This window comes from Anomaloglossus baeobatrachus, chromosome 2, assembly GCF_048569485.1.
Source record: "Anomaloglossus baeobatrachus isolate aAnoBae1 chromosome 2, aAnoBae1.hap1, whole genome shotgun sequence".
NCBI classification, from domain to species: Eukaryota; Metazoa; Chordata; class Amphibia; order Anura; family Aromobatidae; genus Anomaloglossus; species Anomaloglossus baeobatrachus.
Genome location: NC_134354.1, coordinates 226,342,361 through 226,486,539, shown reverse-complemented (window position 1 = coordinate 226,486,539; position 144,179 = coordinate 226,342,361). Strand labels below are relative to the sequence as shown.

At 46.6% G+C, this 144,179-nt stretch overlaps 1 protein-coding gene across 1 annotated transcript; it reads left to right on the top strand.

Moving 5' to 3' along the window:
- The first annotated feature begins 29,303 nt into the window (after positions 1-29,303).
- Positions 29,304-118,982, top strand: ETNK2 (ethanolamine kinase 2). The gene is made up of 8 exons (XM_075335641.1): positions 29,304-29,569; positions 83,856-84,115; positions 96,758-96,889; positions 100,546-100,688; positions 100,767-100,850; positions 103,371-103,531; positions 107,238-107,311; positions 110,882-118,982. Exons 1-8 carry the CDS (start codon positions 29,426-29,428, stop codon positions 110,952-110,954), a joined length of 1,071 nt encoding a protein of 356 aa, XP_075191756.1. The 5' UTR covers positions 29,304-29,425; the 3' UTR covers positions 110,955-118,982.
- The last annotated feature ends 25,197 nt before the right edge of the window (positions 118,983-144,179 follow it).

Genomic DNA, 144,179 nt, shown 5'->3' with positions numbered 1-144,179 from the left:
GTCTGTCTCTTTGACCGTCTGTCTCTGTCTGTCTCTCTGTCTGTCTCTGTCTCTTTCCTTGTCTGCCTGTCTCTCTCTGTCTAGCTGTCTCTTTCTGTCTCTCTCTATCCGTCTCCCCACTGACATCATATTACCTCAAGCATAAGCTTCTTATACTAACACTTTCCTTTGTTTCTATAGCAACCAATCACAGCTCATATTAATAAACAGTAGTTCCAGGCTCCATTCACTTTAATGGAGGCATGTTTTTTGGAGAGTAACTGTAAAGCGCGCGGTTAAATTTTCCTGTGAAAACATAGCCTACGACGTACCCTGGGTCACATGAGACGTCTGTGCAAAATTTCATGATTGTAAATGCAACGATGCGGATTCCTGTAGCGGACATACATACATACATACACACAGACACACACACACACACAGACACACACACACACACAGACACACACACAGACACACACACACACACACACACACATACACTCAGCTTTATATATTAGATTGTCTTATACTTTTGTTTGTGTGTGCTGTGTGACAGAGTTTTGGTTTCCCCTGTCTGTCTAATTTTATGGGTTACTCCTGTCTCAGACTCCCTTGGGAGAGGGGGAAGGGGTATCAGATCAAGGCTGCTCAGGAGCAGGGGCAGGAAGGAGACTCAGGCATCCTCACCTTTAGGGATATCCCTGAGACTAGGGACAGCTACGACCCCCTATCCTGAGGGTCAGCTAATGAGCCCCAGTTTCCTAATATCCATATAGTCTTCATGACAGGCGCAAGTTAGTCTTAGCACATATGTCTCGGAGGGGAGTGGGTAAGGGAATGAATGGGGAAGGATGTATAATACATTTTATAGAAAGCAACCAAAACATAATTGTTCATTTAATCCCTTTGGGGCAACCATCTTAAGACAAATATCCGCTTGGTTTCTTGCTGCAAAGAGATATTTATCAAAATTACCCCCGTTTTCATAGGTTTTATCAGTTCCATTTTACCATAAAAGAAATCTCATAATATTCATGTATCACTGCATTAACATGAAAACCAAAACAATTCCCCTGATGAAATCAAAGGAAAAATGTGACAAGCTTTCATATATATATATATTTTTTATTTTATTTAACATTAACTGTTACAACAAACCAAGTAGGGTGCTTCTAATTGTAGAAAATTAGGTAGCTGGAGTTATAAAAAATACATTGCACTGTCCCTTCAAACCATGTCTTAAGTGATACGCTTTAATACATAATTTTCACGATTAATAATTGTAAATACTGTACTTATATTGAATAATTGCTCCCTATATTAAAAATTGACAGAAATTTATTTCATTTTTAATATATACTAGCTGTAGTACCCATGCCCGGTATTGTAACTGTCTATCTGTCTGTCTCCCAGTCTCCGTCTGTCTGTGTTTGTCTGTCTGTGTCTGTCCGTCTGTCTGTCTTTGTCCGTCTGTCTGTTTGTCTCTGTCTGTCTGTTTCTGTCTGTCTTTGTCCGTCTGTCTGTCTGTCTCTGTCTCTCTGTTTCTGTCTGTCTCTGTGTGTCTGTGTCTCTGTCTCTTTCTATCTGTGTGTCTGTCTGTCTGTTTTTCTCTCTGTCTGTCCCTTTCCCTGTCTGTCTCTGTCTGTGTGTCTGTCTCTTACCATGTGTGTCTCTCTCTATCCATGTCTGTCTGTCTGTGTCTATCTCTCCGTCTGTCTCTGTATCAGTCTCTCTGTCTGTCTCTCTCTCTCTGTGTCTGTCTCTCTTTCTATCTCTGTGCCTGTCTGTCTCTCTCCATCTCTCAGTCTGTCTGTCTCTCTCTATCTCTGTGTCTGTCTCTATCCCCGTCTGTCTCTTTCCCCATCTGTCTCTTTCCCCGTCTGTCTCTTTCCTCGTCTGTCTCGGTCCCTGTCTGTCTCGTTTTCCTTCTGTCTCTTTCCCCGTCTGTCTCTTTCCCAGTCTGTCTTTTTCCCCATCTGTCTCTGTCTCTTTGCTTGTCTCTTTCCCTGTTTCTTTCCTTGTCTTTCTCTTTCCCTATCTTTTTCCTTGTCTCTGTCTCTTTCCCTGTTTTTGTCTCTTTCCCGATCTCATTCTCTGTCTCTGTCTCTTTCCCTGTCTGTCTCTTTCCCCATCTGTCTTTTTCCCGTCTGTCTCTGTCTCTTTTGCTGTCTCTTTCCCTGTCTCTTTCCTTGCCTGTCTCTTTCCCTGTCTTTTTCCTTGTCTCTGTCTCTTTCCCTGTTTTTGTCTCTCTCCCTGTCTCTTTCCTTGTCTCTTTCATTGTCTCTGTCTCTTTCCCTTTCTGTCTCTACCTGTCTCTCTGTTTGTCTATTTTCATGTCTGCCTGTCTCTTTCCCTGTCTGTCTGTGTCTGTCTGTCTGTGTTCTGTCAGGGTCACAAAGAACTCGTCTACTGTCTGAAAGGACTGAGAATTGGTCATAAAAGGGAAGGCCAAGGACTGGGGATCTCCTTGCAGGAGAGAGACAACAATCCCCACCGGCTGTTCATCCCTCCCAGACGAGCAAAAACAGAAGTTCCAGGCGGCACACAATCCTTCAAGGTGCACGTGTCCAAGGAAGGCATCCACAGTATAATTAATATAAAGGACCGGCACTCCAAATCTTCTGAAATATTTTTGTAGTTTATTCCATCATATCATACAGGCGTAAATTACGTGTTTCGGCTAATATGAGCCTTTTTCACAGACGAGCAAGGGAGAAGCTTGAAATACAGTTTGTAAGCTTCCTTGAAAACCACACATTTATTCCTCCCCATAAAAAACCTGTCCGGGAGGGCTATCTTTGGTTCTGGTTCAGTCTGGCTGTGAACTGAGACCAGCAGACCCACAATCTGCTGCAGCTGCTGAACAAACTATGACTGCAATTCTGTCAGTTCCAGAGACAAACTCTGCATTTGTTGTGCAAGAGCCACTACTGGGTTCATATTGAAATCCTGAACATTTTTTGCATCTGGCCATAATGTCGCGATATGACTGCAGATTTCTTGCCTGGTCATGGGAGGACTCCCGACACAGCACTGCCGTTGCAACTCAGGATAGTCCAGATGGTGGATAAGCAGCAAAATGAAGTACGAAAGAAATTCAAGCTGCCCTGTAGGCTCCGGGTGCATTAGTCTTAGCGCAAACTATTGATTGACATTTGAATTAAATGAAACGCCATGGCAGGAAACCCAGGATGACCCCACTGCGGATACAAAGGCATAAAAAGCTAGACAGCAGTTTGTCAAAATGTACATAAGCCGCATTCCACTCCATCTTGTGGAGAGATGAGACCAAGATAGAGCTTTAAGGTAAATTACATCATATAAAAGTTTACTAAAAATGGAATGAGGTCTACCAAGAAAAGAACACAGTACCTACAGTCAAATATGGTGAAGGTTCAAGGTTGTTTTGGGGTGAATTTGCTGCTTCTGGCACTGGGTGCCTTGGCATTTCAAGTTAGGGTCCCAGTATACAAGAGATCACCTTGTTGTTGGAACTTGGCTCACATGGATTGGCAAATACATAAGCTACAGTAAGTATCTCTTTTCCAAATATTCCTACAGCAGTAATGTTATATTCTTTAATTGTGTGCTACATTTGGTTACAATGTAGTGCCCAGTGTCAGAAAGCTAAGTTTGCGCCCTAGGCCCATTTTTGGGGTTTTGCGTGAAACTATGTCCAATTTGTATTTTTTTTTGTGCTGTTAAAATACACACAAAGGAAAAAAATGTATATAACAAAACACGTGTAATTGCAATAATTTTCTAGGACAAATACTTTTTTTCTGAAACAATTTCAAGGGTGCCAATATTTTCAGCCATGACTGTTCACCGTTCTCTGCACTTTGCTGCTGTTGTTTCAGGGAGTTCCAGCCCTTCAGCTTATGGGTTTCCTTTTTGGTAAATACCAAATGTGTGCCTGCTGTAAATTGTTTTCCTTTTTTTTTTTTTTCTTCATCCCAGAACCTATTCCTTTCACTTTATCTCAATATTTTTAGTTTTCTGACTCTACAGTCCCTGACAGAAGTCCTGTCGCTTATGCATGTTATGTAAATAAAAGCTTATAACCTAACTTTAAATTCATCCTTTGGTTTTTATAAATTACTCTTTTGAAAGCTGAAACCCTCCCAAATTTGGTTTAGGTTATGAAAATATGACCTTTCTGTGTTCATTAAATGATCAATATTTCAGCTTTGCTTCAACTTTATTTTCATAACCTAAACCAAATTTGGGAGGGTTTCAGCTTTCAAAAGAGTAATTTATTAAACCAATGGATGAATTTAAAGTCAGGTTATTATTATTATTATTTAGTATTATAGCGCCATCAATTCCATGGCACTTTACATGTGAAATATATAAGCTTTTATTTACATAACATGGATAAGCGACAGAACTTCTGTCAGGGACTGTAGGTTGTTGTATCATCCTATGCACCTTTCTTTCCCCTTGTAGGCAATGTATGGCGACCTTCCCTCTGGTCCTTCAGGAAGTACGAAAAACCCCTCGACAGCCTGTTAGGGAGTCAGGTTCAAAGTATTGTTTTTGGTTTTGGGGCTAGGGTCACAAGTCTGTAATGGGGCAAGTTGAGTGCGGGCACATCTTCTCCATATAGAATGTCTTTCTCCATTTTACTTTACCCATGTGCGAGTGTGTGCATGTTCATAAGGCCAGGGTCACACATTTAGTATTTGATCAATATTTGTAAGCCAAAATCAGAATTGGAACAATCAGAGAAAAAGTATAAGGCTAAGTTCACACACTGCATCTTTTGCTGCGTTTTTGGTGTGTTTTTGAGGTCACAAAGATGCACCAAAATGCATGCATTTCCTTCTCCCTGCAAAGTCTATGAAATTTCAATTTTGCTGTCCACACTGTGCATCTTTTGTTGACTGCATCTTGGCTGTGTTTTTGAAGATGCACCCAAGATGTAGCATGTCAATTCTTTTTGCGTTTTTCCAGCGTTTTTGAGCCATTCTAGTCAATGGATTTGACATAAAAAACACATTGGGCCAAACGCGGTAAAAACACGTCAAAAACACATTGCGGTTTTTTTTTTTGTTTTTGCCGCATGCGTTTTTGGTGTGTTTTTCGGGACAAAAATGCATCTTTGTGGTAAAAAAAAAAGATGCCACGTGTGAACATACCCTAATAGAACCACGTCAGCACTTCTGCTTTTTTTACCTACTCCTGGTTTTGACTTACAAATATTGATGGAAACCACTGAATGTGTGAATGTGGCCTAAAACATACACTGATGAGCAAAAGGGTAACACTGTTTGTTTTGAACTTTTTACTTTCAGGCTTCATATCTGACTATTCCCTATAGCTTTGAGCATGAGACTATCTCAATTTTATAGACAATCTACTTGGCTATCTCATACATAAAATTGACTGGCAGCTATTTAGCATATGATTAGTTATGCAGATTCTTGTCATGTCACTGCATTGTTACTGTTTTGCTCCTGGTGGTGGAAAAATCTGTTTCTTCCTTTATACTACAAATTACAACCTGTTCTCACATTCCCTAATAGCTTGGTGTGATATGGTTGATTCCCAAGCAATATGTTACTGGATTGAATTGAGGAGAAGCCATGAAGAAGATTTCCCAAGAAAAGAGAAACAGCATCATCCAGCTCATAAATAGCGATCTTTCGACCAAGAAAATTGCCTACCTTAATCATGTGAGTGCCATGTCAGTTGGAAGAATACGAAATGAAGTCCATCTATTCATTTAAAAGGCAAGAGGTGGATGTCCAGGCAAAATATCGGAGTCCACAAGTCAGATCATGACAAGGTCTATGAGTTCTGGTGCAACAAATATGGCAGAGGAAGTGGTTCATATACTTTGTAATAGTGAGATCACAGACTTCCATGCAAGCAGCATATGACGCACGTTACACGAGTCTGGCATGGTAGCAGAAAAAAAGGTGAAGAAGCCTCAACTTCAATATCCTCATGAAAAGAGTCAGCTTGAGTTTTCAGAAAAGTGGACAGTAGAAGATTGAAAACGGGTGATTTGGAGAGATGAGACAAAAGTCAATACATTAGGCTCTGATGGGTGTAAATGGGTCTGGAAGAAAAAAGGGAAAATGGGGCTAACGGATCGAGAAATTGAAGGAACTGTTTAGTTTCGTTGAGGAAGCCTGATGATATGGGGTTGTTTCACAGCCAAAGGTATTGGATACTTGACCAGGAACAATGGTGGTCTTAATGCTTAGCTATATGTGAGTATCCTACAAGATGAGTTACTTCATACACTCGAGGACTATTGGTATGAAAAGGAAGACATAGTGTTTCAGCAGGACAATGACCCAATGCATACGTCGAGATTAGCGAAGAAATTGTTCAATGACAATGATGCAGAGGTGCTGCATTGTCCCCCATAGTCCCCAGACCTCAATCAAACCAAACACTTGTTCATAGACATGAAGATAAAGCTGGATACATACCCAAGTAAGCCTGTGACGCCCTGGCAAAACCAGGTAGTCACAAATAGGTCCCCGCATTACACCGTTCCCTCACTAGGAAACATACAGCCAACCAGAAACCCTAGTCACCCCCCCTTAGGGAAAGATAGACACACCAGTGGGCATGACCAGGTGGTTGGGACATGCCCACCCAGGGGTCCAGACAGCCTGCGGCGGGAAAACAGCAGAAGGTGTTTAGAGTTCAGTTTGGAGAGGAGTGTGGGCTGGAGCTAAGTGTAGCTCCAGCAGTAAAGTTCGAGTTGAACGGTACCAGCGTAGGAGCCCTAGTGCCACTGGCTAGGAGGCAGACAGTGGTCTCCGTCAGCAGGAGACGGGAAGACGGCTTGGCAGAACCGAGGTGGACCGGGACAGGGTTGTAGCCCGCCGGCACTGACACGAGGGAACCGACCCGGAAACCGTAGCACAAAGGGGGGTACTTGGACCCTGAAGCCAGGACCGGAACCAAGCAGAACTGGTTAATTAACCGATTGAGGCCAGGACTAGAGGTCCTGTCCCATCCAAAGTCCCTCATAGAAGACAACAGCCCACCAATAGGGATAAGAGGTCACTGCCAGGGCCCATAGATCCCACGGGCCAGCATCTGCGGGCACGGCTCCTTAGGCCACATCCAGCCGGGAGCGGACTCCTGAGTTTCATACTAGGAAAGTCCACCTTACCACCAGCTGGGTGGGGGACCCGATCGAAATCAGCCGTGGCACAGGCCACCATCACCTTGGTTTACCAGAGACTTGTGTGGTTTATTAACAGTGAGTACACCAACACTCTCTGCGGTCGCTATCCCCTGCACCGAGTCACCGGGTCCCGGGGCTACCATCCCTGCCCACGGAGGGGTTAACAACTTGCTGCACAACATTTCTCCCGGGTGCCCCATAGCAGCAGTGGTGGTGTCCCACCTCACCACACACCGTGGTTGGCGTCACAAACTTACTACGGCCTAGCCCGTATATCTACGGCCCCCCATTTATTCGGCGTGTCCACGAGACCCCCGGGTCTGGAGACCTTCGAGCCACCACCCCTGAAGGCCCGGATCCGAGCAGCGCCGGCTGCCTGCCCGGGGGCAGCTACCATCCCTGCCCACGGAGGGGTTAACAACTTGCTGCACAACATCTCTCCCGGGTGCCCCATAACAGTAGTGGTGGTGTCCCACCTCACCACACACCGTGGTTGGCGTCACAAACTTACTACGGCCTAGCCCGTATATCTACGGCCCCCCATTTATTCGGTGTGTCCGCGAGACCCCCGGGTCTGGAGACCCTCGAGCCACCACCCCTGAAGGCCCGGATCCGAGCAGCGCCGGCTGCCTGCACGGGGGCAGCACAAGTCGACCAGTATGCACCAACATTGGTAACTTGTAGAAGAGACCAGGGATCAGATTTCAGTCGCAACCTGACCCACCCTATTCCATCAGCATATAGAACCATATTAACCATATTCATCACTTGCCCAATCTCCCAAAGACATAGTCCCAAACAGTCTAATCACCAGTCCTAAATTGCCTCTCCAGGTGTTCACTCATGTAATCAGCAACTCAAAACAGTAGATCCCTCGCTGGGGCCTGGCTCTGACAGTCTCTCCTCCAGAATACAGCACAGACACTGTATGTTCCATGTAAGTTCCGCCCTTCCCATCTATAAGAAGAAGGGAGAAAAACTGATTATTGCCTCAGCAAAGCCATCCTCTGCACTCACTGCTCCGGAGTTACAGCAGTAAGCCCCACCCACCGGCACCGTGAGTGCTGCAAAAATACAAGAAACCTCTGAGGAGATTGTATCCCTCCCTCCTGCATGTCATCGATCTATAGTCGGCACTAACAGGAGGGGAGGCTCCAGAGGACACAATGCGACCTGAAGTGAGTACTGGAGCTCCCTGAATGATGTCTCTAGCCTCACTACCCTCTTCTATCCTCCTATTTGCCCCTCACAGATGAACTCTTTTAACCCCTCCCCAGTCCTCTCTTCTCTCCTTTACCTATCCTCCTATTTGACACTCACAGATGCACTCTCTTGCCCCCTCCCCTCTTCTCTCCTTCACCTATCCTCCTATTTGCTCCTCACAGATGCACTCTTTTGCCCCCTCCCCACTCCCCTCTTCTCTCCTTCACCTATCCTCCTATTTTCCCCTCACAGATGCACTCTCTTGCCCCCTCCCCTCTTCTCTCCTTCACTTATCCTCCTATTTGCCCCTCACAGATGTACTCTCTTGCCCCCTTCCCAGTACCCTCTTTTCTCCTTCACCTATCCTCCTATTTGCCCCTCACAGATGCACTCTCTTGCCCCCTCCCCCACTCCCCTATTCTCTCCTTCACCTATCCTCCTATTTGCCCCTCACAGATTCACTCTCTTTACCCCTTCCCAGTCCCCTCTTCTCTGCTTCACCTATCCTGCTATTTGCCCCTCACAGCTGCTCTCTCCTGCTCCCCTTCCCCCAATCACCTCTTCTCTTCTCCACCTATCCTCGTATTTGCCCCTCACAAATGCACTCTCTTGCCCCCTCCACCACTACCCTCTTCTATCCTCCTATTTGCCCCCTCACAGCTGCACTCTCCTGCCCTCTCCCCACTGCCCTGTAGCTGATGATGCCCCATTGATGTCCTATGATGGTGGACGGCTCTCCTCATCTTCATGGTTTGCTGTCAGACGTTCAATCTTCTTATTTCTTTGTATATACAGTGTGTTTAAAAATGCTCACATATACAGTATATAACATAAATATATAACAAATATAGTGTGAATGTCTGCATTTGTGTGAAGAAATGACTGTGTTCATACGACATTTTAGTGATAAAATTCAGACATTAAAAAGCATAAATAACACTAAAAGCACCAGAAAAACCCACTTAAAAATGGCAAAACTCGTGCACCATTAAAAAAAACCCTACCATTTTATATGCAAAATTAATAAATCTTGTTATTTTTAGCACAAATACGTACAGAAAAAAAGGTGACTGGGGCCATATACAAGGACAGGAACATAAACAAGGATGGGGACAAAGATACAAGCATGGGATGGGAAAGCTGGATGCTGAAGGAATATGGCTCTTTCCCTTGGGACCCAGCTTCTGCATGCTTTGCTATACATTTGTCCCTGAACCCCACTTTCCCATGCTCTACTAAACATCTTTCCCTCAACACAAAGCTTTCCCATGTTCTATAACACATCTTTCCCTCAGCATGCAGCTTTCCCATGCTCTGCTATACATCTTTCCTTCAGTACCCAGCTTTCCCATGCTCTGATATCAAGGACAAGCTGGGTGCTGAGGTAAAGATGTAAAGCAGAGCATCAGTAAGCTGGATCCTGAGGTAAAGATGCAAAGCAGAACATCGGAAAGCTGGGTGCTGAGGGAAAGATGTATAGCAGAACATGGGAAAGCTGGGTGCTGGTGCTGAAGGAAAGAGGGATATCAGAGCATGGGGAAACTGGGTGCTGAGGTAAATATGTATAGAAGACCATGGGAGGGCAGGGTGCTGAGGGAAAGATCCAAGTGTCAGCATAATTATGCTGTACTACAAACTGGGAGGAGGTGAGAGGACACGGGGGTAGGGGGGAGCAGGTCCAAATTTTACACCTGGGCCCATTGAACTCTAGATACGCCACTGGCGACAGTGAATTAATTCCTGAAGTGATTTTATACAGAAACACAAGGGCAATATTATGTACAGTCCCTGACAAACGTTCTGTCGCTTATCCATGTTATGTAAATAAAACCTTATAACCTGACTTTAAATTCATCCATTGATTTCATAAATTACTCTTTTGAAAGCTTAAACCCTCCCAAATTTGGTTTAGGTTATGAAAATAAAGTTGCTGCAAAGCTGAAATATTGATCATTTAATGAACACAGAAAGGTCAGATTTTGGCAAGACAAAAGTTTTGTCGCCTTGCCATATAATGCACCCAATCCTAGTTTACATCCTCACCTGTGCTCACTACATGATCGATTAATTAGTGAGTGTGTGTATAAAAAGAAACCCAGCACCCCAGACCTTCAGTTGAACTGCAACTTGATCTTTGACAACATGCCAAAAATCCACCCTGCGACTAAAGCCTTGATTATCAAGAGGCTGAAGACCAGATCCACTGCAGAGGTGGCAGGCACCTTGAATGTGTCTCAGCGTCAAGTACAAAGAATTAAAAAAAAAATTGAAAAGACTGGATATGTTTTTGACAAGCCCAGGTCCGGCAGACTCCGCAAGACAACTGCTCAGGAGGAACGTTTGTTGGTTAGAAAATCCAAAGACAGCCCCTCTTCCACTGCAGCAGAGCTCCAAAAGGCCTGGTCACCTCAAATCCCTGTGTCAACTAGAACAGTTTGTAGGATTCTGTCTCAAAATGGCCTCCATGGTCGAATCAGTGCCCAGAAGCCAGCACTAAACAAAAAGGCAATTAAAAAAACGTGTGGCATTTGCCAAGTCCCACAGCCTGCTAAACAGATGGACGCTGGAAAAGTGGCAGAAGGTGGATTTCTCTGATGACTCTTCAGTTGAATTACACCACAGTCGCAACAAATACTGCAGGACACCTACTGGAGCCCATATGGATCCCGAAAACAGTTAAGTTTGGTGGTGGAAAGATCATGGTCTGGGGTTACATTCAGTATGGGGGTGTGCGAAGCATTTGCAAGGTGGAAGGCAATATCAATAGCCTAAAATATCAAGAAGTATTAGCTACCTCTTACATTCCCAATCATAAAAGGGGTCAAATTCAGCAGCAGGATGGTGCTCCATCTCATACATCCATCTCTACAACAAAGTTCCTCCTGGCAAAGAAGATCAATGTGCTCAAGGACTGGCCAGCCCAGTCACCAGACATGAACATCATTGAGCATGTTTGGGGTAGGATGAAATAGGAAGCTTGGAAGACAAAACCATGATCTGGGAGGCATGTAAGACTGCATTCTTTGCTATCCCTGATGACTTCATCAATAAATTGCATCAATGATTGTTGAACCGCATGGATGCAGTCCTTCAAGCTCGTGGAAGTCACACAAAATATTAGATATGGCTCTAATAGCACCACAACTTCATTCACCAATGTTATGCAACATATCTTTGTATTAGAAGTTAATTATTTGTTTGAATTGCACATTACTTTCTGTTGGTGACAAAACTTTTGTCTTGCCAAAATCTGACCTTTCTGTGTTCATTAAATGATCAATATTTCAGCTTTGCAACAACTTTATTTTCATAACCTAAACCAAATTTGGGAGGGTTTCAGCTTTTAAAAGAGTAATTTATAAAACCAATGGATGAATTTAAAGTCAGGTTCTAAGCTTTTATTTACATAACATGGATAAGCGACATAACTTCTGTCAGGGACTGTATGCTATGGCGGTTACATTATTGTACCATTATGCAATTAGATTGTAGCGGTCTGATCAAGATAGTTTAGCAATCATGATAAGATGGAATAATTCATTTACAGTATGGTGGTATTATCCAGTCACAGTATGGTTGTATTATCCAGGCACAGTATGGTGGTATTAGTCAGTAACAGTATAGGGGTGTTATCAAGTCATAATATTGAAGTTTTACAGTGAAGGAAATAATTATTTGATCCCTTGCTGATTTTGTAAGTTTCCCCACTGACAAAGACATGAACAGTCTGTAATTTTAAGGGTAGGTTAATTTTAACAGTGAGAGAATATCCAAAATAAAATCCAGAAAATCACATTTTATAAATTATATACATTTATTTGCATTTTGTAGAGAGAAATAAGTATTTGATCCCTCTGGCAAACAATAATGGTGGCAAAATCCTTGTTGGCAAGCAGTGCAGTCAGATGTTTTTTTGAGAAAGAGACAACTGTTAGTCTATTACAGTATAAAAGTATTATCCAATCATAGTATTGTAGTATTTAATTATAGTAAAGGGGTGTTATCCAGTCATAGTATTGTAGCATTATTTAGCTATAGTATGGTGTTATTATACAGTCACAGTATGGTGGTATTAGTCAGTTACAGTATAGGGCTGTTATCCAGTCACAGTATGGTGGTTTTAGTCCATTACAGTATAGATGTATTACCCAATCATAGTATTGTAGTGTTATATAGTTACACTAAAGGGATGTTATCCAGTCATAGTATGACGATATTATTTAGTCACGATATAGGAGTTTTATCCTAAAACCGGTCAAATTCGTCAGCGAAGGGAACCTCCTGGGTTTCCCAGCAGTCAAGACCCGATAGAAGGCAACAGCTCACACCGTGAAGGGAAATACAGTCACCGCCAAGGCTACAGTTCCCAGGGCCAGAGCCTGCGGGCAAAAGGGGCTCCCTCAGCATCCATCTAAGTTGGGGAGCGGGTTACCGGTGGGAAGCCATCAGTACCAAGAACATACTAAAGGTGCAAGGAAAGACAGTTACCGCCAACCTACCGGGAGAGCAGAAACCACCGCAGCCGTCAGTGGGACCCGTCCATCCAGCCGTGTGTTTTACCAAGGACTTTGCATTCATCATTGGCTGAGTGAGTACCACTGTGCCGTGCGGCACCGCGCTGCCCCCCGCGATTCTGCACCTCACCAGGTCCTGTAACCCACCTGCCACACATTCCTCCCTCAACGGGCCCCGGGACAACTAACCCCCTACCCACAGAGGGGAAAACAACAACTGCTCTGCTCCCTGTCATCGCTCCCGGGATCCCCGTCCAGAGCAGCGGTGGTGTCACAACCTCACCACAACCGTGGGTTGCGTCACGGACAATAAATCCCCAAAACCATTCCCCTTTTCACTCACGGGCGAGGAGCGCCGCTCGAGTCCCCGGATCCGGCCCACCGCTCGAGCCACCAAGCAGCAAGCAGCAACAGCAGCAGTGCCGGACCCGAGCGTGGTGAGCGCAGCGTCCTCCTCCCCGCCCGTGACATTTGCCCGGCTGCCTCTTTGCCCGGCTACCTCTTTGCACGGCTGCCTCCTTTTAGGGCTGTCTCTTTCCCATCTGTCTCTTTGCCCGGTCTGTCTCTTTGCCTGGTCTATCTCTTTCCCCGTCTGTCTCTTTCCCCGTCTGTCTCTTTCCCCGCCTGCCTCTTTCCCCGCCTGCCTCTTTCCCCGTCTGTCTCTTTGCCCGTCTGTCTTTTTGCCCGTCTGTCTCTTTGCCCGTCTGTCTCTTTGCCCGTCTGTCTCTTTCCCGGTCTGTCTCTTTCCAGGTCTGTCTCTTTGCCTGGCTGTCTCTTTGCCCGGCTGTCTCTTTGTCCGGCTGTCTCTTTGTCCGGCTGTCTCTTTGCCCGGTTGTCTCTTTGCCCGGTCTGTCTCTTTGCCCGGTCTGTCTCTTTCCAGGTCTGTCTCTTTGGGCATTTGTCTCTTTGCCCGGCTGTCTCTTTGCCCGGTCTGTCTCTTTACCCAGTCTGTCTCTCTGCCAGTCTGTCTCTTTCCAAGGCTGTCTCTTTCCAGGGCTGTTTCTTTACCCGGCTGTCTCTTTGCCCGTCTGTCTGTCTGTGTCTCTGTCTCTCTGTCTCTCTTTATCCGTTTCACCACTGACATCTTTTTACCTCACACATAAGCTTGTTATACTAACAGTTTATTTTGTTCCTATAGCAACCACTGACAGTTGCTATTTATAGCCTGCAGCTCCCAGGTCCATTCAGTTTAATGGCTGCAGGATTTTTGTAGAGTAACTGGAAAGCACGGGCTTAAATTTTCCCGCCCAAACATAGCCTATGACGTTCCCTGAGTCACATGGGGCGTCTGTGCAAAATTTCATGATTGTAAATGCGACGGTGCAAATTCCTTTAGCGGACATACATACATACTCACATACATACATACATACATACTGTACATACATACACTGAGCTTTATATATTAGATGGAGGGATGATCACTATAGTACCCCATGTGTCTGGACTAGTCAGGTCGTCACAGGGTACTGCACGCTCTTTAACTCCCAGTGCAGGACTCAACCCATCTTGGTTCTCAACTTGGAGCACTACCTCCACATGCATCTAAAAATCCTAATCACACCTCACACCACACCCTGTCAGGCACACCAGTGGGCTGCTGTGCTGGAATAGGGCCGCCCATCTAGGGGTCAGGCAGGTAGGCGGGAGGTGACAAGTCAGAACAGTGATAGCCCTCGAGCAGTGAGGAGCTCAGGGAAGCTGGGAGTTAGAGCTCCCAGGGAAGAAGCAGATTAGGTCAAAGACAGTGGTCTGGACCCGGAGGAGTCGGAGATCCAGTTGCGGGATATTGGGACTGGGTGCCTGGCTAGTCGAGGAGGACGGTCGGCAGCTGCAGTCCAAAAGCCGGTCTGGGGCCAAAAGTGTGACGCCCTGGCCTATCAGGTCACCACACCCACCAGATACACCCACCAGACACATCATTGGGGGGCCTGAAGGGAATAGGGCCACCCACTTGGGAGGTTGGTAGGGGAAAGTGAAAAGGTGAAAGAGAACTGAAAAAGGAGTGGAAGGAGTAGGAGGTTGAGTGGTGACTCTCAAAGGGAGAGGTCACCGTGTTGGAGCAGGGCTCCTTGAGCACTAGGTGGCAGACGTTGGTCTGGGCCTGGTAGGAGCTGGAACCCTGGTCGCAGGGGATCGTGTCAAGGGGCACGGATTGCTGAGGAGGGCAGCCAGCGGCCTTGAGCCATCTCCGGGCAGGGGCCAGGGCACGACGGACCCTAGACCGGGAAGTAGCTTCAAGCGTCCTGGTAATTTACCTGACGGGGGTGAAGTCTTCAAGATTCATCCCTCACCCGCTCCAAAATCGGGGGTACTAGCGCACTGATGGGATAGGACTTTCCCTACAAAACACAGTCCACCAAATCCCAAGCGTAAACCCTGAAAGCAAGCTCACTCCGTTAGCCATATGGGTGAGCGGGACCCGACTAGTTCCACACTATAGGGTCCAAACAGTGAACAAGGTGCCACGGAAAAGGCCACAGGCTAACAAGCAACACCAAGGGCACGGATCCAAGCGTGCTCCCTCCTTGCTGCAGCGGTGCTCAGAATTCTGGTTTACAAGCTGTCGGTGTCAGTATTCTTGGACTGAGCGAGTACGCAGAAACCCTTCCTTTTCCCAACGGCACCCCACTCCTGCACCACCAACACCGGGCCCCGGGGCACAAACCCCCTACCCACGGAGGGCTTAAACACCTTGCTGCCGTACCATCGCCACCGGGCTCCCCCTTTCCCCAACAGCAGCGGTGGTATCCCACCTTATCATGCACCGTGGGTGGCGTCACGAACTTCTAACTCCCCTGTACATACTCCCCTTTTCAAACTCGAGTGTCCACACGAACCCCCCGAGTCTGGAGACCCCTGGAGCCAACGCTGTTCCGGATCCGAGCAGCTCGGCCGCTGGCACGGTGACGGTACAAAAGCACGTCAGGGTACTGGACCCTAGGTTGAGGAGAGGCTTCAAGCAACCCGGCAACTAACCTGTGGAGGACAGGGCCTTTATGGACTGTTCCCATGAAGCTCAGAGATCGGGACCACTAGCGCAACGGGGCGGATAGGACTTTCCAAAGAAAGCAGCCTACTGAAATCCCAAGCGTAAGCTCCTCTACTACCCATAGTAGGGAGCGGGTCCCGGACAGCTTCAAGCTCACGGGCCACTTGGACACTTCTAAAATTCTGTGCACGGAGACAGGCACCAGACCATCAGGCAGTGCTGCAGGGGACGGAACCCAGACGAGCTCCCCCAAGAGGGCAGCGGCACCCAGAGACTTGGTTTACCACGTTGTCAGTGTCTGCTTTCCTTCTGAGTGAGTACCTGATTAACCCCTGCTACCAGCGAGTCTGCGCTTCCCCTGCAATCCATCCCACCATCCAGGGTCCCAGTGCCTTTCCCTACCCGTGGAGGGTAACATCATCTGGCTGCCCCACTCCATCACCCCGGGTACTCCCAATGGCAGCGGCGGTACTTTCTATTACCGCACACCACGGGTGTCGTCACGAACTACCTAACTCCTCTGTAAATAACCCCCCATCACGTTTCGGAGTGACCCCGAGCCCCCAGGTCCGGTGACCCTAGGGCCACGGAGTAGCGACACCCGGATCCAAGCGGTTCGACCGCTGCTGGGGCGGTACACGTCCGAGACACAGTCCCCCTCCTATGACCTAGCTATATAATACCTATAGTGATTATCCCCTCAGGGCAGTATGGTGATCATCCCATCATAGGCATTATATAGCTAGGTCATAGGAGGGGACTGTGCAGATGTAGCGCCCAATGGGGCAGGTGTTTTAACCTACTCATTGCCAGGCCGGGGGTGCAGATCCTCTGTGTCGTCATGGGGTGGCCTGGCTCGGTTCCAGTGGACCAAGGCATACAGAAAGGAGGGTTGGAGGGTGGTAGGGAGGCAGGATCGAGGATGGGGGTGGTAGTTACGGTTAGGAAAGTCTATTAGATGATCGTGACACCACCTGTGGTACGTGACCAGAAATGGGGGCTGCCACAACAGGGTCTCCCACCGAGGTAGATGTTGGGTGCAGCCGGGATGATGTTGCTCCCCACAGAAGGAGCGGGATTACCCTGGGGAGGATGACGGGGGTGGTGGAAGTCCCTGCTGGAGCCGCGGCGCTGGCGCTTGTAAAGGAGAGGCAGAGACAGGGGCTGCGGTTCCAGGTCTTTTAATCAGAAGTTGTTCAGACACTGGCCCAGAGTACCGATCTCTGCCACGATCCCGGATAGTCGGCGGTCACTACCAGTGCCCGTGAAAGTCTTTTAGTGAAGTGTCCCTCGGTTGGTATCCGGAATCGGGACCGAGCCTCCTGTTCCAAGCCACGGGTCCACGAAGAGAGAGAAACACTAACTGCAGTTGTCAGTGCTAGATGTTATCCCAAGCTGTGCCCAGGAAGGTTCTGCTGTAAGGCTATGTGCCCACGGGAGCTTGTTTCTGCGGATTTTGTCGCGAAAAAAATGCGGATTTTTCTGGATTTTCCAGATAAATCCGCAGGTTTTAGCATGTACAGTCACTCCCCATGTTATCTTATGGGACATGGGGAGTGCTGTGTCCACGCTGCGGAAAGTGCGGCTGCCGGACATGCTGCGGATGTAGGCATCCGCATGTATAATTGCATGTCAATTATTCATGCGGAATTACCTGCGGATGTCCCGGCCCTCCGCTATGGAGATAAGAGGTCGGGACGTACGCAGGTAAGCCGCATGAATGTCCGCATGTTTCCCGCAGCTATTCCGCTGTAATCTAGCAGCTAAAAATAACTGCGGACGCCGTCGGGCAGCTGCGGGAAACATGCGCTCGTACCTGCAGATACATCCGCAGGTACGAGCGCCCGTGGGCACATAGCCTAAGTGTGATGGTTGTGACTCGCCCACCCCAGGGCTATGGGACACCCGGTGCCGGGCCGGACTAGTCCGGTGGTAGTCAGTGGTGGCTGGGCCCGGCTCCGTGGCCCTGGTGGGTGTCAGTAGAATATGTGGCTTGATGAATAAAGTTTGTGTTCGTGACGCCACCTGTGGTCTGCGGCTATTAAGCCGCCGCTGCTGTGTGAGGCCTCCAGGGTGATGATATAGCAGCAATGGTGGTACTGCTCCCCACAGGTGGAGCGGAGCCCCGGGGACACTGTTAGTGCTCGTGAAAGTCTATGGTGTTGTGTGGCTAACACGGTGCAGGGCCGACAGGCAATGAAAGAACCAGGCACAAACAACAGTCTCTTTACCTTTTCCTCTTTTACTTTGGGAACAGTCCAGTCCTGGGAGACCGTTACAGGTGGTGATGGGGATCCGGTCAGCCTGGAAGTACTTGGGGTGATCTTTCTGGCCAGCTGAGTATGAGGCCTACTCCTGTGCTTTTCTTTGTTATGATAGGACCCTGCTTCTCTGAATCCAGCAATGGCCCTCTTTGCTGCTGGGACCGATGGTACGTCCCTTTCCCTCTGTAGCAGGCTGCGCAGGCCCTCTCTGGTGCTTCTCTGCTGGAGTCCACATCGGGCCCTGATGCTGCAGCTGTACCTTCGGGATGTTTATGGGCCAGGTGCTTGCAGCTCTCCTGCCCTTCGGATTCGGCTACCAGGGAGTATTTTAAGCCCTGGTGGCCACAGACTCCGATGTCCGAGTCTCTTCGCTGCCTCTCTGCTACTCCTGCTTCCCTGGGCCAAGCTACTCTAGCTCTAGGCCCCAGATCCACAGGACAGCACACTCTGCGTCTGCTCACTATCACTTCTCTCTACAGACTGTCTGCTACTTCCTCCCTCAGGTCAGATTTAAGGAATGCTCCCTGGAATTCCAGGTTCAGAGCTCCCCCTGCTGGCCGGAGGGAGAACTGCGTGGGATGTTAAACTTGCTGGCCAATGGACCTCCCCATTACCTCCAGGCTCAGCATTAACCCTTTGGAAGGGCAATGCTGTTGTGGCGACCAGGTCCTGGGGTGCCACACTCCCCCTTAGTTAAATTCAGTACTCCCGGACTGTAGAAAACAAAACAAGACATACATGTTACAACCTTAAACAACTATAAGAGTCCAGTGTGGCTCCCTGCCGGGTGTCCATTACACTGCTCCATGGGGGACCCGCCACGATAAAACCCCCAACGTAGGCTCTGGGCGTGCGTCAGAGCATTGATGACCCCACTCTATGCACGCCGGACGGGTTTTTCTTCAGGGGTGCTGAGCACACTGGTGCTAACTATGTACAGCTAGGTGTTGGCCACCCATAGTCCAGTGGCCCAATTGTCTATTTTCTCAATCAAAAAAGAAAAACATTTTGTACACAACATTACAGACATTTCACATAACTATTTACATTCTAATAAGTACTCTTTCTTTTTACTCTCTATACCTTGGAGGGGGCTGTCCCCGAGTGCTGCGTTGAGACCTGCGTAGCTCTGGTGTTTGTCCCTGACTACTTGGTGTGTCTTCTACCTCAGCACTACAGGTAGGCCTAACCCTGATAGGTAAGCGTGATGATTGCCTATGTGGTCTAAGAGTCGCCAAGGGTATGACAGGTTCACCACTGACAGGGGGTTGATTCTCCTGTTCCACTGCTGGCGTGTCATCTCGTGTTGGAGCGGACGGTTCTTTAGGTGGATCTGGAACCTCTTCTGTTTCTGGCTCGACCAACTGCGGGAACGTCAACACTGGTACCACTATGGCATTGTTTATTCGGGTCCAAGTTTTGGGGAATTTTCCAAGGATTGTTTGGATCATCTCTTCCTCTTTTTCTGGACTTTGGGGACATTCTTGTACTTCTTCTACTTCTTTTTGGATTCTGCACCGTTCGGGGCATGCTTTCAGGCGGTCTCGAGAAACTGCTTGATAGGTCTTGCCTTCATCTTTGCTTATGAGGCATACCTTACTATTGTCAAAGTTGGAGGGGATAATGGTGTAGGGTTCATTCTCCCACTGATCATCTAATTTATGCGCCCTCCGCTTTTTCTTGAGGACCTGTTCTCCAGGTGCTAAGGGAGTTGCTGGAGCTGTTTGATTGTAATGCTGCTCTTGTCTCGTTCTTGCTTGAGACAGGCTCCTTTCTACGCATTCCTGGACCTTGCGGTACTGCTGTTGTCGCTCTGTATCTCAATCTTCTATCTCCTGAACCGCTTCAGGTGACACAGTCCCCATCTCAAAGTCTACAGGTAACTTGCCAGGTCTTGCTCGCATCAGGTAAGCAGGGCTGCAGTTGGTCGAATTTACCGGGATATGGTTGTACAGGTCTACCAGATCTGGTAACTTCTCTGGCCATTGGTTTCTTTCTTCCAGAGGTAGAGTCTTGAGCATATCAATAACCACATGGTTCATCTTCTTGCACAATCCATTGGTTTGGGGGTGGTACGGTGTGGTTCTGATTTTCTTACAACCGTACATGTTACAGAACTCTTGGAACACTTCTGCCTCGAATGCAGGACCTTGATCAGTCAGTACCCTTTCAGGGTAACCGTGAGGTCGACAAAAGTATGCCTGAAATGCTCTAGCTGCTGTTCTGGCTGTCTGGTCCTTCACGGGCACTACTACCAGGAAACGAGAGTAATGGTCCACAATGGTGAGGGCGTACACATAGCCTGACCGGCTTGGTGTTAACTTCACGTGGTCCAGGGCCACCAACTCCAGGGGCTGCTTCGTGACAATTGGCTGTAGGGGAGACCTCTGGCTGGCATCATCTTTCCGCCTCAGGTTACACGGACCACAGTCTCGGCACCACTTCTCGACTGTCTTTCTCATGTGCACCCAGTAGAACCGATCACGGAGTAGGGTCTCCAACTTCTTCCACCCGAAGTGTCCTGCATTACCATGATAAGCTGCTAGGACCATTGGAGCATCCCTCTGTGGGACCACTATCTGCCAGACGAGTTCATTCGTTCGCCAGTTGACATATCTCTTGCAGAGCTTGCCTTGGTATGTGAACAGTCGTCCCCTCTCCTTCCACAGCTGCTGGGCTTCTTCTGGAGCATCTGGGCCAAGATGGGTCTCAGCTTGTGCTAGCTTTTCTTTGACCAATCGCACGGCCGGGTCACCGTTCTGTGTCTCTTCCCAATTATGGTGGAGTAATAGGTTGACCGAGACCTCGTGCTGGCTCGAGCGCTTCACTCCTACAGCATGCTCACACTGGGAAACACCTTGGTGATGGAAAGCCGGTAACTCTATCTCTTCGAGTTCATCCAGGTCTTCTCCAGACTCGGGTAAGTGAGGCATTCTGGACAGCGCATCAGCATTGTTATTCTTCTTGCCAGCCCGGTACTTGATGGTAAAGTCAAAGTTAGACAGCCGGGCCATCCATCGCTGTTCCAACGCACCTAACTTGGCTGTTGCCAGATGTGTCAACGGATTGTTGTCCGTGAAGATGGTGAACTTGGCCGATGCCAGATAGTGCTTGAAGCGTTCAGTCACTGCCCAAACAATAGTGAGGAACTCCAGCTTGAAGGAACTGTAGTTTTCTGGATTCCTTTCTGTGGGCCGAAGCTTCCTACTGGCGTAAGCGATCACCCTCTCTCTGCCTCCCTGCACCTGGGACAGAACTGCTCCTAGTCCCACGTTGCTGGCGTCTGTATACAGTACAAACGTCTGGCTGTAGTCAGGTTAGGCCAGAATTTCTTCTCCCGTGAGAGCCCCTTTCAGCCGGACAAAGGATGTTTCTATTTGGCTGCTCCATTCAAATGGAGGGCTCTGCTTCTTAGCCTGCTTTGGCTGGCCCACCAGGAGATCTTGAAGGGGCGCTGCTATCTTTGTGAAACCATCAATGAACCTTCGGTAGTAGCCCACCAGCCCAAGGAACTGCCGCACCTCCTTTACCGTGGTGGGTCTTGGCCAGTCCTTGATTACGGTGACTTTCTCCGGATCAGGTGCCACACCTTCTGCGCTGACCACATGACCCAGGTACTGTACCTTTGGCTTCAAGAGGTGACATTTGGACGGCTTTATCTTCAGGCCATATTTCGACAAGGACTCAAACACTTCTGCTAAGTGCCTCAGGTTGTCTTCATAAGTCTTGGAGTAGACTATGACGTCATCCAGGTACAACAGCACGGTTTCAAAGTTGTGGTGGCCCAAGCAGCACTCCATCAACCTTTGGAATGTCCCTGGGGCGTTGCAGAGCCCGAATGGCATACAGTTGAACTCGCAGAGGCCCATTGGTGTCGTGAATGCAGTCTTCTCCTTGTCCGCCTCTGCCACGGGAACCTGCCAATACCCACTGGTGAGATCCAAGGTGGAGAAATAGTTAGCTGACTTTAAGGCTGTTAGTGACTCCTCTATTCTGGGTAGTGGATAAGCATCTTTATGTGTAATGCGGTTAATTTGCCTGTAATCTACGCACATTCTCATTGTACCATCTTTTTTCTTTACGAGCACTAGTGGAGCTGCCCAGGGGCTACAACTATCTCTCATAACCCCAGTCTCCTTCATTTCCCGTAACATCTCTTTGGCACGCTGATACTGTGCGGGGGGTACAGGGTGGTATCTCTCTTTAATGGGATGATGATCACCCGTGGGGATTTGATGTTTAACCCCTTTCACCTGCCCAAAATCTAGGGGGTGTTTGCTGAAGACCCGCTCGTACTCCTGTACCACCCGGTAAACCCCATGCTTTTGGTGTGAGGGGGTGGAGTCGGTGCCCACATGTAATTTTTGGCACCAGTCTTCCAGCTGCCCCTTGGAGCCATTGTCTTCCGCCTGGTCGGACGGGATCAAGGGTTCCACTGCTTTGATGGTATTGTTGCTGACAGTGTACAGTTTTGCTACAGTGGCGTACCGGGGCAATTTGGCTTCCTCCTCCCCACAATTCAGGACACGGACGGGCACTCTCCCCTTGCGAACGTCTGCTACCCCTCTGGCTATCAGGACTCCAGGCCTACTGTCTGAATACACCGGTTCTACCAAGGCATGGTAATCCTGACCCTTGAGGCCTATTGCTGCCCGACACCATATCAACATTTCACTTCTTGGGGGTATTGCAATGGGGAGGGGGTCACTTACCCTCACACTGCCAATTTCTCCTCCGGCCAGCTCTACCTGCTGCCTCCTCATCAGGGCTCTGATCTCCCTCTGTAGGACACGCTGCTGCCCGGAGCTGGCAGTTTCAGACGCCTGTTGCAACAAAATTATCACTTCGGCAATACAATTTTCTATCACATTTGTACCAATGGTTAGCAGTGGGTCAGATTCTTTGCGATCAATATCTACAATTATCATCCCCTGACATGGCAATTCTACCCGCCCCACTTTAATGGTTACTTCTTTATACCCAATTTGAGGTAAGGGCTGACCATTACTGGCCACAATTGTTAAATCATCATCTGGGCCATGGTCAATGTCTGAATCAGCCCAATATCTTTTGTACAGTTTATAAGGGATGGTTGTTACCTGGGACCCCGTATCCAGGAGGGCATTCAAAGGGATCCCATCCAGCACAATAGGAAGGACCGGTCGTCCTCCCACATACTTGCTGCGGCTGGGGGTTGAGCCGGGCTTCCTTACACCTGGGGGTTGGCTCCTGGCCCCAGGCTCGGCCCATTTAAAGGACAGTGTCGTGCAATGTGGCCCGCCTGGCTGCAGCGGCGGCAGATCGGTTGTCCCGTTGAATCATACCGGTCTGTATCTTTTCCTCGGGTCGGCGGAATCCTCCTCTGTCGCATCCATGGGACGTCATCTGGGCTGGAGGCCAACTCGATTCTTGCAGGCGATGGGGTCACTTGTAGAGACTGCACGGTCTTGGCAAGGGCAGCTACAGTCTTGGTCAGCTCCTGGACCTGCTGTCTGAGCTCTGCAGTGGGGTCCTTATCCAGGGACTGCGCCTCAGCCCCTGCAGCGGCTCGTGTTGCAGGCACCACCCCGGGGTACGTGATAGCAAGAGGCCGGAGGGGTACTGGGTCATTCGGTCTAGATTCTCTCAGTACCCGGATGGCCTGGTCCTTAAACTTTGCAAAGTCCAAAGCAGGGTTCTGCAGGACCATGATACGCAGCTGGGTCCTGTGGGCATCTGACAGGAGCCCCTCTATGAACTGCTCAGTTAGGAGTTTGTCTTCTTCACGTACACTCTCTGGGTCCACCTGTTTAACTGCTTTCAGGGCCTCCTGAAAGTTTAAGGCATAGTCCCTTATGCTGTCTGTGGCCCGTTGTTTGCACCCGAAGAATCTCATTTTTATTTCTGCTGCGGTGCGGGTGTCAAAAGTACTCTTTAGCTTGGCCAGTATCTGGGTTGCTGTCCCTTTATCTGTATCAGGCCAGGACTTCACTTCACGCTGGGCCGCGCCGGCTAGCTGCCCCATTAATATGCCCACCTTCTGGCTCTCAGTCAGCGGATACACCCGGAACAAGCTGTGCAGACTTTCTCTGAAGTCGCTCAAGGTATGGGACTCCCCGGAGTACTGCGGCAGCCATTCCGCTCCCGGGATGTACGGCATTGTGATCGGCATTACCGGCGCTACAGCGGGGGCTGGGGCGACTGGGATTGCTTCGGCTGGTGCCGCGGCGTCTCGGGCTATGGCAGCCACCTGCCCTTCCTCCGAGTCGGACATCTTCTTCCCCCTTAGTGAACCTTACCAGGCTTCGTTCACTTTTCAAATTCCCTTCTGGGTCGCGCGGGGTTAACAGCGCTCTGCTCTGATGGCGCGCTCCCTTCGCGCTCTTTGTCAGGCACGCTCCCCTTCTTCCTGCGCTCGGCGAGGCTAATGGCGGCGGCAGTTTGCAAACAGTAACACAGTCTTTTAAGCACAGTTTCTGCAGACGCACAGTACCCGGTGGGACCGGGCATGAAATCCTGTTCGTGACGCCAAAGTTGACTCGCCCACCCCAGGGCTATGGGACACCCGGTGCCGGGCCGGACTAGTCCGGTGGTAGTCAGTGGTGGCTGGGCCCGGCTCCGTGGCCCTGGTGGGTGTCAGTAGAATATGTGGCTTGATGAATAAAGTTTGTGTTCGTGACGCCACCTGTGGTCTGCGGCTATTAAGCCGCCGCTGCTGTGTGAGGCCTCCAGGGTGATGATATAGCAGCAATGGTGGTACTGCTCCCCACAGGTGGAGCGGAGCCCCGGGGACACTGTTAGTGCTCGTGAAAGTCTATGGTGTTGTGTGGCTAACACGGTACAGGGCCGACAGGCAATGAAAGAACCAGGCACAAACAACAGTCTCTTTACCTTTTCCTCTTTTACTTTGGGAACAGTCCAGTCCTGGGAGACCATTACAGGTGGTGATGGGGATCCGGTCGGCGTGGAAGTACTTGGGGTGATCTTTCTGGCCAGCTGAGTATGAGGCCTACTCCTGTGCTTTTCTTTGTTATGATAGGACCCTGCTTCTCTGAATCCAGCAATGGCCCTCTTTGCTGCTCGGACCGATGGTACGTCCCTTTCCCTCTGTAGCAGGCTGCGCAGGGCCTCTCTGGTGCATCTCTGCTGGAGTCCACACCGGGCCCTGATGCTGCAGCTGTACCTTCGGGATGTTTATGGGTCAGGTGCTTGCAGCTCTCCTGCCCTTCGGATTCGGCTACCAGGGAGTATTTTAAGCCCTGGTGGCCACAGACTCCGATGTCCGAGTCTCTTCGCTGCCTCTCTGCTACTCCTGCTTCCCTGGGCCAAGCTAGTCTAGCTCTAGGCCCCAGATCCACAGGACAGCACACTCTGCGTCTGCTCACTATCACTTCTCTCTACAGACTGTCTGCTACTTCCTCCCTCAGGTCAGACTTAAGGAATGCTCCCTGGAATTCCAGGTTCAGAGCTCCCCCTGCTGGCCGGAGGGAGAACTGCGTGGGATGTTAAACTTGCTGGCCAATGGACCTCCCCATTACCTCCAGGCTCAGCATTAACCCTTTGGAAGGGCAATGCTGTTGTGGCGACCAGGTCCTGGGGCGCCACAGTTGCACCTACTTCTACCCCATGTGGTGCCCGCCCCCAGTGGTTGTCCTCCTAGCGACAGGAAAGTCCCATGGTTCGTGATGGCTAACTATCCTGTCTGCCCTAGTCCAACCCCCTGTGAGTAAGCACCTTATTGTTGTAGATGTGTGTTTTGTGAAGACACCGGCAGGTTAATCCCCACCTGACCCGGGATAGAGATTACCCCTGAAAAGTGGTGAAATACCCTGTGGCGCCTGAAGCCCAGGGGCGCCACAAAGACACATGGGCAGTACAGTGATCATCCCCTCATAGGTATTATATAGCTAGGTCACAGGAGCGGACTGTGCAGACACATAGGGTACTATAGTGATCATCCCCTCATAGCCTCATGTGTCTGCACAGTCCCCTCCTATGACCTAGCTATATAATGCCTGTGAGGGGATGATCACTATAGTACCCTATGTGTCTGCACAGTCCCCTCCTATGACCTAGCTATATAATGCCTATGTGGGGATGATCACTATAGTACCCTATGTGTCTGCACAGTCCCCTCCTATGACCTAGCTATATAATGCCTATGTGGGGATGATCACTATAGTACCCTATGTGTCTGCACAGTCCTCTCCTGTGACCTAGCTATATAATGCCTGTCATGGGATGGTCACTATAGTACCCTATGTTTCTGCACAGCCCCCTCCTGTGACCTAGCTATATAATGCCTATGTGGGGATGATCACTATAGTACCTCATGTGTCTGCACAGCCCCCTCCTGTGACCAGCTATATAATACCTATGAGAGAATAATCACTATAGTACCTCATGTGTCTGCACAGCTCCCTCCTGTGACCAGCTATATAATGGCTATGAGAGGATAATCACTATAGTACCCTATGTGTCTGCACAGTCCCCTCCTATAACCTAGCTATATAATACCTATCAGGGAATGATCACTATAGTACCCTATGTTTCTGCACAGTCCCCTCCTGTGACCTAGCTGTACAATGCCTGTCATGGGATGATCACTATAGTACCCCATGTGTCTGCACAGTCCCCTCCTATGGCCTAGCTATATAATGCCTATGAGGGGATGATCACTATAGTACCCTATGTGTCTGCACAGTCCTCTCCTGTGACCTAGCTATATAATGCCTGTCATGGGATGATCACTATAGTGCCCTATGTGTCTGCACAGTCCCTCCTGTGACCCAGCTATATAATGCCTATGTGGGGATGATCACTATAGTACCTCATGTGTCTGCACAGTCCCCTCCTGTGACCCAGCTATATAATGCCTATGTGGGGATGATCAATATAGTACCTCATGTGTCTGCACAGTCCCTCATGTGACCTAGCTATATAATGCCTATGAGGGGATGATCACTATAGTACCTCATGTGTCTGCACAGTCCCCTCCTGTGACCAGCTATATAATGCCTATGAGGGGATGATCACTATAGTACCTCATGTGTCTGCACAGTCCCCTCCTGTGACCAGCTATATAATGCCTATGTGGGGATGATCACTATAGTACCTCATGTGTCTGCACAGTCCGCTCCTGTGACCTAGCTATATAATGCCTATGTGGGGATGATCACTATAGTACCTCATGTGTCTGCACAGCCCCCTCCTGTGACCTATTGATATAATGCCTATGTGGGGATGATCACTATAGTACCTCATGTGTCTGCACAGTCCCCTCCTGTGACCTATTGATATAATGCCTATGTGGGGATGATCACTATAGTACCTCATGTGTCTGCACAGTCCCCTCCTGTGACCTATTGATATAATGCCTATGTGGGGATGATCACTATAGTACCTCATGTGTCTGCACAGTCCCCTCCTGTGACCAGCTATATAATGTCTATGTAGGGGATGATCACTATAGTACCTCATGTGTCTGCACAGTCCCCTCCTGTGACCTAGCTATATAATACCTATGAGGGGATGATCACTATAGTACCTCATGTGTCTGCACAGTCCCCTCCTGTGACCTAGCTATATAATGCCTATGAGGGGATGATCACTATAGTACCTCATGTGTCTGCACAGTCCCCTCCTGTGACCTAGCTATATAATGCCTATGAGGGGATGATCACTATAGTACCTCATGTGTCTGCACAGTCCCCTCCTGTGACCTAGCTATATAATGCCTATGAGGGGATGATCACTATAGTACCTCATGTGTCTGCACAGTCCGCTCCTGTGACCTAGCTATATAATGCCTATGTGGGGATGATCACTATAGTACCTCATGTGTCTGCACAGCCCCCTCCTGTGACCTATTGATATAATGCCTATGTGGGGATGATCACTATAGTACCTCATGTGTCTGCACAGTCCCCTCCTGTGACCTATTGATATAATGCCTATGTGGGGATGATCACTATAGTACCTCATGTGTCTGCACAGTCCCCTCCTGTGACCTATTGATATAATGCCTATGTGGGGATGATCACTATAGTACCCTATGTGTCTGCACAGTCCGCTCCTGTGACCAGCTATATAATGTCTATGTGGGGGATGATCACTATAGTACCTCATGTGTCTGCACAGTCCCCTCCTGTGACCTAGCTATATAATGCCTATGTGGGGATGATCACTATAGTACCTCATGTGTCTGCACAGTCCCCTCCTGTGACCAGCTATATAATGCCTATGTGGGGATGATCACTATAGTACCTCATGTGTCTGCACAGTCCGATCCTGTGACCTAGCTATATAATGCCTATGTGGGGATGATCACTATAGTACCTCATGTGTCTGCACAGCCCCCTCCTGTGACCTATTGATATAATGCCTATGTGGGGATGATCACTATAGTACCTCATGTGTCTGCACAGTCCCCTCCTGTGACCTATTGATATAATGCCTATGTGGGGATGATCACTATAGTACCTCATGTGTCTGCACAGTCCCCTCCTGTGACCTATTGATATAATGCCTATGTGGGGATGATCACTATAGTACCTCATGTGTCTGCACAGTCCCCTCCTGTGACCAGCTATATAATGTCTATGTAGGGGATGATCACTATAGTACCTCATGTGTCTGCACAGTCCCCTCCTGTGACCTAGCTATATAATACCTATGAGGGGATGATCACTATAGTACCTCATGTGTCTGCACAGTCCCCTCCTGTGACCTAGCTATATAATGCCTATGAGGGGATGATCACTATAGTACCTCATGTGTCTGCACAGTCCCCTCCTGTGACCTAGCTATATAATGCCTATGAGGGGATGATCACTATAGTACCTCATGTGTCTGCACAGTCCCCTCCTGTGACCTAGCTATATAATGCCTATGAGGGGATGATCACTATAGTACCTCATGTGTCTGCACAGTCCCCTCCTGTGACCTAGCTATATAATGCCTATGAGGGGATGATCACTATAGTACCTCATGTGTCTGCACAGTCCCCTCCTGTGACCAGCTATATAATGCCTATGAGGGGATGATCACTATAGTACCTCATGTGTCTGCACAGTCCCCTCCTGTGACCTATTGATATAATGCCCATGAGGTCTGCTGTGAGTGACATCTCGGTCCTGCACCTTGCGGTCAGCGCACTGTCCTGCACATAGCAGCCAGCAGGGGGAGCCCCGTGCTATCTGGTTCCTACGCTCTTCTCACTGCTCTCCTCCCTCACAGGGAAGGGTGACACTGGGTGGCAAGTGCCGGCCCACTCCCCCCTCCAGTGGGTATTTCCCACCTGAGGAGGGGGCCCAGGTCTCAGAGCGAGCAGGGGATGGGTGAGCAGCAGTGTCACAGTGACAGCTCCACAGTGCGCGCTCTCAGCATTGCTGTGGATGAACAGAACGTCATTCCTGGCGCCCTGAGTCTAATCCGGGAGCTGAGACCTGACTGGGAGCTCCAACATGTGCAGACTAAGGTAATCGATGCCCGCGGGCCTATCATGTGCTGTATCAGTGCCAGGACTACTACTCCCAGCCGGCCTACTGCCTGCTCTGTGCTCCTGTACACGGCTGGCGCTGCCGCAGTGTGATAACAGTGAGCTGTCAGCGGTGTCACTTCCAGCATGGCCCCTCTCCCTCCCATGTGCTGATCCAGCACCGCCCCCGTGTATCCCTACACCTGCCCGATCGGGAAGACTGCTGTCACGTGACCGCTCGTGACGTCACCGAGGCCCCTGACACCGGCGTGATAGACAGCAGCCTGGCTGGGAGGAGCGCACACCCCTTACAGGGGCCGTCCCAATGGCAAAGTTCATTTTAATTAACAGATATTGGAATAATAATAATTTATACAATTGGAAGTGTATGAAAAATGTCCCTATGCTGAGATTACCTTATATATGTGCCCCTGCTATGTGCTGTGTAATGGCCGTGTCTGACCATACAGGACATGGTCTGACCATACCACATCTCCTGGGCAGGGGAGGACACAAAAGAGTATAAATACATTACAGCATGGGATCAAAAATAATTCTTTGAGGTAAAACATTTGTTAAAACAGGCAGGAAAGTGTTTTACCTCACAAAAAGAATCAGCTATGATCCCGTGATGTAATGCCTGTATACTTTGTTTTGCTTCCGCCGAGGCGCAGGACCTGTGGTATGATCAGACCATGTCCCTGTACGGTCAGACACAGCCATTACACAGTACATAGCAGGGACACATATATAAGATCTCGGCACAGGAACATTTTTTTAATCACATCCAATTGTATAAATTATTATTATTCCAAGATCTAATGATTAAAATCAACTTTAATTTTGTTTGTGGGAAAACCCTTTAAGGCCTCATTCACATATCAGTATTATCCATCAGTGCTTGTATGCCAGAGCCAGGAACATACACAGAAACTATAATTCACCGTTGACCCCTGTTCTGTGTTTTGGACGCACGCCTGGTTTTGGCATACAAATGTTGATGTGTGAATGAGGCTTTAGCTACTTCACCTTTGGGGATATAAATCATTTTTGCTATTAAGTTGTAAGAGTTTTGTTTTTACAGGCTGCTTCCCTGCCAAGTTAAAGGAAACCTGTTGCGTGGAAAAGCCCTATTAACATGCAGATATGGGGTTAATCTGCAGGTTAATAGCATTCTGAGCCTGCACATTAAACCCCACTGTCGGGTGGAAATTAAAGGGAACCAATCACCAGGATTTTCGTATATAAGCTACAGCCAGTGCTATACTGGCACTATCAGGCTGATTCTATACATACCTGTAGTGGGCAGCTCGGATGTTTAGGCTTTCAAATCCAACAAAGTAAAGGTTAAAAAAGCATCAGCTTCTTGAGTGGCAGTTGCAACCGTGCAGATAATACCTGGGTGGGTAATCATATGATTGTCGCCCCCCTGCATGTTTTTCTTCCCTCTCTCTGTTCTTTATGCTAATTTTACTATTCACTAATTTCTTCACTAAGATGGCGTTGGTGCCTGCGCATAGCGCTTATCTCCAGCACCATCTTTGTGAAGATCGTGATACCCCCTGCTATTCTATTCTTGCGGCTGAGAGGGCGACGCATGCGCCCTCACTTCTTCTGCTCTTGTTGCCACCGCAGGAGCGCGCACGGTCACAACAGAAGTGGAGGCCGCCCCCTGAAACAGCTGATTTGAGGACGCGACAGACCGGAGGAACAAGCCGACAGCAGCGTGCCAGCGACATCGGATCGCACGGCACGGGGTCAGATGAGGTAAGTTAACAATGGACTCACCTAACCGCGTGACGTCAGTGCCGCTGTGCTGGCACGGTGTCCTCTTCTGTTGCTAAACGCGTCCTCTGATCAGCTGTTCTCTGCTTCTTTTGTGACTGTACGCGCCCTGCATTCACAAACGAGAGCAGAAGAAGCGAGGGCACATGCGCCGACCTCTCAGCCGCAAGAATAGAATAGCAGGGGGTAAAATGATCTTCACAAAGATGGCGCCGGAGATAAGCGCTATGTGCAGGCGCCAACTTCGTCGCCATCTTAGTGAAGAAATTAATGAATAGTAAAATTAGCATAGAGAACAGAGAGAGGGAGGAACAACAGGCAGGGGGGCGGCAATTCATATGATTACCCACCCAGGTATTATCTGATCCTCAGCTGCTGTCACTCAAGCAGCTGCCGATTTTTTTTAAACTTTACTTTGTTGGATTTGAAAGCCTAAACATCCGAGCTGACCACTTATGGTCTGTAGATAATCAGCCTGATAGTGCCAGTATAGCACTGTTATATACGAAAATCCTGGTGATTGGTTCCCTTTAACTTTAATTCTCCCGTTAGTGTTCAGGCTTCAGTTATGGGGGTGGCGCCTTCATGGGTTCAGTCACCACTCTGTGTATTGAGAGTGGCGGTGGTAATTACGCCTTACAGACTGACTGACAGCCGCTCAGCATTAGAGGAGGCTATCGGTACAGGGGGCAGTTACAGCCATGTACTGTAGGTGCAGTGTCAGTGTGCTATAATACTCACCTACCGACGCTTTCTCCAGTGTCTAGCGCCATTCTGCTCCTTTTCTAAGTCCTATTACAGCAATCCTGACTGTGGATCTCACTGTGCTCCATGCATGAGGCGGCAGTGACTTTTACAATTGTACCCTACCAGGCCACGTTCTGATGCTCTAAAGATACAGTGTAAAATCAGTTTCTGGGTGACACCTGACACGCAGTGTGCTCCAGAGAGTCTGAAGCGGAGAAAGCGGTGATAGGTGAGTGTACTAACACACTGACACTGCACCACACTTACATTTACACAGGTGTAGGGGATAACAAGGTAATGGCACTGCTACTTTACATTTGGTGTGGTCTGTGGTTGATAAGAGTTCAGAAAATGACAGGTAAGAGGGATGTAAGTAACAGAAGAAAATTGTCCCCAAAGTAGGATGGTCAGGAAAGCCGTTGTCTAATGAAGTCTCTTTTCAACTCCTGCCTGACCAGCCCCCTTTTTTTTTTATTTTTTTTAAAACATTTTTTTATACTTTTGTTCCCACGTCGTCTTCTTCTAAGAGCTATAACATTGTTAAGTTTTACATCGACATGCCTTATTTTTTACTTGACGATTGGTTATTTTTATTGATACCATTTTGGGGTACAAATGTGTTTTTATTACTTTCTCGGGTTGCAGTGACTGAAATACCGCACTTCTGATTTTTTTCCTTTATAAAGTTAACTATATAGGTTAATAATTTTTATATTTTCATAGATTGGGCCTTTACGGATGCATCACTACCTATATATGTATAATTAATTTTTTCAATATTTTCGGATGTTGAAAATTGGAACAATTAAAACTTTTTTGTTTTGAAAAACATTTTTATTATTCTTGAGTTATTTTTTTAGTCCCCCAAGGGGTCTCGGCCTTCGATCATTTGATTGTTTGTGCTTTATGTTGCAATACGTCAGTACAATTTTGGCTTAATTGCCCCATCCGCACCCATATATCAGAGCAGAGGTAAGAATGGCGTAAAAATGGTAGACGTCACATCTTTGTGCATGTGTTTTCTAGAAGCATTTTTGGAATCTGGCAGATCCACATAAAAAATTGTGAATTTCCCCTCTGGGTAGGTTTACTAGAAGGAGGCGGAATTATCCAATGAGTTTTTCAAGAAAAATGCACTTCAGACAGCTGCTTCCTTTGGGTATGTGCAGACAATGGGCCGATTCAGGAAGACCGGGGATTTTCGCACTTGAGGGGGCAGTGGTGGTGAGGGAACTCCACAGTTTGACATGAATTAGACAAATGTGACACCCTGGACTAGTCAGGTAGTCCCATGCACACACCCCCCCCCTCCCTAAAAAGGTGACAGCAACCAAACTTCAAAACCCTTGTCACCTCCCTCCAGGTTTGATGTCCACACCAGGGGGGTGGAGCCAGGCGGTTGGCTCTGCCCACCGAGGAGTTCACAGGCCTGGAGGCGGAAAAACAGTAAGTAGAGAGAGTAGCTTTGACAGTGGAGGAGACAAGTCGAGTGCAAGGGCAGACCTGTGACCAGGCCTGCCAATAGTCTACTCAGGTGGCTGGGTTGGAGCCCAGTCCCCTCTGGCAAGGAGGCAGACGGTGGTGGCCGCCTGCAGGAGCTGGGATTACAGCTGGTGGAACCATATGGACCGGGGTCGGGCAGTGGCCCGCCGGTACCGAACCAGGGAGCTGATTGGAAACCGGAGCACCAGGAGAGGTACTCAGACCCAGTACGAAGCCCAGAACCCACTAGGCTAAGTCGAATCAACTGATTGAGGACTGGACTTTAGGACCTTTCCCACACAAGACCCGACTGAAGACAACAGCCCAACGTTACAGGGTAAAGCCACCGCCAAGGCATAGAGACCCAAAGGGCCAGCGTGTGCAGGCAAACAGGGCTCTCCCGACACCCAGCAAGCCGGGGAGCGGACTACCGGTGCTTAGGCATAGGAGTCAGAACATTCACATTAAGGAGGTGCAGGAGAAAGGCGGAAACCACCAACCTGTTCAGGGAGAAGCTGCAGCCGGCTGCGGGCCCCGTTCATCATCCCGTTTGGTTTACCAGAGACTCTAGTGTGTTGTGTCATAGTGAGTACACCAGTGCCTTCGGGCCGTGCACCGTGCTGCACCGCACCGACACCCCCGCACGTATCCAATCTCCCGTCTCAGCGCTTCCCTCGGGCCCCCGGGACCATCACTCCCCTACCCACGGAGGGGTCAACACCAAGCTGCGCAACACCGTCCCCGGGAGGCCTAGTCAATGGCAGCGGTGGTGTCCATCCATTCACCACAACTCGTGGGTGGCGTCACGAACTTAAAAATCCCTTACAAACCACCGCGGCCCCGGCCGTGGAACTCCCCACTGAAGTCCTCGTGTGTAACACCAACCCCCCATTACAGAGCGACGTGACCCCCGGGTCTGTGAAGAGCTCGAGCCACCCACCGTACGAGCACGGATCCGAGCGGCTCGGCAGCCGGCGGGGCGGTACACAAGCAGTGTGTCATACTCCCACCGCGCACCCTTCTTACCCCAGCTCCGCACATTTTGGTAAACCTAATAGAAATCTTGGGTGATAATGCCAAAAGTTGCACAACTGCAAGTTGCACCCACATTTTGCATTCTCATTCAAAGCAATTTATACCAGATTTCTGGCAAAATTGCTTTGACGAATTATTGCACATGGCATTTCCAGGTGGGTTCCACCGCCTCTATGGAGCTGGCTATCAGTCACTATGTACTGCTCGGTGACTGAAAGCTCGAGGCTGCCAGGAGAAATAAAGTTAATTTCCTCTCAGCAGCTGGGCTTTTAGTGCGACAGCCACACAGCTCTAGAATGCTATTAACCTGCAGATTAACGCCTCATCTGCAAGTTAATAGCTCCAATAATTCATTCTGTAGAATAGAGTAAGTGACTGTGTTATTCTATGCAGAATCAAACTTAGAAAAAAAAAAAAAAGTATAACGCTGGGTGACGATCTCAAGTGCAATATGAACATTGACTTATACTGTGGGCACTTATAAGAATTGATAGTGCATATAAGTAATGTGACAACATCATCTACAATTTAATTATTACTTCGTACTTTGTTGGTGACGAAGCTTCAAGAAGCCTCCTGTATAGAGAAACTAGTCACATGCATTGTTCAGGTATGATTTTGGCCCATTCTTCCACGTACTCTTCAAATCCGGAAGCTCCTATGGGTTCCATCTAAGAACTCTGAGCTTTAGTTGCTTCCATAAATTTTCTATGGGATTCAGGTCAGGTGTTTGGCTGGGCCATTCTAGCAGCTTTATTTTCTTTGAAACTGACTGAGGGTTTCCTTGGCTGTGTGTTTGAGATAATTGTCTTGCTGAAATATCCACCCTTGTTTCATCTTCATCATCTTGGTAAACTGCACCAGATTTTTATCATCAATGTCTCTGTGCATTTGCCATTCATCCTGCCTTCAATTATATGAAATTTGCCAGTGTTGTGTGCTGAAAAACCACTCCACACCATGATGAACCCACCTTCAGACTCCACTGTTGATAGGGTGATTTTGGGGTGCAACTATTTGGCATCCAATAGTTCAATGTTTGATCTCATCACACCAGACTATATTCTCCCAGTATTTCACAGGCTTGTCTAAATGTTATTGAGCAAAGCTTCTGCGCTCTTGAGCTTTCTTCTTGTTCAGCAATGGAGTCTTGCATGTTCAGCGTACATACAGGCCATGGAGGTTGAGTGCATTACTTATTGTTTTCTTTAAAACAATTGTACCTGCTGATTTCATGCCTTTCTGAACCCCTCCACATGTGATCCCTGGCTCTTGGACAACTCTTCTGATAATCCTTTTCACTCCTCTGTTTGAAATCAGACTGCTGCCAACACTGGTCAAGAGCATATACCCTAATAGGTGACAAAAATGTATTTCCACCCCCCAAAAAATGTTGATGGTTGATCATATGGGTAATTTGGAGTCCAAGTCAACATCTTGAACTTTTGGTTATGTTACTCAAATCATGTGGCTTTACTTTAACCCATATCACTACAAAAAGACAAGTGAAGTGAGCTGACTGACAGATTGTCAGTTAAGTCATCCTGTAGCCAAGTCGACCATACAACACTGAGTCTATAGAAGTCGAACAGTGTGCATTTTTTTATGAAACCCAATAAAAAAAATGATTTTGAGCCCTATTTAAATTAATTTAGATAATAAAAAAATGTCCCAGAAGGGGTACTACAACTCTTTTTTAACTTTTTTAGTACAGTCTTCAGTGGGCTCAGACCACACAGGCTAATGTTCTTTGCCCACACACATCAGTAAGCCTCGGGCCCCAGTGACCCTGTCACCGTTCAGCTCTGCCGTCTTTAGAGCTATTGTTTATCTATAATGAACAAAAACGTATTCTTTAGGTCAGTAGCACTAGAACTGTGAACTGTGCCACTTGTGCACAAAGAAGCCCACAGCTAAACTTCCCAACGACGTCCACATTGTTCATCTGTACGGGATGTGAACTGATGCCAGAGCACACGAGTTTTAGTTCCTGCATGACCGATAGATGACAAAATTATTATTTTTATTATCACTTTTAGATCAATTGCAGAAGATGAGATAAGGGAATAAGGGAAAATTTGAGCGAACCTTATTTGCATACTTGAATCGTACAAAAAAAGATGAGTACTATATGGCCATTCATTGTAATGGGTATGTAAAAAATGCACCTTGAAAAAATTATACATGCAAACAATTTGATTCACATAATCAATAGTAATACAAAGGCACTGTTCGGACTAAAGTACAAGGATAAAAGGTCCATACAGGAGTCAGAGACAGAGAAAAAAATCCCTAGCCATGGACATCTACATAGAAAAATTATCAAAAGGGAAAAAGAGCAGTCTCCATCAAACTGATGCCATGGTCACGGAGATCATAATAGGAGTGGTTGCTTACCCAGAATCATACTGCCCCCCCCCCCCCTTCCCGAGGAAGCAACGCAGCGAAACGCGTTAGGGCTTCTTTCCCCACCGGACATCTACCTCAGCACAAGCACTTTACATGGGTAAGCAACCACTCCTATTATGATCTCCGTGACCATGGCCTACTATTGGTTGCAATTATTTTGCTATATACTATTGGATTAACATGGCATTAGTTTGATGGAGACTGCTCTTTTTCCCTTTTGATAATTTTTCTATGTAGATGTTCATGGCTAGGGATTTTTTTCTCTGTACCTGACTCCTGTATGGACCTTTTATCCTTGTACTTTAGTCCTAACAGTGCCTTTGTATTACTATTGATTATGTGAATAAAATTGTTTGCATGCATCATTTTTTCAAGGTGCATTTTTTACATACCCATTACAATGAATGGCCGTATAGTACTCATCTCCTTTTTTGTACGATTCATGTATTCTTTGAGGGTCCGACAACAATTTAAATCTATAGGATTTCCATCTGTTACACAGATTTGTGTCTCATTACTTACCGTATTTGTATAATGTTTTTGATCCAGCCATAAAAAAATGATCATAACAATAAATCATCTAGAACATGCTTTGATATTTAGGCCCTGTGCGCACACTGTGTTTTTACCCGCGTTTTTGCTGCAGAAATTTCTTGAGCAAATGGTTGTAAGCTTTCTGCAGACATTCCCCAGCAAAACCTATGGAAAAAAAAATAGCTGTGCGTACACTGAGACCAACGTGCGGAAAAAAACGCATCAAAAACGCATGCGTTATTGGTGCGTTTTTTTTTATCTTTCAGACTCTCAAGAAATTTCTTGAGAAAAATCCTTTTTTTTTAGTGCGCACAGGGCCTAAAACACGCATCATGTTCTAAAAATCGCCTAAACATCATGCTTCTAAAAGCATCTATCCATTATTCTTTATGTGTTGGATAAGTTCTACTACTGTTAAGATCACTTTCTCTAGAAGTCACTGATAGAGGTGTCAGTTTTATTGAAGTAGTTGTGCTCTCAAGCTGCTCTTCTAACTATAACTGAAGACTAGTGATGAGCGAGCCCTACCATACTCGGGTGCTCGGTACTTCTAATGAGCAGATGGACGCCCAGATGGCCACGACTCGAGTACCCGAGTATAATGTAGGTCAATGGGCGACTCAAGGTTTTTTACTGGGAATCTTCAAGTCCACCATTGACTTCCATTATACTCTGTTACTAGAGTTGCGCCCATCTGAGCGTCCAACTGCTCGTTGCGAGTACCGAACTCCTGAGCCTGGTATGGGTCGCTCATCACTAGTGAAAACATAATGTTGCATTTTCAGACTGTATATGCTTCTCTCTGCTGGAAGTTCTAACTGAAATGTCACCTACCCCCTTAGGCTGTGTGTCCACGATGAGTTTTTGGTGAATTTTTGATGCTGCGTACTTTCCCGGTGTCAAAAATGCAGTCTTACGGTTCTTGCTAAGTGGATGGGGCTAATAGAAATCTCCTGCCCACTGTACTTCTATTTTACTCCTTAAATACTAACCTGCAGTGCGGGTTTCAAATCCGCATCATGTCAATTTATCTTGCAGTTACAGTAAAGGCCGCTTTACACACTGCGAGATCGCTAGCGTGCGTTCCCGCCCCCATCGTTTGTGCATCACGGGCAAATCGATGCCCGTGGCGCACAAAATCGCTCGGACCCGTCACACTACTTACCTGCCTAGCGACGTCGCTGTGACCGGCGAACCGCCTCCTTTCTAAGGGGGCGGTTCGTGCGGCGTCACAGCGACGTCACTAAGCGGCCGCCCAATAGCAGAGGAGGGGCGGAGATGAGCGAGACGTAACATCCCGCCCACCTCCTTCCTTCTTCATTGCCAGTGGACGCAGGTAAGGTGAGGTTCCTCTTTCCTGCGGTGTCACATATAGCGATGTGCGCTGCCGCAGGAATGACGAACAACATTGTACCTGCAGCAGCAACGATAATTGGGAATAGGAGAGCATGTCAATGATTAGCGATTTTACACATGTTTGCGACGATTTTCGATCGCACGTGTTACACGCAACGACATCGCTAAAGCGGCTGGATGTGCGTGACGAATTCCGTGACCCCAACAACATCGCTTTAGCGATGTCGCAGTGTGTAAAGTGGCCTTAAGGCTGAGTTTTATGTGCAAATTTTCCCCATAGAAAAAATGCATTTTTACTCTGTTTCCACTGCGGAAGTGCATCAAAAATGAATGTACTCGGCACATACGTATATCCATAAAGTTTTGTCAATGCCAAATACCAGGAAGTATCAAAAACAAAGCCGCCTTATTTAAAACCTTACACACCAAAGAGAGAAAAAGTGAAATGTCAAAAACTTAATAAAAACTGCAAAAAAAAAAATGCACACAAAAATGCAATAAAACACCCAACCTAATTTGCATAATAGGTGCAGAAATTTTGCAACATCGAAAGCTCATTTTGGGTATGTAGCCTTATTTCGCCAAAGTAAAGAGCTGCTCCATAGTTTCTTGACAGGTGCCTCTTCCAATTACCGTACATTAGTACATATGTCAACCCTTGTGAGCATTAGACTGAAGAAGAGAAATGATAAGTATGCACTTGGCATTACAAATACAAGTTGTATTGTCATATTGATAAATATCCTGGCCTACTTTGGCTATAATATGGCTAGTTAGGAGAAAAAAGCTCAGGATGTATTAAAGGGAACCCGTCAGGTCCAATATGCACCCAGAACCACGAGCAGTTCTGGGTGCATATTGCTAATACCTACCTAACTGTCCCTGTATACACTAGCATAGATAAAGAGATCTTTATAAAAAGTATTTTTAAAGATCTTATATCGTATGCTAATGAGCGAGGGGACTAGTCCCAAGGGTGTTGCTTCCCTTGCTAGTCGCCCCCATTAGCATGTTAGTACGCCCCCTGTGGGCCCCTGTGTGTGTGCTAACATGCTAATGAATGCGGAGCGTCACAGGATGATCTGACTCACCTCTCGGCTGCCATCGCCGCCTAACGCTGGATTTCGGCTCAGTGCGCATGACCCTGGAGTTTGGGTCATGAGCACTACTTCAGTTTGAAGCCAGGACGCATACACCCGGCTTCATAGTGAGCATGACCCAAACTCCGGGGTCATGCGCACATTCTTATATTGACCCCCAGTGATTACAAGTTGTTCTTGCAACCGCACTAAACAGAGAGCCTGATGTGTTGAAAAGCAATGGAAAACGTGTCCGCAACAGCTACAACTACAGTGCTGTTGGTTAATCAAAAAGGTTAATAAATAGGGATGATCGAATACTTCAAATATTCGGCTTCTCGAATATTTGCCGAATAGGTCGCCACTATTCGCGAATATTCGATGCGCAATGTAAGTCAATGGGAAACCCGAATAACAACTATTCGGAACTATTCGGGCTTCCCATAGACTTACATTGTGCATCAAATATTCGCATAGCAGCGACCTATTCATTGGATATTCGCGAAGCCAAATATTTGAGGTATTCGATCATCCCTAGTAAGAAACTTGAAGCCTGAATATGTAAGAAAGCTAAAAAGGGATGTTTTATCTCAGGAGAATATCTGTGTGCAGAATTTTTGAGCAACTATTAGTGTGAAGAATTATATAACTGAATGAAAAACGTAAATGTTCTCATCTCACTTGTTGATTTTCATCTATTAACATGGCAATAATAAACTTAAACTGTACAAAAATACAATTCTGGCATTAAAAAAAATATATCAGTAACCAATATAGCCACCCTTCTCTTCACTATCAGTCACTAGCCTTCCATCCATGGAGTCTGTTTCTTAATCTGTTTATGGTAACATTTTTGGCAGCACAAATCACAGCCTCTCAGACACTGTTCAGACAGGGACTGTTTTCTTTTACCGTAATAAAGCTCCTCTTTTAAGAAGGGCCTACAAGTTCTCAATAGGTCAGGTGAGGAAGGGGCCATGACCTTATTCTTTCATCTTTAAGGCCATTACTGGCAGGCAGCAGTGGAGACTTTGATGCATGCGATGGAGCATTGTCATACATAAAAATTATGGTATTCTTGAAAGATGCCGACTTTTTCCTGTCCATTATTTGTAGAAGCGTCTTCTAAAACTGGTAGTAGGTTTGGGAGTTGATTTTGAGTCCATCTTAAACCCAAAAATGTCCAATTAGCTCATCTTTAATAATATCAGCCCAAAGCAGTACTCCATCTCCCCATCTCTGCCGACATCAGGAAGTCTGTGCCCATTACTGATATGGCCACGGGTCCATCTATCTGGTTCGTCAAGAATCATGCTCATTTCATCAGTCCATAAAACCTCTGAAAACCTGTCTTAAGATATTTCTTGTCCCAGTCTTGACATTCCTCTTCTATGTCTGGTTCATTGGTGGTAGGGTTTCATCCTGCCTTACCTGGCCATATCTCTGATCCCTGTATTCCTTGTACATCTGGGACCTCCATGGAGGTTGTAGCTCTGGAATATGACAGCACTGGAGGATAATGTGTTCCTGGTCACTTTACTTTTGATACTTCTCAAATCTTTGGCATTTAATGTGCGTTTTCTTCTCAACATGTCTTTGAGACCCTGTTGTCAATTTGCAACAGAACTTTTGATATTTCTGAGATCACGCCCCAATATCTTAGTCAAGTCAAGGTGCTGCACTCCTCTGTGAAGGGTGATTTACACGAGACGATCTATCGTGCGATAGATCGTCGGGGTCATGGTTTTTGTGACGCACATCCGGCATCGCTTGCAACGTCGGGCTGTGTGACACCTCCGAGCGACGCAGTATCGCTCACAAATCGTGAGTCGTGTACTCGTCGCTTGGTTTCATAATTTCGTTTAATTAAAATGGCGTGGGTTGTTCATGATTCCCTGGGTAGCACACGCTGCTCCGTGTGACACCCCGGGAACGATGAACAGCAGCTTACCTCCGTCCCGCGGCACCCGCCGGCTATGCGGAAGGAAGGAGGTGGGCGGGATGTTTACGTCCCGCTCATCTCCGCCCCTCCGCTTCTATTGGCCGGCCGCTGTGTGACGTTGCTGTAACGCCGAACGTCCCTCCCCCTTCAGAAAGAGGATGTTCGCCGCCCACAGCGACGTCGCACAGTAGGTAAGTGTGTGTGACGGGGGTTAACGACTTTGTGTGCCACGGGCAACTAATTGCCCGTGACGCACAAAACAACAGGGGCGGGTACGATCGATCGTGAAATTGCACGATAGATCGTACCGTGTTAAGCAGGCTTTAGACTTGTAAAAATTGTTGACTTTGTGTAGCGCACTCACCTTTCCAGCCTCTCGGTGATGGATTGTGCCCCTGTTACTGCATGCCGCGCAGGTCTAAAGGGCGCGAGCTCCTCCTCACTGTTAACGAGCCAGTGTGCCCTAACCTGGTAGCGCCTCTCAGCCTATGGCCAAGAGGCACTAGGTATTTAAAGCATCCTCTCCCTATAGGAGGAGCATTTTTGCTAGTTGTCAGGTTCCTCATCTTGTAATCGCTAACACCTACCTGTGTTCCAGTACCTTCCAGCCGTCTAGTCTGCACCAGCTATCCAGTCTTCCAGTCAGCACCAGCCGTCCTGCCTGCTCCTCAGTCCGTTCGTGCCTGCCCGATCCCTGGGGTCAACTGCTACTGTACCAAGAGATCCCCTGGAGTAGTACCTGGCAAGTACCTTCCTGCACAAGCCTAATTTCACCATCAGAGGCTCTGGTGAAGATAAGGTAGTCAATCAATGCACGCTGCACTTTGAATTTCTGGTTAATCACTTTACATCGGACCGGGGCAAGGTGGCATTCATTATGTCCTACCTGGGAGAAGAGGACCTTGCGTGGCTCAACCCCTTATGGGAGAGAGGAGATCTTATCTCGAACCTGCAAACCTTCCTGGAGGCATTCTGCAAGGTTTTTGACAAGACGGGCCATGTCACCTCTACTGCATCTTCTCTCAGACTACGTCAGTATGCCATCCATTTCCGCACCTTGTCCTCAGAATTTGGTTGGAACAGTGAAGCTGTGATAGCGGCTTTCTATTACTTTATTGAGTACAGCCATTTGGGCTTAGCAATGGTCCTGCGGGCTTCCAAGAGTTTGTAAATTATATTTTCCCAGATCTTCTCTAGTCGTATGTGGCTGTGTACCTGGACGACATCAAGGTGTTCTCTCCTGACCTGCCAACACACAGGAGGAATGTTCACCAGGTTTTGCAGAGTCTGAGGGAGAACTGTCTGTACGCCAAGTTCGAAAAATGCATTTTTGAACAGAGCTCTCTTCCCTTCCTGGGCTGCATAATCTCCAATACATGATTAAAGATGGATCCAGAGAAGCTGTTGGCGGTCCTGAAGTGGCTTTGTCCTGATGGTGTGAAGGCAATACAGCGGTTTCTGGGATTTGCCAACCACTACTGTGAGTTTATTCCACATTTCTCATCCCCGACCGTTCCTATTACTGCCATGATTCGCAAGTGGGCGAATCCTAAGATGTGGTGTCCTGAGGCTGACAGCGCTGGCTGAGCGCCAGAGGTTGAGAGCATCAAACGTCTACCTTGGGCTGAGTTCTCCTACCATATTCATGTGAGTCCTCTTCGAATTCTCCATTCTACATCGTATATGGACAGCAGCCATATACCTTTCCCTGTGACAGCAAAAATATTAGGACTATAACATTGTTATTGTTATAGCCCCAATATTTTTGCTGATATTTATTGACATACTGGTGTCGGTTATATATATATATATATATATATATATATATATATATGTATATGTATATATATATATATATGTGTATATGTATATGTGTATATATATATATATATGTGTATGTATATATGTGTATGTGTATATATATATATGTATATATATGTATGTATGTATATATGTATATATATGTATGTATGTATATATGTATATATATGTATGTATGTATATATGTATATATATGTATGTATGTGTATATATATATATATATATGTATGTATATATATATGTATGTATATATATATATATATATATATGTATATATATATATAGTGCCTTGCGAAAGTATTCAGCCCCCATTTGAATTTTTCAACCTTTTCCCACATTTCAGGCTTCAAACATGAAGATAAAAATTATACATTTTATGGGGAAGAATCAACAACAAGTGGGACACAATTGTGAAGTTGAACGATATTTATTGCTTATTTTAAATTTCGTAAAAAATAGAAAACTGAAAAGTGGGGTGTGCAATATTATTCGGCCCCTTTAAGTTAATACTTTGTAGCGCCACCTTTTGCTGTGATTACAGCAGTAAGTCGATTGGGGTATGTCTCTATCAGTTTTGCACATCGAGAGACTGAAATTCTTACACATTCTTCCTTTGCAAACAACACGAGCTGAGTGAGGTTGGATGGAGAGCGTTTGTGAACTGCAGTTTTCAGCTCTTTCCACAGATTCTCGATTGGATTCAGGTCTGGACTTTGACTTGGCCATTTTAACACCTGGATACATTTATTTGTGAACCATTCCATTGTAGATTTTGCTTTGTTTGAGATCATTGTATTGTTGGAAGACAAATCTCTGTCTCAGTCCCAGTCTCCGTCCCGCCTACCTCCTTCCTTCCGCATTGCTGGCGGGACGCAGGTAAACTGTGTTCATCGTTCCCGGGGTGTCACACGGAGCGATGTGTGCTGCCTCGGGAACAATGAACAACAGGACGTTCAATTTTTAGAAAATGAGTGACGTGTCAACGATGAACGAGAAGGTATTTCTGCTCGTTCATAGATGTCACACACTACGATATCACTAACGATGCCGGATGTGCGTCACTTATGACGTGACCCCGCCAACATCTCGTTAGATATATCGTAGAGTGTAAAGCCCACTTAAGTCCCCAATACTAATGCGTAACATAGTGTAATGTGAGTTTTTGGAGTGAAGGCTCCTTTATAAATATTATTTTAACAAAATTGTGCAATTGACATATTACAAAAGGCTTTTGATATCTGAACATTGTGGACAGGTGAGAAACAGGCCTTGGTCTCACAGATTTTACTATTAATAACAATCTGTTGTTTGCTCAGTGTGCTCTGTACATTAATGTATCGTGCATAAACCTCCAGCGCAACTGGAGGCAAAAACAGCAAAGGACATGTGTATAGAGAACACTAACTTCTAATATATAATAATCCTTTTTATTTCTATAGCGGCAACATATTCGGTAGCACTTTACAATTCAGAGAGGACATGTGCAGATAATATCAGACATTACAGAGTAGCATGTAATTCAACAGATACCAAGAGGAGTGAGGGTCCTGCTCACAAGCTTACAATCTATGGGGAAATATGGGAGGCACAAAAGGTAAAAAGTGCTTGTATTATCTGGTCCAGCCATCAATATAATAAATAGGAGATCAACTGCATTAACCGGTCACCAGCAGTATCTGTACAGAGTCATTTAGGATTGTTGGATAGGGCAGAGATGAGGACGGTAAAGTATACTTGTTTGGAGAAGTGAAGAGCAAAGTTGTTTGCTCTTAGCATAAATTTATCACTTATGAAATCTTCGGCCAGATTGAATTTTCTCCACAGCCGTTTTGGAGCACCGCTAGAGAAAATGTGTTTGCGGTGTGTGCCAGGGTTGCCGCTGTCTGTGCCGAATTTTTGTATGAGGTGCAGCTTCTTCCAGGGCAATTTGCAGTGTTTCATTATAGCTAGAGATGGGCGTATAGTAACTATTTGTGTTCAGATAGTGCTAACCAAATACCGTTCCAGTATGCATCCCGGTAAGTAAAATGCTCTTTTTCTCCATTCACTTTCATTAGATACGTTATTTGTGACAAATACCGGAATAGTTCTTTGGGATTCATTACCAATAATCCAAACATGAATAGTTACTATTTGCCCATCGTTAATTATAATGTTTCAGAACAGAGAGGACATGACTAAGAGGAGATTGATGACTGCAAATTCTTCATAAATTTCTAAGTTTCTGAGTATTAATGGCATGTGTATTTCTGTAAGTGTGGTGAGTGGGGGTGTCCTGAGTTGGGTGACAGTTTTTGACAGAGAATTAAACAAGGTTGTGGTCAGAGAATGGGAGAGGAGAGTTAGTAAAATCATAAACTGAGCATAGTCGGGAGAAGATCAGGTCCAGTGTATTCCTGTTTTAATGTGTATGTCATGAGTGTATCACGGCCTGATGAGACCTCAGGAAGATCTGGGATTAGAAGGTCACAGCATTTAGTTGATCACAGATCCTCTTTACTGCCTGCTTGTCATTTATCCTGAGTAGGAGCTTATTTATTTCATTCAGTGCTGAAGGGCGTAAGGTTCCTTTCTATCCTGCTGTGATTGACATGTAGTTAATCTCAGCTGCCCCACTCCCTTCTGGTATATAAACCTACTCTTTATTCTCTCCTACGCTGGCTATAGTTCATTCTATGCTGACCTGTGAAGGAGCTGTAGTTATCTTTCCAGTGGATGCGATGGAGTCCATCTCTGGAGAAGAACTGGAGTCTGTTGAATCTGTCTTCCTTGTTTGTCCCCCTTTACTTGAGTTGTCTTTATATTAGTACTTAGACGACTAGTGTCTTGCTGGTCTGCGCACTAGTCAGAGCTAGTCCAAGGTCATCCAGGGCCTAGGCACATGATCACGCATAAGGGGAAGTATTCTAGAGATGTTCGGGAGGTCAAGTATCAGCCACAGGTGAATTTGGTGGTGACCCCTCTCCCTATCGTCAGTGCGGCCTTCCTTTATATCTTTCCTGGTTTACCCCTCCTCTTGTGCCGCATGCCAAGTGTTCCCTCACACCAGCGTGACAGAGTAGGAGAGTTAGTAAGCTGCGAAAGGCTGAGGGAGGAAGTGAGATATATAAAAGATGAGTGGCAGATGGGGAGAAGGGATCCTCAATACGGATGTTAAAATCCCCCCATAATAAGAGTGGGACTGTCACAAAATAGAAAGTGTGAATCCAGGTTTCAATTTGACGTAGGAAGCGACGGAGGAGCTCGAAGGGCGATACACAACCACCACTCACTGGGAGAAGGGCCAGAAAAGGAGACCTCTCCTAGTAGAAGGAGAATAGAGTGAGCAGATGGTTCACTGATTTGTGACAGCGTCACTTGTGTTGTATGATGGGAGTGAATGGACCTGCGCAGTTTAAGATTGTGAAAAGAGCGTGGGAGCTGTACATAGGAGAGGGGATGAGAGAGGTGCTGAAATAGATGGAGTGCAGTGTGTGAAAGGGTGGTAGACATGAGTGAGGCAGCTAGGACATAAATGATACAAATTCTTGGTGTGACTACATTTTGCAGTTCAAATGAACTAAGAACAAGTTTTTTTGAATGTGCTGCATGGTCCCTACCCTCTCCCACTGCCATGTTTAAGTGTCCTGTCGCTTTCTAAAATAATGCACAAATGCCCCCCCGTACAAGTGCTCCTTCTGAATGTTAAGTGGAATTTTCTGAATTAAATGAAAACTTAGGTCATAGCCATTATGTTAGAGATTTGCCGTTTTAGCTTTTAGTGTTGTAAATAGATTTTTAAAAGTGCCAGATTGTATACTGTATATGAGAGGAGTTTTCGTCACTAGCAGAATAGTTACAATTGTATATGTATTTTTAGATTAGTTTCTGCTTACTTCTAGTTCCTGGTCTTGAATTGTGTATTTCACGAGATATTAGATATGAGTTATACTGTAGATAGGGCACTATGATATAAATGATTGACTTGAAGCCAGTTATTTTTTAGATTTGGCTTGTACCCCTGATGAATCCAAATTAGTGGCGAAACATTTTGGGAGCCTGTGTGTAAGGTTATAACAATTATGTTGGCTGTCCCTTGTACAAGGGAGATGGCATATACTACAGACACACCTGCATCACAGCTTTTGCATCACTAGGATGAGGATTAGCGCTGTCGTGCAATATTGAAAAATGTACACACTAGAAATGTTGCATTTTAATAATTTAGTTGGTGTTAGGTATATCAGATTATTCATTTCGAATAATATTCAATAAACAATGATGTTTTACTAATGCAATTGGATCTGGTGTAAGAAGAGTCAGAAGGTTTGCTACCTATTTCGATAATTGTATATCCGTCTTGAATACCCTTCCATGGTCTTCCCTTGTTGCTATTGTATTAGTGATATGTATGGCTCAGCTTGAGTTATTTTCCATAACATTATATTTGACACCAGAAGATAAGTTTGTGATAAGAATATTGTAAAGCCAGATATAACTACCATTATATAGTGTATAATGAGTATAAAGTGTGCATCTATAGAAAAGCTCCATAGCGGTAACGTAACTTCTGTAGTAACCTTTGGCCAGTGAATTTCCATGTAAAGTCTTGTTGATGTTCACATTTGTACTCCGTTAAGTTCACCATGGACGCATCATTTCAGGCTACTAAGAGGCTGTAAAATACTGGAGAAAATGGCACAGAATGCTGTCCTATTTTGTCTGGTACAATGTGGGACTCCATGAGGCAAACCTAATGGACCTTTGTTATCGGGGATCCAGCACGCGTGTTAATTTTGTTGTTCTATTATTCGATTCTGGTGATATATCTGTCATTTTTTATATTTGTAAACATTAGTTTATTATATGTTTGTGGCGTTGTGTATTTTCGCTGCTCAAAGGACACATAGTCTTACAATTCAGGCAAAGTGGATGGGATTTATAGAAATATCATGTCCACTGGGCTTTTATTACGCGTCACAAACTGAATTGCGGTTCCTGTTTCAAATGCGCAACATGTCAATTTCTCTTGCGGGTATGCTGAGTTTTCTGTGCAGATTTTCACCATAAGATTCCATTACATGTGGAAAATGTGGTTTTAGTGTGTTTCTGCTGTGGAAAAGCACATATAATCCACACATGATTGTATCAATAAGTAGTCGCCCAATTTACATAATAGATGCAAAGATTCTGCAACATCAAAAACTCACCAAACACTCATCGTGGGAACGTAGCCTAGAAGGGTCATTCAGCTTCAGAATAAGGCTACTTTCATACTTGCGTTCAGCGGAGTCCGTCACTATGGAGAATAGCGCAGTCTGTTAACGCACTGCGCTATTCTCCATAGACTTGTATGGACAACGCACTGTAACGCAAGTGTCAGCATTGCATCCGCTGGATGACGCAGCGTCGTTATTTTGACGCTGCGTCGGGTGGAAGAAACACAGCATGTAACGTTTTTTGGAGCAGCGCAATCCGTAGGATTTCACTGCGCATGCTCTTTTTTTTTTTTTAAATCAAACTTTATTTTGTGTCGCGGTGGCCGAACGTTCAGCTGAGCGCCCGCCCGCCTGCATGGCCAGCCACCTGCAAGTGACAGCGCTCAGCTGAGCGACCGGCCGCCTGCATGCCCGGCCGCCGGCAAGTGAGAGCGCTCAGCTGAGCACCCGCCCGCCGGCATACCCGGCCGCCGGCAAGTGACAGTGCTCAGCTGAGCGCCCGCCCGCCGGCATGCCCGGCCGCCTGCAAGTGACAGCGCTCAGCTGAGCGCCCACCCGCCTGCATGGCCGGCCGCCGGCAAGTGACAGCGCTCAGCTGAGCCACCGGCAGCCGGCTATTGAGAGCGATCAGCTGATCGTTCACAATAGTCTGCTGCCGGTAAAACTGAAAAGAATAAAAAAAATTAATAAATAAAAACAAAAAAAGCTTTCCGTTGTTTTGTACGATCCGTAGCATTCGTTGTGCCACTATATGCAACGCATCCGTTGCATGCGTCACACAACGCAATGCTACAGATCCCGTCCAACGCAAGTGTGAAACTAGCCTAAGTCATCAATATTAGACCATTGGGGCTCTGACACCCAGAATCCCCCACCGATCAGCTGTTATCAGCCACTCCAGCAGCCAAATTTAACCTCTTCCCATTACCGCCAAATTTCAGTTTTGTTCTTTTTTCGTTTTTTCTTCCCTTATTCCCAGAGCCATGGCTTTTTGATTTTGTCATTAATATAGCAGTATGAGGTTGTTTTTTAGAAGGACAAGTTAGGGCTTTGAATGGCAAAATTAATTTAACTATTCATTGTACTTAAAAGAGAAAAAAAAAATTCCAAGTTCGAGGAAATCATTTAAGTAAAAAATTGCAATTCCTCCATTTTTTTGTGTTGTGTTTTTGCTGCTTTTATTCTACAGGAGAAATGGCAGGCAACATGATTACCATAGTTTTCATTTTATAAGATGCACCGTATTATGAGATGCACGCCAATTGTAGAGGAAAAAAAAGAGGGGAAAAAATATGGCGTCTGCCTTATAATCCAGTGCTATCTTACTGGAGGGGGGCGTCAGCGGTTGTGGTGCGGGGTCACAGGAGGCAGGGGCGGTGATAAAGTAGGGCGATGCTGCGGGCGGGGCGGTGGGTGTCCCAGATGCTCGTTGCGGGCACTGAGGCAGGAGAAGCATCCGGAAGCTGTTGGTGGTGTGGGCTTCAAAGAAATGGCGTCCGGAGTCGGCACGTGCGCAGATGGAGCTCTGAGCTCAATGACAAGCCGAGATCTAATCTGCGCATGAGCCACCTCCGGGAACCATTTTCTTTAAGTCCGCTGCAGGGAATCAATAGACCGGAGGCGGCGCGTGTGCAGATGAGATCTTGAGCCGAGAGCTCCATCTGCGCATGCGCCGACTCCGGGTGCCATTATTTGAATCCTGCAGTATAGCAGTATTTTTAAGGAAGAAAAACATGGAGGATTCAAATGCTTATCTTATATATTTTTAAAACTTTTATTCTCCCTTTTTAGAGTTTTTTTTTTTTTTACTCCCCTTGAACCTTTGCATGTCTGATCGCTTGGGCTATATACTGCCATATATCTGTATGGTAGTATATCACTAATATAGTCTGCTATGAAGCCTGTAGCTGGGCTTTACAGGAATACCTAGATGGCAGCCATGAGAAATTTCAGCAGACCTCTGAATGCCATGTCACACTATAGGAAGCCTGCAATTGAGTCTGGGAGAGAAGGGTGCACCTGAAAAGCGTGCCACTGGGAACGCATGCTTTAATTACTCCGGTCAGAGATTGATAGCGGCATCCAAGGGGTTAACTGCAGTGATGAGTGCTTGGCTTACATCTAGTTGCTGCTGTTGCAGACTGATACTGACTGCACATCACAGCGAGCTATGGTGTGGGCTCAGCTCCTGAGCTTGCTCCATAAAACCAGTACCTGACATTCGTCTTAAATGAATGCTGGATTTAAAGAAGAGGTTAAATAGTAAACAGAATGGAACAGCACAACTCTGTACACTGTTTAGACTAGGGGTCTCAAACTCGGGTGGGTATATGAGCTGTGTCGCGCCCCGGGGCAGCCGGGCTGCTCGGATCTGGACGATCCGTGGCTCAAGGGGTTCCGGATCAGGGGGCACCGTCGACCAGTTTTAAATAAAAAGAAAAAAAAAAGAAAAATATAGTCCGACTACGCCACTCGCGGTGTGTGGCCAGGGCTGGTAGGACCGCCGCTGCGGGTTCCCGCTGGGGGTGATGGATGGGGGCAGCGTGGATGGTGGAGCCCTCCGCGAACAGGGCTTTTAGGTGAGGTGAAGGGTTAACGTGGAGGCACACGGCAATAAATCAGTCCAGACAGGAGAGTGTAGTTTGGTTGTCTTTACTTACTACTGGGTTTGCACCCTGGAGACGTGCTGGATCCCAGGTGCGCCCGAGTCCTCTATAGCGGTGCCAGCCAACCTGGTGCCACTCTCTCTCCGATGCACTCTGGTATATTTGTCGGTTCTCCATGGCGTGGAGCTGCTGGAGGGTCCTGCCGCATGCAACTTGGACTATTTAAGGGAATATGTCCCGGTCCTCCCTTTGCTGCTGTTGCCTCAGACGTTAGTGGTGGCAGATGAGTCCTGAAAACCCACCCGCCTGGCAGAGTTAAGAGATGGCTTGAAGTCCTGGTCTGTTCTGGGATCTGCACCCCATGTGTGCAAACTACTGGGAGCCCTGGATGTCCACCCCACAGGATCCCTCTGTCCTTGGAGCTTGCTCTCTCGCTCTCCAGCTACTTTCTCCTCTAAGTGGCTGATCTTTCTACTCAGGTCTTTGCGGTGTTTGCTAATTTCACTGCGTCTCAAGTTTCCGTTGTCTGTCTTGACACCTGTCCTTTTACTACCGCTCACTTCTCACTCCTCTCCTCTATTCTCTACTCCTTTCTCCTTCAACTCCTTTCTCTCTCTCTGTCTTCCGCAGACTAGCCACACTTCCCAGGTGACTCCCCCCCCCCTCCTCCCCAGGTCTGGTCCCTCCCTGCCCAGTTGGCTGCCTGTTAGCTCACAGTGCCGAGCCCTGTCACCTGGTTCTAAGGGGGGGGGGTCTCCCGCCCTGGTTGGGAGTGTAAATGTCCTGGTGTGCTAGTGTGTGTACTGACTGGCACAGTCATGTAGGACCAGAGCTGTTACCTTGTCGTTATCATGTTTTTGTGACATTTGGTTACCGCAGGGGCATCACAGCCGCACATAGAAAACAAAATTACTTTGGGGGCTGCATTCTTTGCAGGACACAGGGACATTGTTATTGGTACCATATTTTGATATATACTTTTTCAATTTTTTTTTTTTACACTTTATCCCTTTCTTTTATGTAATATCAATTTACAGTTGGCACTATATAGTAATTTTAGCCAACATGCCCCCATCTTTGTCTCCTTCTTGTAGTAATGTCCCTTTCCTAGTCCCATTCTTGTAGCAATGTCCCATCCTGTAGGTCCCCTATTGTGCCATTTTTCACACACACACACACACACACACACACACACACACACATATATATATATATATATATATATATATATATATATATATATATATATATATATATATATATATATATATATACACACACACACACCATAAAACTATTCTCACCTGTACACAGTTTCCTTGGTGTCCTCTTTTCTGCTTTTTGCGGCCTGTAGGCACGTGGATCCCTTGACGATTGCGGCCGGTGCAGGGGCTGCTGCCGTCATCGCGTTACTTCAGATTAATGATTTTCCGGTGCTACGCAAAGACAAGCTCTCTGTACTGCATTACCAATGGCAGCTGCCGGCCAATCAGAGGCAAGCAGCTTGTCTCTGCGAGGTGCCAGCAAGTGATTATTTTGAAATAATGCGCTGACGACGATGACCCCTGTACCTTCCATGATCATCAAGGGGTCCACGTGCCTGAGGGTCCGCATGCAGCCCGTGGGCTTGGGACCCTGGTTTAGACTGTTGCCAATTGTATGCAATGTACACTATTTACATCTGTCTGACTGCGGGACTTTGTGGGGGTTACGGGCATCAGAACACTATTCACATGATATTGATGACCTATCCTAAGGCCACGTTCACACGTTGAGTATTTGATCTTTTACCTCAGTATTTGTAAGGCCAAACAAGAGTGGATGAAAAATGCTGAAGTGCTGCCCGTGTTTCTATTAGGCTATCTGCGCATGCTGCATCTTTTTCTGAGTGCATCTTTTTATCTTGTGGTCACAGAAATGCAGCCTTGTGGCCCAAAAAACGCATGACATTTTGTGTCGTTTTTGCCATGTGTTTGTCAATGCATTTTTTAAAGGAGAAACAAAATATAATTGGATTGGATAATTGATAGATAGCTAGAATAGATAGAAAAAATAGAATAGCTAGAAAAACATATAGAATAGACAGAAATAACAGAGTAGCTCGATAGATAGAGCGATAGCTAGCTTGGCCAGCTGTTTTTTGAATGTTTTTAAAATTTGATGTACTAAAAAAAAAAAAAAAAAAAGAAGACGTGGGTCCCCCCATTTTTCTAAATACAGCCAAGGTACAGCAGACAACTGTGGGCTGATATTATTAGAGTGGGAAGGGCCATGGTTATTTGGTCCTTTTCAGCCTAACAATAGCAGCCCGCAGCCACCCTAGAAGTGGCGCATCCATTAGATGCGCCAATTCTGGTGCTGGACCCAGCTCTTGCCGTTGCCCTCGTGCAGTGGCAATCGGGGTAATAAGTAGTTAATGGCAGCCTACAGCTGCCACTAAGCCCTAGATTAGTAATGGGAGGTGTCTTAGACCCCCAGCAACAATCTGTAAGTGAAAGTAAATAAACACAAACACCCAAAAAATCCTTTATTTGAAATAAAAGACAAAAAAGCATCCTGTTTTACCACTTTATTAACCCCCAAAACACAGGACCGTCGTAATCCACATGGGGTCCCACGACGCTTCCAGCACTGCTACATATGAAGCTCACAGCAAGAGCCGTAGAAAATGACTGCCCGCTGTGAGCTCCAGGCAGCAACTGAAGTAAACCGCGTGATCAGCGGGGATGTCACTTAGGTGATTCACGGTCACAGGTGGAGAACAACATTTGTGGCTGATTGTGGCTCAGTCTCTGTCTGAACCTCACAGCAAGAGGTCATGTTCTATTGCGCTCACTGTAGACTTCAGATGTTGCAGTGCTGGAAGCATCGTGGGACCTCATGTGGATTACGTCAGACCTGCATGGGTGTTTGGGAGGTTAATAAAGTGGTGAAAGAGGATGCTTTTTTGTTTCAAATAAAGGATTTTTTGGGTGTTTTATGTTTGTTTACTTTCACTTATAGGTTAGTGATAAGGGGGTCTCATAGACGCCTCCCAATACTAATCTAGGGCTTAGTGGCAGCTGTGGGCCACTGCACCAGGGCAATCGGGAAGAGCCGAAGAAAGTGCCAGGACTGTCACATCTAATGGATGCGGCAATTCTGGGTGGCTGCAGGCTGATATTATTAGACTTGGGGGCGCCCAGTAACCATAGGTCTCCCCAGCCTGAGAATACCAGCCCCAGCTGTCTGGCTTTATCTGTGCTGAGTATCATAATATGGGGGGATCATACGCCAATTTTTATTTTATTTATTTTACTGTACGATATAGACCTGCCCACCGGCGTCTGTGATTGGAAGCGTCATCACTCGGCATGGGGGCTCGTTTGACTGCAACCAATCACAGACGCTGGTGGGCGGGGGGAAGCAGTGCATATTCAGTGAAGGTAATGAGCAGTCTTGGAAGTGAATGAGCAGCCTTGGGAACAGTGTGACAGCCGCCCCAGTGAGTTGGTAAGTATGAAGCACTTGCTCCTACCAGGGATCAATCTCCCGCTGACCCAGAGTCAGCGGGGGATTGATCTGACAGTCCTCCGAAACACAGGGACAAAACGCAAAAAGAATTGACATGCTGCATCTTCAAAAACGCAGCCAAAATAAAATGTACTGTGCGAACAGCGAAATAGAAATCTCATATAATTTGCTGGTGGAAAGAAATGAATGCATTTGACCACAAACCTCACAAAAAATGCAATAAAATATGCAGTGTGCGCATATAGCCTAAAGGGTGCTTTACACGCTGTGACATCGCTAACGATATATCGTCGGGGTCACGCTTTTAGTGTCGCACATCCGTCGCCGTTAACGACGTCGCAGCGTGTGACACCAATGAGCGACGATCAACGAGCGCAAAAACATGAAAAATCGTTGCTCGTTGACACGTCGTTCATTTCCTTAATATCGTTGCTGCTGCAGGTACGATGTTGTTCGTCGTTTCTGCGGCAGCACATATCGCTATGTGTGACACCGCAGGAACGACGAAGATCTCCTACCTGTGTCCACCGGCAATGAGGAAGGAAGGAGGTGGGCGGCATGTTCCGGCCGCTCATCTCCGCCCCTCCTCTGCTATTGGACGACTGCCGTGTGACAGCGCTGTGACGCCGCACGAACCACCCCCTTAGAAATGAGGCGGATCGCCGGCCAGAGCAACGTCGCAGGGAAGGTAAGTCCGTGTTACGGGTGTTAGCGATGTTGTGCGCCACGGGCACCGATGCGCCCGTGACGCACAACCGACGGGGGCAGTTATGCTCTCTAGCGATATCGATACCGATATTGCAGCGTGTAAAGAACCCTTTAGGGTATTAGAGTATAGAAATTTTCTGCACCAAATCTGCACCTCTGGCAGAAAAACGCACTAAAAACACGGTGCGTTTTTTGTGCATTTTTGCCTTGTTTTTGCCTATATTTTTCATAATTAAGTCAATGAGTGGAAGGGCTGAAAAATGCACATGCTGCAGATTATTTTCTGCACCAAATCTGCAAGGAAAAAATAAGCAACATGCACACAGCACTTCAAAATTTTCCTTGACTTTGCTGGGATAAGGTTAGGCATGCAGAATGGTGACAAAACTGCACAAAAAACACACAGTGCGCACATGGCCTTAGGCTACTTTCACACTTGCGTTCAGCGCAGTCCGTCACTATGGAGAATAGCGCAGTCCGTTAACGCACTGCGCTATTCTCCATAGACTTGTATGGACGACGCACTGTAACGCAAGTGTCAGCGTTGCATCCGCTGGACGACGCAGCATCGTTATTTTGACGCTGCACCGGGCGGATGGAACGCTGCATGTAACTTTTTTGAGCAGCGGAAACCTTTATTTTTCACTGCGCATGCTCTCTTTTTATTTTTTTTTAAATCACAAACTTTATTTTATTTCTCGGTGGCCGAACGTTCAGCTGAGCGCTCGGCCGCCGGCATGTCAGGGCACTCAGCTGAGCGCTCGGCCGCCGGCATGTCAGGGCACTCAGCTGAGCGCTCGGCCGCCGGCATGTGAGGGCACTCAGCTGAGCGCTCGGCCGCCGGCATGTCAGGGCACTCAGCTGAGCGCTCGGCCGCCGGCATGTCAGGGCACTCAGCTGAGCGCTCGGCCGCCGGCATGTCAGGGCACTCAGCTGATCGCCCGGCCGCCCGCATGTTATAGCGCTCAGCTGAGTGCTCGGCCGCCGGCATGTGAGAGCGCTCGGCCGCCGGCTATTAAAGAAGTTGTCCAGTTACCAAAACTGATTTTTTTTTTTCTGATAAATCTTGCTAATATGTGCCCCTCAACACATCTATTATGTTTTTTCATCAAAATGACCTTTTATTGTGCACTAGCAGGACATGCTCATTGCTGGCTCCAGCTCTGATGGGGTTAATCTTTCCTCTGACTTCCTGTGTTCAGTTCCTACAAGTCCCAGAATTCTTTGTGGCTCTAGGGCGGTGTCTAGCTTATCTAACACACCCACTGTGTGTAACACCCCACTCTCCTCTCCACCCAAAGCCTCCTCCCTGCCTCTTCCCTGTGTGGATGCACTGAGAGCAATCACACAGAGACATCTGAAGTTGCCAGCTCTGCACAGCCAGGGGAGGAAAGTGTGTGTGTGTGTGTGTGTGTGTGTGTGTGTGTGTGTACAGAAATTATGATTATTAGCCGGCGCAACATGTGAAAAAAATAATTGGGGAAAAAAAAGTGACGGGGTGATGAGATTGCTTTTTTCCCTCTTGCCTAGTCTGTGTGTCGTCCGTATCATCCGCAAACCGCATATGACCGGATCCTGTGGATTAAATGTGCAGCGCATGCAACCGTTATTTTACCGGATCCTTCTGCAGCGGGACACAGAATTTATCGGCCGGCGCTGGAGTCAGCTGACTCCTGATCTCACAGCCCGCACACGCTGCAATGGCTGCAGGTGGGCTCATTCACATGACCATTCCGTTTGTCCTGGTCAGTTCCTGTTTTTTTGCGGCCCCACAGAAAGGACCATCTTTTCAATGTCTTTTGTGTAGGATCGGATGGTACACGGTAGCACTTCCATGTGCATCCGATCCTACAAAAAAAAAACATCGGATTCCGTATGTCCGCTAAGTTATTATGGAACATGTCCTATTCTGTTCCGTAATAACGAACCGTGACTCAATACAAGTCAATGGGTCCACAAAATTCCCGGAAGCAACACAGAAACACTTCCGTGTGACTTCCGTCGGGTGCCCGTGCAGTCAGTGTCCCGCTCCAGCCCCAGCCCCGCGGCTGCCCGCACTGCAGTGTCAGCAGCCGCGGGGATGACAAGCGCTACCGTCAGGAGGTTAGTAAGTTCATTACCTACGGTGATGAAGTCCTGCCCTCCTGACGTCAGCGGTCGTCACTGCCTTCTATGCCCGCCGCTTGTCACATCACATCTCGCTGTTGACTCGAGACTGTAACTAGTGGTGACGTCACGGGCCGCTCGCGATACTTGGTTTGTGAAGGCGGCGGTCATTGAACTCGGTGACAGCGCTGCTGTCAGGAGTTCAGCGATCATCGCAGGTAATATGTCTCACTAACCTCCTGATAGCAGCACTCGTCATGCCCTGCAATGACCTGAGCTGACCTATTGATGTTAGCTCAGGTCACTGCACGGCTCTCCCAGCAAATAGGGAACATTCTGTTCTTCATTGACTGGGACATTGACTATGGTATGGATCGTCGTGGGACACCCTTGTATTACACCAGACCTGGATTTGTGTTTCTTTCTAATAAATTGGTGAAAGAGGGAATGTGTTGGGGAGTGTTTTTTCAAATAAAAATGTGTTTGTTGTCTATTTTTTTTTTTTTTTTTTTTTATTACTGCCTGGGTTGGTGATGTCGGGTATCTGATACACGCCTGACATCACTAACTCCAGGGCTTGATGCCAGGTGACATTACACATCTGGTAGTAACCCCATATATTACCCCGTTTGCCACTGCACCAGGGCAACGGGATTAGCTGGGAAAAGCACCAGGACTGGTGCATCTAATGGATGCGCTACTTCTGGGGCGGCTGCAGCCTGCTATTTTTAGGCTGGTGAGTGTCCAATAATGGTGAACCTCCCTAGTCTGAGAATACCAGACCACAGCTGTCCGCTTTACCTTGGCTGGTGATCCAATTTCGGGGGACCCCGTGTTTTTGTTTTAAATTATTTAATTTAAAATAACAGCGTGGGGTGCCCTCTATTTTGGATTACCAGCCAAGGTGAAGCTGCCAGCTGTGGTTTGCAGGCTGCAGCAGTTTGCTTTACCCTAGCTGGCTACAAAAGATAGGGGGACCGCATGTCATTTTTTTTAATTATTTATTTTTGGCTAAATACAAGACTAAGCACCTTAATGCCACATGAAAGTCACAAAAGGGTGCCAGCTTAGAATATGCATGGGGGTGGGACATTATATATATCTTTATCATCTATCTATCTATCCAGCCCTCCATTCATTCATTCATCTCTCTAGGCTGGGGCAACACGGGGATTACTGCGATCTCCTCGCATTACACTCGGCTCACGCTCAGTACAGCAGAGCTGAGTATCATGCGTGTGTCCCTGCGACTGAGGTCTGACTGTGCGAGCAGACCTCAGCTGCGAGGGGCGGTCCAGCACTCAAGGGGTGGGCCAGCACTGAGGGGTGGGAGGGATTTCTCTCCCTCTCTCCTCCGTAGTCCACCGATGTACCGCAAGTGCAGTGTGATTTTTCTCTCACCACATACACTTGAATGGGTAAAAGAGAGAGTCTTGCATTGCACCTGCAGCATGCTGCTATTGTTTTCTCGGTCCAATTAGGGCTGAGAAAATAATCACTCATGTGCGCTAACACACAGGATAATATTGGTCTGAGTGGAATGCGATGTTTTATCGCACTCCACTCGCACTGTTTTTCTCGCAGTGTGGCTTAGACCTTACTTGTTCTGTTTCCCCCTGCATCCATCACAGCGTGTGCAGGCTGGAGTTCAGCTGAGTTCAGATCAGCTGACTCCAGTGCTGGACTGAACTCAGGTGACCTCACAGCCTGTACACGCTGCGATGGATGCAGGGGGACACAGAACAAGTAATCGGCCGACACTGGAGTCATCTGATTACTTGGGATGAATGAGCAGTAAAATGCTCTTGTGCTCGAAGGGCGCAGCCCATGCCGATTTTTTTTTTTTAAAAAATTCATTAAAAATAAAAAAACACAAAAAATCACATTGTTTGTGGGCTCCCGCTGCATTTTCTATTGCTAAGGGTAACCAAAGCAGCTACTGGCTGCTAGCCCCCGCTGCTTGGTGTTACTTTCACTGGCAATAGAAATCCAGGGAAGCATTTTTTTTTTATAAAGGTTTTTCCCTGAAAACTTTTTTAAGAAAATGACGTGGGCTTCGCCATCTTTTTGTATGCTAGCCAGGTACAGAAGGCAGCTACGGGCTGCCCCCAACCCCCAGCTGCCTAGTTGTACCTGGCTGGGAACCAAAAATATAGAGAAGCCCTTTTTTTTCATGAATTTCATGAAATAATTAAAAAAAAAAAAAATGATGTGGGCTTCGCCGAGTTTTTGAGTCCAGCCAGGTACAACTAGGCAGCTGGGGATTGGAATCCGCAGTGCAGGGTGCGAATTGCAGTCCACAGCTGCCCCAGAAAATGGCGCTTTCATAGAAGCGCCATCTTCAGGCGCTGTATCCAACTCTTCCAGTGGCCCTGGTGGCAGGTGGCACGCTGGGTAATAAGGGGTTAATACCAGCTATGTTTTACCAGCTGGTATAAAGCCCGAGATTCTTAATGTCAGGCCAAGTTTGACCTGGCCATTAAGATTCTCCAACAAAGGGTTTAAAAAAAAAAAAAAGACATCACACAGAGAAAAATACTTTATTAGAAATAAATACACAGACACAGTAGGGACTCCATGTTTATTACTCCCTCTCACCCCTCCACGATGGAGAGATTTCTGTACTGACCATGCCAGGAGAGAGCGAGGGAAAAGAGAGAGAGCGAGCGGGGGGGAGGAAAAGAGAGCGAGCGGGGGGAGGAAAAGAGAGCGAGCGGGGGGGAGGAAAAGAGAGCGAGCGGGGGGAGGAAAAGAGAGCGAGGGGGGGAGGGAAAAGAGAGCGAGGGGGGGAGGGAAAGAGAGCGAGGGGGGAGAGAAGAGAGCGAGGGGGGGAGAAGAGGGCGGGAAAAGAGAGAGGGGGGGAAGAGAGGGGGGGAGAGAGGGGGGGGAGAAGAGAGAGGGGGGGAGAAGAGAGAAGGGGAGGGAAAAGAGAGAGCGGGAAAAGAGGGGGGAGAGGGATAAGAGGGGGGCAGAGAAGAGGGGGAAGGGAGGAGGGGGAGAAGAGTGGGGGGAGAGAAGAGAGTGGGGAAAGAAGAGAGGGGGGGGGCAGAGGTGCTCTGTCACCAACTGTCTCCACTCTGTGACTTGTGGTGCAGGTGACAGAGTGCAGACAGTTGGTCCCAAGCAGCAGGACAGGTGGCAGAGCACAGCGGTGACATGCCTGTCAGTGTCTTGCTGCGTCCTGCAGTGCTGCTGGGAGGAGCCCATGATCACACTGCCCGACACCGGCCGCTCTCCTGACATCGCAGCAGAGCGGGCGGGTGGAGAGTGTGAGCACATACTTACGTGCAGGAGGGGGGATTCAGCTGAAGAACCCCCCCTGTACTGCACACTGGCGCCCCGTGCCTCACCATCTGCAGGACGCCGGCTCCACACGTCCTCCGGCTCCTCCCCTCGATGCTGGGCTGTAACGTGCGGTAGTCACCGCCCACAGCCCTGTCACTCAATCTGAGTGGTGCCAGCCTCCTCTGACGTACCCGTCAAGTTTGAGAGCCCGGAACTTGCCGGGACATAAGAGGATGCTGGCGGCCACAGCTCCAGGGGGTCATGTGACAGGCACTGAGCGTGCAGGATAGCGCCGCTCAGTGCCAGAACTGGAAATACAAGCCAATGGAGAAAATACCTAGAATTGTAAGTAGAACTCCTACAGAAAATAAAAAAAATGGGTGAACCACCCCTTTAAGAGCGATCAGCTGATCGTTCACAATAGTCGGCTGCCGGTACTGTAAAGAAGAAAATAAATAAATAACGCTTTCCGTTATTTTGTACGATCCGTAGCATTGCATTGTGCCACTATATGCAATGCATCCGTTGCATCCGTCACACAAGGCAATGCTACGGAAGCCGTCCAACACAAGTGTGAAACTAGCCTTATACTTTTCCTCTGACTGTTCCACTCCTGGTTTTGGCATACGAATACTGTGGTAAAACACTGAATGTCTGAATGTGGCCTAAAGACAAATTATAATCTATCTTCAGATCACGGTGAGTATCAGTATTTGTAAGTCAAGACTAGGAGTGGAACAATAAATATAGTAAAAAGCTAATTATAAAGATAAATATCAATACCAAAATCGTGAATAACTCTTTAGGGGTATGGTCACACAGTGTAGATACACTACAAATTTTCCATCTGGAAAACCAGACTTTTTTGATATAAGGAGAAAAATAAATTTAGGGGTCACTCACTTGACCAGTTCTTATTAATTTACTGGTGTTAAAAACAATAAATAGTGATTGCCATTGTATGTAAAGCGCTGCGGAATTAATAGCGCTATATAAATGAATAAAATTATTATTATTATCTATATATATAATTGCCTTATTCTGTCTGTCCGTCTGTCTATCTGTCTGTCTTGCTCCAAAATTGTGTTCTTACGGTGACAACCAGCGGATTGGCCGCTGGCCTCGGCATGGCCCCGCCCCCCCAGCACGGATTGGCCGCTTGGCTCGCCCTGGCCCCGCCCCCCCATGGATTGTCCGCTCGCCCCGGAACCCTGCACGCATTGGACGCTTGGCCAGGCCCCGCCCCCTCACGCATTGGATGCTCGCCCTGGCCCCGTCCCCCCGCACGCATTCCCCGAACCCACACGGAGACGCCCGACACCCAGGTGACTGCTGCAGCACCCGAAGCCCACACCGCAAGACAAAGTGGAGAAAAGCCACTAGCACACGTGTGCCGGAGCCGGCGTAGGCTGGTATCCATAGTACATATCGGGTAACTATAGAAACCGCTTTCCTTAGTTACCGATGTGTAAGATGGTTACTAGCTTACCCCGGCTCCCGGCACACGTCAGCACTGTCGCTTACCTTTTCTCCACTTTGTCGCATCCGGCGCGCTCCCATGCACTGTGTACACTACAGTTGCCGCGCGACAACCGATCACGTGTTTTCATGTGGCCAGGAAGTTGCGGCGCAGCCACTGTCCTGTACAGTGTACGGTTACACACACACATAGCAGACACACATGGATACACAGATGCATACACACATAGCACACATGCATGTATACACACACACTGAGCACATATACACACATAGCAGACACACATGGATACACTGGGTGCATACACACAGCGCACATGCATGTATATACACACACACACTGAGCACATATACGCACATAGCAGACACACATGGATACACTGGGCGCTTACACACAGCGCACATGCATGTATACACACACACTGAGCACATACAGTGCCTACAGGTAGTATTCAACCCCCTGCAGATTTAGCAGGTTTACACATTCGGAATTAACTTGGCATTGTGACATTTGGACTGTAGATCAGCCTGGAAGTGTGAAATGCACTGCAGCAAAAAAGAATGTTATTTCTTTTTTTTTTTTTTTAAATTGTGAAAAGTTTATTCAGAGGGTCATTTATTATTCAACCCCTCAAACCACCAGAATTCTGTTTGGTTCCCCTAAAGTATTAAGAAGTATTTCAGGCACAAAGAACAATGAGCTTCACATGTTTGGATTAATTATCTCTTTTTCCAGCCTTTTCTGACTAATTAAGACCCTCCCCAAACTTGTGAACAGCACTCATACTTGGTCAACATGGGAAAGACAAAGGAGCATTCCAAGGCCATCAGAGACAAGATCGTGGATCAGAGACAAGATCGTGGAGGGTCACAAGGCTGGCAAGGGGTACAAAACCCTTTCCAAGGAGTTGAGCCTATCTGTCTCCACTGTTGGGAGCATCATCCGGAAGTGGAAGGCTTATGGAACTACTGTTAGCCTTCCACGGCCTGGACAGCCTTTGAAAGTTTCCGCCCGTGCCGAGGCTAGGCTTGTCCGAAGAGTCAAGGCTAACCCAAGGACAACAAGGAAGGAGCTCCGGGAAGATCTCATGGCAGTGGGGACATTGGTTTCAGTCAATACCATAAGTAACGTACTCCACCGCAATGGTCTCTGTTCCAGACGAGCTCGTAAGGTACCTTTACTTTCAAAGCGTCATGTCAAGGCTCGTCTACAGTTTGCTCATGATCACTTGGAGGACTCTGAGACAGACTGGTTCAAGGTTCTCTGGTCTGATGAGACCAAGATCGAGATCTTTGGTGCCAACCACACACGTGACGTTTGGAGACTGGATGGCACTGCATACGACCCCAAGAATACCATCCCTACAGTCAAGCATGGTGGTGGCAGCATCATGCTGTGGGGCTGTTTCTCAGCCAAGGGGCCTGACCATCTGGTCCGCATCCATGGGAAGATGGATAGCACGGCCTACCTGGAGATTTTGGCCAAGAACCTCCACTCCTCCATCAAGGATCTTAAGATGGGTCGTCATTTCATCTTCCAACAAGACAACGACCCAAAGCACACAGCCAAGAAAACCAAGGCCTGGTTCAAGAGGGAAAAAAATCAAGGTGTTGCAGTGGCCTAGTCAGTCTCCTGACCTTAACCCAATTGAAAACTTGTGGAAGGAGCTCAAGATTAAAGTCCACATGAGACACCCAAAGAACCTAGATAACTTGGAGAAGATCTGCATGGAGGAGTGGGCCAAGATAACTCCAGAGACCTGTGCCGGCCTGATCAGGTCTTATAAAAGACGATTATTAGCTGTAATTGCAAACAAGGGTTATTCCACAAAATATTAAACCTAGGGGTTGAATAATAATTGACCCACACTTTTATGTTGAAAATTTATTAAAATTTAACTGAGCAACATAACTTGTTGGTTTGTAAGATTTATGCATCTGTTAATAAATTATGCTCTTGTTTGAAGTTTGCAGGCTCTAACTTATTTGCATCTTATCAAACCTGCTAAATCTGCAGGGGGTTGAATACTACTTGTAGGCACTGTATACACACATAGCAGACACACATGGATACACTGGGCGCATACACACAGCGCACATCCATGTATATACACACACAGTGAGCACATATACACACATAGCAGACACACATGGATACACTGGACGCATACACACAGCGCACATCCATGTATATACACACACACAGTGAGCACATATACACACATAGCAGACACACATGGATACACTGGGCGCATACACACAGCGCACATGCATGTATATACACACACACAGTGAGCACATATACACACATAGCAGACACACATGGATACACTGGGCGCATACACACAGCGCACATGCATGTATATACACACATACACACTGAGCACATATACACACATAGCAGACACACATGGATACACTGGGCGCATACACACAGCGCACATGCATGTATATACACACACACACTGAGCACATATACACACATAGCAGACACACATGGATACACTGGGCACATACACACAGCGCACATGCATGTATATACACACACACACAGCAGACACACATGGATACACCGAGCGCATACACACAGCGCACATGCATGTATACACACACACACACACTGAGCACATATACACACATAGCAGACACACATAGATACACCGAGCGCATACACACATAGCGCACATGCATGTATACACACACACAGCAGACACACATGGATACACCGAGCGCATACACACAGCGCACATGCATGTATACACACACACACACACACTGAGCACATATACACACATAGCAGACACACATAGATACACCGAGCGCATACACACATAGCGCACATGCATGTATACACACACACAGACACAAGAACATTGAACCAAGGCACATCTCGCATCAAAAAATCAACGCCACTCCATATGGCACATGAACATAGAAAGAAGAAATGGAGCTTGCAAGGCGGTTAGTGTAAAAATATCCAAAATTTTTATTATACAAATTTCTTATTATATTAAAATAGTTTCAATCCATATAGAAAAAGTACATATGCAGTGCTAATAGAGAACAAGGTGAATTACCACACATAAGTGGGAAAGCAGAAGTGATAACACCCCAAGTAGACATAAATAACTAGCAAGGGCAAAGGGTCATAAATGAGCGTAAATGGCTGGCTGAAAAATATGGCGTCTCTGTCCTGGCGGGAAACGTAATTGTATATAGCCAAATCAGCATAGATCCCTAAGGCAGGACAGAGATTCCAAGAAACAAGCCAACCAAGAAAAAAGTCACAAAAATGACTAAAAAATGTGGCGCCTCCACCCTGACCGGGCACATGAAGTTGTGCAGCCAAATTGGCACAGGTCCGTTTAAACAGGGCAGAGGTCACTAGTAACAAGCCAGTCACATACAAAAGACCCTAAAAGCCCATAACTTACACATAGTTAAGAAGGGGGGTGAACACCAGAGCGTCCCACGACAGTGCAAAGAGCCTTCCTACGCGCGTTTCGCACGGATTACGTCTGCTGGCTTCATCAGGGAAGGTATGTATATATATGTATATATAAGTAGGTATATAGCAGACACACATGGATACACCGAGCGCATACACACAGCGCACATGCATGTATACACACACACACACACTGAGCACATATACACACATAGCAGACACACATAGATACACCGAGCGCATACACACATAGCGCACATGCATGTATACACACACACAGCAGACACACATGGATACACCGAGCGCATACACACAGCGCACATGCATGTATACACACACACACACACACACTGAGCACATATACACACATAGCAGACACACATAGATACACCGAGCGCATACACACATAGCGCACATGCATGTATACACACACACAGCAGACACACATGGATACACCATGCGCATACACACATAGCGCACATGCATGTACACACACACATACATACTCTGCTGTACACTCACCCAGCGATGCGGTCCCCAGCACTGAAGTCCCCAGCTCTGTTCCTGCTTCCAGCTCCTCAGGGCACTGAATATTCAGTGAGTATAATGAGCGGCGATAAGGAGCGGGAGGCAGCAGAGCCGGAGACAACATCGCTGGAGAGAAGTAAATATAGAGAATATTTTTATTAAAAAGACCCATATTTTCTCTGGGGCGCGCAGCATCCGACAAAGTCAAGAAAAGCCGGATGTGTGAAACCACTAGCTTACCCCGACTCCCGGCACACATGTGCCGGAGCCGGCGTACGCTGGTAACCATGATACACATCGGGTAACTATAGAAACCGCTTTGCTTAGTTACCCAATGTGTAACATGGTTACTAGCTTACCCCGACTCTCGGCACACGTGTGCCGGAGCCGGCGTACGCTGTAAACCAGTGTACACATTGGGTAACTATGGAAACCACTTTGCTTAGTTACCCAATGTGTAACATGGTTACTAGCTTACCCCGACTCTCGGCACACGTGTGCCGGAGCCGGCGTACGCTGTTAACCAGTGTACACATTGAGTAACTATGGAAACCACTTTGCATAGTTACCCGATGTGTACCATGGTTACTAGCTTACCCCGGCTCTCTGCCCATTCAGATCATTGGTCTCCCACTGTCAAACACGCCGATGCGTGCTGCACAGCAGGAGACCAACAAGCAAAAAATAAACCAGCACTGTCGCTTTGCATAGTTACCCAATGTGTACCATGATTATCAGCTTACCGACGTACGCTGGTAACAAATGGTACACAATCCTGTAACTATGGAAAGCGCTTTCGTTAGTTACCCAATGTGTACCATGGTTACCACCTTACCCCCGGCTCCCGGCACATGAGTGCTTGAGCCGGCGTACGCTGGTAACCATGGTACACATCGGGTAACTAAGCAAAGCGCTTTGCATAGTTACCCAATTGTGTAACATGGTTACCAGTGTACGCCGGCTCCCTGCCCATTCAGATCGTTGGTCTCTCACTGTCAAATACGCCGATGCGTGCTGCACAGCGGGAGACCAACGAGCAAGAAATGAACCATCATTATTCAAGACTTGCTGATTATATTATTATTCAATCTGCTACCCTACATACACATTCTAGACTACCCAATATGTTAGAATCGGGCCACCTTCTAGTTATTATTATAATGATATGAGCCAGCACAGATCACAACCACCCTCACCCCTATAGAAAATCTATTATTCTAAATAAACCATTAACCTGACTTATGTTTAGTTAACATCTGTACAAGTTCCTGTTTAATATTAACTTCATTATAAAGTCCAGTGCCCTCACAACCCTCCGTGCTTAAGAACGGCTTCCAATAATGGCCTTCAGAGCTGAAACCATAGTGCTGGATATACTGTAACACAGGCTACAGAAAAGGAAAGACGAGTTTACAAGGTTCTGTAGCTTTTTATATGGCTTGTATTTATATATAAACTGTAAATGGTGCTCAGAGGGGAACATACGCCTTAGGCTAATCTACATCTCTTGGGGGCTCTATCAGAATGATTTGTCCGCTGGTTGTTCTTATTCCGACAGTAACCTATCAATGGGTGCTGGAATAGAACACAAAACTGCCCAGCAGACAGGACCATGCTGTTCACATGTAATATACTGAATAGACCTTTCAACCCTCTGCTGACAAAGTTATTACTGTTACAGTGAGTCGAGTACAAAGGTATATTTGAAAAAAAATAAAGTTATCTGGCGTCTGTCCAGAATTCCTGTTTACACTGTCCCCAATCATAGGCACGCTTGTACGGTTCAAAGGTAACTGCATTCGTTGACCTGATTGACGCATCTTACCACTAGTGTTTATAACTTGAAGGGTGGAACTGCCACAGCCAATCAGACTATATTATGGTGGGGAGTGTCACTGGTCACCAGTGACAGAAGCGAGAGGAAGAGAACGCCATGTACAGAAAAGTGTACAAACATTGCACCAATCAATGTGCATTCTTGTAAAACAGCAACAACTTTTGTTTTTACAAAATAATTCCTTCACATTGAAATTTCCTCTCAGGTGCATTCCAGCCAAAAATGGAATCTGACGTTGAAAAATAATTTATCATATTGAGAAATGTTTAAGTTACTCATATTACTAACAGAATGAATGGTCTGAAAACGTGCTGTTGGCAATCCTGAATGACATCAGCAGACAGTCGTCTTGGACTTTGTGAGCACACGTGTATGGGTGCTTGGGAGTGAAGAAATTTGCTCTATTTTTAGGGGCTGTGAGGCAAATCCCGGGATATGAAGATGAATTATGACTTCCAGTCATAATCGCTCATCACTCCCTGGCAGTGCCCCCCTCCCTTCTTGTTCTCAATGTCCAGCATCTGTGAAGGTGTTACACCTCCATGGCCATCTCCTGTGATATGGAGATGAGATGATGTGGGAACAATGGACACAGGAGGACTCCCTGCCGTGACCCTGTGGTAGGAGCTGCTATCTAATTAGCAAGCTTGGAAGTATCCAGACAGAACGACTCCAGTAAAAAATGGTTCATATCTCGCAAGCCATATTTCCGATAAATATGGCAACCATAAAAATGGTGTCTCCGCATGCGGACGATGCTGGCACACCCTTTTTATGGGAGCGGGAGCTTGGGAAATACCCCAGGCGTGATATCAGCCAATGGGGAACTAGTAGACAAGTCATGAAACCTCTCGTTCTGTAGCTAAATTCATAACTGTCACAATGAGAGCGTTGGCGTCTGCCTACGACGCTCCCAGGCAAAGTTATGGCCCATATTCCATGTTGTGGATTGTCCATAACTCCAGCCAGGGGTGGAGCAGTGCTCCCTCTGAGGTCACTAAGGTAGGAGGGGACCTGGATTTGCCCAGGTTGATAACCCTACTTCGGCCATTTTCCAGGGTTCTTTCGCTGGGGGTCACGTGCAGGAAACATCTGTGGGAGTTCCTAGAAACCTGGTCTACAGCGCCCCCCTGTGGCCAGACGCACAAGGTAACTGATTGAATTGCATACCTGTTTGTAAACCATGCTTTATCTGTAACTGTACTCTGACATATGTATATTCTGTAGATTCCCTATTGTATATATTGTAGTTTCTAGTGTGCTTTAGGCTGATTAAATTATATAATTAATCTTGGGCTGTTCTGTTATCTCGATCTTGAATCCCACGTCTGTGTGTTCGGCTAATAGTTACCGTGAAGCGGTTGGTGGCAGCGAGTTGTGCCAAGGATTATTGTGGGGAGGCCAGTGAGATCCGGGGAGGTTTTATATATTCCGCCCGCGGAGGTCGGGGGAATATATACCCTACTCTCACTGGGGACCCTTCAATAATCGGCATAAGTAGTATAGCGGCCTCCTTGCTTATTGTCGGGCAATTCCATAATTGGCCTGACTATAAGAGGGGCGCTAGAGAGCGCGTCACGTGCTCTGTCTGTCGGTCGGGAGGTATAAAGGAGGGGTGACCCCCACTTGTTACCCCCCGATTGTGACGTACTGGTAGCCAGCGCGGGGGATTTCTGAGTGACCCCTCCGGTGGTTTGTGACATATTGGTGGCATAGCGGTGGGATCGAGATAATAGTGTGTGTGAGTGTGAGACCCATACTCCCAGACACTAAAGACTGCCTGCAGCAGCTGTGGCTGCTGGGGTCTTCAGACTAGCTCAACACTAGAGTGTCAGAGTGCAGATACTGTAAGGTGTGTGGAGGCATCAGGTGTCAGTTCTGTGTCAGTGACCAAAAGTCTGCAAGAATGGCTGAGAGCACCAGGAGCAAAGCCAAAGGAATGGCCGATGCTAAGGCCAGAGACGATGAGGAGGTTGTCCACGAGTCCTCCAGGAGCCAGACGCCAGAGAACAGCTCTGCAGAGGACATCGCACAACCTGGCACTGCTGGACAAAATGAGGAGGAGCTCGCCCAAGGGTCCTCAACGAGCCAGATGCCAGCCCTCCGCTCTGAAATGGACAGTGAATCACCTGGCTCTGCAGCGTGCCGCAGATCACCACTTGCCAATCCCTCCGGCCTGAGAGGTGCAGAGGCCCTCCTTCAAGCTGCCTTGGCCAGGCTTATGGCTGGAGACCGGGATACCTACGAGATACTCATGGCCGAGCGTGGGCGACAGGCAGCGCGTGACGCTGAGGCTGCGGAGCGGCAAGCAGCGCGTGAGGCTGCGGAGCGGCAGGCAGCGCGTGAAGAGCGAGAGCGACAGGCAGACCGTGACTACCAGCTGCAGCTAGCTCAGCTCCGGCCCTCATCAGCCACATGTGACCTTCAAAACACCAAACTTCCAAAGGTCCGTGTTGAGGACTTCCCAGTGCTGGAGAAGGATGGAGACTTGGACTCTTTCCTGACTGCTTTTGAACGGACTTGCTTGCAGCACCATCTGGACAAGGATCAGTGGGCCAAATACCTGACCCCCCGTCTAAGGGGTAAGGCCCTGGATATCCTTGGGGACTTGCCTGCTGAGGCAGATCAGGGCTACGACACCATCAAGCGGGCCCTGATCCAACAGTACAACCTCACTCCAGAGTCCTACCGCAAGAAGTTCCGGACCCTGCAAAAGGGACCAAAGGACTCCTGGGCTGACCACCGGCGGGCACTTGCCCGAGCTGCCGACCACTGGACCCAAGGCCTGCAGCTTTCCACCGGACCGGAGATCCTGGACTTGTTCATCACGGAGCAACTCTTGTGGAACTGCCCTGAGGATCTCCGCCAGTTCATCCGAGACCAGAAGCCAAAGGGGTCCACGGCTACAGCTGCCCTGGCCGATGACTACACCAACAATCGGGCTCCTGAGGCCCGGAGAGCGGCCACCAGCAGCACCTGGAGAGGGGGTAAGATGAACTCTGCGACTGCCCCACCTGCCCCTAGACTGCAGGGGGTGTCCCCCTCAACTCCCCTCTCCAGGCCCGTGGCAGAACCAAGACGGTGCCACCAGTGCAACTTACCTGGACACTTCAAGGCCATGTGCCCTCAGCGTCCCAAGGCCCCGGCTCCGTCCCCGTCCCAAGGGCCGCCCAAGGTGTATTGTGTGGGTGGGGGTGGTGGTAGGTCCCTGGACAGCTTCCAACCTGTCACCGTCGGCCGGTCTGTGACCATAGGACTGCGAGACAGCGCCTCGGAGGTGACTCTGGTGCGGCCTGAGATGGTGTCCCCCCAAGACTTGATCCCTGGAAAAACCCTCGCTGTCTCCGGGATTGGAGGCATTGACCCGGCGCTGCCTGTTGCTGACATTTATGTGGACTGGGGCGCAGGGCGAGGGGTGAGGGAGGTGGGGGTAACTGATCGGATCCCCGCAAACGTGCTACTTGGGACAGATTTGGGGCAGATAACCTCCCAGTTTGGGCCCCCACCAAGGGCTGAACCTTCAGCCAGTACGGACATGACTCCTGACAATGTTAATGTGTTATCTATGAATGATGTGAGAGAGGGGGGAGTGAACTCTGATATTTCTGCTTGCACAGACACCATAGACACACACACAGCTGCAGCTGTGACAGGGGAGGGGGTCAGAGAAAGGTGTGACAATGCCTCTACAAGTAATCAGCCTGTGAGCTGGGATCTGTTGCCCTCTGCAGGGATAAGCAGAGAGCAGGGTGCTGCAGGGGGAGGACCAGTGTGTGGGGTGGGGGCTACCACAGCAAATGTGGGGTCCCCAGAGATTTCACAGCGGGGTTCTGTTGCTGCAGGAGGGGAACAGGCAGGTGAGATTGGGGCCGGTCCAGGAGCGGAAGTGCTCCCAGGTAAGATCTCGGTGCATGGTTCCCCCACAACCGGGGTGTCAGGAAGCCAGGTCGGTCTGCCTGAACCGGCGACTTGGTCAGGAACGGAGGAGGAGCAGGCACGACCCACGGTCGCAGCGGCTGTGGCCGCTGTCACCCGCAGTGGGAGTGCTGGAAGCCAAGGGGCCTCCCGGAGGTCCGATAGCTCTTCCCCTTCTGACCAAGTGGCAGCCGAGTCAGGTGGAGGCCAGGACACAGGTCCCGGGGTACTGACTGAAGATGTGACAGTCTCGTCGATTCTGGCCACATCTAGTCAGGGGTTTCAGGCAGCGTTAGAAGCTGACGACAGCCTGAAAGCTCTTAAGGAGCAGGCGGCACAGCCTCCCTCGGACTCGGACCCGGAGCGAGTGGTCTGGGACCAAGGACGGCTGTACCGGGCCACGGTCCAGCAGGGTTCACCGGAGGCGTGGCCCAGGGACCGACAGTTGGTGGTACCCTATCCGTTCCGGACGGAGTTGTTGCGGATCGCACATGAGATTCCGATGGCCGGACACCTAGGGATCGCTAAGACCAAGGCCAGGTTAAACCAGCATTTCTACTGGCCAAAAATGGGGGCCGATGTGGCTGCCTACTGCCGTTCGTGTGAAACCTGTCAGAGAGTGGGGAAGGCGGGGCCACACCCCAAAGCCCCACTGGTATCTCTGCCAATCATCGATGAGCCTTTCAGGAGGGTGGCTGTGGATCTGGTCGGCCCGCTGGCCATCCCCAGCAGCTCCGGGAAACGCTTCATACTGACGGTAGTGGACTATGCCACCCGGTACCCGGAAGCAGTGGCCTTGTCGTCCATTCGGGCTGACAAGGTGGCCACCGCATTGCTGGAGATTTTCTCCCGAGTGGGTTTTCCCCAGGAAATGCTCACTGACCGGGGGACCCAATTCATGTCCCAGCTGATGGAGGCCCTCTGTAAGCAAGTCCAGGTGCGACATCTGGTGGCCAGCCCGTACCATCCACAGACTAATGGCCTGTGCGAGCGGTTCAATGGCACCTTAAAGCAGATGCTTAAGATGTTGGTCGACTCCCACGGGCGTGACTGGGAGCGGTATCTCCCACACCTGTTATTTGCTTACCGGGAGGTTCCACAGGCCTCAACAGGATTCTCACCGTTTGAGCTCCTGTACGGGCGACGTGTGCGGGGCCCCCTGGCTCTGGTGAAAGAGGCTTGGGAAGGGGATTTGGCCACCCCTGGAGTGTCGGTTATCGAGTATGTCATGCGCTTCCGGGACAAAATGCAGGCCTTGACGCAACTGGTACACGACAATATGGCTCAAGCCCAGGCCGATCAGAAGCGTTGGTACGACCAGAACGCTTGTGAGAGGACCTACCAAGTGGGTCAAAAGGTGTGGGTACTGGTCCCCGTACCACAGGACAAGCTTCAGGCAGCCTGGGAAGGCCCATACCTCGTGTACCAGCAGCTCAACCCTGTGACGTACCTGGTCACCCTGGACCCTGCCCGTGGAAGGCGGAAGCCCTTCCATGTGAACATGATGAAGGCACATCATGAGCGGGAGGCATGTGCGCTCCCCGTGTGCAACCTGCCCGAGGAGGGAGAAGCGGAAACCCTCTTGGATATGCTAGCCCAGGTTAGGGCAGGCGGATCCATTGAGGATGTGGAGGTTGGCCACCAGCTCTTGGAGGACCAACGGTCCCAGCTGTGGGCCACCCTCCTCCCCTTCCGGGGGTTGTTTACCAACCAGCCCGGAAGGACTGACTTGGCTGTCCATCACGTGGACACTGGGGATCATCCCCCGATCCGGCGTTCAGCATATCGGGTCTCCCTGGAGGTGCAGCAACACATGCGCCAGGAGATTGACGAGATGCTGAAGCTGGGGGTGATCCAGGCATCCAACAGCGCTTGGGCCTCGCCTGTAGTCCTCGTCCCTAAGAAGGACCGAACCACTCGGTTCTGCGTGGACTACAGGGGGCTCAATGCTGTCACGGTCGCCGATGCGTACCCAATGCCACGCATCGATGACCTGCTCGATCAGTTGGCCGGGGCTCAGTACCTGACCATCATGGACCTGAGCCGGGGATATTGGCAGATCCCCCTGACTCGCAAGGCCAGGGAACGCTCTGCCTTTATTACCCCATTTGGACTATACGAGTCCACGGTGATGCCATTCGGGATGAGGAATGCCCCTGCCACTTTCCAGCGGATGGTCAACACCCTGCTCAAGGGACTTGAAGGGTACGCGGCCGCGTACCTAGATGACATTGCCGTCTTCAGTCCCACCCGGGAGGACCACCTAGAGCATCTAGCACAGGTGCTCAGGCGGATCCACCGGGCAGGTTTGACCATCAAGCCGGGAAAGTGTCAGCTGGCCATGAGCGAGGTCCAGTACCTCGGTCACCGGGTAGGCGGGAGAACACTGAAGCCCGAGCCTGAGAAAGTGGAGGCCATCGCATCCTGGCCCACCCCCAGGACCAAGAAGCAGGTGATGTCCTTCTTGGGGACCGCTGGGTACTATAGGAGGTTTGTTCCACGCTATAGTAGCCTGGCAAAGCCCTTGACGGACCTCACCAAGAAGAAGCTGCCCTCTGCAGTCGATTGGACAATGGACTGCGAGACAGCCTTCCAGGCCCTAAAGGACGCCCTGTCCAGCCCGCCCGTGCTACAGGCAGCCGACTTCACGCGGCCGTTTGTAGTACAGACCGACGCCAGTGACTTCGGCCTCGGTGCGGTGCTCAGCCAGGTGGACTCTGCGAGCCAAGAGCACCCAGTCTTGTACCTGAGCAGGAAGCTGTTACCAAGGGAAGTGGCCTATTCCACGATGGAGAAGGAGTGCCTGGCCATAGTGTGGGCCCTGCAGCGTCTGCAACCCTATCTATACGGGCGCCACTTCATCGTGGAGACGGACCACAATCCCCTCAGCTGGTTGCACACCGTCTCTGGGACGAATGGGCGATTGTTGCGATGGAGCCTTGCGCTCCAGCAATACAACTTCACCATTCGCCACAAAAGAGGCCGTGACCACGGTAACGCAGACGGGCTGTCCCGACAAGGAGAGGTCGCGGACGGGCGCACGGGGGAACACCGGAGTGTGCTGCCCCCTAGCGCCCTCAAAAGGGGGGAGGTGTGAGGCAAATCCCGGGATATGAAGATGAATTATGACTTCCAGTCATAATCGCTCATCACTCCCTGGCAGTGCCCCCCTCCCTTCTTGTTCTCAATGTCCAGCATCTGTGAAGGTGTTACACCTCCATGGCCATCTCCTGTGATATGGAGATGAGATGATGTGGGAACAATGGACACAGGAGGACTCCCTGCCGTGACCCTGTGGTAGGAGCTGCTATCTAATTAGCAAGCTTGGAAGTATCCAGACAGAACGACTCCAGTAAAAAATGGTTCATATCTCGCAAGCCATATTTCCGATAAATATGGCAACCATAAAAATGGTGTCTCCGCATGCGGACGATGCTGGCACACCCTTTTTATGGGAGCGGGAGCTTGGGAAATACCCCAGGCGTGATATCAGCCAATGGGGAACTAGTAGACAAGTCATGAAACCTCTCGTTCTGTAGCTAAATTCATAACTGTCACAATGAGAGCGTTGGCGTCTGCCTACGACGCTCCCAGGCAAAGTTATGGCCCATATTCCATGTTGTGGATTGTCCATAACTCCAGCCAGGGGTGGAGCAGTGCTCCCTCTGAGGTCACTAAGGTAGGAGGGGACCTGGATTTGCCCAGGTTGATAACCCTACTTCGGCCATTTTCCAGGGTTCTTTCGCTGGGGGTCACGTGCAGGAAACATCTGTGGGAGTTCCTAGAAACCTGGTCTACAGCGCCCCCCTGTGGCCAGACGCACAAGGTAACTGATTGAATTGCATACCTGTTTGTAAACCATGCTTTATCTGTAACTGTACTCTGACATATGTATATTCTGTAGATTCCCTATTGTATATATTGTAGTTTCTAGTGTGCTTTAGGCTGATTAAATTATATAATTAATCTTGGGCTGTTCTGTTATCTCGATCTTGAATCCCACGTCTGTGTGTTCGGCTAATAGTTACCGTGAAGCGGTTGGTGGCAGCGAGTTGTGCCAAGGATTATTGTGGGGAGGCCAGTGAGATCCGGGGAGGTTTTATATATTCCGCCCGCGGAGGTCGGGGGAATATATACCCTACTCTCACTGGGGACCCTCAATAATCGGCATAAGTAGTATAGCGGCCTCCTTGCTTATTGTCGGGCAATTCCATAATTGGCCTGACTATAAGAGGGGCGCTAGAGAGCGCGTCACGTACTCTGTCTGTCGGTCGGGAGGTATAAAGGAGGGGTGACCCCCACTTGTTACCCCCCGATTGTGACGTACTGGTAGCCAGCGCGGGGGATTTCTGAGTGACCCCTCCGGTGGTTTGTGACAGGGGCCATCAGTACAAAATGTACAAGTGAAGTGCAGTGAATGAAATGCATGAATGTGCAAAGGTAGATCTTAGTGATGAGTGAGCACTACCATGTTCAGGTGCTCAATGTGATGTATATGCCCCCAGCATCTCCAATGTGATGTGTAAGTCACAGGAGATGCTGGAGGCATACACATCACAGGAGATGCTGGGGGGTATGCACATCACAGTAGATGCTGGGGGCATACACATCACAGTAGATGCTGGGGGGTATGCACATCACAGGAGATGCTGGGGGGCATGCACATCAAAGGAGACGCTGGAGGCATGCACATCACAGGAGACGCTGGTGACATACACAACACAGGAAACTCTGGGGAATATACAACACAGGAGACACTAGGGGAATACACAACACAGGAGGGGTTGGGGCACAGACATCCTAAGAGGGTCTGGAGCACAGATATCACTGGTGGGCTGCACACAGCACTTGCCAAGCCCTGACATCACTGGGGGAGAGGAGGGACACACAAACCTGAGGTGATACACAGCATTGGGGGCACACAGCACTGAGGGTTGCACGCAAATCTGGGGGGACGGGGCCACAAAGCACTGGACAGGGCACACAGCAGCAGAGGGCGTTCGCTGGACACAGCAGCGCCTGACTCACAGCACCGGAGAGCAGGCACCAAAAGCGCAGCTCCAGAGAGCAGGCACACACCGCTAGAAGCTGTGAAGCTGCTGTGGCCTGTGGGACGGAAGCGCAGAGCGCTAAACCCGCCCACAAAGTAAGTCCTGAGCTGGCTGGCACTGGCCAACGGGAGAATTTCATTGGTACGCACAAGCAGCGCATGTGGAGATTTAAAGGGCCGGCGGCCCACAAGACCGCGGTGGCGGATCAAGCACTGCCGCCCCCGGGAATCTGCCTGGGAGCCACAGAAAAGGACACGGCAGTAAGTATATAAAATTATAATAATAAAATGGTTACACAAATAGGTAGCAACAAATTGCCAAATAATGGTCAGAAAATAATTATATAAAATGTATTAGCTTTAATAATGTATAACAAAACAACATTTAAAAATTGTAAATAGACATACAGTGCCTTGCGAAAGTATTTGGCCCCCTTGAATTTTTCAACCTTTTCCCACATTTCAGGCTTCAAAAATAAAGATAAAAAAATGTAAATTAATGGTGATGTATCAACAAAATGGGACACAATTGTGAAGGTGAACAATATTTCTTGCTTATTTTAAATTTTTGTAAAAAATAAATAAGTGAAAAGTGGGGCGTGCAATATTATTCAGCCCCTTTAAGTTAATACTTTGTAGTGCCACCTTTTGCTGCGATTACAGCTGCAAGTCTCTTGGAGTATGTGTCTATCAGTTTTGCACATCGAGAGACTGAAATTCTTGCCCATTCTTCCTTTCCAAACACCTCTAGCTGAGTGAGGTTGGATGGAGTGCATTTGTGAACAGCAGTTTTCAGCTCTTTCCACAGATTCTCGATTGGATTCAGGTCTGGACTTTGACTTGGCCATTCTAGGTCTGGACTTTGACTTGGCCATTCTAACACCTGGATACATTTTTTTGTGAACCATTCCATGGTAGATTTTGCTTTATGTTTGGGATCATTGTCTTGTTGAAAGACAAATCTCCGTCCCAGTCTCAGGTCTTTTGCAGACCCCAACAGGTTTTCTTCAAGAATAGTCCTTTATTTGGCTCCATCCATCTTCCCATCAATTTTACCCATTTTCCCTCTCCCTGCTGAAGAGAATAAGGCCCAAACCATGATGCTGCCACAACCATGTTTGACAGTGGGGATGGTGTGTTCATTGTGATGAGCTGTGTTGCTTTTACGCCAAAATATCATTTGGCATTGTGCCCAAATAGTTCAATTTTGGTTTCATCTGACCAGAGCACTTTCTTCCACATGTTTGGTGTGTCTCCCAGGTGGCTTGTAGCAAACTTTAAACGACACTTTTTATGGATATCTTTGAGAAATGGCTTTCTTCTTGACACTCTTCCATAAAGGCCATATTTGTGCAGTGTATGACTGATTGTTGTCCTATGGACTCTCCCGCCTCAGCTGTAGATCTCTGCAGTTCATCCAGACTGATCATGGGCCTCTTGGCTGCATCTCTGATCAGTCTTCTCCTTGTTTGGCATGAAATTTTTAAGGACGGCCGGGTCTTGGTAGATTTGCAGTGGTATGATACTCCTTCCATTTCATTATGATTGCTTGCACAGTGCTTCTTGGGATTTTTAAAGTTTTGGAAATGTTTTTTCAACCAAATCCGGCTTTAAACTTCTCCACAACAGTATCAAGGACCTGCCTGTTGCGTTCCTTGGTCTTCATGATGCTATCTGCGCTTTAACCCCTTCACGACCTTGGACGGATCTATCCGTCCAGGATCGTGTCCCGTTAAGCCCCGCCCCCTGCCGCGGGCAGGCAGCGTGGATCGGCACACATATCAGCTGTTTTCAACAGCTGACATGTGTGCCTGCTAGCCGCGGGTGGAATCGCTTCCACCCGCGGCCATTAACCCCTTAAATCTTGCTGCCAAAGTCTGGCAGCAAGATTTAAATGCGCGCGGCCATGTTTGTTACTTACCGCCGCCCCCACCGGAAGTCACGTGTGTTATCACGTGACTATCGGTGGTTGCCATCGTAGCACAGGGTCATGTGATGACGCCTGCTGCTATGATCTTTCACTTTCATTTTCCCTCGGCCGAGAGCAGAGGGAAAACCAAAGTGAGTGAATCTGCTGATTACAGCGGTATTGCTGTGATCAGCAGATAGCGATCAGCGATCGGATTGCTGATTGCTATAGCCCCGTAGGGGGACTAGTAAAATAAAAAAAAAAAGTAAAAAAAAAAGTTTTAAAAAATAAAAAAAAAACAAAAAACCTAAAAGTTCAAATCACCCCCTTTTCCCCCCATTGAAAATTAAAGGGTTAAAAAATAAATAAATATACACATATTTGGTATCGCCGCGTTCAGAAATGCCCGATCTATCAAAATATAAAATCAATTATTCTGATTGGTAAACGGCGTAGTGGCAAAAAAATTCCAAACGCCAAAATTACGTTTTTTGGTCGCCGCAAGTTTTGCGCAAAATGCAATAACAGGCGATCAAAACGTAGCATCTGCGCAAAAATGGTACCATTATAAACGTCAGCTCGAGACGCAAAAAATAAGCCATCACTGAGCCATAGATCCCAAAAAATAAGAACTCTACGTGTTTCGGAAAATGACGCAAAACGTGCGCCACTTTTATTGGACAAACTTGTGAATTTTTTTTAACCCCTTAGATACAAGTAAACCTATACATGTTTGGTGTCTACAAACTCGCACCGACCTGAGGCATCATACCCACACATCAGTTTTACCATATAGTGAACACCGTGAATAAAATATCCCAAAAACTATTGTACGATCCCACTTTTTTTGCAATTTTTCCGCACTTGGAATTTTTTTGCCGTTTTCCAGTACACTATATGTTAAAACTTATGATTTCATTTAAAAGTACAACTCGTCCCGCAAAAAACAAGCCCTCATATGGCAAGATTGACGGAATAATAAAAAAGTTACGGCTCTTGGAAGAAAAGGAGCAAAAAACAAAAACGCAAAAACGGAAAGTGCCCGGGGGCTGAAGGGGTTAAACAGAACACTGAGACTATCACAGAGCAGGTGCATTTATACGGAGACTTGATTACACACAGGAGGCTTATATTTATCATCATCAGTCATTTAGGACAACATTGGATCATTCAAAGATCCTCAATGAACTTCTGGAGTGAGTTTGCTGCACTGAAAGTAAAGGGGCTGAATAATATTGCACGCCCCAATTTTCAGTTTTTTATTTTTTTAAAAAAAATTAAAATAAGCAATAAATATCATTCACCTTCACAATTTGTGTCCCACTTGTTGTTGAGTCTTCACCATTAATTTAATTTTTTTATCTTTATGTTTGAAGCCTGAAATGTGGGAAAAGGTTGAAAAATTAAAGGGGTCGAATACTTTTGCAAGGCACTGTATCAAGTAATAAAATATCTATTGTTGGTACAAGGTGAGTGAAGCTGAGGGATGGTATTTTTATCTCTAAACCAATTTGTCTGTTGAACAGTGTTATTTAAAAAATGATTCTTTTTTTTTACATCTTTAAATCATTGATTAGATTAGCATTCTTAGATATTATTTTAGAGGATAATTGCCTGCCAATTTTATACTTCCATACAAACCATTTGGTTATGGGGGCGCTCATGGTATACCTGGGGACAGACCATTTTATGGCATGCATGTGATATCGCAAGGCATCAGCTACCCCCAACACAAACACTCTCGTTGGGAACCAATGAACAGACAGTAGTAACCCAATAATGACCAAAATTAGTTATAATCTAACCTATTGGTTACAACAATGGTCCAAAATGGGCAACATTAGGCATCTTTTCTCCTATGTGCAATGTCAGCTGTAGACTATGTTCACATAGAGATTTTGGACATGGATTTTTCAGGCTGAAAAATAGACAGAAAGAAATGTGTAACCAAAAAAAAAAAAATAATAATGAAACATGTTTTTGTTTTTGCAGCTCAATCATTTTTATATGAAATTTGGCACAAGAATTGAAATTTGCTTTTTCCAAGCATTAAAAAAATTACAAAAAGTGCACAATATAAGCTCTAAAGCAGTGTAAATATACCCCTAGATAATTGTCTGAGTAATTTATTCATACCCTATTAATAATGGGTCTTAACTTCCAAATCAGTCTTACTATACTACTGTGTTTTTCCAAAAGTAAGACACTGTCATACTTTTTTTGCCCCGCAATGGTAGGTCTTATTCTTGGGGAACATGTTTGGGATAAGTTTCACCCTCCCCTCCCCAAAAGAAAAAGCAGACTCCCCCCCCCCCCCTCCCCCCTTCCCAGGAGACTCATACTTACCAGACCCGGACATCTCCGTAGCTCCCAGGTTCTCCTGCGACTTTCGGTGCTCCCAGCAGGTATACTCCACGCGGTGCTCCCTTGCGTTTGACTGACACACTCACATACATCAGATCGCGCACACACACAAACTCATATTAATACACACACTAATCAGATTATACACACTATCACACATCAGATCACACACACACACACACACACACACACTAACTACATCCGGCATTACGGCTTGCTTCCGGACAGCAGGGAAAGATCGGATGCAGTGCAGTGAACCTTGAGGACCTGCGGTGGAATGCATGGCGGACTCGGCGGTGGTACGCATCAATGCATTCCATCGCAGGTCCTCTATGCTTTCCACCACACTGCTTTCCAAGATTCTCTGCTGGCCAGAAGAAATTGGTATCGCCTGCTGCACTCTGTGTGTGCTTTCTGATGTGTGATTGTGTGTGTGATCTGATGTGTGTGCGATCTGATGTTTGTGTGTTCGATCTGATGTGTGTGGGTGTGCGATCTGATTGTGTGCATGATCAGATGTGTGTGTGGGTGTGTGATCTGATGTGTGTGGGTGTGCGAACTGATATGTGTGGATGTGCATTCCACCGCAGGTCATTGATGCATTCCACTGCAGGTGCTCCCATTCGGTGTCTGGTGAATGTAATTGCCGGGTCTTCTCTCTTCTGTCTTTTTTTCTTTTGGGAGTGTCCACTGTTACGAGGGGGACCCGGGGAAGCGTGCCAAGATGGTGAAGAGGCAGCTTCCGCCGGTCAAGGTCCACTGTGCGTTGTAGGGGACCGCTGCTATGGTCGTTAGAGAGTGAGCGGGTTGTTGCTGACGATCGTCTGTTACGTAACAGATGATCTGCGTACACCGGCTCGCCCTAACCCATGAGGGTTGTATGGGACGGGGCTTACAGCTCGGTGCACTTGTTGCACGAAGAAGCACAGTGGCGCCCACGCACGTGTGCCCAAACGGAAGTCACGGAAACGTGGCACGAGGGTAGCACAGCGGTGCCCGCGCACGTGTGCTTCAATAACAAGGTGAGTCCGAGGAGGTCCCGAGGAGCTCACCGAAGGCAGGGACACGACCTGCAAAACAAGTCGCTGCCGGAGCAGCAAGGGCAAAGTCCACAAGAAGACAATAATGCCTATACAACGGTGTAGCAGCACGCTGCCAGTCATCCAACAAAAGAGGACGGTCGCGCGCTGCCATATTGGCAAGCGGGGCTTTTAAGGAGGCGCAGCTCCACCCAAAGGCGGGCGCGAGGTGGAGACGACAGATTTGACCCAATCGGGATCCACGACGTCCCAGCCCGGCCAATCAGGGTTCACCAAATCACCAGCCTCGTCATCAAGCCGCGTGATGTCAGTGGGCGAATCAAAACCTGCCACATGGTGCACATGCTCATTCTCCTGCCTCTGAGACATAGAGGCGGGATCTGTGGCTTCACAAGATGCAGGGATAACGAGATTCTTGCTGCTTCCCTGAGTAGCTATCCTCTGCACGTTGTGTAGTCTCCTGGACCTTCGGTGCTGCTGAGCAGGAGGGCTCGTGGCAGGCAAGGAATGGGAGACCACATCATTCCTTGCAACAGGGGAGCCACGTAGTCTCCTAGACCTTTGGTGCTGCTGAGCAGGAAGGCTTGTGGCAGGCAAGGAATGGGAGACCACATCATTCCTTGCAACAGGGGAGCCATGAGGTGTAACAGTCCACTGTCTATAATGAAGTGTCCTGCAGTATTCGTTAACTTTTTTAGCTGCAAGGACACTTCATTATTGAACCGCGACTAGAGCTTATTTTCGGGGTAGGACTTATATTTAAGCCTTAAGCCAAAAATGTTGAAAATTCCTGCTAGGGCTTATTTTTTAGGGAGGGCTTATTGTTGGAAAAACAGGGTAATAGTGAGATTAACATGAGTACACATCATATGCATTGGATGGTCAGGTGGATTCGCTGGCGCCCACACAACAGTAAAAGCTCCATCAGCAGCAGGCTCCATAATGATGGTTTCCAACTAGCAACAGAAGAATCTTTTCCACATGGCAAATGATAAAGACGCAAAAAATGATTTAGAACATAAGACTAATTTATTCAGAATGTATTTTAATATTTATAGACCGAATCATCATTTGTATCAATCACAAAAAATGTTTTTTCTATATCCACAGTTGTTCACCGATGGAATCACGAACAAACTCCTTGCCTGCTATGTAGACCCATGTATGAAGGATGCAGTCCTTGTGCGAATCTATGGCAAAAGGACCGAGCTGTTTGTGGATCGTGAAGATGAGGTGACAAGTTTCCGGTTGCTGCAATCTCATGGCTGTGCCCCAGAGCTGTATTGTACTTTTCAAAATGGACTCTGCTATGAGTTCATGCGTGGCTTGGCACTGGGACCAGAGCATGTGCGCCAGCCTCATATATTACGGTAACATTTAGCTTTTAGTAGTGACTAGCTATAGTAGTAAGTCTGCAAAGTATATTTTACATGTCTGTAATAGGATTGCTGCTGGGATGTTTTCACAAATAATTTTGGGTGATTGTGTGTGGTCAGGGCTGGTGTAGATATAGTGGGGCCCCGGACAGAAATTTACAGTGGCGCCCCAAATGCTAGCATATTGCACCATCATACACAAACATTTAGGTTGCATTTACATGGGCTAAGTTAAGGTCATTAAACGACCTTGATCAACAATATACAAGTGGTTCAGCGCTTGTGTCCTGGCTTCTTTACGCAGACTTACAAAAAATAATAGACACAAACCGATCACATGGGGAAATCAATATGTCCCCATATAGTATCAGTATCAGCAGCCCAACTGCCGTTTACACCCAGCAATGTGCTCCTGAAAACATTGATATTTGTTCTGGCTTAAAGAGTCCAATCACCCAATGAATGAGCAGCATTCAGCTTGTTTGTTTGGGCAATTGCCTACATGTTTAGTCTTAGCACTCATCTGTGCTGCCAGGAGTTATAAATGTGGATGCTACATACAGACCGTATGTGACAGAAACACTGTATGTGCCACACACAATAGTAGTTCTCTCAGAAAATTATTGCAATTACACATGATTTGTTATATGTTTATGTTTATTTCGTTTGTTTATGTTGGAACAACACATTTGAAAAAAGGCAAATTGGATATAATTTAACACTAATCCCCCAAAATGGGCTGGACAAAATTTTTGCCACCTTTCCAAAATTATGTGTACACAACTTTGTTTCAAGCATGTGATGCTCATTCCAACTCAGCTGTGGAAAGTAACAGTTGTGGGCAATATGAAAATCACACCTGAAACCAGATAAAAAGCAAAGAAGTTGACTCAGTCTTTGTATTCTGTGTCTGTGTATGCCACACTAAGCATGGAGAACAGAAAGACTCCACTACTGACACAGAGACATAAAAAAGCTAAACTGCAGTTTGCCAAAATGTACATCAGAAAGCCAAAATCATTCTGGGAAAATATCTTGAGGACAGGTGAGACCAAGATAGAGCTTGTTGGTAAGGCACATCATTCTACTGTTTACCGAAAATGTTATGAAGCCTACAAAGAAAAGAACACAGTACCTATAGTCAAATATGATGGAGACTCAAAGATGTTTTGAGGTTGTTTTACAGCCTCTGGCACTGGGTGCCTTGACTATGTGCAAAGCATCATGAAATCTGAAGATTACCAAAGGAATTTGGGTCGTAATGTAGTGCCCAATATCAGAAAGATGAGTGTGCGTCCTAGGCCATGGGTCTTCCAGCAGGACAAGGACCCCAACCATACTTTAAGAAGCTCCCAGGAGGAATGGATGGAAACAAAGTGCTGGAGAGTTCTAAAGTGGCAGCAATGAGTCCAGATCTAAATCCCTTTGAGACCTGTGGAGAGATCTTAAAATTGCTTTTGGGAGAAGTCACCTTCACATATGAGAGACCTGAAGCAGTTTGCAAGAGAAGAGTGGTACAAAATTGTAGTTGAGAGGCGCAAGAAGCTTGTTGATGGTTATAGGAAGCGATTGATTGTAGTTATTTATGTATATTAGGTTGAGGTGCCAACAATTTTGTCTGGTTCATTTTGGGGGGTTTGCGTGAAATTGAGTCCAATTTGCTTTTTTTTTCAATGTTTTATCTTGTTGTTCCAATACACATGCAGGAAATAAACAGGTATAGCAAAACGTGTAATTGAAATAATTTTCTTGGAGAAATACTTCATTTTCTGGAACAATTTCAAAGGCGACAACACTTTTGAACACTATTGTATGTGAATACACATAGCACACACGCAAAAAAGTACCTTATTTTCATGGACTGTCCAGAAATTTCAGGATGGTTAGCAATCCTAGGAAAGCCTCATAGCATACACCTCAGCTGCTGCAAAACTTCATACTATACATCAACTGCTGCAGAACATCACAATACACCTCAGCTGCTATCGTAGCATTAAATTGATAGTGTGACTTTTATTTCCACATTGAACCATTACAGTGATGTGCAGACAACACTATAGGCCACTTTACACACAGCGACATCGCTAGCGATGTCGCTGGTGAAAGCACCCGCCCCCGTCGGTTGTGCGTCATGGGCTAATCGCTGCCCGTGGCGCACAACATCGCTAGGACCCGTCACACATACTTACCTGCCTAGTGATGTCGCTGTGGCCGGCGAACCACCTACTTTCTAAGGGGGTGGTTCGTGCAGCGTCACAGCGACGTCACACGGCAGCCGTCCAATAGAAGCGGAGGGGCGGAGAGCAGCCGAAAGAAAGTGACGCAAACCTCGTTGTCAGAGGACGCAGGTACGGTTTTATTCCTCGTTCTTGGGGTGTCACTCGTAGCGATGTGTGCTGCCGCAGGAACGACGAACAACCTGCGTCCTGCAACAGCAAGATATTTGGGATTAGAACGACGTGTCAACGATCAACGATTAGGTGAGTAATTTTGATCGTTAGCGGTCGTTCGTGCGTTTCACAAGCAACGACGTCGCTAACGAGGCCGGATGTGCGTCACGAATTCTGTGACCCCAACGACATATCGTTAGCGATGTCGTTGCGTGTAAAGCCCCCTTAACGCCATGTAACATATAAGGCTTCCAATATTGTTTTGCAACAAGATGAGGAATCTGTCAGCTGATTCCTCCTGTATGACCCCCCGGGCAGCAGGAATCAGATATTGGCTCCATTATTGCAGCCATGTATATTTTACTCTGACGCTCTCGTGTTTCAGAGAAAACATAAATATAATATCCAGCCTGGGACAATGCAACCAAGAATGCTTTCTCCAGAGGCCGGTCCCTGGCTCTTCTCCCTTCTCTGCTAAACCAGACTGATGGGTGTCCCTTGTGTTTTTACTTAATAAAGTTAACACTGACATGCTGAATCCTAAACTAGGTGTGTAATATACGCTTTCACAGGAGGAGACATCAGCCGGCACATGATTACAAATCTGAAATCGTATGTGAGCGATGATGTAACGACCTCTCAATCTGGAGAGCAGAGTGAAATCCTAAAGAGCGTATATATATTACACACCTTTTGGGTTTGGCACATCAATGTAATTTTACAACTTGACAAACATATAAATGACACCAATATATCACACAAATACATACACACAAAATATTTGTCTAAATATATAGATATACAGTATATAAATATTTATTTTTTTAAAGGGAACCTGTCACCAGTTTATGGGCCTATAAGCTGCAGCCACCACCACCGGGCTCTTATATACAGCATTCTAACATGCTGTATATAAGAGCTCAGGCCGCTGTGTAGAACATAAAACATGATTTGCATAATTGCAGTCTTCTGTTGACTAAATGTATGCCTTGTCTTAATGCGCTTCCATTGAGAGTAGCCAAGCACATCTAGTTGGCACATGAATGCCAACTTGCTTACAAATATTTTGGGAAGTCTTCACATCCCTACATTATGAATAGGATGTTACATATGGATAGACAGATGTGTGTTTCATGTATAGGGTGTAATATAAAACATAATATTACACCTTATACATGACATATACATACATACATACATACATACATACATACATACATACATACATACATACACACACATATATATACACACACACAAACAGTAGATCACAAAAGTTAGTACACCCTCCACATTTTTGTAAATATTTTATTATATCTTTTGATGGGACAACACTGCAGATATGACACTTTCATACAATGTAAATTAGTCAGTGTACAGCTTGCATAACAGTGTAAATTTGGTGTGCCCTCCAAATAACTCAATACACAACCATTAATTTCAAAATCGCTGGCAACAAAAGTGAGTACACTCCTAAGTGAAAAATGACCAAATTGTGCTCAAAGTGTCGGTGTTTTGCTTGACCACCATTATATTCAAGCACTTCCTTAACTCTTTTGGGCATGGAGTTCACTAGAGCTTCACAGGAGCCACTGGAATCCTCTTCCACAGATGCTCAATAGGGTTTAGGTCTGGAGACCTGATTGTCCATCACCTTTTATCCTTTGTTTCTTTAGCAATGCAGTGGTTGTCTTGGAACTGTGTTTGGGGTTGTTATCATGTTGGAATACTGCCTTGCGACCCAGTTTCCGAACGAAGGGGATCATGCACTGCTTCAGTATGTCATAGTACATATTGGCATTCATGGTTCCTTCAAAGATCTGTATCTTCCCACAGATGGCAGCACTCATGCAGCCCCAAATCGTGACACTCTTACCAGCATGCTTGACTTTAGGCAAAACACATATGTCTTTGCACTCCTCACCTGGTTGACACCATCTGAACCAAATAAGTTTTTTCTTGGTCTCATCAGACCACAGGACATGAGTCCAGTAATCCATGTCCTTAGTCTACTTGTCTTCAGAAACTGTTTGTGGGCTTTCCTCTGCATCATCTTTAGAAAAGCTTCCTTCTGGGATGACAGCCATGTAGACCTATTTAATGTATTGTGCAGCGTATGGTCTGAGCACTGATAGGCTGATCCCCCACCCCTGTTACCTGTGCAGCAATGCTAGCAGTACTCATAGGTCTATTTTGTAGAGGCATCCTTTGGATATGATGCTAAGCGAATGCACTCAACTTTTTTGCTTGACCATGACAAAGCCTGTTCTGAGTGGAATCTATCTTGTTAAACCACTGTATGGTCTTGGTCACTGTGCTGCAGTTCAGTTTCAGACTGTTCGCAATCTTCTATAGTGTAGGCCATCTTTATGTAGAGCAACAATTCTTTTTTTCAGATCCTCAGAGAATTCTTTGCCATGAGGTGACATGTTGAACTTCCAGTGACCAGTATGAGAGAGTGTGTGAGTGATAACACCAAATTCAACACACCTGCACCACACTCACACCTGAGACTTTGTAACACTGAGTCACATGACACCGTGAGGGAAAATGGCTAATTGGGCACAATTTGTCCATTTTCACTTAGTGATGTACTCAGCAGTGTAGACATTAATGGCTGTGTGTTCGGTTATTTAGAGGACACACCAAATTTACACTGTTGTTCAAGCTGTACACTGACTACTTTACATTGTATCAAAGTGTCATATCCTCAGTGTTATCCCATGAAAACATATAATAAAAAATTTACAAAAATGTGAGAACTGTACTCACGTTTGTGATATACTGTATGTAAAACACCAACACTATGTGGCAAGTATTTGTGAAGCGCAAATTAAATGATACATGGTTTTCTGAGTGGCACGGTGGCTCACTAGTTAGCACTGCAGTCTTGCAGCTCTGGGGTTCTTGATTCAAATCCCACCAAGGACAGCATCTGCAAGGAGTTTGTATGTTCTCCCCGTTTTTGCGGGGGTTTCCTCCAGGTTCTCTGATTTCCTCCCACACTCCAAAGAAGATAAGGAATTTAGATTGTGAGCCCCAATGGCGACAGTGTTGACAATGTATGTAAAGCGCTGCGGAATTAATGGCACTATATAAATGAATAAATATTATAATAATAATTATTATTATAAATATTTTAAAAATATAAATCTGAAAATTGTGATGTGCATTTGAAACACTCGCAGCGCCAAATTGAAACGCCCACGCCGGGGCCTGCAGGGATGGCACGGTCACTGGGCCGGTGGTATTCGGGGTCAGGCTGTGAGTGCCCCGACCCGGCTTCCGTGACCCCGGCGGGTTTCAATAAAAGGAAAGTCCGACAGTCAGTCCAGTGTGACAAGGGGATGGAAGGAGGGTAATGGGGTTCCTGGGGAGCTTGCCATCGTCGCAGTGGCCACTGAGGTCTCGGCCTCCTCTGCCGCAGCTCTTCCCCAGGAAGCGGTATGGGACGGGGATGGGGTGCTAGCAGCGCCACCCGTGATATGCGGCCAGATGTTTAGCCGCCACTGCGCAGTCTGTCTCCGGGGCAGGTGTTACAGGCAGCTGAATGGAATCGCTCCCCACGGGTGGAGCAGTGGAGCCCCGTGAGGTTAATGAGGCCCAGGGCAACAGTCCTCATGGACACCTGGGGCACGGGGCGGTAGCATTACTCACACCAGTCACGGAGTGTGGGTTCCAGTTTCTCTTTATTTACAGTCTGTTCCACATCGCACCCGGGTGCTGATCCTCGCTGCCTATAGACTCTGGTTGGTCCCGGACAGGTAGGAGGAAGGGTCCGGTGGAGTAATCTGGGGGTCCCTCTCTTTCGGTGCGTTTAGTGCTGTCCCTGTGGCATGGAGCATCTTGGGGGCTCGCCGCCGTTCTGTCTCTCTCTTGCCCGGTAGCGTACACCTTAACCGCCACCAGGTACAACGTTCTCCAAGGTCCCCAGTCCTCAGCTCCATTCCCTTCCTCTAGATGTTATCAGCCCTGGTCTCGTGGCATCTGCTCAGCAAGAGCTGCTCTGTGGAGGTCTGCACTCTCTCACAGCCTCTGTCGTTCTGTCTAAAACTTCTGTCTGCTCTGCACTGAACTCACTCATTCAGGCCCCCCTCCCCGTGGGTTGTCATGGGGACCTGCCCTGTGCAGCCACCTGCTCATTAAGGAGACAGGATGAGGCTGCTTTCACACTACGGTTTTTTTTTAACATGCGTCATGAACGTTTTTTTTTTAACGCAAAAACGGATCCAGTGCAAATGCGTTTTCATTTCAATGCATTTGCAATGGACTCGCGTCAACATGCGTTCACCTGCCTTTGCGTGCGTTATAGTAAGGATCCAGTTTTTTAACTTTTTTCAAAAACGCTACTTGTAGCGTTTTTGAGCTGCGTCCAAATACTGCAAATTGCTGGATCCTGACTATACTGCACGCAAACGCATGTGAACGCTGGCATGCTGATAGACAGGATCCTGCTTGCTCTACTGAGCATGCCCAGAAACCAGTCTCGCGTGATCAGTCCCTCTCTCCCCCTCCCTCACTCCCCCTCCCTCTCTCTCCTCTCTCCCCCGCCTGAGAGCGGAGGACGCTCGTAACGAAGGTAAATATCGGGTAACCACGGGCTTAGTTACCCGATGTTTATCTTGGTTACGTGTGCAGGGAGCAGGCAGCCCTGCTCCTAGCAGCTGCAGACGCTCATAACCAATGTAAATATCGGGTATCCAAGCAAGTTACCCGATGTTTACCTTGGTTACGTGTGCAGGGAGCCGGCTCCTAGCAGCTGCAGACGCTCGTAAGCAATGTAAATATTGGGTATCCAAGCAAGTTACCCGATGTTTACCTTGGTTACGAGCCTCCACAGCTGTCAGATGTCGGCTCCCAGTCTTTCACGTTCAGTTCCCCTCACTCCCGATCACATGACTCCAATGCCTGCCCATAAACTTAAAGTGACAGGATCCTGCAAAATAACACATGCGTATGCATGCGTTTTGCTCTGCAAAAACAGGATCCGCTTTTGCAGCAAAAAACCGTTCATGACGCATGCTAAATAAACGTAGTGTGAAAGCAGCCTAAGGGGGACCTTGCATGCTGCGACATCGCAAGCCGATGCTGCGATGCCGAGCACGATAGTCCCCGCCCCCGTTGCAGCTGCGATATCATTGTGATAGCTGCCGTAGCGAACATTATCGCTATGGCAGCTTCACATGCACTCACCTGACCTGCGACGTCGCTCTGGCAGGCAACCCGCCTCCTTATTAAGGGGGCGGGTCGTGCGGCGTCACTGCGACGTCACACGGCAGGCGGCCAATAGGAGCGGAGGGGTGGAGATGAGCGGAATGTAAACATCCCGCCCACCTTCTTCCTTCCGCATATCCGACGGGAGCCGCGGTGACGCAGGTAGGAGGTGTTCCTCGCTCCTGCGACTTCACACACAGCGATGTGTGCTGCCGGAGGAGCGAGGAACAACATCAGACTGTCGCGTCAGCGTAATTATGGAATTCGCCGACGCTACACCGATGATACGATTACGACGCTTTTGCGATATCGCCTGCGACGCCGGATGTGCGTCACTTTCAATTTGACCCCACCGACATCGCACGTGCGATGTCGTAGTGTGCAAAGCCCGCCTAAGTCTTTTGGGGTCTGTCTCTACTCGCACGTCTAGAGGCTGACATTTTTGCCAATTGTTCTTTGCACAATAGCTCTAGCTCAGTGAGATTGGATGGAAATGTCTGTGAACAGCAATATTCAATTATTGTGACAGATTCTCAATGGGAATTAGGTCTGGACTGTGACTGGGCCATTCACACACATGAATATGCTTTAATATAAACAATTCCATTGTAGCAAGTATGGCAGTATGTTTAGGCTATTTTAGGCTTACGGTGAGTGGTAAGTTTTTGATGTTGCATTTTTTTGTGTTTTTTTTACTTCCAAATTTATCACTTTTTGGCTCTGCAGTTATTGTCTCTTGTTGGTGTGACATGTTTAGAGTAAAGCTGCTTTGTTTTTGATTTTTCTCGGTATTTGGGTTTGACAAAATGTTATTGATACAATTGTGCTGATCACACATGTTTTTGGTATGTTTCCGCAGAGGAAATGCACTAAAGACACATGCATTTGTTTATTCAAGTTTATTGGGAAAATCTGCAGATAAAACTGAGTGTTACTTGCAAGATAAATTGACATGTGGCAGATTTGAAACAATAAAGCACAGGGTGTAGGAGATACAGTCATATGAAAAAGTTTGGGCACCCCTGTTAATGTTAACCTTTTTTCTTTATAACAATTTGGGTTTTTGCAACAGCTATTTCAGTTTCATATATCTAATAACTGATGGACTGAGTAATATTTCTGGATTGAAATGGCGTTTATTGTAGTAACGGAAAATGTGCAATCCGCATTTAAACAAAACTTGACCGATGCAAAAGTATGGGCACCCTTATCAATTTCTTGATTTGAACACTCCTAACTACTTTTTACTGACTTACTTAAAGCACTAAATTGGTTTTGTAACCTCATTGAGCTTTGAACTTCATAGGCAGGTGTATCCAATCATGAGAAAAGGTATTTAAGGTGGCCACTTGCAAGTTGTTCTCCTATTTGAATCTCCTATGAAGAGTGGCATCATGGGCTCCTCAAAACAACTCTCAAATGATCTGAAAACAAAGCTTATTCAACATAGTTGTTCAGGGGAAGGATACAAAAAGTTGTCTCAGAGATTTAAACTGTCAGTTTCCACTGTGAGGAAAGGTTAACATTAATAGGGGTGCCCAAACTTTTACATATGACTGTATATTCTATGTATTCATTCCACCTTGTTGGAACTGTTAAGTTGCTGCATTTCCAATGCAGCGAAAATATGCAGGAATAACAACTCATCATGTGCACACAGCTGTCGCGTCATTGTCCTCCTGGAATGTGAACCTATACCCTAAGGCTATGTTCACATGTGGCATCTTTTTGTCAGTGCACCTTGAGTGCATCAAAAATGCATCAAATACACACCGCGGCAAAAACGCAACAAAAACGCACTGTGTTTTGCCCAATACGTTTTTAAGTCAAATCTATTGACTTGAAGGGCTCAAAAACGCTGGAAAAATGCAGAATTAATTGGCATGCTGCATCTTCAAAAAAGAAGCCAAGATGCAGTCAACAAAAGATGCCCAGTGTGGACCACAAAATCAAAATGTCATAGACCTTGCTGGAAGAAGGAAATGCATGCATTTTGGATCATCTTTGTGACCTCAAAAATGCACCAAAAAACGGAGCAAAAGATGCCCTGTGTGAACATAGCCTAACCCAGTCTCAAGCCTTTTGCAGCCTTTAACAGGGTTTCCTGTAGGATTTTCCTGTGTTTAGCTCCATTGATCTTCCCATCAACTTTTACCAGCTTCCCTGTCCCTGATAAAGAAAAGCATCTCTACAATATAATCCTTCTACCATGTTTGATGGTGGGGATGGTGTTTTCTGGGTGTTTAGTTTTCCGCCACACATAGCATTTTGTATTTAACCCAAAAAGTTGTTCTTTGGTTTTATCTGAGCAGAGAACCTTCTTCCACATTCTATGTCCCCTACATGGCTTTTTGCAAACAACAAAAAGAATTTATGACTTGCTTTCGAATAATAGCTTTCTTCTTGTCAGTCTTCCATAAAGGCCAGATTTGTGGAGTATACAACTAAATAGTTCTCCTGTGGACAGATTCTCCCACCTGAGCTGTGGATCTCTGCAGCTCCTCTAAAGTGACAATGGGCCTCTTGGCTTCTTCTCTAATTAGTGCTTTCATTGCTTGGTATCTTAGTTTAGGTGGACGGCCATGTCTTGGTAAGTTGGCAGTTGTGCCGTACTCCTTTCATTTATGAATGATGGATTGAACAATGCTCTTTGAGTTTTTCAGACCTTGGGCTCAATTTATTAATTAGGTGATTACTGGAGACAATTGGTGACTCAGGATTTTATTTAGGGGTATCAGACTACTTAAAATGGAATACAAATGCACACCACAATTTTCAAATTTACAGTTGAAACCAGAAGGTTACATAACCTATCTAAAAAGACACATATGCATGTTTTCCTCACTATCTGACATGAAATCAGAATAAACCTTTTCTGTTTTAGATCAATTAGGAACCAAAATTATATTTGCCAAATTCTCTCTCTTTCATTATTCTGGCATTTGGCAAATATAAATAATTTTGGTTCCTAATTGACCTAAAACAGGAAAGACATGCAGATGTGTCTTTTTAGATAATATATGTAAACTTCTGGTTTCAGCAGTATACTTTTAAAATATCTAGAAAACCATGTACCATTTCCTTTACACTTCACAAATACTTGCTATGAAGTGTTGGTATATCACATAAAAGCCCGATAAAATAAATTTAGGTTTGTGAGTGTAACATGAAAAAATGTGGAAAGTTCACAAGGTATATGTGTTTCAAACGTTTTATTGGTCTCTGAATATGAACAAGTTGTAACAAAAGCTTGTTGATTTTGTGTATATAATGATAATAATAACAAAGCATTAGAAGTACCTATATCAATTAACAAATTGTGTGTGTGGGGGGGTGGAGTGAGGAAGATTGGGGGACAAGGAAAGGATTAGAGAAAGATAGCAATTTATTGGGGGTAATAGAGACACAGGGGAGGTAAGATGGGGTGGGAAGAGAAGGGTAGGAGAACCAAAATCAATATGATTGAAAATATGTACAAAATTATGAAACTGTTATATATTATAAACCCTGAGTTTAGTGTTTGTGCTGGTGTTCTCTTGTCTTCCCTCCTCCAGTTCCGTCTCCATAAGAAGCCATAAACAGATGACCGTGTCCACGAGATGATGTGCTACATGAGTGGATGTGGGCAGCAGCCCTAAAAATTTATAGCATATCATATAAAGCTGTAAAGATTTTATCACGTCTCTATTTAGAAATATGCTATAATTGACTTGTAACGTTTTATCTGTCATTGGCTTTCACTTTATGAGTAATTGTACATTTATCATATTTATCTGTAGTTTTGTTAATCCTTAGGTCCTTGACCTGTTGAAGTGCAACGATTTGAAAGCTGGTTCTCCATGGCTGCCTCTGGGCAGTTTAGTTTTTTAGTCAATGGATCTCGACTGCTTTACTCTGGTCAGCTGCCGGCTGAGAGAAAGGCTCAGCCAGCCATCTTCTGGTGGTAGCTTATCTGTGTGAGAAAAATGAATTGGGTGCTAAAATTCAATCTGGTTCACAGACTAAAAACTCCTTAATATAAAAAATATCAATTTTATTAACAAAAGCATTTAAAAACACTTCCACATTATATAGAAAATATTAATTGGTGCCATACAAAGATTCCAACATATATCCCCCTTATTATTCTAGTCCTATGTATTACCCCAATTAAGGAGCAAGAACAAATGTCAGTACGGCGCAGTATACAAGTATATCCCTAAACAGTCCAATAGTCAAGGGTCCTACAGTCAAGATCCCTAAAAGCAGCACTTTTTTTACCCTAAATTAGTCGGTTCTGCACTGAGATATAATTCTGTATATACTGCCACTTCCTATATTAGTGAGGAGGCTGTCAACCTTCTACCCCTAATCGACCCGACGCGTTTCCCCTTCAAATAGAAGGTTCTTCAGGGGTCATCAAAAAGTAGTATAGAGAAATACAATTAATTTATACATTATCCTCCAATCATACAGTGAATACAGACATAGTTTTTGTAATCTCCCCAAACAGAGTACATCAAACGAATGATCTTCAGATTGTACAAATGACTATTATAGTCTCCTCTGGTGCTGTCGTATCTTTAGTCTCCAAGAATTGCCAGGTAAGACAGAGTTCCACAAAATATTAGCGTGGATATTACCGAACAGGTAACATTTTGAGCTCTCCTTGTATTACATTTTTCGTGAGAAATTTTAAAATTCAATCTGTTAAACCTATACCACCCTCCAACATCAGCTATTAGGGTAGAGTTTGTAGGCCCCCATACACATTATTAACTCCATTGACTTTGTGTTCCTTTGTAAAGCCTCCCTGCACTTGGCTCTGTTGTACTGTATATGTATTTATGTCATTTACACATAATCCATTTGACAGCTGCAGCGAATGGACACGGTGGCATCATGCACTCACCTTATAATTAGGTGATCTTACCCCTATATTTAATGTATAGTTATTATATATAGCACTATTACTGGAGTCCATTTCAATTCTTAATCCGTTCTACATCATTATCTGTAATCTAACATAGGATTTTCCTGTTTTTTTTTACAGCTTAATTGCACTTGAAATGGCGAAATATCACTGTATCCCAGCCCAGAATGGCTGCCTTCCAAAGGCATCTCTGTGGCAGAAACTGAACAAGTATCTATCAATCCTGCGTACTGAAGAAGGTCCTCAGGACAGGTATGGCTGCTACAAGACAAGGGAAAAGAGCTGAGTTTCTAGCATATGATCCCTGCATGAATATAGAGTATTCTGTCCTGTTACAGTGATGTTCCAGTGTTTAGTCCTGAATAGAGCGGAGGTGGGCGCCATCTGCATTAAGTAGAGCCCACAACATATTATTGAGATGCATCTTTACGTTAAAGACCTAAAACTACTGATATTCTGTATTTTGCTCACAAAGTGATGTTTTCAGAGAATGACGTTCAAAAAAACATCATAAAACGATACAACAGCACTAAGTGGTATGAGCCATTAGTCATTCTGCTTTCAAAAGGGTCTTAAAGGGGGTGTTACATGCAGCGATATCGCTGGTGAAAGTACCCACCCCCGTCGTTTGTGCGTCATGGGCAAATCGCTGCCTGTGGAGCACAAAAAAAAAACCACGGACTTACCTGCCTAGCGACGTCGCTGTTGCCGGCGAACCGCCTCCTTTCTAAGGGGGTGGTTCGTGCGGCGTCACAGCGGCGACACTAAGCGGCCGCCCAATAGAAGCGGAGGGGCGAGAATGAGCGGGACGTAACATCCCGCCCACTTCCTTCCGCATTCCAGCGGCCCCAGGTAAGCTGCAGTTCGTTGTTCCCGAGGTGTCACACGTAGCGATGTGTGCAGCCTCGGGAACATCGAACAACCTGCGTGCTCAACAATCAATGATTATTTAAAAAGGAACGACGTGTCAACGATGGACGATAAGGTGAGTATTTTCCATCGTTAACGGTCGTTCCTTGCTGTCACACGCAATGACGTCGCTGACGATGCCGGATGTGCGTCACGGAATCCGTGACCCCAGCGATATATCATTAGATCCGTCGTTGCGTGTAACGGGGCCTTTAGAAGTATGAGAAGTGATGGCATGTCAAAGGACATGTCAGCTGTTCCTGATCTGTAGCACTCTGTTGGGACCACCATTGATCTTCACAACAAAGAGATTAAAGTCAGGTTAAAGGGAACCAGACAGGTCCTCCATGCCCTTCAAGCTACCCAGCATTAGTGGATCTTTGGCTCCTCCGTGGACGTCAGGTTTCCTCTTGGCTTTTAGACATGCGCAGTATGACCCTGAAGCCATAAGGATTACACCCGGCTTTAGAGGTACAATGACAAGCATGAAAGAAAGTTGCGCGGATTTTGCAGAGAGCCAGAGATGACACCGACTCTTGCTAATCATGTTATCACTCCCACAGGGGTAATAACATGCTTGATGGAACAACTACTCTGCAGAAACAGACACCCTGTCTTCTAGCCAAAAAGTTATCTGCATATTTCAAATGGACTTTAAAAATATTTTTTTTACACCTGTTAATGTATCATCCAGTATAAAGGGCTTGTTAGGCCAGGTATTTATAAAGGAATATACAGATGCTGGTGGTCTGGAGGGCAAGGGGGACCTGTCAGGTGTTGTTTAAACACTGCGGCTGCTTCCCCGCACAACAAGTGCACAGATGTACGGAGGGAAAAGCTGTGAAAAACAGTACTGCTGCTAGATACAGGCATCCTGGCCACCTTGTTACAGTCTCCCATAATGTGATTATAATACAGATGACAATATCTTAGCTATATATTATAACATTATAAAATGGGCATATCCCTTTTATAGAGACCTGTTAGCTCTCCTATTTCCTTACGACTGTGTGGTCAATGACAATAAAAAAATCAATTTTCACCAATTTCCCTATAATCCATTTTTCAACTGCTGTGACTGTCAGGGCACGGCATCATGTCCAAATCTTGTGACTATGTGAACCTACCCCATTGCAATTTTCCCCCCAAAACCATGCATTAGCATTGTGTGTGTCAAGCCTGCACCTTGCGACTGTGACCCTACTCCAATGCAGTTTTATCCCCAAAACCACGCATTAGCATCGTTGACCTTATGCACTCACCAAGCAACTATTTGACTTTACCCCAATGCTGTGGGACGCACAAAACTATCTATAAACAATGCCGTTTTACACAAAAGTACACACATTAATAATATTGGCATCATGCCCACACCTTGCAACTACCTGACCCTACCATAATACAGTTTTATCCACAAAACTTCACATTAACATTGTTGGCATCATGCCCTCACTTTGTGACTCTGTGACCCTACCTCAATGCATGGTTTTGTGAGTAAACTACACTAACATTGTTGGCGTCATGCCTGCACCTTACAACTATGGGACCCTACCCCAATTCAGATTTACCTGCAAAATGACACAATACCATATTGAAAATCATATCAATTTGTGTTATACCTACATACTGCTGCAATTTTGAAAACTCTACCGCAAAGTGTAGATTGGGCAAAAATAAGCTACTTTGCAATTTACTTGCTCTTTCCATATTCTTCCATTTTCCTGATTTATGTTATTTTTCCCATTTATTATTATGATTTCTTAAAAGTTAGTAAAGGGAAACCGTGTAGCAACTGCCCATAGCCGCCTATTAAAATCTAAAGGGGGCTTTACACGCTACGATATCGTTAATGTTTGGTCGTCGGGGTCAAGTTGTTAGTGACGCACATCCGGCGTCATTAACGATATCGCAGCGTGTGACACTGACTAGCAACCTTAAGCGACCTCAAAAATGGTGAAAATCATTCACCATGGAGAGGTCGTCCCAAACTCAAAAATCGGTAAGGGTTGTTTATCCAGGTGGTTCATCGCTCATGCGGCAGCACACATCGCTATGTGTGACACCGCAGGAGCGAGGAACGTCTTCTTTCCTGCCCTCGGCCCCAATGCGGAAGGAAGAAGGTGGGCGGGATGTTACGTCCTGCTCATCTCCGCCCGTCCGCTTTCATTGGCCGGCCGCTTAGTGACGTTGCGGTGACGTCGCTGTGACGCCGAACGTCCCTCCCCCTTGAAGGAGGGATTGTTCGGCAGTCACAGCGACAACGCCGACCAGGTAAGTATGTGTGACGCTGCCGTAGCGATAATGTTCGCTACGGCAGCGATCACAAACAATCGCATGCGCGATGGGGGCGGGTACTTACACGCTCGCTATCGCTACAAATTGCTAGCTATATTGCTACCTTGTAAAGCCCCCTTAAGAGCTGGATCAGTAAAAAATGTATGACACCCTTATATAATCCGTTTTTTTTTTTCACGCATCCATTGGTTTGTAATGGATGAGTGTGATCCAGAATATGGATCAGAGTAATGCATGCCGCCACTTTTTACACACACACCATTGATCCATGTAAGAACGTTCACGTGAACTACCAAATTGAACTTCCGCATTGGTCCATGTGCTATCGGATTTTCAGACAGAAGGCACACATACCAAATATGTGTCCATAAGAATGAGCTGATCAGTAAAACTCGGGTATTGCTGATGGCAGTAGAGCACATGGCAGGAAATCATGGCTTCCCCGGTGAAGCACTGCTCGCTCTATAATACAGAGGCCGGTGCTCTAGCCCGCCATTATTACTTATTATTATGCAGGGGCTAATTATTTTCTTTTCTGTTATAAATTTTATGTCTGTATAGAGAAATACACTTAAAACCAGTCAGGAAGCCAAAATTGTTCTCAGCTGTTGTTCACGAGACTGGCATTGATCTGTACACCCCTCTTGTGACTTTTTTATTCAGGGGGGTATCTGGATGTCTATAATTCCTGTACTTATTTGTAGATTACTAGCAGGGATTCCCAGCTTGAAGGTGATGGAAGAGGAACTTTTCTGGCTGCAGAAGTACCTGCCCTCCCTTGAATCACCTATTGTTTTTTGCCATAATGACTTACTATGTAAGAATGTAATCTACAATGAAGGCGAAGGTAAGAACACTGAAGGATATGTGTTGTTATAAAATGATTGTATCAATATTTGCTAACATTCTTTTTTGTTCCTGACAGGACTTGTCCGATTTATTGATTATGAATATGCTGGATACAATTACCAGGCCTACGACATTGCTAATCATTTTAATGAATTTGCAGGTAATTGATTTATATTTTTACTATTTATGATTTGTTGTTGCACTTATTATTAGATTACTAGTCACTTCTATACACTGCAGGTGAGATCTCAAATGTATGGTGTTCACTAGAGATGAGTGGACCTGTGGAAGTTCGGTTTGGTGGGCTTAGTTGGTCTTTAGATAAAGTTCAGATTGGGAACTGGACTTGACCTGAACCCCAATGGAAGTCACTAATTGGACAGTTCTGGTCTCTGCCTACATACAGCTAGCCATAAACAGATCACTTCCGGGGGAGGGTGTGTGAGTGTTTTTACATTTATTTATTTTTTTTTGGGCAGTGTGAGCTAATTAAACAATGCAAGCGTCTCGCACTGGGCTGAGCACTGAGCATACCTGAGCACAGCGATGCTCTCGCAAGTGGTGTTCATACGTAAAGCATCCAAATTCCGAACCCAAACTCTATTTTTTTGTAAAGTCGCGGTATGAACACGGAGCCTCAGGTTCGTTCATCTCTAGTGTTAATCATTGATATTTCCTAAAATATTAGATAAGCGACAATGATCTTATGTATCTGTTGCCATTGGTTTTCATTACCTGAGACAATTGGTCTACCTGGGATTGGTATGACCTTATAGTGCAACTTGGGTGAGACATAAAATAGTTTTAAGGCCACATACCCACAATGAGTATTAGGTGCACAAATATTGCATCATCAAATGTTCACCAATTCTGTAAATAGGTTCACTGTGGGGTTTTTTTTGTTTTATTTCTATTGACCATGCCATCTAAGGGGTTATACTACTGCAGTGAATCAGGTATCTGCTCCATACATGCACACTCGACATCCATCATATATACAGCTGATGTTAGGAAACTATTAAAGAGTAACTAAGCTTTTTTTTGGTTATTACTATTGTTTCAGCATGGAAAGTTGTAAAACTTTGCAATTGACTGCAGTAGGCGATTTGGCGTTTTTCGTTTTCAAAAATGTGATTATAATGACCTCCAGACTCTTAATTTTCTTCAGGGTTTTCTTATTGTTGTGCAGTATCTATACTCCAAGTGTATGTAATTGAGGGACGGATTGTGTCTGCAGAGGGAGAGGCACCTCAGGGGAGGCACTGTAGTGTCCTGCATTCTGACCGCACTATGAATTAGGCCCCTATCACATTGCGTTTTACCTTCCGCTCACAGGTCCCGTCGGAGCAGCCGTCCGAACCGCCCCTCCCCCACTCTGCAAAGCGTGTTCCGGACTCATGCGCCCGACAGGGCCATTCACTGCTATGGAGCGCACTGCATTAGCGTGTGCTCTGTTTTGTGCCATTTTTTGCACATATACGTTTCTGCAGACAGACACCCGAACGTAGTCCACCTACATTCGGGTGTCCGTCTGCAGAAACATATATGTGCAAAAAATGGCACAAAACAGTGCACACGCTAATGCAGTGCGCTCCATAGCAGTGAATTGCCCTGTCGGGCGCATGCGTCCGGAACACGCTTTTCAGAGTGGGGGAGGGGCGGTTCGGACGGATGCTCCGACGGGACCTGTGAGCGGAAGGTAAAACGCAATGTGAAAGGAGCCTTAGGGTGGCCATCACAGCAGGAGAGGAGCACATCTTCTGTTTCTCCAGCGCTCCTTTATTGCAGCTGTGGCGGATTCTCTCATTCTTTTTTATGATATCAGTGAGCTCAGCAGCCGAGCGCACACAGGAGACAAGTTTCTCTTGAAGTCAATAACAAACTTTCATAACTTTCCTTACTTGACACAATAATGCAAATAAAAAATAAAGTTTAGTTACCACTTTGCTAATAAGCAGTTTTTAATTTTTGCGCCTTTGTTTTATTCTCCACTTTTTCCAAGAGCCATAACTTAACTAATTAATTTTATATTTTGGTTGATTAGAGTTTCGGACCCAGCAATATCACATTTGTTTACCTTTTTTAAATTATTTTTATTCCTTTATTTTTAATGGGAAAAAAGGGATCAGTGATTTGAACTTATTTTATTTTTTTCATATATTTTATTTATTTATTTTTTACTTTATATTTTAGTTTTCCAAAGGCACTTGAACTAGCAATAGCTTATACTATAGTCTGTACTGCAAAAAAAAAAAATACTGAAGTATATAAATACAATAATGTTCTAGGAAGCTCAACCCCAATCTGTGCTTCATATGAGGTCATAGATGGCAGCAATGGGGGCCTTCAGCAGACCACAAACGATCGGGTCATGATGGTAGCTGATGGGAGCCAGTGCACCTGGGCACTATATAGATTGCGCTATTTAAATGCCGCTGTCATAGATTGACAGTGACAGTTAAACAGGAGCGATCGGACCTTGCTCCAGGCGCTGCTGTTATAGAAAGATGTTGGCTGTGTAAAACTGCAAGCATCTCCCTGATATAGTGCAGGCTCAGCTCCTGAGTTTAATCCATACACTGTGACCCGAACTGAGACGTACTAACTATGCAATGTACAAGGAATTTGTATCAATAGATGAGAAAGACATAATAGTTTACACTTCTGCCTGCATTTCTAGGAGTGAATGAGCCAGATTATCGATTGTTTCCTGACAGAGAGACTCAATTGGACTGGTTACGACATTACTTGGTTGCCTGCAAAAGGCTGAAAGGAGAAAAGGAAGAGCCGCAGGACAAAGAGGTGGACGATCTTTATATCCAAGTTAATCAGTTTGTACTGGTGAGTTTTTCAGAGAAATTTTCTAATCTTGAGTCGCAATAGAGCGCAGTATTTATGCTTGATGACAAGTCATGCCCAGTTAGAGTAAAAAATAGATGCAAATTGTATAGTAGAGCTAGAAAACTACTAAGGTGCAAGATTCATACCTGTGTTCTGAGTCCCTTTCTTCTGTGCCATAATAGGAGCAGAAAGACAGAACACGTGCAAGAAACTGATTCGTCACATAATGAATTCAACCGCCACCCTGTAGACCCCATGAGGTCTGCTGGGTTTCTGTTGCATTGTCCATGACAGAATCTAGTAGTACATTAGTACAATATATACTAAATAATATCAGAAAAGCTGGTCAAAAATACTAGATTAAAGGTGATAAGTTCCTGGGCACAACATTCTATATAATTCTATGTGGTGTGTGACCATTATGGAGATATTACCTATCTTGAGTAACAAAGTAGAAATAACATGCTGTGCTTCTAATACAATGTTGTATTATAAATATCCAAACACTCTATATAAAAAAAAAAAAAAATTATGTAATAATAAAAATCTGTAATAATAACAAATACTTATGCTGTTATGCTAGCGGGTGTGGACCCACTGCGCCGTGGACTGGGCTTACCTTTTTAATGTAATAAAATAATCTGTAATAATAAATAAATATTGGGTTTTCATGAGAGCCTCTGGTGGTGAGGATGGACTGGACTGCTGGTAGGCACCAGTACCAGTCCAGGCCTGTCCTCAGTACTAGAGCAGCAGGCCCAAATGTCAGGGATGCAGGTACAAAGGTCAGGCAGGACGGAATGGGTAGTGAAGGCTGACAGGACAAAGTATGTTCAGGAAACAGGCTGGACGGGCAGTACTGGAGACAAGCAGCTCAGATTCAGGTACACGGCCAGGCAGGAAGGGTTCAGGAGCTGGAGACAGGCAGGACGGATGCATATACTGGATGAAGGCAAAACGAGTTCAGGTACAGGTAGCTGGCAGGATGGCCTGGCACAGGAGACAGAATGGACAGGTTCAGGTACAGGTTATCAACAAGCAGGTTCAGGCAAGGGATTCAGGCAGGAAGCAGACTGGCGTACTGACAGGCTCAGACTAACCAGGAACCTAATTGCTTATGTACCTCCCTATTGGGAAAGGTGCCTTAAATACCCACTGCTTCCCAGGCATAGACTGGGGAACACTTTCAGTTAGCACACGCTGCCTTTTTAAGAGCCCTAAGGACATTGCCAAGAGACCTACACGTTAGTGTGGAGACCAGTGAAGGAGGATGGGAACGAGCAGGGTGGCTGTGATGGTGAATATGTTGGTGTCCCTGCCAGGTGAAGGAAGTGGCACACTGCAAAGTCGCCGGTATTACGTAAACTTATTTAAAAAAAAAAATAAATAGTATAGTAAGACTTCAGTTGTCTTATGCTTTGCGTATATTTGTAGCAAACCCAGAAGCTGAGCCCACTCCATAGAAAGCAGATGTTGGCTGTGTTATATTGCTGTCACCTACTTCTAACATAAGTGAACGCATATCGATAGCTGCTATTTCACCGCTTACTTGCCACTGTCAATGTCATTAAGGTAGTTCACCCATTGGTGCCATGGGTTATGATGGCAGGTGAGAGCCTGCTGAAGGCCCATGTCATTGCCACAGTCTGGGCTTCATAGGAGATCACTATTTCACCATATACAGCAATACAAAAGTATTGCATTACAGTGTGCAGCAATCATATGATTTCCAAGTTAGGAAGGTTAAACGTTTATCAAAAATTTATCATTTTTCTACCACAAAATTCACATTTGAAGTAACTCTGAGGGGCCTATATGACAGAAAATACCCAAAAGTAACACCATTTTAAAAACTTCACCCTCAAAGTGCTCAAAACTACATTCAAAAAGTTCATTAACCCTTTAGGTACTTCACAGCATTTATAGCTAAATTTAAATTATCATTTTTCTTTTCCTCACAAAAATACTGCTGTAGCCTCCAATTTTGAATTTTTATAATGGTAGCAGGAAAATATGAACCATACAGTTTCTTGTGCAATTTCTCCTGACTATGCTGGTGCCCCATATATAGTATAAAACCACTGTTTGGGTGCATGACAGGACTCTGAAGGGAAGGAGCGCCATTTCACTTTTTTAACACTAAATTGGCTGGAATTGCTAGTAGACTCCACGTCGCATTTGGAGAGGCCCCAATGTGGCTAAACAGCGGAAACCCCCACAAGTGACCCCATTTTGGAAACTAGAACCCCCCAAGGAATTTATCTAGATATGTGGTGAGTAACAAACCCTCAGGTGTTTCACAGAATTTTACAACGCAGAATCATTAAAATGAAAAAATATATTTCCCACAAAAATGTTTTAGCCCCAATTTTTTTCATTTTCAGAAGAATAGCAGGAGAAAATGGACCCCAAAATTAGTTGTGCAATTTCTCCTCAGTACACTGATACCCCATATGTGGTGGGAAACTACTGGTTGGACAGTTCTGAAAGGAAGGAGATTTGAAGTGCAGATTTTGATGGAATGGTCTGAGGGCGCCATGTCACTTTTGGAAAGTCCTTGATGTGCCTAAACAGTGGTAACCCTCCTCAAGTGAACCCTATTCTGCAAAATAGACTCCCTAAAGAATTTATCGAGATGTGTGGTGAGCACCTTGAATCCCCGAGGTGCTTCACAGAATATTATGATGTTCAGCTGTGAAAATTAAAAAATAAATTTTATCCACAAAAATGTAGCCTTAAACCCAATTTTTTCATTTTCACCAAAATAACAGAAGAAAATGGACCCCAAAATTTGTTTTACACTTTCCCCTGAGTACGGTGATACCCCATATGTGATGGAAAACCACTGTTTGGGTGCACGGCAGGGCTTGGAAGGGAAGGAGCACCATATGACTTTTTAAACACAAAGTTGGCTATATACGGTAATTAGATTGACATGAAGAATATACATACATGCATGCATTTTAAATTATTTATCCCTCAAATTCTTCATAGATTTATAAAAAGGAATCTTTTACTAGTGTCATGCTGCCAGAAACACAGGCAGCCTGGCTGTGTGTTTACATGCATGTATGTTGTACTCTAAAACTCAACGGGCTTTTGACAAAAACAGTTTGAAGACAGGGTACTATAGGGTGACTTGTGACTAGTTTGGCGCTACCCCTAGACAACTTCTTCCCAAAGTGCTCCAGGAAATTGACAGGTCTCTCCCATGTGTGTATGTAGTGAGTGATCTGTCACTCACCTAGAGTGGGGCGGGGAGAGGCCAACCTTGGACGTAATTAAACTAATCAGATCTCTCCGTATAGTTCCCGATCGACTTTTCAAATCATGTTCTCTCTGAAACATTGCAACAGCATTTCAGTGAAAAAAATTACTGAAGTTCGGGTAACATGATTTTACGAGTGACTCATAGTGACAAGTTCTCTTTAAACATTTGTTATTCCTAAAATCATGATTACAACCGAATTTCAATTTCATCCATAGGTTATATACTTAAATTATATATACAATTAGTGTACTCAGTTTGGTTATCTAGATTGTACCAAGTCATGATTCAGAACAGACACATATATGGCAACTGTGGATAGCTGTTGCATTAGTAAGTTTCTGTTATAAAATATCTCTAACCGAACCAGCGGATCTACCAATCCCTTAAAGGCTTCAGTCAGATTTGTAACCACTACCTTTTTCCTTTATTTTCCAGGCAGCACACTTCTTCTGGGGTCTATGGGCTCTCATTCAGCACAGATTTTCTGACATTGATTTTAACTTTGCACAGTAAGTGTTTCATTGCAGTTAGAAAAAGCTTGGAAAGTACTGTCTCTAAATAGAATTTGCATGATCACAGGTGTCCAAATTTAGTATTATGTGAATAAGGGCAATAAAATGATTGCCAATGAACAAGCAGTACCAAAATATTCAGGGTTTTCTTTATACTCCTATTTAAACAATGCAATTTGACCATTACCTTTAAATGATTTTAATGCATGAAACCTAAAAGAGGACATCCTGAATAATTGTATGCTTCTTGAAATTTACACCATATGCTTAGTAGGTGCAAACTGAAGGCCCATTCGGATGAGTCAGCTTTGGCTAGTTCTTAACGAGCACCAATCAACTATATTCAAGTTGATCGGCCCTCGTTTATTTCCTTGATTACACTGGCCTACGAAAACTGATGTCCATGTAAACAACATCATGATGTTGGCAGCAAATTCCTGTCTACACAAGTTGACTCTATCCATATTTGCATTGTTGTTTTCTTTTATGGTTCCTGATATTTTTGAAAGCTAGATTAGCACTATGTGCAGCATTATACTTGTCCTCAAAAATACCACTACGTTTGCGTAAACCCGATTGACTTTGCTAAAGTGAGTGAGGCACTTCAGAATTTGCAGGTATCTATCCAAAATGCATTATACATTAGCATGATACTGTGTATCATTTAGGCAATTTGTATCTTGGAGGGCCACATGAACAAAATGTTAGTAAGTTACTTGTTTAATGTCACAAAAATTGAGTTCTTGGTGTAGGCTAAAAGTCTAGATCAAAAAAATTGGTCTGCACTCTGATAAGTGGCTGGTGGTGCAAGTGAAAAATGGGTCCAATCCAAGATAATAAATAAATTCACTGCCTCATAGATTGGGATGCAAAAAGTTTTCCAAATTTATTGAGGCGACTGTGAAGTCATTCCGACGTTTCGACCCCGCCTGGGTCTTAGTCAAGAGTCGCTTCAAGATGGGTACCTGGGATATGAAAATTTGAGTGGGTTAATAGCGTTTGGTAGAGAATACCTTGAGGATAAAGGTCCTGGGTTTAGCCAGCGCAGCAGCGCTGTGGCTGGTGATATGGTGTATGGATATAGATACACCATATCACCAGCCACAGCGCTGCTGCGCTGACTAAACCCAGGACCTTTATCCTCAAGGTATTCTCTACCAAACGCTATTAACCCACTCAAATTTCCATATCCCAGGCACCCATCTTGAAGCGAATCTTGACTAAGACCCAGGCGGGATCGAAACGTCGGAATGACTTCACAGTCGCCTCAATAAATTTGGAAAACTTTTTGCATCACAATCTATGAGTGCAGTGAATTTATTTATTATCTTAGGCTAGAAGTCTGACATAACATTGTAAATAGGCTCTTTGAAGAAAAACAGGTCTGGACCTTTAGTGACACTTATCGGATCTAACTGTTAAAACTCAATATCAACCGTTTAACGAGCCGTGACACATGACTTAGGATAGGAAGCAAAATTAGAAACTTTGCTGTGTCTGACCCTCATCAGTGGAAAATAGGAGGCCTGATTTGCCTGGGCGAGAGAGCCAAATCAGATTTCCTGCTTTGCACTGATGAAAAACGTCGAAACACATATTTGAAGTTTTTGATTTGGCTTCTTGTCGTAAGGCATGTGGCAAGGCTCATTAAATAATTGATATTGACTTTTAGGTTTTCTACATCCAATAGGTGGCACCAGTCCTCTTTCTCTCTGAAGAGGCTACTTCCATATTTCCAGTCCCAGAGGAGCATTGCATTACACTGACCTGGTAGTCTCCACAAGGGAAAACATTCCTCCTTAAGGTGGTGTCACACATAGCGACGACGACAACGACGTCGCTGCTACGTCACCATTTTCTGTGACGTAGCAGCGACGTCCCGTCGCTGTCGCTGTGTGTGACATCCAGCAACGACCTGGCCCCTGCTGTGAGGTCACCGCTTGTTGCTGAATGTCCAGCTTCATTTTTTGGTCGTCGCTCTCCCGCTGTGACGCACACATCGCTGTGTGTGACAGCGAGAGAGCGACGAAATGAAGTGAGCAGGGAACAGGAGGCGGCATCTGGCAGCTGCGGTAAGCTGTAACCAGGGTAAACATCGGGTAACCAAGGGAAGACCTTTCCCTGGTTACCCGATATTTACCTTTGTTACCAGTGTCCTCCGCTCTCGCTGCCAGTGCCGGCTCCTGCTCTGTGCACATGTAGCTGCAGTACACATCGGGTAATTAACCCGATGTGTACTGTAGCTAGGAGTGCAGGGAGCCAGCGCTAAGCAGTGTGCGCGGCTCCCTGCTCTCTGCACATGTAGCACAGCGACGCGTGTCGTTATGATCGCTGTTGCGTCTGCTGTGTTGACAGCTAAGCAGCGATCATAACAGCGACTTACAAGGTCGCTGTTGCGTCACAGAAAATGGTGACGTAACAGCGACGTCGTTGTCGCTGTCGCTATGTGTGAACCCAGCTTTAGACTCCACAACATGGTAAACTCCCTGATATGTAGCTGATAGTATTTTTATGGCAACAATTGAAAGGACTTTTTATGATTCAGCGCTCAAGAAAAAGATCACAGTACTGTATGCTATAAAATCTTGATACAGAGTTAAAAAAAACATTCAAAAGTAGGTCTCCTGAGGTTAACAGATTGTAGGACTCCCTTTGTTAGCCCATTGCACGCTGTTCCATGCAATGCTTTTCTATGGTAGTACAGTGACCTACAGGGATGCAATTGGCACCTGCCTCAACCTGTTTGTTATTACTGCTCAGTCAAGAGGCAAAAAAACTCAAAAAAATGGTAGAATTGCTGTTATTTTGCACCTTTTCAAGACCTCTTAAAAAATGCTAATAAAAGCTAATCATTAAATTATACCTCAAAAGCCATTGAGAAATACAGCTTATCAAATCTCAGAAAACAAGTGATGCTCCGTGATCACATTTTGGAAGGCAATGTTATAGGTTTTTCAGTCTCAAAAGGTAGGTTCACACGACCGTATTTTTTCCATCCAAGAAAAACAGTCCGATTTATGCTAATCAGACTGTAATACTCTGATCAGACTATTCAGAGTTTGAACAGAGTTGTACATGTTTTTCACTGAGTTGGAGAATGAAGAAAAAAAAGTTTCTCCACCTTCTCCAAATGTTAGTCCGTGAAAATCTATGTCACCCAAGTGCGGTCTGATTTTTTATTTTTTTCATGGATCTATAGACTGGCTGAGTGTCATCTTATTCTAGGATGCAAATCGTGAATGCTGCAATTTTTTTCACAAATCGAACCATAGTGTGAAAAAAATTGTTCACCCGCACTGCCTCATTGAAGGACAACGGTTGAAGTCCTATCTGATTTTTTGACGGATAGCACTCGGACCGATAATACGGTCGTCTCCACTAGCCCTTAGAATTACCGAATATTTCTTCATTGTATGCTTTATACCTGGTGTGGCTTGTCGGCAGCATTTTTCAGTTCATGACCACTGGTGAAACATTGGTGTCTGATATTTTGTTCCATTTTCTTTCTTTTACCTGTTATTGTGGTATTTCAGTCATATCGTACTTTCTTTTCTTTTTTTTTGTCAGGTATGCTATGTTAAGATTCCAACAATATTTTCATGTGAAGCCACAAGTGACTGCACCATGGGATGTGAAGTGACGAATTATCACTGGAAACTAAAGCAAAACCTGGATAACCTGGAAAGTCTGCAGCACGCTCCCCTTGTACCTACATGGGATCAATGACACATTGTCTAATAAGCCGAGGGTCTCCTATTAGAATTGCAGCTCAGTTGCTCAAACTTTATGCAATTTCTAGGACAATGACCTCTTTTAGGCAGCAGTGTTCACTGATAGTAAAGCTGGCAACACCCAGAAGAATATCTGACCTGATCCAATCGATTTTTGCTTTTCTCACATTAAGTTTTAAATGGCTATATAGACAAGTACATTTCCCTTAATTTTTTCCCAAATTTATCCATGGAAAATTATTCACAGGATTGTAACATATTGTATCTTAATACTTTAAAACAGATCATTCACTATATTATGCTGTTCTGTTAAAGGGCTCTTCTGTTTGCCGTTTTGGCACTAAAAAAAAATAAATATTGTGCTGTTAGGCTAAGAGAAGTTGTTAAGGAATACTGAGTAGACTCATGATTATGAGACCACTACCGTATTCAGGAGGGAGGTGCTACCCACGCCTCTTCCGGTTCCAACTTCTGTTACCACAGAAAATTCAGTATTGTTTTGTGCTGTTTTGGATGTTGTGAGAATGGATCTGTCCCCATACCTGTCCTATGCTTAAATAGGTCTAAAAAAATATAGTGACTAAGTCTCTTTAAAGTTTACATATAATGATAAATATTAATTCAATTTTCTGAAAACTGAGTAGCTATTATTGTTCATGCATGATATCCTTAACAGCAAATACAAGCAATGCCTTTACATAGTATCCATTCTCAATTACTGTTATTTTTTTTTTGTACCACAAGACTCATATCTTGGTAAAGCAAAAATGCATCTTTTCGTTGGCAGACTAAGCTGCACAGTTCCCTCTCACAGCTACACTGTCCACGCCAACCACAGTTCTCTCTCTTTTCCTTCTTGCACTGGTTAGCTTCCTAACAAGATAAACAGGTCAAATCACTGGAGCCTGATCAGGTTTGTAAATCACCAAACCACCACCAGGTATAACTGTTTTTCTTCCATTAGACCTCTATGGAATAAGATATGACCCCCCCCCTCCTTCCCTAAAATACTCTAGATTACTGGGCGCAATCTCTCTATTTCAAGCAGACCACACCATAGCCCTTAAAGCCTAAACCAAAGCCTAAACCACCTGATATAAACTACCATCTGTACATCAAACCACAAGAAATGGATCTTTTAATCCCTCTAACATACCCCAGACCAGTGCTTTTCAAATTTGAGGTGCTTCTAGCCCCTCTCACAGTTGTTGGTGACGCAGTTATGACCAAAGTGATCATTTTGTACTAAAACCCTTTGGTTGCTTTAGTGTCTGGTTAAAAACTTTTTGTGTTTGCTTAACAGTTCTGCTGGGTTTGAGATTAAATTGTAAAAATGTACCTAATTTTTACTAATTTGTACATGGGCTGCAACCAGTGCGCTTTGACTGTTGACACCCCAGCAGCAAATTGTTAATTGGAATCTGTCAGCAGACTTTTGCTATCTCATCTGAGAGCAGCATTATGTAGCCAAAGAGACTCTGAATCCAACGATGTATCATCTATAGTACTGGCTGCAACCGTTCTCACGCAATCTGAATTTTTAGCTTTTGTCATGTAGCAGAGTCAAGAGAGTTGTCCCCACCCACACCAAGCTCTCTATACAGATTGTACATAGACTGTAAGGAGTACTTTGCACGCTGTGACATCGCTAGCTGATTGTAGCGATGCCGAGCGCGATAGTCCCCGCCCCCGTCGCAGATGCGATATCTTGTGATAGCTGCCGTAGCAAACATTATCGCTACGGCAGCTTCACACGCACTTACCTGTCCTGCGACGTCGCTCTGGCCGGCGACCCGCCTCCTTCCTAAGGGGGCGGATTGTGCGGCGTCACAGCGACGTCACACGGCAGGCGGCCAATAGAAGCAGAGGGGTGGAGATGAGCGGGATGTAAACATCCCTCCCACCTCCTTCCTTCCGCATAGCTGGTGGAGGCAGGTAAGGAGATGTTCCTCACTCCTGCGGCTTCATACACAGTGATGTGTGCTGCCGCAGGAATGAGGAACAACATCGTACCTGTCGCTGCAGCGAAATTATGGAAATAACCGACACTACACAGATCACCGATTTTCGATGCTTTTGCGATCGTTTATCGGTGCTTCTAGGCTTTGCACGTTGCGACGTCGTTACCGGCGCCGGATGTGCGTCACTTTCGATTTGACCCCGACGAGATCGCAGTAGTGATGTCGCAATGTGCAAAGTACCCCTAAGGTGTCAGTCACAGCAGGGAAGTGTTGTACTGGCCTGCTTGTGAGTTTCTAGTCCTGTAATGAAAAGGGTCCTGCTAATTAAACAAACATGGCAAATAAGCAAAAGATTGGACTGTAAGGCTAGTTTCACACTTGCGTTGAACGGCATCCGTTGCATTGCGTTGTGTGACGGATGCAACGGATGTGTTGCATATAGTGGCACAACGGATGCAACGGATCGTACAAAACAGCGGAATCTGCTTTTTTTTTTTTTTTCTCTTTACAGTTGTACCGGCGGCAGACTATTGTGAACGATCAGCTGATCACCCGGCTGCCGGGTGATCAACTGATCGCTCACAGCAGCCGGTCACTGTGTGATCAGCTGATCGCTCACAGCAGCCGGTCGCCGGGAGATCAGCTGATCGCTCACAGCAGCCAGTCGCCAGGTGATCAGCTGATCGTTCGGCCGCCGAGAATGTGTGCGGGGGGTGGAGTGCGAAGTAGGTGGAGCCGAGCGGGGCCATGGCGCTAAGGACGTCAGTGCCGCGGGGACTGCATCGCTGGGGACAGGTGAGTGTGTGTGTGTGTGCGCCCGCGTGTGTACAGGCGGAGTGCGGGAGGGGAAGTGTCGGGCTCCCTGCACACGTAGCCAGGGTAAATATCGGGTAACTAAGCAAAGCACTTTGCTTGGTTACCCGATATTTACTTTGGTTACCAGCGTACACCGCTTAGCGCTGGCTCCTTGCACACGTAGCCAGGGTAAATATCGGGTAATTAGGCAAAGCGCTTTGCTTAGTAACCCGATGTGGACCCTGGTTACGTGTGCAGGGAGCCAGAGAGAGCATGCGCAGCGAAATCCTAAGGATTCTGCTGCTCAAAAAAGTTACATGCTGCAGTGGAAGCAATGCAGGTCCATCAATCGCAATCCGTTGTCCATACAAGTCTATGGGAAGCAGCGGAATCCGTTAACGGATTCCGCTGTTTTCCAAAACGGCGGACTTCAACTGAAGGAATACAACGCAAGTGTGAAACTAACCTAACAAGACATGCATGCATGTACTTTCTGTATAACCCTTGCAGCATGCTGACTTCAGCTTACATATCACAAACCTGGTGACAGATTCCATTTAACTGGCTGTGCCCACTTTTATCTCTGACCACTAGGCAATAAAATATTATTATTATTATTATTATTATTATTTCTTCTACTACTCTACATCACTGAGACAGAAGTCTCTATTGTAGACCACCAGTGTTTGTAATAGTAACCCCCCCGACTAATTGCCTACCCTACCAACTAGAACAGTTTCTCTTTTAGTGTAAAAACTACAGTATATTTATCCATGATAAATAGACAAAGAAATGTTGTCTTGCTACAAATCCAGGCCGGCATTGCAATTTAATTAAATTGTTCATATGTGAACATTCATTTTTATGGATTTCTTGTATAATACTAAAGCGGCTTTACACGCTGCGACATCGCTAATGCGGAGTCGTTGGGGTCACGGAATTTGTGACGCACATCCGGCCGCATTAGCGATGCCGTTGCATGTGACACCGATAAGCGATTTTGCATCGTTGCAAAAACGTGCAAAATCGCTAATCGGCAACACGGGGGTCCATTCTCAAAAATCGTTACTGCAGCAGTAACGAAGTTGTTCCTCGTTCCTGCGGCAGCACACATCGCTCCGTGTGACGCCGCAGGAACGAGGAAGCTCCCCTTACCTGCCTCCCGGCCGCTATGCGGAAGGAAGGAGGTGGGCGGGATGTTACGTCCCGCTCATCTCCGCCCCTCCGCTGCTATTGGGCGGCGGTTCAGTGACGCTTCAGTGACGTCGCTGTGACGCCGCACGGACCGCCCCCTTAGAAAGGAGGCGGTTCGCCCGTCACAGCGACGTCGCCGGACAGGTAAGTATGTGTGACGGCTGTTGTGCGACACGGGCAGCGATTTGCCCGTGTCGCGCAACAGATGGGGGCGGGTACTCACACTAGCGATATCGGGACCGATATCGCAGTGTGTAAAGTAGCCTTAAGACAATAGCCCATAACAATATAGATGGTGCCAGACAGTCGCAGTTTACCTGTAGAGGTAGCCTGCAGTGCATGATGACAACGCCGGTGCAAGATTTACCAACATGGTTTCTGCTCATCCAATTAAAGTGCCTTTTTACATATTTAAGATTATCTACCTAGAATATGTATTGACTGCTGAGCAGTAACATATTTCCCGTCCCCAGCAACTGATGGTTATTGTATATCTATAACCTGGAAATGGACTTTAAACTTTGTAGTTATCTGTGCTTTTCAGTATTAATCAGCTTCAATTTCTTCTATCCTTGATCTTGGGATAACTCTACATTGTATTAGTATCTGGGTTGTATAAAAATATAAAACCTGTTGCAGATTTAGGGTGGTTTCATGCAGTTTTTCACAGCTTTTTTTTTTGCTGTTTTTTAAACACTTTTCTTACCCCAAAACTTGGCAGCCTGATGTTATATACAAGACTGCATGGAGAGCACTACAATGCGTTTTGACACTTTGGCGCCTTTTTGTGCATTTTTTTTATTAAACATGTTGTATGTGTGACATTTTTCTGACTTTTAAGGTCATAGGCTTCATTAAAAGACTTGAAAAAATGCCAGAAAACTTCATGATACAAATGTAATGAATTAAAAATCCTGCTAATGACACTAAAAATGCTTGTAAAATCACAATTAAAAACACTGACATTCATAATGTTTTTTTACAAGCTTAAAAAAGTAATTTCAAAAAGCACCCAAGCCTAAAATTCTTAAATTGATTTAAGGTTGTATCGTGGAACACTCACGAGCACAATAAGCTGTCATACTCAGTTTTTCCAATATCTATCTACTTACAGTAGGGCAGTAGAAAACTGCAATCCACTTTTAACAGTTAAAGATTTTCATGCATTTTTATCATTTTTCTGTTATACACATGCATTTTACATCATAAAATCAGTACATTTAGAGCATGATAAATTTTAAAAAAATGCCAGGGATCTAAAAATTGCAAAAAAAGGGTAAAAAAAAAACCTCTGACACAAAAAAAACCCCATTAAGACAGATTTATGAATACTGTCTAATTTGTAGACAGTGTAAACTCAGTCTTAGACTGTGGAAACTATGTTCACATTTTATCTGAGTCTGTTGTCCATGGCTCTGTCAGGACTTGCGTCTATAAAACGGAATTCGGACGTTTGTGCTGATGAGCCATTGACATTAATAATGCAGACGGAATCATGTTGTGATCTGTCGGACATCATTTTAGGCAGTATCTACCTATCTGAGGTGGGCACCAATATGTGGTCAACTGCAACATGTTGCCCACCTCAATAGGCAGAAGGTGCTGAAAATGATGTCTGATAGAGCACAAAGTGACTCTGCCTGCATCATTAGCGTCAATGGCCCCATCGGGGCATACCTGTTTTCCTGGATTTTAAACATAAGCCCAGATAGAGCCACTGAATATAGCCTTAAACTGAACCAAAGTAATCACAATGATGTTGTAAACCTAGACAGACCATCTGAAGATTTACTAAAATCAATAGTTAGTTTACTTTGTGCTAGAAATTTGCTCGAAACTTTTGGCACATTTTTGGTGCACAATGTCGCATCTTGTACCTGTTTCTCATGAAATCACATCCCTTTCCTAACAAGCCGTGTCCTTTTCTCAAGCTAAGCAGAATATGCTAAAACAGATAATAAATCTAGTGTTAGGTATTAAGATCGTCTTTAGTTAATTTTTTGCTAGAACTCCGTTAATTTAGTTTAGAAAATCTCCCCCACTGTTTGTCATACATTTCATTTTTTTCTCCTGGCCATAGCGTTTATTTGCTACAGGATGAAGTAAAAAAATAACAACAACTAATTTTGACAAAAACTGTGTGAACCCACCCTAATGCCACTTTTCCATGGCAGTTTTCCAGTTAGTATTTGTATGCCAGAATTGAGAAATTCAGAAGAGGTGGCAAATCCTTTCTACTTCTCCTTGGCGTATGTTATGTTCCTAGTTTTGAATTATAACTACTGATACAAAATACTGCCGAAAATCCTGCATTGTAAAAGTGGCCTTACATTGTTAGTGGAAAATTAAAGAATGGGTTGTTGTGTACTACAACAATAATAATTCTGCACTTACAAGTTTTAATACATGTAGTGGACAACTGTGGGAAATGTTTGCTAAATATGTACAGATTATGTGGAATATAAAAATATGCAAAATGTTTCAAAACACCTTTTCTGTTAAACTGTGTTAAAAGAAGAAAAATGGGTATGTACATAGTATTATAGAAGACTTGCTGGATGCAGTCTGTGCCTTAGGCTGGTTTCGCACATTTGTATTTCCATGTCCAAGTTTGGACCATAATGTATGGACCGCCCACAGTTCTTCTAACTAAAGATGAGCGAATCCGAATAGCAAAGCTTGGTGTTTGTACCAAACATGGATTTTACACACACACAAAAAAAAAATCAGTGTTTGAGTTCGGCGTTCGGGTTCTGTACGTATGCTAACCACTCAATCAGGCATCACTGTGTTCAGGTGCGCTTGGCCCAAATTACTGACTTCCACTGAAGTTCAGGTCAAGTCCAGGTCCAGAACCGAACTGTATCTAAAGCCCGGCTGAACCTTTAGAAGCGAACTTCAACAGGTCCACTCATCTCTAGTCTTAACCCTTACTGGAAAGCCTCAAATGTGAGGCTGTTGAGTTTGGGCCAGGAGAACCACTGCTAATCCAGGCACCATTGTCCATACTCGTACCATGATACATAGAAGTGTGAAACCAGCTTAACTTGAGGCTCTTTTGTATGACAGGTAATTTTGCAAAAGCTGTGAATATCATTGTCCACTGTATATTGTAATTCAACTGTGACAAAAATATAGACTTAGGCTGCAGTCACACATCTATATAAGGCCTCATTCAGACGTCAGGGAGTCTGTTTTTCCACAGTTTAGTCAGACTTTCATCAGTTTTTCTGGGCATAAAAAAAAGATTTTTCATCCTTCTCATATCAGTCAATGAGAAACTGACAGTACACGGATGGCATCAGATTACTGTATAATTTTTTTTTTTCACTGATCCATGGACTTGAATTATTGACTCAGATCAAAATCTAATATGTCTCCGTAATTTGGTGCGGTCCACGAAAATACACAGACATCTGAACAAAATACTATAATGGGTACGAGTTTTACTTGTGAAAAATATGGATAGAACTTGTACTCGAAAAGCTGATGCCTGAAAGATCCCTAAAGTGTTATTATTCAAGAGAAGCAGGCCGCTTTTTTCAGGAGTCAATGTAGTTAAATCCTATTTTAAAAACTGAAGGAGGTGGACGGTGAACTTTTGTATCCATTGACTCTCAACAATGTATCAGTGAAAAACCAATGAAACTCGGATGGAACTGTGAAGTACAAAGTTTGTCTTCTGTGTTTCATCCGTTTTATACAGATCCCCTTCAACTTTAATGGCTGAGTTTTATCTACAAAATGGATAAGAATAGGACATGCTCTGGGTCATAGATCCTTTTTTAAAACGCATGTGTGTATGGATCGGTTCAAGTCAGTGTGCTGTCTGCGATTAAAACCCCAGCTAAAAAAGAGGTACATGGTAGTGTTAATGCAGCCTAAATCTAACATCTGCTTTGTGGTGAGGATAAAATCTTAATAAATACATTAATAAATTATTTTCATGTTACTTACAATTATTTTCATTAAAGATGATTACATATTCGTTATGTTCTTGTGCTTTCATTCACAATCACAAGCAGTACAATTAAAAAGCAAGACTGGAATCAGACATGCTCCTTTTTGATGCACTTTTTAATATATTTTAGCCAAACACGAAAGTGATCCAAAAGGGAGATGTTATGTGTTTCCCTGTTTCCTTTACACCCCTTAATGTTTTTTAATCTACTATAGCCCCTCCTCCCCACCCAAAAAACAAACAAAAATACAAATTATCTATATAAATCCACCTTTACGGCTACAGGTTAAATTGGCATTTAATTAATGAACATTTTGGTGCAAATTCTTCTTCAAATACACGTCAATTGAAATAAAATTCAAATTTAACTGCTAAATAAATTGATTCAGAAAAAAAGTGCGCCGCACTCTAAGGCCCCCTTCACACGTCCGTGAAAATCACGCATGTGTTTCACGGATGTGTCAAAGATGCGTTTTCCCCTCCGATAGCCGTGTTTATGGCATTACGTGTGTTCTCCGTGTGTTATCTGTGATAACACATGGAGAACGAGAACTTTCAACTCACCTGTCCCTGGCGTCGCTGTCCTGGTGCTGATCTTCGGTCTCCGGTCCTGCCGACTCCCCGCTGCTGCTGCTTCCAGCCGCAGTGAAGTGCATATGCAATGAGCGGCGGTCGGCAGCAAGTAAAAGCAGCGGCAGAGACAGCAGGGCAGGAGAAGGTGAGTAAAGGTTTGTTATTTTTTTCTCGGACACGTGAGTTTTCTCTGGCGCGTGTCACACGGGACCGCATCCACACTACAATCGTGTTGTACGTATGCGGGCCGTGTGACACCCGTGATGCCGGAGAAAACGTGGACATGTCTACGTGTGGAACACACAGACACGCGTATGCTCCACACGTACACACGTTCCATGGCAAAACACGCACGTGTGCGCAGACCCATTGATTTTAAAGGGTCTACGTGTGCCCGGTACGTGCAGTAACGGACCTAACACGTACCGGAGACACGTGCGTGTGAAGGGGGCCTAAAACACACCAAAAACAGTGCCAATAATCTTTTAAAACAGTTTTTTGTATGTGGATTTTACAGCCAAAAATAATCTGCTAGAAAAAACTGTGTGTGAACATTGTAGTTCTGCAGCTGCTGTCTGCTCTCCTGCATACACTAGTGAATGGAGCATGCTGAGCCTTGTCGTTCTGCAGCTGCTGTCTGCTCTCCTCCATACAGACAGACAGCAGCTGCAGAACTACAAGGCTAAGCATACTCCATCCAGGACTGTATGCAGGAGTTTTTTGCCCACCAAAGAAATTACGTGGGCTTCGCCATATTTTTGTATGCTAGCCAGGTACAGCAGGCAGGTACGACTGCGCCAACCCCCAGCTGCCTATTTGTACCCGGCTGGGAACTAAAAAAAAATACGGAAGCCCTTTTTTTTAATTATTTCATGAATTTCATGAAATAATTAAAAAAACAATCGACATGAGCTTCGTTCCATTTTTGTGTCCAGCCAGGTACAACTAGGCAGCTGGGGATTGGAATCCGCAGCACAGGTTAGCCAGAGATTTCTGGGCCCCTCTGCTGCGAATTGCAGTCCGCAGCCACCCCAGAAAATGGCACTTTCATAGAAGCGCCATCTTCTGACACTGTATCCAACTCTTCCAGCTGCCCTGAAGCCGGGTGGCTCGCTGGGTAATAATGAGTTAATACTAGCTTTGTTTTACTAGCTAGTATTAAGTTAGAGATTCTTAATGTCAGGCAAGTTTGACCCGGCCATTAAGAATCTCCAAAAAAGGATTAAAAAAAAAAAGACACCACACAGAGAAAAAATACTTTAATAGAAATAAATACACAGACACATTAGAGACTCCATGTTTATTAATCCCTCTATCCCTCCATGATCCTGCTAGTCTGTCTTCTTTCTCCTTCAATCCATGCAGCTCTTCCACATCAGCCAGCACTGCATGGGAGGAAGATGCTCCTGCTTCCCGTGCAGTCTATATCACTCAGTGAGTAGCAGAGGCAGCAGGCTGTAAGCGGTGACGTCACCGCTGACAGGCGCGTTGCTATAGCAACGGTGATCTCCGTTATTGACCGGCTGTGGCAGCTGGTGAATAACGGAACGGGGAAGCAGAACAGGGAGCCGACCATATGCCAGAGCATCTCGCCGGTACACGGGGATGCACAAACGAGCACCGCGTACCGGAGAGATGCAATGACAGGACCTAGCAATGACATCTAGCCATGTGACCAGTCTGTAGTCAATGAGATAATAGACACGGGACTGGTCACATGGCTATTTTGACATCACGATAGGTCCTATCATCAGTGCTGGTTACCGGGAGGACGCAGCGATTATCGGAAGGAAAAGCGGCGGGAGACAGAGTGCAGGACGCGTCGCGGGTACCTGTAAGTGTTATGGCAATGTTTATTAACTGTATGTGTACATTTATAATGTGTTTTTATGTTTTTGTGTTTGCCTCCCATTGTTTTCAATGGGGTTCTAGAGGTTCGTCGAGCCGTTCGTTGCGCCGGCCTCCGTTCGACGAACCGAACTCGAGCCTCTAAAGGCTCACTCATCTTTAGTAACAAGTGATAGGGAAGAAAACTAAAGCAGGGAGGAAATAACCAGATGACAGGAGGACTTCCACTGCATACCAAGCAACACGCAGTAAATCACCAGACTGGAAAACAACAGCACACAGACTGGTGTAGCAGAAATCTATACTCAGCAAAGAAAGACAAATTGATCCAGCTAAAAAAGACTGGGAGTACCTATGATAGGCCTCCTACAACATGTGATTACAAAGGTGACTAGCAGAAATTAACTCATGCTAGACCAATCACTAATGAGCACACAGCTGGTTGACACCTGAGCCTGCCTGTAACGAGGCGAACAACTCTCACTGTGTTGTGGCTGAAAAAGACATGGAGACTGACATTACACAGGATGGTGCTGCCACCTTGTGGACAAGTGCTGAAATTGCTCGAGGGGCGGACGCTGTAAAATCTGATCCCCCTCCCACAGGGACTGGATATACAGGAAAAAAGTGCGGGAAAAAAGACACTGAGCTACTGGAGCTGTACCTGAACAGACCTGCCTCGGACTGCCCTCATCGCTGACGTGTGAGGGATTGCCAGAACTGCTGCAGAGGTGATCCTGGACTCAAGGGACCTCCGGACCGTCTCCTTCCTCCATTCCAAGAGACTGTATGCTAGTCCTCTGGCGAGAGGGCTGAAGATCTTCCACTTCTCTCCCTTGGAGTCGCCGTCGTTTACCCGGAGTCCAGGCCTGCTACGTGGGAGCCCTCCCTCCTGGTGTTTTGGACTGGTAATATAACCCATAGGGCAAGTCAGGGACAGAATTCTTGTTTATCATTGCTGTTTTTTTGTGTTCTGTGCCGTCTGTCTGAAGTTAAAGATCCGGACAGCAAACTCTGATTATGTGTGCTGCTAAGCCAGCTGCGTGTGTTATTGAAATGTTTACCAGTAAAGAAATGTACCCTTGCATAAAATCTGAGCGTGGGGATTTTGTTGGCGCAGATTATGGGAACTCAGCCGCGGTCTTACCCGCGGCCACTTCATCTGGCGTAGTCGGCAGGATCTGTGACCAGCAAAATCCCCTTCCGGTGGTAGCTTATAGTCAGACAGCTCCTCCGGCATCTATTGTAAATCAAGTGAGAAAGTTTAATGGACGGAATTACCCTGTACCTGAATGGGCGGAACAACTTAGGATAGTGGGGGAAACGTATAATGTTGATCCTAAGACCTTAGCGGAAATGGCTATGCTGACGCTGGAGGGGGAGGCATGGACGACGGTCAGACTGGAGAGGGTTAGGGGCCAGCGTACATTAGATGACTTGGTGCGGGTGCTAGAGAACACCTATGGGCCGACCAGATACCTGGGAACACTGCGCTACATGTTCTTCCAGCGTACACAGCTCGAGTGGGAGGACATTCCCCGATATGCGAACGCCCTCCAAGTACTGCTGGAACAAGCCTGCAAAAATGGAGAAAATCTAGCTGGTACATCCTCCCGCGACCTGTTGCTTAGGGACCAATTCGTATTAGGACTGAGAGATCCGTATCTCAACCGCTCATTGCAGGACTTACTCCGGATAAATCCAGCCCTTACATTTGCTGAGGTTAAACAAGAAGCCATAGAACGTTCTGGGGGACCTGTTATAGGAACAGAGACTTATACCGCTACTTGCAGATCCATGTACAGTACAAATACTCCGAACAGTGACACAGGAACTGAAGCAGATGGTGGCGAATTTACAGAAGCAGGTGCTGCAGCTCACATTAGACCAACAGGTGGATAGGCAAGTGAGACAGCAACCTAGCCGGCCTATGGGAAAGTGCTGGACATGTGGTGACCCCCGTCACAGAGCAAACCGTTGCCCCCAGAACTCCTTCCAACCCGACCCGCAGCCGTTCCATCGAATGGACTCTCAAACACCCCAGCAAGCGGAGTTTCACTCGAAACAGCGGATGGAACCCCAGGCCTATTCACTAGAACCGCCAAGCCGTGCCTCTCAACAGCGGGCACCTTTAAACTAGACACCCCGGCTGAGGAGGTTCACTCGACCGGGAAGACCACGGAGAAAAGGAGCCAACAAAGGAGCAAGCTTGCATCAAACAGCCCTACACTGAAAGTAATGCTAGAGGGGGTTGTCGTGCAAGGACTAATGGATACTGGATCCCAGGTGTCCACCATCTCAGAACAGTTTTACGAGAAATATCTACAACCACGGGCTGCTTATGACCCGAGTACCGTCATCAAGATCAAAGCGGCCAATAATCTACCCATTCCAGTAACGGGAGTAGCTTGGATGAGCACCGAAATGTGTGGACAGGACCTCGGGAAGAGGGGGATAATCGTGGTCAAAGAAGGCTTCGGTTCGGAAACGCCCATGATTATTGGGATGAACATCCTGAAAGACCTGGACCTGGTATTGTTTACCAAGCGGGGACCCAAGTACTGGCAGAAAGTTACCACACATGGGGCCACCCGCCGAGCATTCCGAAGAGTGGTTCGGGCCTGCAGCCTACAGCAAATGGCAGAGGAACAACGGCCCATAGCCACTATCACCGTGCCTCGCCACACTAGGATCACCTTACCGGCTGAAAAGGAGACAATTATCTCGCTACCCCTTAGCACCACCACCGATGACACTGAAGCTGAAAAGGAGCTGCTAGAGAAGTGTCAGCTGGATACATCCCAATACTCTAAACAGGAAGTGTCACAGGTGGAAAAACTACTACAGGAACACCAGGCGTCCTTTGCCCGGTATGACACCGACTTTGGATGCACCACCAGTATCCAACATGAGATCTCTACGGGTAACGCTTCTCCTATCCGTGAGAGATACCGGCAGATACCACCCCAGCAATACCAAGAAGTGAAAAGCCTCCTGAATTCCATGCTCCATGCCGGAGTGGTACGAGAGAGCCAGAGCCCCTGGGCTGCACTGGTGGTAATAGTTAAAAAGAAAGACGGATCCCTGAGGTTCTGTGTGGACTACCGCCGCCTGAATGCTTGCACCACCCGGGACTCATACCCTTTGCCGAGGATCGAAGAATCCCTGGCGGCTCTGAAGAAAGCCAAGTACTTTTCCTCCCTGGATCTGACCAGTCCTGAAAAAAATACCGGCGGTACCTATCCATCCTGGCTACACACTCATCGTCAGAAGATGGAAACTGTATACCGACTGGTAGGCCAACAAATCCGGGGCCAGAGACATGCTGACCCGCTCCCCGTACAGGAAGAACCCTTAGAAGTAGGACAGCTAGTCCTGGTTCGTATTAAGAAGCCTCAAGGAAAACTCCAAGCTCAGTGGGAAGCTGAAGTCTATCGGGTAGTTGAGCGCCCCTACCCTGATGGTCATGTGTACAGAGTCCAGGGCGAAGATAGCGGCAACTCTCGCACCTTGCACCGGAATATGTTGCGCCCCTGCCGATCCCAGCCTGACTCCCTGACCACAGTACCCGGTGAGGACGACACTGCTGACATGATTGACACCATTGACATTACTCAGCATAGTGACCTTGTTGACTCCGGGACTGGTTACCCGCCTGCGCAGACTGGCCCTCCCTCTAGGGAACTGACGGAGGCAGAGAGTGTAACCGGTGATAGAGTGGAGGGAAATCAACCTATGCGGCGTACTACCCGCACCACTGCCGGGGTTCCTCCTGGGCAGTCTTATAGGGACCAGTATGTATGGCCCGCTTCTCAGCCTCCCCCTGCCACAGCCTCAGTCCTCGCTGCCCTGAACCTGTGAATGTTGACAGGGACTGCCAACCTTTCAGTGGGGGGATATGTAACGAGGCGAACAACTCTCACTGTGTTGTGGCTGAAAAAGACATGGAGACTGACATTACACAGGATGGTGCTGCCACCTTGTGGACAAGTGCTGAAATTGCTCGAGGGGCGGACGCTGTAAAATCTGATCCCCCTCCCACAGGGACTGGATATACAGGAAAAAAGTGCGGGAAAAAAGACACTGAGCTACTGGAGCTGTACCTGAACAGACCTGCCTCGGACTGCCCTCATCGCTGACGTGTGAGGGATTGCCAGAACTGCTGCAGAGGTGATCCTGGACTCAAGGGACCTCCGGACCGTCTCCTTCCTCCATTCCAAGAGACTGTATGCTAGTCCTTTGGCGAGAGGGCTGAAGATCTTCTACTTCTCTCCCTTGGAGTCGCCGTCGTTTACCCGGAGTCCAGGCCTGCTACGTGGGAGCCCTCCCTCCTGGTGTTTTGGACTGGTAATATAACCCATAGGGCAAGTCAGGGACAGAATTCTTGTTTATCATTGCTGTTTTTTTGTGTTCTGTGCCGTCTGTCTGAAGTTAAAGATCCGGACAGCAAACTCTGATTATGTGTGCTGCTAAGCCAGCTGCGTGTGTTATTGAAATGTTTACCAGTAAAGAAATGTACCCTTGCATAAAATCTGAGCGTGGGGATTTTGTTGCGCAGATTATGGGAACTCAGCCGCGGTCTTACCCGCGGCCACTTCATCTGGCGTAGTCGCCAGGATCTGTGACCAGCAAAATCCCCTTCCGGTGGTAGCTTATAGTCAGACAGCTCCTCCGGCGTCTATTGTAAATCAAGTGAGAAAGTTTAATGGACGGAATTACCCTGTACCTGAATGGGCGGAACAACTTAGGATAGTGGGGGAAACGTATAATGTTGATCCTAAGACCTTAGCGGAAATGGCTATGCTGACGCTGGAGGGGGAGGCATGGATGACGGTCAGACTGGAGACGGTTAGGGGCCAGCGTACATTAGATGACTTGGTGCGGGTGCTAGAGAACACCTATGGGCCGACCAGATACCTGGGAACACTGCGCTACATGTTCTTCCAGCGTACACAGCTCGAGTGGGAGGACATTCCCCGATATGCGAACGCCCTCCAAGTACTGCTGGAACAAGCCTGCAAAAATGGAGAAAATCTAGCTGGTACATCCTCCCGCGACCTGTTGCTGAGGGACCAATTCGTATTAGGACTGAGAGATCCGTATCTCAACCGCTCATTGCAGGACTTACTCCGGATAAATCCAGCCCTTACGTTTGCTGAGGTTAAACAAGAAGCCATAGAACGTTCAAGGGGACCTGTTATAGGAACAGAGACTTATACCGCTACTTGCAGATCCATGTACAGTACAAATACTCCGAACAGCGACACAGGAACTGAAGCAGATGGTGGCGGATTTACAGAAGCAGGTGCTGCAGCTCACATTAGACCAACAGGCGGATAGGCAAGTGAGACAGCAACCTAGCCGGCCTATGGGAAAGTGCTGGACATGTGGTGACCCCCGTCACAGAGCAAACCGTTGCCCCCAGAACTCCTTCCAACCCGACCCGCAGCCGTTCCATCGAATGGACTCTCAAACACCCCAGCAAGCGGAGTTTCACTCGAAACAGCGGATGGAACCCCAGGCCTATTCACTAGAACCGCCAAGCCGTGCCTCTCAACAGCGGGCACCTTTAAACTAGACACCCCGGCTGAGGAGGCTCACTCGACCGGGAAGACCACGGAGAAAAGGAGCCAACAAAGGAGCAAGCTTGCATCAAACAGCCCTACACTGAAAGTAATGCTAGAGGGGGTTGCCGTGCAAGGACTAATGGATACTGGATCCCAGGTGTCCACCATCTCAGAACAGTTTTACGAGAAATATCTACAACCACGGGCTGCTTATGACCCGAGTACCGTCATCAAGATCAAAGCGGCCAATAATCTACCCATTCCTGTAACGGGAGTAGCTTGGATGAGCACCGAAATGTGTGGACAGGACCTCGGGAAGAGGGGGATAATCGTGGTCAAAGAAGGCTTCGGTTCGGAAACGCCCATGATTATTGGGATGAACATCCTGAAAGACCTGGACCTGGTATTGTTTACCAAGCGGGGACCCAAGTACTGGCAGGAAGTTACCACACATGGGGCCACCCGCCGAGCATTCCGAAGAGTGGTTCGGGCCTGCAGCCTAAAGCAAATGGCAGAGGAACAACTGCCCATAGCCACTATCATCGTGCCTCGCCACACTAGGATAACCTTACCGGCTGAAAAGGAGACAATTATCTCGCTACCCCTTAGCACCACCACCGATGACACTGAAGCTGGAAAGGAGCTGCTAGAGAAGTGTGAGCTGGATACATCCCAATACTCTAAACAGGAAGTGTCATAGGTGGAAAAACTACTACAGGAACACCAGGCGTCCTTTGCCCGGCATGACACCGACTTTGGATGCACCACCAGTATCCAACATGAAATCCCTACGGGTAACGCTTCTCCTATCCGTGAGAGATACCGGCAGATACCACCCCAGCAATACCAAGAAGTGAAAAGCCTCCTGAATTCCATGCTCCATGCCGGAGTGGTACGAGAGAGCCAGAGCCCCTGGGCTGCACTGGTGGTAATAGTTAAAAAGAAAGACGGATCCCTGAGGTTCTGTGTGGACTACCGCCGCCTGAATGCTTGCACCACCCGGGACTCATACCCTTTGCCGAGGATCGAAGAATCCCTGGCGGCTCTGAAGAAAGCCAAGTACTTTTCCTCCCTGGATCTGACCAGTCCTGAAAAAAATACCGGCGGTACCTATCCATCCTAGCTACACACTCATCGTCAGAAGATGGAAACTGTATACCGACTGGTAGGCCAACAAATCCGGGGCCAGAGACATGCTGACCCGCTCCCCGTACAGGAAGAACCCTTAGAAGTAGGACAGCTAGTCCTGGTTCGTATTAAGAAGCCTCAAGGAAAACTCCAAGCTCAGTGGGAAGCTGAAGTCTATCGGGTAGTTGAGCTCCCCTACCCTGATGGTCATGTGTACAGAGTCCAGAGCGAAGATAGCGGCAACTCTCGCACCTTGCACCGGAATATGTTGCGCCCCTGCCGATCCCAGCCTGACTCACTGACCACAGTACCCGGTGAGGACGACACTGCTGACATGATTGACAACATTGACATTACTCAGCATAGTGACCTTGTTGACTCCGGGACTGGTTACCCGCCTGCGCAGACTGGCCCTCCCTCTAGGGAACTGACGGAGGTAGAGAGTGTAACCGGTGATAGAGTGGAGGGAAATCAACCTATGCGGCGTACTACCCGCACCACTGCCGGGGTTCCTCCTGGGCAGTCTTATAGGGACCAGTATGTATGGCCCGCTTCTCAGCCTCCCCCTGCCACAGCCTCAGTCCTCGCTGCCCTGAACCTGTGAATGTTGACAGGGACTGCCAACCTTTCAGTGGGGGGATATGTAACGAGGCGAACAACTCTCACTGTGTTGTGGCTGAAAAAGACATGGAGACTGACATTACACAGGATGGTGCTGCCACCTTGTGGACAAGTGCTGAAATTGCTCGAGGGGCGGACGCTGTAAAATCTGATCCCCCTCCCACAGGGACTGGATATACAGGAAAAAAGTGCGGGAAAAAAGACACTGAGCTACTGGAGCTGTACCTGAACAGACCTGCCTCGGACTGCCCTCATCGCTGACGTGTGAGGGATTGCCAGAACTGCTGCAGAGGTGATCCTGGACTCAAGGGACCTCCGGACCGTCTCCTTCCTCCATTCCAAGAGACTGTATGCTAGTCCTTTGGCGAGAGGGCTGAAGATCTTCTACTTCTCTCCCTTGGAGTCGCCGTCGTTTACCCGGAGTCCAGGCCTGCTACGTGGGAGCCCTCCCTCCTGGTGTTTTGGACTGGTAATATAACCCATAGGGCAAGTCAGGGACAGAATTCTTGTTTATCATTGCTGTTTTTTTGTGTTCTGTGCCGTCTGTCTGAAGTTAAAGATCCGGACAGCAAACTCTGATTATGTGTGCTGCTAAGCCAGCTGCGTGTGTTATTGAAATGTTTACCAGTAAAGAAATGTACCCTTGCATAAAATCTGAGCGTGGGGATTTTGTTGCGCAGATTATGGGAACTCAGCCGCGGTCTTACCCGCGGCCACTTCATCTGGCGTAGTCGGCAGGATCTGTGACCAGCAAAATCCCCTTCCGGTGGTAGCTTATAGTCAGACAGCTCCTCCGGCGTCTATTGTAAATCAAGTGAGAAAGTTTAATGGACGGAATTACCCTGTACCTGAATGGGCGGAACAACTTAGGATAGTGGGGGAAACGTATAATGTTGATCCTAAGACCTTAGCGGAAATGGCTATGCTGACGCTGGAGGGGGAGGCATGGATGACGGTCAGACTGGAGACGGTTAGGGGCCAGCGTACATTAGATGACTTGGTGCGGGTGCTAGAGAACACCTATGGGCCGACCAGATACCTGGGAACACTGCGCTACATGTTGTTCCAGCGTACACAGCTCGAGTGGGAGGACATTCCCCGATATGCGAACGCCCTCCAAGTACTGCTGGAACAAGCCTGCAAAAATGGAGAAAATCTAGCTGGTACATCCTCCCGCGACCTGTTGCTGAGGGACCAATTCGTATTAGGACTGAGAGATCCGTATCTCAACCGCTCATTGCAGGACTTACTCCGGATAAATCCAGCCCTTACGTTTGCTGAGGTTAAACAAGAAGCCATAGAACGTTCAAGGGGACCTGTTATAGGAACAGAGACTTATACCGCTACTTGCAGATCCATGTACAGTACAAATACTCCGAACAGCGACACAGGAACTGAAGCAGATGGTGGCGGATTTACAGAAGCAGGTGCTGCAGCTCACATTAGACCAACAGGCGGATAGGCAAGTGAGACAGCAACCTAGCCGGCCTATGGGAAAGTGCTGGACATGTGGTGACCCCCGTCACAGAGCAAACCGTTGCCCCCAGAACTCCTTCCAACCCGACCCGCAGCCGTTCCATCGAATGGACTCTCAAACACCCCAGCAAGCGGAGTTTCACTCGAAACAGCGGATGGAACCCCAGGCCTATTCACTAGAACCGCCAAGCCGTGCCTCTCAACAGCGGGCACCTTTAAACTAGACACCCCGGCTGAGGAGGCTCACTCGACCGGGAAGACCACGGAGAAAAGGAGCCAACAAAGGAGCAAGCTTGCATCAAACAGCCCTACACTGAAAGTAATGCTAGAGGGGGTTGCCGTGCAAGGACTAATGGATACTGGATCCCAGGTGTCCACCATCTCAGAACAGTTTTACGAGAAATATCTACAACCACGGGCTGCTTATGACCCGAGTACCGTCATCAAGATCAAAGCGGCCAATAATCTACCCATTCCTGTAACGGGAGTAGCTTGGATGAGCACCGAAATGTGTGGACAGGACCTCGGGAAGAGGGGGATAATCGTGGTCAAAGAAGGCTTCGGTTCGGAAACGCCCATGATTATTGGGATGAACATCCTGAAAGACCTGGACCTGGTATTGTTTACCAAGCGGGGACCCAAGTACTGGCAGGAAGTTACCACACATGGGGCCACCCGCCGAGCATTCCGAAGAGTGGTTCGGGCCTGCAGCCTAAAGCAAATGGCAGAGGAACAACTGCCCATAGCCACTATCATCGTGCCTCGCCACACTAGGATAACCTTACCGGCTGAAAAGGAGACAATTATCTCGCTACCCCTTAGCACCACCACCGATGACACTGAAGCTGGAAAGGAGCTGCTAGAGAAGTGTGAGCTGGATACATCCCAATACTCTAAACAGGAAGTGTCATAGGTGGAAAAACTACTACAGGAACACCAGGCGTCCTTTGCCCGGCATGACACCGACTTTGGATGCACCACCAGTATCCAACATGAAATCCCTACGGGTAACGCTTCTCCTATCCGTGAGAGATACCGGCAGATACCACCCCAGCAATACCAAGAAGTGAAAAGCCTCCTGAATTCCATGCTCCATGCCGGAGTGGTACGAGAGAGCCAGAGCCCCTGGGCTGCACTGGTGGTAATAGTTAAAAAGAAAGACGGATCCCTGAGGTTCTGTGTGGACTACCGCCGCCTGAATGCTTGCACCACCCGGGACTCATACCCTTTGCCGAGGATCGAAGAATCCCTGGCGGCTCTGAAGAAAGCCAAGTACTTTTCCTCCCTGGATCTGACCAGTCCTGAAAAAAATACCGGCGGTACCTATCCATCCTGGCTACACACTCATCGTCAGAAGATGGAAACTGTATACCGACTGGTAGGCCAACAAATCCGGGGCCAGAGACATGCTGACCCGCTCCCCGTACAGGAAGAACCCTTAGAAGTAGGACAGCTAGTCCTGGTTCGTATTAAGAAGCCTCAAGGAAAACTCCAAGCTCAGTGGGAAGCTGAAGTCTATCGGGTAGTTGAGCTCCCCTACCCTGATGGTCATGTGTACAGAGTCCAGAGCGAAGATAGCGGCAACTCTCGCACCTTGCACCGGAATATGTTGCGCCCCTGCCGATCCCAGCCTGACTCACTGACCACAGTACCCGGTGAGGACGACACTGCTGACATGATTGACAACATTGACATTACTCAGCATAGTGACCTTGTTGACTCCGGGACTGGTTACCCGCCTGCGCAGACTGGCCCTCCCTCTAGGGAACTGACGGAGGTAGAGAGTGTAACCGGTGATAGAGTGGAGGGAAATCAACCTCTGCGGCGTACTACCCACACCACTGCCGGGGTTCCTCCTGGGCAGTCTTATAGGGACCAGTATGTATGGCCCGCTTCTCAGCCTCCCCCTGCCACAGCCTCAGTCCTCGCTGCCCTGAACCTGTGAATGTTGACAGGGACTGCCAACCTTTCAGTGGGGGGATATGTAACGAGGCGAACAACTCTCACTGTGTTGTTGCTGAAAAAGACATGGAGACTGACATTACACAGGATGGTGCTGCCAACTTGTGGACAAGTGCTGAAATTGCTCGAGGGGCGGACGCTGTAAAATCTGATCCCCCTCCCACAGGGACTGGATATACAGGAAAAAAGTGCGGGAAAAAAGACTGAGCTACTGGAGCTGTACCTGAACAGACCTGCCTCGGACTGCCCTCATCGCTGACGTGTGAGGGATTGCCAGAACTGCTGCAGAGGTGATCCTGGACTCAAGGGACCTCCGGAACGTCTCCTTCCTCTATTCCAAGAGACTGTATGCTAGTCCTCTGGCGAGAGGGCTGAAGATCTTCCACTTCTCTCCCTTGGAGTCGCCGTCGTTTACCCGGAGTCCAGGCCTGCTACGTGGGAGCCCTCCCTCCTGGTGTTTTGGACTGGTAATATAACCCATAGGGCAAGTCAGGGACAGAATTCTTGTTTATCATTGCTGTTTTTTTGTGTTCTGTGCCGTCTGTCTGAAGTTAAAGATCCGGACAGCAAACTCTGATTATGTGTGCTGCTAAGCCAGCTGCGTGTGTTATTGAAATGTTTACCAGTAAAGAAATGTACCCTTGCATAAAATCTGAGCGTGGGGATTTTGTTGGCGCAGATTATGGGAACTCAGCCGCGGTCTTACCCGCGGCCACTTCATGCCTATGTAGCTCAGAAGAACCAGAGAAAGTATAGTGTCAGAATCTATGGTCTGATTAGCGTCTGATGCCGCCATGACACTCAGTAAGCCTAGAGCAAAACGCCGTGTGGCAGTATCCCTCCCTTTATGAAGGGCCTCCGGAACCTCAGGACCAGGTCTCTCCAGATAATGGCGATGAATTGCCCTAACCAGTCGCTCCACATGGATTTCAGAGGCTGGCACCCAAGTCCTCTCCTCAGGACCATAACCCTGCCAGTGAACCAGGTTGTCAGGACTCTGGTTTTTCTGTCTATCCTGTTTGGGATTTTTGCCCTTTTCCAAGATGGTATCCCCTGCTTCATTCTTCTCCATGTGTTCTGTGTCCTCTTGCCTTTATAATTCCAGTCCAGCCTCCAGTCCTCTGCTTGAGTATTCTGCCTGGTTTCCTAGTGATGTCTCAAGTTTCTCCATCAACCCCAGAAAAGTCTGTGTGACTCGCCTGTTGCTGCTCATCAGAGGTTTTGCCAACGTATGCCCTCCTGCTGATTCCTGCTTCTGATGCCTAGCCCCTGCTGCGGTTCTTGCCTGACCCGCCTTGCTTTCACGTAAGCCGGCTTGTTCTGCTACTTGTTTTTTGGACACTTGCAATTTGCTCTGATACTTGTTTTTTGGATTTGTTTGTTTTTCACGTGTGTTACAATATAAACTTTATCACCTATAAACTGGGTTCAGTTGTGTCATTGCTCCACGCAAACAGATTCCTGAGTAATCCATTATAATTGTTACACAGGGACTGTAAATTCAAACCCATAAAAAATCCAGGCTGTGTGTGATTGCGCTTCTGTAGTAGGCCAGAGCGGGGTGATCTTTTTTAAAAATTAGTTATTGATGTTCACATAATCCCCATACAACGCGCTTCGGCTAGCAAGCCTTCTTCAGGTATATGATAAGTGTGACGCCCTGGACTAGCCAGGTAGTCACATACATAACAACATACACACCCCCCACCCTAGACAGTAATAACAGTCAATCAAAAACCCTTGTTTCCTCCCTCCAGGGTCTGATGTCCACACCAGGTGGGGCGGAGCCAGGCGGTTGGCCCCACCCACCGAGGAGTTCACAGGCCTGGAGACGGGAAAAGTGTCAGTTTAGTCTTGGAGGTGAAAGTAGGAGGACACGAACTGCAAGTGTCTGGGTTGGAGCCCAGGCACTGACAGCAAGGTTGGCAGACGGTGGTGGCCGTCTGCAGGAGTTGGTGGAACTCCGCAGAGCCATAAGGACCGGGGTCGGGTGTTGGCCCGCCGGTACCGGACCGGGGAACGGAGTGAAGCTAAGCACACAGGCAGGGCCATCGGATCCCGACCAGGCTTGGAGCCGCCGTCAATAGTCAAATCCGAATGTGATAGGAACCCCAGGGGTTTCCTAACAACCAAGTTTACCAACGACTCTGTCAGTGATTGTCTGAGTGAGTACACCAGTGCCGTGTGGCACTGCGCAGTCCCTGCACCCCAGCCATCCGGCCTCCCCGTTACACCACCGGACCCCGGGATCACCAACCCCCCTACTCACGGAGGGGACAACATCCTAGCTGCACCCTACCATCTCTCCCGCGATCCCCGTTACCAGCAGTGGTGGTGCCATCATCACCACGTCCCGTGGGTGGCGTCACGAACAATCTCCCTAAACATACCACCCCCTTTTCACTCACGGGTGAGGAGCGCTGCTCGAGTCCACGGGTCCAGTCCACCGCTCGAGCCACCGAGCCACAGCAGCAGAAGCCCCGGACCCGAGCGTGGCGAGTGCGTCCCCTCCGCCCGCGACATAAGCAATAACATAAAAACCATATAATGTCCCCTTTATATAGAAAAGGTTCTTTTTTTGACAAATTAGCTGAAGGGTTTGGTGAAAGACTAAGATATTTGAAAAACACACCCTATATTTAGGTTGACAACAGAGAATAAGGAAGCAATAGCAATTAAATTGTAGAAAATTATTTATTCCAATGTGATATATAAATGTAGGAAAAATAATATTAAATCAACCTATGAAAGTTTTTATGTTTTCCATGTGGGGAAAAAAATAATATAATTTTTTTAATTCATTTATATATTATATTTTTTATGTGTTGAATGGGTATTTTTGATAAAAAAAAAATGTATAAATCTATAAAAAGAGTTGTATGGATATTAAAAAATCTTTAAGGTTCTTTAAAAACATCCTACTTAGAGGATCTTATAAATATTTTTTTTTTTATTTATAAAATCCTCTAAGTAGGATGTTTTTAAAGAATTTTTAAAGAACCTTAAAGATTTTTTAATATCCATAGAACTCTTTATATTTATACATAATATATATTTTTTAACAAGAATACCCATTCTACACATAATAATAAAAAACTTTTTTTTAATTTATTTATATGTTATATTTAATTTTTTTTTCCACATGGAAAACATAAAAACTTTCATAGGTTGATTTAATATCATTTTTCTACATTTCTATATCACATTGGAATAAATAATTTTCTACAATTTAATTTTAAAGCTATTGCTTCCTCATTCTCTGTCAGCCTAAATATAGGGTGTGCTTTTCAATTATCTTAGGGGTACTTTGCACGCTGCGACATCGCAAGCCGATGCTGCGATGCCGAGCGCGATAGTTCCCGCCCCCGTCGCAGCTGCGATATTTTTGTGATAGCTGCCGTAGCGAACATTATCGCTACGGCAGCTTCACATGGACTCACCCGCCCTGCGATGTCACACGGCAGGCGGCCAATAGGAGTGGAGGGGCGGAGATGAGCGGGATGTAAACATCCCGCCCACCTCCTTCCTTCCGCATATCCTACAGAAGCCGCGGTGACGCCGGTAGGAGATATTCCTCGCTCTTGCGACTTCACACACAGCGATGTGTGCTGCCGCAGTAGCGAGGAACAACATCGGACCGTCGCGTCAGCGTAATTATGGATTACGCCGACGTTGCACCGATGATACGATTACGACGCTTTTGCACTCGTTAATCGTATCATCGAACCTTTACACACTACGATGTCGCATGCGATGCCGGAAGTACGTCATTTTCAATTTGACCCCACCGATATCGCACCTGCGATGTCGTAGTGTGCAAAGCCTGCCTTAGTCTTTCACCACACCCTTCAGCTAATTTGTTCAAAAAAGAACCTTTTCTATATAATGGGACATTATATGGTTTTTATGTTATTGCTTATATTATACCTGAAGAAGGCTTGCTAGCCGAAACGCGTTGTATGTGGATTATGTGAACATCAATAAATAATTTTTAAAAAGGATCACCCCGCTCTGGCCTCCTACGGAAGCGCAATCACACACAGCCTGGATTTTTTATGGGTTTGATTTTTGGTGCCTATGGGAATCCAAGGGAGGATTCTCTCATAGTGTCCAGGGATTGCTGCAAGCCAAGAGGGGCCAGTTGCCGTGGCTTAATACAGCTACTTTCAAGGTGAATTATACCTTCAAAAAGGTGAGCATTGAATTAATTTATATCCAAGTCTTTTCACCATTTACTGAGCTTAGGTCAGCGCTGCACTTGTCTTCCCTTTTGTACCCATCCAGGCAAACTATTCAATTTATCACAGGTACTGTAAAGCATGATGAACCTATAATTACCGATACCTGGAACTCCAGCGATCCATCAACTAAGACAGGAGGTGGAGGGGCAGGAAGCGGACTTCCAGAACCCACAAATTTCTGTAATAGAGACTTGTGGAACAAGTAATGGATCTTGAATGAGGCTGCTAAGGACCAGATGGAAAGCCAACGGATTGATGAAAGCAGTAATTTTGAATAGACCCATGAACCGAGGTCCTAACTTAAGAGATTGCGTGTTAAGCTGTTTTTAGTGGACAACCACAAATGATCACCCATACACAATCCGGGCCAGGCACACATCTACTTATATTTAGAGACCATGTTAAGCAATTGCTGCTAAACCTTTTCCCATGTAGTACCCCAACTGAGTGCCCCTTAAGGAAACAGAACTTGGCATGGTAACCATAGACACAAAAGAAAGGGCATATACCAGAAGACTCATGGTGGCAATTATTAATAGGCCACTGCAAGAGGAAGGAACGAGGACCATTCCTCCTGATTAGCCGCTGCAAAATAATGCAAATAAAGCTCCAAGTTCTCATTCATGCTCTCGGTATGTTCATTAGACTGCAGATGGAACGCCAACAATTGAGATAGTTTAATCCCTAAGTGAGAGCAGAAAGCCCTCCAAAAATTGGAAATTAATTGAGTACCTCTATCAGAAACAATATCAGACAGTACTCCATGGAGTGTTATGATTTCATGTATAGATATCTGAGCTAAGGTTTTAGCATTGGATAATGATGGTAATGCAATAAAATGGAAAACCTACCCGCCATCACAAAAATGACCATATTCCCAGCAGATAGGAAGATCTGTAATAAAGTCCATGGAAATGTCTGTCCAAGGCTTTCTAGGGACCCTCAATGTCTGCAGACAACCTGATGGCTGAGAGTGCGATGGCTGAGAGCACGCACAGGTGGCACATGCAGACACATAGGACACCACATTCCTCCAGATTTTTTAAGTAACCTTCTGGCGTGTTGAATGATGTCTTCCACTTATACCGCTGTTGGACCCGAATCAGATTATAGGCCCCCTTTACATCGAGATTGGAGAACCATTTGGCACCAGTAATCTGTCTGGAGTGAGTGGGATAGGTTATGGGTCCCAAACCGTAATCTGATTAAGAACACAGAAATCCAGGCATGGATACAGCCCACCAACCTTCTTTTTGACGAAGAAGAAACTCACAGCCACAGGGAACGAACATGACTTAATGTGACCTTTAGCCAAACTCTCCGTTATGTATTCCTTGAGAGCTTGTCTCTCAGGAGTGGACAGACTATACTGTCTGCACTTGGGCAATTTGGCCACTGGCTTCAACCTTATGGTGTGGTCATAAGGTCTGTGTGGTTGCATCTCCTGACAACCCTTCTCCGAAAATACATCACTGAACTGAGAAATGCTCCGGAATACTGGTGGTTGTCGCTGAGAAACAGGTCCTTAGACAGTGTTCGTTACAGTAAGAGCTCCATTTAATTATGTCCTGGGTCTTCAACAACAGGGTTATGTAATGTAAACCAAGGGAAACCTAACACAATTTGTGCAGGGAGGTCTTTGAGCACATAGCATGAAATGTACTCTGAATGGAGTCCCCCTAGGTGTAGTTCCAACCCCTGTACACACTCCAGAAGGACCCCTTAGAAGCGAGGTGACAAGTCAATGGCAAAAATCCAGACTGGATTAGATAACTCAATCATTCTAAGGATCCCGTTACACATTGCGACGTACCAGCGATCCCACCAGCGATCCGACTCCAAGCCTGGTCGGGATCCGGCAGGGATCGCTGGTACGGCACTACATGGTTGCTGTTCAGTTGTCAATCAGGCAGATTTGCACAGTGACCAGCGACCAGCCACCAGTGACCCGTGTAACGACGACTCCCTGCACACTCAGAACCAGCGCTCGTTGGTCTCCCGCCATCAAACACACCGATGCGTGCTGCACAGCGGGAGACCAACGAGCAAAAAATGGTCCTGATCGTTTTGTCACTATCGGCGACCTCGCAGCAGGGCCCGCTATCTAGAAATACCTTAATAGGGACGTCGACTTATTTTAATCCTGGCATGTACTGTATAGACACTGAGACACCATGGTGACGGAAATATGTAGACACAGAGTGGAGTCCCCAATTCACCAGGATCTAAACATTTACCGTTAGGTCCAGAAATATTTGGACAGTGACACAAGTTTTGTTATTTTAGCTGTTTACAAAAACATGTTCAGAAATACAATTATATATATATATAATATGGGCTGAAAGTGCACACTCCCAGCTGCAATATGAGAGTTTTCACATCCAAATCGGAGAAAGGGTTTAGGAATCATAGCTCTGTAATGCATAGCCTCCTCTTTTTCAAGGGACCAAAAGTAATTGGACAAGGGACTCTAAGGGCTGCAATTAACTCTGAAGGCGTCTCCCTCGTTAACCTGTAATCAATGAAGTAGTTAAAAGGTCTGGGGTTGATTACAGGTGTGTGGTTTTGCATTTGGAAGCTGTTGCTGTGACCAGACAACATGCGGTCTAAGGAACTCTCAATTGAGGTGAAGCAGAACATCCTGAGGCTGAAAAAAAAGAAAAAATCCATCAGAGAGATAGCAGACATGCTTGGAGTAGCAAAATCAACAGTCAGGTACATTCTGAGAAAAAAGGAATTGACTGGTGAGCTTGGGAACTCAAAAAGGCCTGGGCGTCCATGGATGACAACAGTGGTGGATGATCGCCGCATACTTTCTTTGGTGAAGAAGAACCCGTTCACAACATCAACTGAAGTCCAGAACACTCTCAGTGAAGTAGGTGTATCTGTCTCTAAGTCAACAGTAAAGAGAAGACTCCATGAAAGTAAATACAAAGGGTTCACATCTGGATGCAAACCATTCATCAATTCCAAAAATAGACAGGCCAGAGTTAAATTTGCTGAAAAACACCTCATGAAGCCAGCTCAGTTCTGGAAAAGTATTCTATGGACAGATGAGACAAAGATCAACCTGTACCAGAATGATGGGAAGAAAAAAGTTTGGAGAAGAAAGGGAACGGCACATGGTCCAAGGCACACCACATCCTCTGTAAAACATGGTGGAGGCAACGTGATGGCATGGGCATGCATGGCTTTCAATGGCACTGGGTCACTTGTGTTTATTGATGACATAACAGCAGACAAGAGTAGCCGGATGAATTCTGAAGTGTACCGGGATATACTTTCAGCCCAGATTCAGCCAAATGCCGCAAAGTTGATCGGACGGTGCGTCATAGTACAGATGGACAATGACCCCAAGCATACAGCCAAAGCTACCCAGGAGTTCATGAGTGCAAAAAAGTGGAACATTCTGCAATGGCCAAGTCAATCACCAGATCTGAACCCAATTGAGCATGCATTTCACTTGCTCAAATCCAGACTTAAGACGGAAAGACACACAAACAAGCAAGACCTGAAGGCTGCGGCTGTAAAGGCCTGGCAAAGCATTAAGAAGGAGGAAACCCAGCGTTTGGTGATGTCCATGGGTTCCAGACTTAAGGCAGTGATTGCCTCCAAAGGATTCGCAACACAATATTGAAAATAAAAATATTTTGTTTGGGTTTGGTTTATTTGTCCAATTACTTTTGACCTCCTAAAATGTGGAGTGTTTGTAAAGAAATGTGTACAATTCCTACAATTTCTATCAGATATTTTTGTTCAAACCTTCAAATTAAACGTTACAATCTGCACTTGAATTCTGTTGTAGAGGTTTCATTTCAAATCCAATGTGGTGGCATGCAGAGCCCAACTCGCGAAAATTGTGTCACTGTCCAAATATTTCTGGACCTAACTGTATATGACTGCTGTTTTTTCTTAGAAACCGAGGGACAGATGCTAATAAAGTGTCCCTTTTTACCACAATAAAGACAGACTCCTTAAATTTTAGGACTAGAGGAATTTTTTCCCTCCTTGGATGTCCCTCCAAGCTGTATGGATTCAGATGAGGCCTTGGGAGGTAAAGTAGGTACAGTAACCCCCTCCTATAGAGTCTTGATATTATGAAACCTTTGTCGGAAGCAGCGATCAATACAGATTACAAGAGGCATGGCACACTCAAGAGAAGATGGAGTTTCATATATCACCAATGCCTCCTTTACTCTCTTGGACACAACCTGAAAAAACAGTTTTTTGTTCACTGGTGCAGTGAACAGATTTACACATAAATTCCTTATTTGGGTCATTGTAGATAAGACAGAGTGCAGAGAAAAATCCGAACACTGACACAAACACAAGTGACTCAGGGGAGCAAGGCTAAAACCTAAGCTTGTGGATTCCCACTCAGAAGCAAGACCACAATTCCCACCCACTGTGTCTCACTACCAGAGGAGTGGGGACAAAGATGGAAATATCATTTTTATGCTTCTTTGAAGTAAACAAACTGCCTGCGCTCCCCAGAAAATCTCTCCGGGAGGGGCAGTTTAGGTTTGACATCCAATGTGGATAGCACCGGAGTGGCGGACTGTGCTTGTTGCTGTACAGTCACATTTCATTCCGCCATCTGGAGGGACAAGGACCACAATTGTCAAGCTAGTGAAGCAACTGGGTCCATGTCATAGTTTAAGTATGGGCCAACTATAATGTCACGGGGTGACAGGGGAAAACAGGGGACCGGGGCTCCTAAACTCACCCTCAGGCTAGGAAGGGGGGGGCAGGATAGGATCATGTAAACTCCAACAGTGATAGACAGACAGGGGAAATCAAAACTCTATCACACAGTATGCTCACATAGAGTAATCATGCAAGTGGTAAGGAGGTGAACTAAAGCAGGAAAGAAATAACCAGATGACAGGAGGAATTCCACCGCACAACAAACAACACGCCGCAGTAAATCAACATACTGGAAAACACCAGCACACTAGATTGGTGTGGCACAAAGCTATAGTCGGCAAAGGAAGACAATATACTCCACCTTAAGAAGGTGGGGAGTAACTGTGATAGGTCTCCTGCAACAATGTGATCAAAAAGGTAACCAGCAGACTAGCAGAAATTAACTCTTGCTAGACTGATTACTATTGAGGCCCGACCCTGTCGGTGCAGCTCAGAAGCACCAGAGAAAGTATAGTGTAAAGCAGGGGTGGGGAACCTTTTTTCTGCTGTGGGCCATTTGGAAATTTCTACCAACCTTCGGGGGCCGCACCAAATTATCAACTTGAAAATTACCCTAATATATTTTGTCAAATAATTAATTAACTCCCTCTACACCACTTTTTTAGTGACTGGAGCTGCTTCTCTTTGATGTGGCTGTGATGTTTGGCGATATTGATCATGTTACTTCTCCCAACTGCTTTTCCAGGTTTGTCTCGGTCTGGAGAGCAGTCAACAGATTGGTAAATCATATACATCACATAGGAGACACTGGAGGCACATACATCACAGGAGGGGCTGGGGCATATATACATCACAGGAGAGGTTGGGGCATATATACATCACAGGAAGGGTTGGGGCATATATACATCACAGGAAGGGTTGGGGCATATATACATCACAGGAGGGGCTGAGGGTATATATACATCACAGGAGGGACTGGGGGCATATTAACATCACAGTAGGGGATCTGGGCATATATATACTCACAGGATGGGTTGGGAGCATATATACATCACAGGAGTGGTTGAGACATATATACATCACAAGAGGGACTGGGGACATATACACATCACAGGAGGGGATGGGGACATATACACATCACAGGAGAAGCTGGGGACATATACACATCACAGGATGAGCTGGGGACATATACACATCACAGGAGTGGTTGGGGGCATATACACATCACAAGAGGGGTTGGAGCTCGGAAATCACTGGGGGCATAGACAGTACTGCTGGGCATGGACAGCACTGGCAGCATCACGGATAGCACTAGAGGGGCATGAACAGGACTGGGGGACACGGACAGGACTAAGGGGGCACAGACATCACTAAGGGGGCACAGATAGCACTGGGGGGTGGCACACAGCACTAGGGGAGTGGCACACAGCACTGGGAGGGGAGCACATAGCACTGGTGGGCGTTCATAGTACTAGGGGGGGTACACAGCACTGGGTGGAGGGCTCACAGCAGCAGGAGGCAGAAGGCTCACAGCAGTGGAGGCAGGAGACTCACAGCACCGTTGTAGGCAGGAGGCTCAGCACTGCGGGAGGAAGGAGGCTCACATTGTGGGAAGCAGGAGGTTCCCATTACCGTGAGATGCAGGAGGCTCACATCACCACAGGAGGCTCATAGCACCGCGGGAGGCAAGAGTCACACAGCACCATAGGAGGCAGGAGTCTCACAGCACCGCGGGAGGCAGGAGTCTCATGGCACTGCAGAGGCAGGAATCTCATGGCACCATGGGAGGCAGGAGGCTCACAGCACCGTGGGAGGCAAGAGTCATACAGCACCGTGGGAGGCAGGAGGCTCACAGAACCATGGGAGGTAGGAGGCTCACTTTGCTGCGGGAGGCAGGAGACTGCAGACTAGGAGGCATGAGGTTTGGTGCACCGTCAGAGGCAGGAAGCTCACAGCACAGCGGGAGACAGGAGGCTCACAGCAGTGGGATGCATCTACAAAAGGGAGGCCGGTAAACCTGATGCTTCCTCTTCTTCTGTGGGAAGGGAGCGCAGGGCATCTCACACTTACCCCAACCACAAAGTACGTCCTCAGCAGGCTGGCACAGGCCAGCAGGCTGAGGACCTAATGGTATGTGCATCACATATGGTGATTTAAAGGGCCAGCAGCCGACTAGACTGCAGCTGCCGCCCGAGTACTGCAGTCCCTAGGAGTGTGCCCAGAGGCAGCATAAAAAGTCATCGAGGGCCGCATATGGCCCGCGGGCCAGAGGTTCCCCACCCCTGGTGTAGAGTGTCAGAGTTTGTGGTCGGAACATCATCTCTTGCCGCCATGACACTCAGCGAGTATAGAGAAAACGCCGTGTGACACCACTATAGGTTTTCTCTAGTTACTTGTTATGCTAACTATGCCTAATCAACAATGTGGTTCCTCTATGGTCCATAAAATGATGATAAATAATAACAACTCCCAGAATGTGCTTACTGTATTTAAGGATATACTGGGAGTTGTAGGTTCATGCTTTTCAAATGTACAGTACAGACCAAAAGTTTGGACACACCTTCTCATTCAAAAAGTTTTCTATATTTTCATGACTCTGAAAATTGTAGATTCACATTGAAGGCATCAAAACTATGAATTAACACATGTGGAATGAAATACTTAACAAAAAGGTGTGAAATAACTGAAAATATGTCTTATATTCTAGGCTCTTCAAAGTAGCTACCTTTTGCTTTGATTACTGCTTTGCATACTCTTGGCATTCTCTTGATAAGCTTCAAGAGGCAGTCACCGGAAATGGTTTTCACTTCACAGGTGTGCCCTGTCAGGTTTAATAAGTGGGATTTCTTACCTTATAAATGGGGATGGGACCATCAATTGTGTTGTGCAAAAGTCTGATGGATACACAGCTGATAGTCCTACTGAATAGACTGTTAGAATTTGTATTATGGCAAGAAAAAAGCAGCTAAGTAAAGTAAAACAAATGGCCATCATTACTTTAAGCAAAGAAGGTCAGTCAGTCCGAAAAATTGGGAAAACTTTGAAAGTGTCCCCAAGTGCAGTGGCAAAAACCATCAAACGCAACAAAGAAACTGGCTCACAACAGGACCGCTCCAGGAAAGGAAGACCAAGAGTCACCTCTGCTGTGGAGGATAAGTTT

What these genes read in the sequence shown, in the direction of transcription:
- ETNK2 (XM_075335641.1), top strand. Translation starts at nt 29,426, where the DNA reads ATGGGTGAGCAGCAGTGTCACAGTGACAGCTCCACAGTGCGCGCTCTC. An exon ending in TCATTTTAATGAATTTGCAG is followed by an intron (nt 100,851 to 103,370) that starts GTAATTGATTTA and finishes CTGCATTTCTAG; the next exon opens with GAGTGAATGAGCCAGATTAT. An exon ending in AAGTTAATCAGTTTGTACTG is followed by an intron (nt 103,532 to 107,237) that starts GTGAGTTTTTCA and finishes TTTATTTTCCAG; the next exon opens with GCAGCACACTTCTTCTGGGG.